Source organism: Thalassophryne amazonica, chromosome 5, assembly GCF_902500255.1.
Source record: "Thalassophryne amazonica chromosome 5, fThaAma1.1, whole genome shotgun sequence".
Lineage (NCBI taxonomy): Eukaryota > Metazoa > Chordata > Actinopteri > Batrachoidiformes > Batrachoididae > Thalassophryne > Thalassophryne amazonica.
The window spans coordinates 42,567,102-42,711,280 of NC_047107.1; the positions used below are offsets into that span (position 1 = coordinate 42,567,102).

The 144,179-nt window shown below is 41.7% G+C and overlaps 5 protein-coding genes across 6 annotated transcripts; 3 read left to right on the forward strand and 2 right to left on the reverse strand.

The window, feature by feature from the left end:
* Positions 1-5,297: 5,297 nt before the first annotated feature.
* Positions 5,298-70,513, reverse strand: nol6 (nucleolar protein 6 (RNA-associated)). The gene is made up of 26 exons (XM_034170065.1): positions 70,372-70,513; positions 70,052-70,258; positions 67,971-68,087; positions 67,649-67,828; positions 65,125-65,293; positions 64,824-64,958; positions 61,978-62,141; positions 61,758-61,878; positions 61,121-61,179; positions 60,926-61,027; positions 60,719-60,834; positions 60,263-60,440; positions 53,825-53,947; positions 47,913-48,061; positions 36,161-36,236; positions 33,842-33,982; positions 33,434-33,551; positions 33,102-33,256; positions 29,284-29,447; positions 19,600-19,755; positions 19,350-19,447; positions 19,077-19,201; positions 10,765-10,854; positions 10,462-10,662; positions 5,747-5,848; positions 5,298-5,654 (listed from the first exon to the last, which is right to left on the reverse strand). The coding sequence occupies exons 1-26, from the start codon at positions 70,408-70,410 to the stop codon at positions 5,505-5,507; spliced, it is 3,435 nt and encodes a 1,144-aa protein (XP_034025956.1). The 5' UTR covers positions 70,411-70,513; the 3' UTR covers positions 5,298-5,504.
* On the forward strand, positions 17,127-18,837 carry LOC117510380 (cocaine- and amphetamine-regulated transcript protein-like). Its single transcript, XM_034170067.1, has 3 exons — positions 17,127-17,359; positions 18,527-18,610; positions 18,730-18,837. The coding sequence occupies exons 1-3, from the start codon at positions 17,216-17,218 to the stop codon at positions 18,835-18,837; spliced, it is 336 nt and encodes a 111-aa protein (XP_034025958.1). The 5' UTR covers positions 17,127-17,215.
* LOC117510379 (zinc finger BED domain-containing protein 1-like) lies at positions 37,610-40,520 on the forward strand. Its single transcript, XM_034170066.1, has 2 exons — positions 37,610-39,264; positions 39,680-40,520. The coding sequence occupies exons 1-2, from the start codon at positions 37,771-37,773 to the stop codon at positions 40,226-40,228; spliced, it is 2,043 nt and encodes a 680-aa protein (XP_034025957.1). The 5' UTR covers positions 37,610-37,770; the 3' UTR covers positions 40,229-40,520.
* Positions 70,514-73,233: 2,720 nt separating the features above from the next.
* On the reverse strand, positions 73,234-85,894 carry LOC117510382 (uncharacterized protein C2orf81 homolog). Its single transcript, XM_034170068.1, has 4 exons — positions 85,777-85,894; positions 82,414-82,654; positions 82,122-82,325; positions 73,234-74,186 (listed from the first exon to the last, which is right to left on the reverse strand). Exons 2-4 carry the CDS (start codon positions 82,639-82,641, stop codon positions 73,359-73,361), a joined length of 1,260 nt encoding a protein of 419 aa, XP_034025959.1. The 5' UTR covers positions 82,642-82,654; positions 85,777-85,894; the 3' UTR covers positions 73,234-73,358.
* Positions 85,895-86,944: 1,050 nt separating this feature from the next.
* wdr54 (WD repeat domain 54) lies at positions 86,945-118,686 on the forward strand. 2 transcript variants are annotated; one of them, XM_034170070.1, is made up of 10 exons: positions 86,945-87,232; positions 87,481-87,739; positions 93,185-93,247; positions 96,489-96,555; positions 96,634-96,690; positions 96,801-96,928; positions 97,062-97,162; positions 106,378-106,540; positions 106,776-106,850; positions 116,646-118,686. In XM_034170070.1, the coding sequence occupies exons 2-10, from the start codon at positions 87,515-87,517 to the stop codon at positions 116,775-116,777; spliced, it is 1,011 nt and encodes a 336-aa protein (XP_034025961.1). In that variant the 5' UTR covers positions 86,945-87,232; positions 87,481-87,514; the 3' UTR covers positions 116,778-118,686. The 2 variants fall into 2 exon arrangements, with proteins under 2 accessions (XP_034025961.1, XP_034025960.1); XM_034170069.1 differs by lacking the exon at positions 86,945-87,232 and having other exon boundaries at positions 87,239-87,739.
* Positions 118,687-144,179: the final 25,493 nt, after the last annotated feature.

A 144,179-nucleotide genomic window follows, 5' to 3' on the forward strand; every position in this document is an offset into this window, starting at 1 on the left:
AATCAAAAAGTCTGTAAAATGTCAATGGAATTGACTGGCGCTTTATATGGAAACTTACAGTAAATTTGATCCCAGCCTCTCCTGCTTTTCACCAATGAGCTGACAGACACGAGTTGACAATACAGAATCACTCTTATCTCATTGGTCGAGGGACATCTGCTCGCAAGAAGATACTGACGTCATGAGCCGACGACGGTCGCTGGACGACAATAACAAAGCAGCATGGCTGATATCGATACAGACACCGACACTGGCACTGCAGATATGTCTACGGACAGCAATGTCTGTAACGTCGTTACTCCTAAAAAAAAACAAAACAAAAAAGAATGCAAAAATACAGGGGAGAATGAGAAAAGGAAAATGGCTGGGTGGAAAAGGTGCGCGACAACAGTATTGTTTACTTTTCAGACTTTATTTTTTGCACTTTTTATTACACTAAATGTGTAAATGTGCACTGTTACATTGTTTTGGATGATGCAAATTTTCTATTGTTTTTTTTTGTTAATTTATACAACTTTAAGTTAAGCAATAGCACTACAGAGATTTATTTTTAAAGAAGACAGAATGCTCATATTGAAATTGTGAGAAAATTTATTTTGCACTAAAAATAAATTGCTAAATAATTTGTTTTCCAGGTGTTCATATCAGAACAAATGCATGTATGCATCTACCTAAATTCAGGGTCAAGTCAGCAGTCAAATGGTTAAAAATCGTTTCACACAGACGCTGGGAAGGGTGAAGGCAATGGTCAGTCGGCCGGTCGGCTCGGTGTCCCTTATTTTTCAGAGAGTTGGCAACCCTAGATTGAGCAAATAATAGTATTATAGTTGCACTGTGTACTATATTGTATGACAAGTAGCCCAAATTATTATCAAATAGTAGGCCAATGCCATACAGCACTACTTAGTAGTCAACTTAAACCTGGCAGAAACCCTGATATGCAATGCTAACCTAACTTTTAACTTTACTTGCTAGCTCTGAAAAGCTATTTCCACAAGAAGTAGTGAGGTAGCTCCTCATGCAATAGGTATCTCTATCTAATAACAGAACTTAGAACTTATCTTTATACCTGCTTAGTCCTGTTGAGGGTAACTGGAGGTGAAGGGGTGGGCAGTCAATCTCAATTTCATAGTTGTCAATTCACCTAACTTGCATGTCTTTGGAAGAGGGAGCACCAGGAGTGAACCCACGGAAACATGGAGAACATACAAATTCCACACAAAGGACCAGACCGAGTTCAAACCTAGCGCCCTCTCACTATGAGACAACAGTGCTGAGTGAACAAACATTCAAATCATTTAAAAAGGCAACAGCTTGTAATGCAAGTCTGAATCATAGAATGCACAAGAAAGCGTTTACCGTTATCCTCACTGAGGTTTGTCAGTTTAGAGATTATCAAGATTATATAATGCTATGCACAGATCCACTGCTGACTAAAAACAGGTGGAGTCAGGAGGAATGCGAGCATGTTCTGGTGCCACCTGTTGCAGCTCCCACAATAGTCCAGAATTACACGACTTCCTGAACTGGCAACCACCCAGGCAAACCTGTGGCCCATCCCCACCTCATAAAAGTACCTGTCTGGTTATCTGCCATAGGCAGATGATACACAGGTTTTATCTTGGCATTCTCCAGTCACTGAGATCTTCAGCACTGTGGAACCTGTGAGGTGAATCACACTTACGGAAATGTGCCTCATGGAGCTGCTCTTTTACAATACAAGGTTATTCCAGCAACACACAAGAATACTCCAGACAGAACTTTAACTAGTAATGACTTCATGACTTTCTTTGCTAATAAAATGTTAACTATTAGAGAAAAAATGACTCATAACCATCCCAAAGACGTATCGTTATCTTTGGCTGCTTTCAGTGATGCCGGTATTTGGTTAGACTCTTTCTCTTAGATTGTTCTGTCTGAGTTATTTTCATTAGCTACTTCATCCAAACCATCAACATGTCTATTAGACCCCATTCCTACCAGGCTGCTCAAGGAAGCCCTACCATTATTTAATGCTTCGATCTTAAATATGATCAATCTATCTTTATTAGTTGGCTATGTACCACAGGCTTTTAAGGTGGCAGTAATTAAACCATTACTTAAAAAGCCATCACTTGACCCAGCTATCTTAGCTAATTATAGACCAATCTCCAACCTTCCTTTTCTCTCAAAAAGTCTTGAAAGGGTAGTTGTAAAACAGCTAACTGATCATCTGCAGAGGAATGGTCTATTTGAAGAGTTTCAGTCAGGTTTTAGAATTCATCATAGTACAGAAACAGCATTAGTGAAGGTTACAAATGATCTTCTTATGGCCTCAGACAGTGGACTCATCTCTGTGCTTGTTCTGTTAGACCTCAGTGCTGCTTTTGATACTGTGGACCATACAACTTTATTACAGAGATTAGAGCATGCCATAGGTATTAAAGGCACTGCGCTGCGGTGGTTTGAATCATATTTATCTAATAGATTACAATTTGTTCATGTAAATGGGGAATCTTCTTCACAGACTAAGGTTAATTATGGAGTTCCACAAGGTTCTGTGCTAGGACCAATTTTATTCATTTTATACATGCTTCCCTTAGGCAGTATTATTAGACGGCATTGCTTAAATTTTCATTGTTACACAGATGATACCCAGCTTTATCTATCCATGAAGCCAGAGGACACCCACCAATTAGCCAAACTGCAGGATTGTCTTACAGACATAAAGACATGGATGACCTCTAATTTCCTGCTTTTAAACTCAGATAAAACTGAAGTTATTGTACTTGGCCCCACAAATCTTAGAAACATGGTGTCTAACCAGATCCTTACTCTGGATGGCATTACCCTGACCTCTAGTAATACTGTGAGAAATCTTGGAGTCATTTTTGATCAGGATATGTCATTCAAAGCGCATATTAAACAAATATGTAGGACTGCTTTTTTGCATTTACGCAAAATCTCTAAAATTAGAAAGGTCTTGTCTCAGAGTGATGCTGAAAAACTAATTCATGCATTTATTTCCTCTAGGCTGGACTATTGTAATTCATTATTATCAGGTTGTCCTAAAAGTTCCCTGAAAAGCCTTCAGTTAATTCAAAATGCTGCAGCTAGAGTACTAACGGGGACTAGAAGGAGAGAGCATATCTCACCCATATTGGCCTCTCTTCATTGGCTTCCTGTTAATTCTAGAATAGAATTTAAAATTCTTCTTCTTACTTATAAGGTTTTGAATAATCAGGTCCCATCTTATCTTAGGGACCTCATAGTACCATATCACCCCAATAGAGCGCTTCGCTCTCAGACTGCAGGCTTACTTGTAGTTCTTAGGGTTTGTAAGAGTAGAATGGAAGGCAGAGCCTTCAGCTTTCAGGCTCCTCTCCTGTGGAACCAGCTCCCAATTCGGATCAGGGAGACAGACACCCTCTCTACTTTTAAGATTAGGCTTAAAACTTTCCTTTTTGCTAAAGCGTATAGTTAGGGCCGGATCAGGTGACCCTGAACCATCCCTTAGTTATGCTGATATAGACTTAGACTGCTGGGGGTTCCCATGATGCACTGAGTGTTTCTTTCTCTTTTTGCTCTGTATGCACCACTCTGCATTTAATCATTAGTGATTGATCTCTGCTCCCCTCCACAGCATGTCTTTTTCCTGGTTCTCTCCCTCAGCCCCAACCAGTCCCAGCAGAAGACTGCCCCTCCCTGAGCCTGGTTCTGCTGGAGGTTTCTTCCTGTTAAAAGGGAGTTTTTCCTTCCCACTGTCGCCAAGTGCTTGCTCACAGGGGGTCGTTTTGACCATTGGGGTTTTTACGTAATTATTGTATGGCCTTGCCTTACAATATAAGGCGCCTTGGGGCAACTGTTTGTTGTGATTTGGCGCTATATAATTAAAATTGATTGATTGATTGATTGAGAACAAGTACCAAAAATCACCACCTTAGGGCCCAGGCCTCACAAAAACAAGACTGGAAGCACCAGGACACTAAAGACCTGGACCTTAGTTCTGCTGATGTCAGCATTGCCAGGCAGCTCTGGACAGTGACCAACTCTTTAAGATATTTCCAAATGTCCCACAGCAAACAAAAGATTTTTGTATTAGGCCTCTAAACTGTAAGTGCTGATAATTTTCTCCAGAATTCTTACACCATATTCAGCCTACAGAGTTGTCCGTGCTTGTTCATCACCTCCCTCCACTTTAAGTGCAAACTATTCAATTCTGTTCCAGTTTTTTTTTTTTTTTTTGCAGCACTTTACAGTGCATCTGGAACGTATTCATAGTGCTTCACTTATTCCTCATTTTGTGTTACAGCCTTATTCCAAAATGAATTGTTTTTATTTCCCTCAAAATTCTACTCAACACCCTATAACATCATGAAAAAAGTTTTTTTTTTTTTTTTTTGCAAATTTATTAAAAATAACTGAGAAATCACATATACGTAAGTATTCACACCCTTTGCTTAATACTTTGTTGATGCACCTTTGGCAGCAATTACAGGCTTAAGTCTTCTTGAATATGACGCCATAAGCTTGGTGCACCTGTCTTTGGGCAGTTTTGCCCATTCCTCTTTGCAGCACCTCTCAAGCGCCATCAGGTTGGATGGGGAGCATTGGTGCACAGCCATTTTTCAGATCTCTCCAGAGATGTTCAATTGGATTCAGGTCTGGGCTCTGGCTGGGTCACTCAAGGACACTCGGAGTGGTCCTAAAACCACTCATTTGATATCTTGGCTGTGTGCTCAGGGTCACTGTCCTGCTGAAAGATGAACAGTCACCCCAGTCTGAGGTCAAGAGCAGGTTTTCATCCAGGATGTCCAGGATGTGCATTCCTACATTCATCTTTCCCTCAATTCTGACAGGTCTCCCAGTTCCTGCTGTGAGACCTTATATGTAGACAGGTGTGTGTCTTTCCAAATAATGTCCAATCAACTGAATTTACCCCAGATGGACTCCAATTAGGCTGTAGAAACATCTCAAGGATGATCAGTGGAAACAGGATGTACCTGAGCTCAATTTTGAGCTTCATGAGAAAGGCTGTGAATACTTATGAAGATGTGATTTCTTAGTTTCTTTTTATTTTTAATAAATTTGCAAAAATCTCAACTTTTTCACATCATCATTATGAGGTACTGTGTGTAGAACTTTGAGTGAAAGAAAAAGTGAAGCGCGTGAATATTTCCAGATATACTGTAAAGCTTCATGAGTCGCAACAAGTAAGAACATTCCAGCCTATCCTGTTCTGTGAGCTACATGAGATCAGACCAAGAGAATCTCACTTTAGAAACTAATAAATGCAGATGCATAAGAACAAAACAATATTCACAGTCGACACAGCGCCATCTTTACTTGAAAATACATAAACTCTGCAATCAATCCAACATAATAAAATTAAGAGGATGTTCAGAATTCATGTATACTTTGTGTTTTGATTAGTCAGATATTAAAATACAACAGTGTACTTTCCAATGTATCAATATCTGCTAAAATCCATATGTCTACTGAACATTTTCAATCTTATCTTTTGTCTAAACTACCCATTTTTCAGTCCTGGCCTCCACTGATTTGACCAGGTCCTTCCCCATGATCTGAAAGTCCTCCAGAATAGCTTCAACATTGGGAACAGAGTGCACTTCCTCTCCGGTCACCTCCACACAACGAGCAGACATCTGTGACGTCTGTGGATGGGATGTTAATATGTGAGAAGAACAAGAAAGCAAGCACAAGGTTTTCCTCTGATATAGATGTCTTAAGACTCATTGAACTGTACCTTGAAGGGCAAAGGGCCGAAAGCCTTTGGCTTCCATAAAACTGCAATCACTGTACCACCGAGGGGATCGTAGAAGAACAGGGCCAAGTCTCCAAATGCCTCCTGAAATTTAATTAGAGCACACAACATTTCAGTGAACAATACATATACCGCATCAAACAGCATGGATATGTGTGCGTGTGTGCGCGGGGGGGGGTTCAAAAATCAGACAACACATCTGTGGCTTCCATAAGAATAAGGGTTTTTTTTAGGTTCCATTACAGACTGTGGACAACCGCCTGAGTAAAGAGAGCAACTAAAATTAGCTATTGCTACTATTCCTAATTGGCTACAGACTGTGTACCTTTAAATTATGAATTTTATATTTAAAGGCTTCAGTCAGCAAAGGGTCTCTATGTGCACCAACATGTACATTGCTATTCTTTTACATTTTAGATAATATTTTGTTTAGGGTTTCATTCCTTTTTGAATAATATCCGCCAAGAAGGTGGATCACTGTGGAACCATGGTACACACTGAAATTGAAGTGCAATTCTTGACTGCAGCATTTGTCACAGACAGAGAGCAGATGGCATGGTATTGCTTGGTTAAGTCGACTGCATGGTTCTGGGAGCCTGTGCCAATGTCACCACATCCACCACCCAAAAGAACCTCCCTGGGTCCGGCCAACACCACACTTTTTTTTTTTTTTTATTTATTAAAGTAGCCATCTGTCTGCCACAGCCACTTGAAAAGTGAGCATTCCTTTGGCCTTTTCCAGCAGATGCCCAAAACCTCATGAATTTCCTATGTAATAGTTAATTTGACACAATGTCATTACGGTGGTACTAGATCTGGTCATCACCTTAGGTCAAAGATTAGTGTCCAAATGTCATAACTACACAATAAGTCAGGAAGCACCAAGACCCTAAAGGGTTGGACCTTCATTTTCCTGCAAAGGTATCGGCATTGCCAAACACCTCGTTCCAATAATCTCATGACTTTCGCTCTTCCCAAGCATCTCTCGGCCTAAAACGCTGAGGACTCAAACATAAATGTCACTGCTGAGATAAATAAATGCCTCTACAAGTTTGACACCGTCAACAGCTTTTTTTGTTGTTGTGTGTTTTTATTTGTTTATTTAGGATGTTTAAAAAAAAATAATTCAAATTCCAACATCTAAATATTAAGAATTGTTCATTGCTCTTTGAAATTGGGCACTTGCTTTATATAGACTTACACTCATTTCTGGGACAATATATATTTTTCCAACAAAATTATGTCAGGCCTAGCGTACAGTGTATTTTTTAAATAACTCCCTGTACGACTAATGACCCTCATTCATTTCTCCCTCAGCTAATGCCATGTGATTAGTGAGGTTACCAGAGGATTAATAGAGTGAGTAAATCAATGACTGTCAAATTCCTTTAAGTAACGTTTACATAATATACACTATAACATAGTATATTATGCAGTTGTATGTAAAAGTTTGGGTGCTCTTGATTTCCATGATTTTCCTTTATTAATCATTGATTGTTTGGATCAGCAATTTCAGTTAAATATATCATATAGCCAGTGGTGGGCACTGTTCAGCTAATCTGATAACCGATAATTATCGAAGCTAATTTTTTGTCAGCAGATTAGCTTTTCAGATAAGTTTAAAAACCATCAGCAGACCAACTATCTTATGATAAATTTAGTTCGGATAACTTTCAGTCCGCTAACATTTTTTTGCTGGTAAAGTGAGCAAAGTTTAACGGTCAAAAATGTTTGTAAAACCTAAAATCACACATTTCAGTCCCTGTCATGTATAGATCACTGGATTGTGGCAGACTGGCTGCCTGTCGCTTGCTGATGATGTCATCATTAAGTGCAATACATGATTGGCCAGTCAGTGCAGGGAGCATTGTGGGCAGTGTGGTTCAGGTTCACTTTGGACATTACACTGTTACCCTCTGCTCAACACAAACAAAACTGACTAAGTTTAACATTATTTTTATTTTATTTCTTTCTGGCTGACTGGATAACTTAATTGCCAACACTCGGTGGGAGAGAGGAGATCTCATGGCGCAGCTGTGTTACAGAGGGACTTTTCTTCACCGTTTTAGACACCGATTTGGATAATCAGGATGCTTTATGTGGATTATTTTGTTCTTGAATCCCACTAAAACTAACAGGTAAGAATTTATGTTTACTATGTGTCTTTTACTCTGCCAATAAATGCATTAATGGACGTATTTCGGTTGTTTAAACCGCAGGGTTCAAAGTATGTGAAAAAAGCATCAGCTTTTAGTTTGTAAATGACAGTGTTTATAATACCGAGATAATACTAATTAATATACTAATACTAATTCTAATACTGTGTTTTACTGCTTTTGAAAGATGATGACAGTGTTTGGGGTTTTATTTTTTTATTCATTCATTTTTCATGCGTTCTTTTTGTGTTTGTGATCCTTGAATTTACCCAGCAGCCCCTGCGGTGCTTAAAGTGAAACTGGTATCAGAAGCCGACAGTGTAATCTGATGTGGCCGCGTCCGAATCAATACTAAAAGTTATCGGTTATCTGTAATAAAGATACATTTTTTTGCAGTTTATCAGTTTAGCGTCATAAAAGATAACTTTTCAGTTATCGGATTAATGGTTATTGAAGCTAACTTTTTGGTTAGGTCTGCCCACCACTGCATATAGCAGACAAACACACTGATATTTGAGAAGTGAAATGAAGTTTCTAGTATTTACAGAAAGTGTGCAATAATTTTTTAAACAAAATTAGGCAGGTGCATAAATTTTTGCACCCCAACAGAAAAAAAATACATCAATATTTAGTAGATCCTCCTTTTGCAGAAATAAGCCTCTAAACGCTTCCTATAGCTTCCAATGAGAGCCTGGATTCTGGTCGAAGGTATTTTGGATCATTCTTCTTTACAAAACATCTCAGGTTTGTTGGTTTCTGAGCATGGACAGCCCACTTAAAAAAATCACACCACAGATTTTCAAGAATATTCAGGTCTGGGGACTGAGATGGCCATTCCAGAAAGTTGTACTTGTTCCTCTGCATGAATTCCTGAGTAGATTTTGAGCAGTGTTTAGGGTCGTTCTCTTGTTGAAAGATCCAGGCCCGGTACAACTTCAACTCTGTCACTGATTCATGAACATAGTTCTCAAGAATCTGCTGATATTGACTGGAATCCATGTGACCCTCAACTTTAACAAGATTGCCAGTACCTGCAATGGCCACACAGCATGACGGAGCCACCTCCAAATTTTACTGTAGGTAGCGTTTTTCTTGGAATGCTGTGTTCTTTTTCAGCCATGCACACCGCCCCTTGTTATGTCCAAATAACTCAATTTTAGTTTCATCAGTCCACAGCACCTTATTTCAAAATGAAGCTGGCTTGTCCAACTTGTGCTTTAGTATACCTCAAGCGACTGTTTGTGGCGTGTATGCAGAAAAGGCTTCCTCTGCATTACAGCATCTCTTTGCAAAGTGCGCTGTATAGTTGAACGATGCACAGAGACACTAACTGCAGCAAGATCATGTTGTAGGTCTTTGGAGCAGATCTGTGGGTTGACTATGACTGTTCTCACCATCCTTCACTTCAGCTTATCTGAGATTTTTCTTGGCCTGCCACTTCGGGCCTAACTAGTACTGTGCCTGCATTCTTCCATTTCCTTACTATGTTCTTCACAGTGGAAACTGACAGCTGAAATCTCTGAGACAGCTTTTTGTATCCTTCCCCTAAACCATGATGTTGAACAATCTTTGTTTTCAGGTCATTTGAGAGTTGTTTAGAGGCTCCCATGTTGCCACTCATTAGAAGAGATGCAAAGAGGAGAAACATTTGCAAATGGCCACCTTACATACCATTTCTCATGATTGGATTCACCTGTGTAAGGAGGTCAAGGGTCAATGAGCTCACCAAACCAATTTCGTGTTCCAATAATTAGTGCTAAATGTATTCAAATCAATAAAATGACAAGGGTGCCCAAATTCATGCACCTGCCTAATTTTGTTTAAATAATTATTGCACACTTTCTGGAAAGAAACTTCATTTCACTTCTCAAATATCAGTGTGTTCATCTGCTATATGATATATTTATATGAAATTTCTGATCCAGACAACCAATGATAAGGAAAAGCATGAAAATTATCAGGGGTGCCCAAACTTTTGCATACAATTGTACTTCATTTTCAGCTGTAATATTTTGTGTTCTCATAGGTAAGGATGACAACCAGTAAACCCCCTGTTTTGGTTCATGTTGGCATCTTTTAACATGCACAATGACCGTAATATAAAACAAAGACCAATGTCTTCATTATGTTACTTGTGAAGCCTTTTGCTAATTGCAGCGTCATAAAGGTCACTACTGCTCATTTTTCAAAAACAGGATTTCTCATAAATAAAGTAGCTGTCAAAGGTTAGTACACCACTCACAGGTGTGATAGCCAACTATTTTAATATGACTCAGGTTACAAAAACAGTGAACTTGGTCCTTAAAAATAAATCAGCTTTGTTGGTGAAGTGCAACATGCTACAGCCTTGTTTTGAGAACGAGCTACACTTAATGTTAACAGTCAACAAGAAGCTGCTGCATCTCTCACTTTAGGAACATGGCTGCAACATGCCTGAATCGTGTTGTGCAGCTTTCCCACATTCTGTATCAAGGGATTATTAATGCCACACCTTGGACTGTCATGGAGCCAAGAACCATTAGTCATCACAAGCAGACTCACTCTGAGCTCTTCCAAGTAGAGAGACACAGGGTTGTAGTCCACAACAGGCATGGCCCCGCCACACGGGGCCACGTCGCTAGTCATGGTGCCTCTGCTGAATGTGACAGCCGGGACGTCCACAGCGTGGCTCAGCAGGGGAACCTGCTTGGGGTTCAAGTGAATCAGCACATCATAGGCATCCAGTGGAGGACGCATGACCACCTGCACAGACACATGAGCGGCAGTGTTTAAAAATTAAAAGAAGTGCAAAAGAAAGAGTACAAGTTGTTTTTTTTTTCCTTGCCCCGTCTCTCTGACACAGACCCTGACATCCTGAGTCTGATCACCATCCATTAGCTGATGTTCCAGCACTTTCAGACTCTCAGCAGCCACCATCACAGCTCGCTGCAGCATCTGACGAAAGGACACAAATGGTCACATTTGTGAAAGGCAGAATATCTGTGGTCTTTCTGAAATATAAAATCCAAATTATTAGTTTGGTCAGCAGTGGAAGGTATTCATTTCCCAGGAACCATAAAATGTGTTGATGCAAAAAAAACAAAACAAAACACAACATGACAAAACCTGTGTTCGAGCACTACCCACCCATCAATCAAAGTATTGTATTTTCTGGAGCATAAGTCACAGGTTGTTTATTTATTTATTTACTAGTTTGAGAGATCCTGCAACAAGACTCAAGAATATACAGTGGTCCCTCGCTATAACGCGGTCCACCTTTCGCGGCCTCGCAGTGTCGCAGATTCTTTTAGTCCAATTTTGCATGCTTTTCTTTTTTTTTTTTTTTACAGCGCATTGTGTTCTGCGTCCTCATCAAGCAGGCTGGTCGTGGCACCACGAAGGGAGAGTACGCACATTGTGTTCTGCTTGTCTGTTTATAAGAATCTTCTCGCCCAGAAGAAAAAAAAAAGAGCGCCAACAACTACCCATAACTGTGTTCTTCACTCAAAAAACACCTGCAGCTAGGTGTGACTCGGTGGAAAAAGGCGCGACAGTGGCGCGGCGCCAGGATGAAGAGGCGCGATCAGAGGAACTGTGAAATACTGGTGAGTCACTATTAATAATTTCTTATGTGTCCAACCTCGTAGGTTGATCGTAAAATTAAATTAGTTAGTTCTAAAAGCCATCACAATTATTTGTAGGAAAACGTTCTATTTTTATTTCTCAAACAAATGTTTGGGCCTGAAAACAGGTTGGTCTTATTTTTCTACTAAGGTTTGAACTTTGAGAGTGTTTACACACGAGAGAAAAGTGAGAAAATGTTCATGCCTGTTTGAGAAAAGTGTATAAAGTGTGTAGTGAGGGGTTTTACAGCCTTAAAACGTCTATAATAATTGTAAAAAATAACGCTGACTACTTCGCGGATTTCGCTTATTGCGGGCTATTTTTAGAACGTAACTCCCGCGACAAATGAGGGACCACTGTATGACTATTTTAGTATTTAATAGTAACCAAAGGTGTAGATTAATCAATAATAAATTACAGTATTTCCTCTGAATAACTACTCTAAATATTCCCTACTTAAAAGCAACGGGCCCAAATTTTGACTTTGGTTTGTTGTGATCCTTGACTTTTAATCATTTTTTATGAAAATCCAATGAGTTTGTCTTTAACAGATTTTATCATTCCAATAGGTTTGGTCAGAAATCTTATTAAAACTCAGTTATTTTGTTCACATACTCGTATGATGAACACATACGAGGTCTGTGAGAAAACTATCCGACCTTTTTATTTTATGCAAAAAATATATGGATTTGATTCATATATTTTTACATCAGCCAAGCTTGAACCTTCGTGCGCATGTGTGAGTTTTTTCACGCCTGTCGGTTGCGTCATTCGCCTGTGGGCAGGCTTTGAGTGAGCACTGGTCCACCCCTCTCGTAGTTTTTTCATTGCGAGGAAATGGCAGAATGATCTGGGCTTTGTTCCATCAGAATTTTTTCATAAACTGTTAGAGACAGGCAGCTGGAAACCATTCGGAAAATTCAGATGGCTTTCGGTGAAAATTTTATGGGCTTCACAGAGATTAAGGAGTGTTACTACCTCTTTAAGGACGGCCAACAATCGCGCACGGCGCGCCGCGCTCCAAGCCGCGATCGGCAGGCAGAAACCACCAGATCATTTCTAAACGGATGGCTGTGTGGATCCGGGACCGTCGTGTGCAATTTCTCTGGTTATCACAAGAGCTGGACATCAGCCATTTTCGGGCAGATTTCACTTTTAACAAGAGATTTTGTCATGGAAAGCCGCGCGGAGGCTTCGCGCGTCATGACGGAGCCGCTGATGGAGATGGGACATGCCTATCTCGGCTTTCAGTGGCTTACCAGTCGAGTGAGTATAAGAGAAATTGTGGAGAGCTGGGCATGTCCCAACTTGTCCTCTGACACTCCAAAACGGAGGTGTTCTTTGTCTCGCTCATCAGCGAATCCGTCGTGATGCGCGAAGCCTCCGCGCGGCTTTCCATGACAAAATCTCTTGTTAAAAGTGAAATCTGCCTGAAAATGGCTGATGTCCAGCTCTAACAGACCTCGTATATACCACCATGCACAGATGCAATTCACTACCACCACTGATGATAACTATCAAAAGATGGGCAAGGTCACCTGAAAACAAATTTCAACGTGGGTCTTCTACGATCCATTTACCTCAGAAGTCAAACTGATGTCACTCCCGAGGTAAATGCATTCCATTTATCACACAGCACCGCAAGTCCAAAATAATAATAATACATTTAATTTATATTGCACTTTACATTTATAAACAAATCTCAAAGTGCCACAGAAGTTAAACAAAAGCAAAAACAACAACCAACAACAACAAAAAAAAATAGGATAAATTAAAATCAATTAAAATTAGCAACTATAATTCATAAGCTTTCTGAAATAAAAACTTTTTAAGATTTGATTTAAAAGAGTCCACTGACTGTGGCGCCCTCTGTGCAGGACATTCCGCAGGTGCTTTTTTCTAATCATCACTCCAAGCATAAAAAACTCTCCCAATTTAAAAATGTATTATACAAAATGCCGGATATCCTTCTCTTATAAAATCCAGTTCATAATTATCATCTGGAAAGTGTGTGAACATGAAGCCACTTCAGTCTATGAGAAATAAAGTTTCTGTTACACTCCATTGCAACCTGCCCTCTCGTGGTCACTAGGAGGCACTGAGGTATCTATAAATAACACGAACCAGAATCATCCACTCGTCTCCTCTCTCGAAAAATGTTACAAGCAATATGTTTGTCAACATGTTTTCTACTCTTTAGAGAGTGAAGTGCATGTAAAACAAGGTGACGCATCCTAACACAGGAGCCTGATGATGTAAAATGTAAATCATCACACACACACTGTTTTCAGGCTTTGCCTATGACAGTGACGACCCCGTCACTAGAGCTGAAACAAATCAAGTTAATCAATTAAAATCGATTATTAAAATAGCTGTCAACTAATTTAGTCATCGATTAGTTACTAAATAACTTTGTTTAACCGCAAATGTTTCGTTTCTTCCATATAATCAACCGAGCTTTGCTTTGAATCTTGAACCAATGAAGGAGTGCTTCGAGCTGCTGCTTCGTTGGTTTCATTTGTTTTATTTCGCTTTATCTTAATTTTTCCCCACTAAAACCCTAAAGAGCACATGTCTGTGAGGAATATTTACCTTTTTTATGTTAAACTGACCTGTTATGGTCTTCTGAAACAGTTGATAGATGTATTTTATGCTAATGCCGATGCTAATGCGTTAGCATGTCTATGGCGTTTTCAATGTTAAAGTTAGCATTAAGCTGCTGGCATTTCAGCATGTTTGTGCATTTGTTTTCTGTATGATAATTAATGGCTCAGCGTTTGTTGTCGTAAAAGAGTCAAATGTATTACAAATTATAATATTTTTTTTATTTATTTTATTTATATGTTAATAATAATAGTAACATAATAATAGCAATAATAACTAATAATGCTACAATACAATTTTAGAGAAAGAGACATGAGTCACATGTGTCATTGTGAAATGACCACATAGTTTACAAGTTATACAGAGAATGTTGCACATATAATGAGTCAGGCTAGAGTTTTTGATTTAGGTTTTATGGTTAACTGGTTATGTTAATTGCTCATATGCAGCAACAAAAATACCTCTTTCACCATATATTTTATAATATTTATATGTTTCAATGTTTTATGGCAACTCAGCACTTTGATAAAGCAATGTCATTTGAAATAATTACTTTTGTTCTTTATTATAAACTGTTTTATTCTTTATTATCTTATCTCAACAGCCAAGGGACATTTGACGATTTGTTGATTTTCAAGTATTTTACGTTTTCAAATAATGTTCTGTTGTTAAATAAAGTGATGGAAGGAAAGAAAAATTGTTTCCCTGGCACATTTTTTTAAAAATTCCCCGCTAATCCGATTAATTGTGTCGAAACCCCATCAGATTCATCTACAACCCCTGGCAAAAATTATGGAATCACTGGCCTCGGATGATGTTCATTCAGCTGTTTAATTTTGTAGAAAAAAAAAGCAGATCACAGACATGACACAAAACTAAAGTCATTTCAAATCGCAACTTTCTGGCTTTAAGAAACACTATAAGAAATCAAGAAAAAAAGATTGTGACAGTCAGTAACGGTTACTTTTTTAGACCAAGCAGAGGAAAAAAATATGGAATCACTCAATTCTGAGGAATAAATTATGGAATCACCCTGTAAATTTTCATCCCCCAAACTAACACCTGCATCAAATCAGATCTGCTCATTGACATTGACCCTATGCCATGACATTGACCCTATGTGTCTTTTTGCAAGGAATGTTTTCACAGTTTTTGCTCTATGGCAAGATGCATTATCATCTTGAAAAATGATTTAATCATCCCCAAACATCTTTCAATTGTCCAAAATATCAACGTAAACTTGTGCATTTATTGATGATGTAATGACAGCCATCTCCCCAGTGCCTTTACCTGACATGCAGCCCCATATCATCAATGACTGTGGAAATTTACATGTTCTCTTCAGGCAGTCATCTTTATAAGAAGCTTTAAGAAACACTATAAGAAATCAAGAAAAAAAAAATTGTGGCAGTCAGTAACGGTTACTTTTTAGACCAAGCAGAGGGAAAAAAAATATGGAATCACTCAATTCTGAGGAATCATGAAAACAAAAGAATGCTCCAACACATCACTAGTATTTTGTTGCACCACCTCTGGCTTTTATAACAACTTGCAGTCTCTGAGGCATGGACTTAATGAGTGACAAACAGTACTCTTCATCAATCTGGCTCCAAATTTCTCTGATTGCTGTTGCCAGATCAGCTTTGCAGGTTGGAGCCTTGTCATGGACCATTTTCTTCAACTTCCACCAAAGATTTTCAATTGGATTAAGATCCGGACTATTTGCAGGCCATGACATTGACCCTATGTGTCTTTTTGCAAGGAATGTTTTCACAGTTTTTGCTCTATGGCAAGATGCATTATCATCTTGAAAAATGATTTCATCATCCCCAAACATCCTTTCAATTGATGGGATAAGAAAAGTGTCCAAAATATCAATGTAAACTTGTGCATTTATTGATGATGTAATGACAGGCATCTCCTCAGTGCCTTTACCTGACATGCAGCCCCATATCATCAATGACTGTGGAAATTTACATGTTCTCTTCAGGCAGTCATCTTTATAAATCTCATTAGAACGGCACCAAACAAAAGTTCCAGCATCATCACCTTGCCCAATGCAGATTCGAGATTCATCACTGAATATGACTTTCATCCAGTCATCCACAGTCCACGATTGCTTTTCCTTAGCCCATTGTAACCTTGCTTTTTCTCTTTAGGTGTTAATGATGGCTTTTGTTTAGCTTTTCTGTATGTAAATCCCATTTCCTTTAGGCGGTTTCTTACAGTTCGGTCACAGACGTTGACTCCAGTTTCCTCCCATTCGTTCCTCATTTGTTTTGTTGTGCATTTTTCGATTTTTGAGACATACTGCTTTAAGTTTTCTGTCTTGACGCTTTGATGTCTTCCTTGGTCTACCAGTATGTTTGCCTTTAATAACCTTCCCATGTTGTTTGTATTTGGTCCAGAGTTTAGACACAGCTGACTGTGAACAACCAACATCTTTTGCAACATTGCGTGATGATTTACCCTCTTTTAAGAGTTTGATAATCCTCTCCTTTGTTTCAATTGACATCTCTCATGTTGGAGCCATGATTCATGTCAGTCCACTTGGTGCACCAGCTCTCCAAGGTGTGATCACTCCTTTTTAGATGCAGACTAACGAGCAGATCTGATATGATGCAAGTGTTAGTTTTGGGGATGAAAATTTACAGGGTGATTCCATAATTGTTTCCTCAGAATTGAGTGATTCCATATTTTTTTCCTCTGCTTGGTCTAAAAAAGTAACCGTTACTGACTGCCACAATCTTTTTTCTTGATTTCTTATAGTGTTTCTTAAAGCCAGAAAGTTGCCATTTGAAATGACTTTAGTTTTGTGTCATGTCTGTGTTCTGCTTTTTTTCTACAAAATTAAACAACTGAATGAACATCCTCCGAGGCCGGTGATTCCATAATTTTTGTCAGGGGTTGTATGATCCAAATAATTGTTTGTTGCAGCCCTACCCATAATGATGTCACAGATCACGGTGTTCCTGCCGTCTGCTGCCACTATAAAGGAAAGTGCTGAGAGCAGCTCCGTGTTAATGTTGCCTTGGAGGGGGAGTAAGCCTGAAGAGCACAGCAAACTTATCTGGGTCAGTGGCGCGCCATGGGAAGGCATGTTTACCTTTTCTGTACCCTCCTGTGTACCGCTGGACTCTTGCACAGCTACGGCCTCATCCATACAGAAGAATACAGAATGAAATATTTAACTCATTTTATCGCAACCGAGGACAGCAATGAAAAGCAACTGGTGAGCCACGGCTGATGCAAAACTTTGCACAAACAAACAATTCCGTCAAGATGTCGGTTTAAATGTCTGTAGTTGCTATAATGACCTCATGAAGGTTGATACTGTCATTTTCCTTAAGGAAATTATTTGTGTAAGATTTTGCTGAAATATTTGTTCTAAAAAAAAAAAAAAAAAAAAGAACCCATGAAGGACTCTTGATGGCCCAGACGCAGATCTAAGAGTTAATATTAAAATTCTTCAACACGCTGGCTATATTCATGACACTTTTTTTAAGCATTCCCATCAAGTATACCATCTATCTATCTATCTATCTATATCTATCTATATATATATCTCAAGATAGAAGGTGTGTGTAAGATAGAAGGTGTGTGTAAAATTGGAAGGCAAGCCCAATAGACGAGGCTACAAACACATTTCCACACAGTTGTTGACCATAACCGAAATAAATTACTGGTATTTGATTGGTGGATTGTAAGTCATGTGGCCTTGATTATTTGTCCCATTGTATAAAAAAATCGTCCACTGTATGATATACATAATTTTTCTGGCAATTTAGTTCCATTTACAATTCACCTGGATTGCACAAGTTTCACTCTATAGACTCCACTACCTTTTCACAAACATGTGTCACCAAGCTGAATGGAAGATTCAAGGAATGAACATAATATTTACATTGCACTCAAACATTCATTGCTAGTACCATGAACAATGTATTGCAGTATTAGTATTTCAACAGCACCATGTGGTGATTATCCATATTTGTTTTTCTTTCACAGGATTCCCACCATGTCACCCATGACTTCCACCGAGATTCAAAATGGCATCACATTCAATGTAATAGATCAAGAATTTTACCATGTCACATTTTTCACAAAACCTCTCAAAGCAGTTGTACTGCAATGCATTCTTAACCACTGTATGGCACAACTGGGTTCCTTTGCAGCCTCTCAAAAGCCTCAGCGCACCACTATGCAGAAATGTCTCATGCCTGTATATAAACGCCAACGCAAATATCCATAAATGCAGCTCATCCCATATTTGCCTTTGTGAAATATATGCTCCATTAATGTAAACATTATGTTCCAATGACAACTGTCAATGTGATTTTCTTTAAACTTTCAGTATGTCAATATGCAAGCATGTTGACACATAACTTTGTTTTTACAGATCAATAATTTGCACAAAGTTTTAGAGAGATTGCAGAATCACCATTTTCCTGTTCTCCATAAAAAGCACAGCTACCTGCCTACGGTACGTGATTATAAATGACACCGTCACTGCCCTGAGCTGCTTCTCTTTATGATACATTTCACTAATGATGCCTGAACAAAAGAATATCTTATTTTAACAGGACTTTAAATCTTTTGCAGTGTGATCCAGGAGACCAGTGCGCACTCAGGAAAGGCTCCAGAATTGGGAAGTTGTGCGACTGCTCTCTGCCAAGAACATGCAACTTTTTTCTACACCGCTGTTTGTAATTATCTGTGTTTACACGCCATTAAAAGATAAAACAATCTTGACAGTATGGGGGGGGGGGGGGGGGGGGGGGGGGGGGGGGTAATGCTTGTGACCTACTTTCATAGGTCATTTACAAACTATTCCACTGTTTTCTTTTCCCTATGTGCTACAGAATAACAGACAACAATCCTGTGTGTGTTTTATTATTAGTGCTCCACATGACAATGCAGTGCTGTGTCACGTGCCTGTGTCCACTAACCTGTACGTTGGGTGCTCGCTTAGTCCACACAGATTGTTTGTGGTCTTTTGGTGTGGCAATAAACATGACGGGCAGAGATTCTCTGGAGGCCATGAAGTGATTCTTGATGTCTGTGTAGTTGGACGCTGCACGTGACAGAGAAGCCGACAACAATCAGACTTTCCATTGAAGCGCTGATGCACATAAGCAGGATGTTAAAGTATGTCTGGAGTTTAAATAGAAAGAGGTCAGATGGAATTTGTTTGTGGAACACAGAGGGAAGCATGTACATGCCTGTGAGCTGGTTGTTGAGGTTGACGATCAGCGGGTTGTTCCTCCAGTCAAAGGAAGCGAGCAGATGAAGGAAACGAAGGAAGCCCACCTGAGGACAACTGAGAAAGACTGAAAATAAGTCACATGACCTACTAAAAGAACAAAGGTAGCCAAAAAAAAAACAAAACAAAAAAAAACAAAAACAAACGTGCACTGACTCGTGATACTGATGGGACGGTGCAAATGATGAGAAAGCACAACATGCAATTACCCTGGAGGAGTAAATGGTGCAGGTTGTAGGAAGAGTGACGCCACCAGCAAGTCTGCTGCATCCTCTGTGATGTCATCACTGAAGAGTTGAGCTGCTAGCCAGCGTTTGGCCAGGCGGCAGACGGCCCCAAAACATGGGTGCTGCTGCTGCTGAAGGCTGGCGAAAAACACAGATTAAAAAAAAAATAGAAATAAAAAAAAAATGGTTAGAATGAGGAGCAAGAAAGACAAAAAGGGGCAAACAAACATTAAACAACTGTGCCTGGGGATGAAAAAGTCTGCTCCGTGTCTTCAGTTTTCTGCTCAACTGAAGAAAAGAGCTGGAAGGGAGACTGAGAGCACAACAACCACCTGTTTATGTCTGACACATACTCGTGCAAATTATTTAGTGACCCAGTGATACCAAATCATGATTCTGTGTAGCCTTAAAGAGTTAAATTATGATGACCTTTCAAGGTCAGCCAAAGTCAAAGGTCATGTGACATCATGCTTGTGCTTTTTAGTAACCATTGGTGTATCTTTAACAAGTCCTCAAAACAGCCATTCTGAACATCACTAACACATAAGCATGGATGCTTAGGAGAAAAAAAAAAAAAAAAAAAAAGACAGCAATGTGATTCATCTATAATGTTCAAGACAGGAAACGTTACCCTGAATGCTATAGGCGTTTGGAAAGCTAAGGGGGGGGGGGGATGTCTGGCCACTCAGAATTTTTTGAGAACATAAGTGCCCTGTGGTGCATTCTGGTGCATTCTTTGGACTAAATTTGGACCTGAAACAGCTGTTAAATTTCTCTTGTGATCTCATGCAGTATGGCACAACATGTGGCTTTTGAATGCATGTTGTGCATCCTGTAGGAGCATGTACAGAATACAACCCCTGGCAATAATTATGGAATCACCGGCCTCTGAGGATGTTCATTCAGTTGTTTAATTTTGTAGAAAAAAAGCAGATCACAGACATGACACAAAACTAAAGTCATTTCAAATGGCAACTTTCTGGCTTTAAGAAACACTATAAGAAATCAGGAAAAATAATTGTGGCAGTCAGTAACGGTTACTTTTTTAGACCAAGCAGAGGGAAAAAAAATATGGACTCACTCAATTCTGAGGAATAAATTATGGAATCACCCTGTAAATTTTCATCCCCAAAACTAACACCTGCATCAAATCAGATCTGCTCGTTAGTCTGCATCTAAAAAGGAGTGATCACACCTTGGAGAGCTGTTGCACCAAGTGGACTGACATGAATCATGGCTTCAACACGAGAGATGTCAATTGAAACAAAGGAGAGGATTATCAAACTCTTAAAAAAGGGTAAATCATCACGCAATGTTGCAAAAGATGTTGGTTGTTCACAGTCAGCTGTGTCTAAACTATGGACCAAATACAAACAACATGGGAAGGTTGTTAAAGGCAAACATACTGGTAGACCAAGGAAGACATCAAAGCGTCAAGACAGAAAACTTAAAGCAATATGTCTCAAAAATCGAAAATGCCGAACAAAACAAATGAGGAACGAATGGGAGGAAACTGGAGTCAACGTCTGTGACCGAACTGTAAGAAACCGCCTAAAGGAAATGGGATTTACATACAGAAAAGCTAAATGAAAGCCATCATTAACACCTAAACAGAAAAAAAACAAGGTTACAATGGGTTAAGGAAAAGCAATCGTGGACTGTGGATGACTGGATGAAAGTCATATTCAGTGATGAATCTCGAATCTGCATTGGGCAAGGTGATGATGCTGGAACTTTTGTTTGGTGCAGTTCCAATGAGATTTATAAAGATGACTGCCTGAAGAGAACATGTAAATTTCCACAGTCATTGATGATATGGGGCTGCATGTCAGGTAAAGGCACTGGGGAGATGCCTGTCATTACATCATCAATAAATGCACAAGTTTACATTGATATTTTGGACACTTTTCTTATCCCATCAATTGAAAGGATGTTTGGGGATGATGAAATCATTTTTCAAGATGATAATGCATCTTGCCATAGAGCAAAAACTGTGAAAACATTCCTTGCAAAAAGACACATAGGGTCAATGTCATGGCCTGCAAATAGTCCGGATCTTAATCCAATTGAAAATCTTTGGTGGAAGTTGAAGAAAATGGTCCATGACAAGGCTCCAACCTGCAAAGCTGATCTGGCCACAGCAATCAGAGAAATTTGGAGCCAGATTGATGAAGAGTACTGTTTGTCACTCATTAAGTCCATGCCTCAGAGACTGCAAGTTGTTATAAAAGCCAGAGGTGGTGCAACAAAATACTAGTGATGTGTTGGAGCATTCTTTTGTTTTCATGATTCCTCAGAATTGAGTGATTCCATATTTTTTTCCCTCTGCTTGGTCTAAAAAGTAACCGTTACTGACTGCCACAATTTTTTTTTCCTGATTTCTTATAGTGTTTCTTAAAGCCAGAAAGTTGCCATTTGAAATGACTTTAGTTTTGTGTCATGTCTGTGATCTGCTTTTTTTCTACAAAATTAAACAACTGAATGAACATCCTCCGAGGCCGGTGATTCCATAATTTTTGCCAGGGGTTGTATAACAACACAACAGTTTACAAATATAGCTAAATCTTCATGAAAACTTTATTTAGTTTGTTTGTGATTGGGCTCAAAGACTAGGCAATTAAAAAATCATAACTCTCAAGTAAAATGTTATAAATAACTTCATAACTGCTTTCAGACTAGGTAAAGAGATATATCATAATATACCATAATACTGAAGCCACTCGATTACTATTATTCATTCAATAATGCACAACAATAAAATGTTAAATTTGTTTAAATTAACCATCTCAGTCTGAGCCCCAACACCTCTAAGAATCTCAATGTGAATTTCTTTATTTTTTATTTTATACAGAAATGTATTTATTGATTGACATACCTTATAGTAAAAAAGCCACATATTCTTGTGTAAATTCCTGTAAATCCACTCAAAGCCACTGTGTCTTTTTCCCATGAAAAATGTCTACATTAATAAAAACTCATTTACATTCTTGTGTAAATTGATGCAGCCTAATTCCATTCAAAGCCGGTCTTTTTTCCCAATGAAAGAAAGTCTAGATTAATGAAAAAAGTCACAATCTTTTCTAAAATCCTGTTTGAACAGCACAATGTTTATTTTCCAGAGAGAAAAAAATCTTACCGTGTTTTCCTGAGGGCACAGTTCACTTTTCCTGTTTCTTTTATCTTTCAGGTGTGTTGATGAAGCCAGCAACAATTCCACGGATTCTTGTCCTTATCAGACTTTTTCAAACAAACAGTCTTTCTCGCATCTTCTCTCTGTCCGACGTCGGTCCGTGACAGAGACATGCTGCCAGGGGTTAATTCGAGCTGGATCCGGCCGGAACAGGATCCGGCACCTCTTGATTTTGACCCCCCTGTGTTCCGGGACTTATTTGGGCTGAACCGGCACCTCTCGTGAATAAAAAAAAATAAAAATATGAAAAATGTTTTAAAATGTACAGTGGTCCCTTGCTATAACGCGGTTCACCTTTCGCGACCTCGCAGTTTCACGGATTTTTTAGTCCAATTTTGCATCCTTTTTTTTTTTTTTTTTTTTTTTTACAGTGCATTGTGTTCTGCATCCTCATCAAGCAGGGAGAGTATGCACATTGTGTTATGTGTGTCTGTTTATGACTCTTCACGCCCAGAAGAAAAAAGAGCGCCAACAACTACCCATAACTGTGTTCTTCACTCGGAAAAAGACACCTGCAGCGAGTTGTGACCCAGTGGAAAAAGGCACGTCAGCAGCGCGGCGCCACGACAAAGAGGCGCGGTCAGAGGAACTGTGAAATACTGGTCAGTCACTATTAATAATTTCCTATGTGTCAAACCTCGTAGGTTGATCATTAAAATTAAATTTGTTCTAAAAGCCATCATAATTATTTATAGGAAAATGTTCTATTTTTATTTCTCAAAAAAATGTTTGGGCCTGAAAACAGGTTGGTCTTATTTTTCTACTAAGGTTTGAACTTTGAGAGTGTTTACACACGAGAGAAAAGTGAGAAAATGTTAATGCCTGTTTGAGAAAAGTGTATAAAGTGTGCAGTGAGGGGTTTCACAGCCTTAAAACGTCTATAATAATTGTAAAAAATAACGCTGACTACTCTGCGGATTTTGCTTACTGCGGGCTATTTTTAGAATGTAACTCCCGCGATAAACGAGGGATCACTGTATAAAATAAATGATACATTTTATTTAAATAACAATTCTTCATAAGTTCACGTCGTTTAGTAAAACTCAACGTTATTTGTTGCTTGGCACACAAACAAGGCCCCAACAGGAACAAAACGGAAACCTAAAAAATTTGCACGTGAGGAGCAACCGAATCAAGAGGAACAAACGAATGGTGTTTCACTTCCAAAAAAAAACATGTCTAAATGACAGATGAGTTTGATGTCCTTTTTTAAGAAAAAGGAAGAGGGAGATGCCTCAAAACGACTTAAAGCAACCGGCGATGGGGGCAGCAGCATCGCTCACCAACAGGCCAGTGCCTTGGCATCTAGCCTGGAGCAAGAAACAAGCAAGCTGGACCAAGAGGTGGGAACAGGGACAGCTAGCTTGGAATGTTCAGGGGGAGAGGAGAGGGCGGAAAGCGGAGGAGTGTGGGACGTGCAGTGAGAGGTCAGGGATGGGACGCACAACTGTTTGGACAGCAGATCAGTTCAAAGTCAAGCAGACTTACTACCCCTGGCTTATTATGGAAAGTTCTGGTTTGGGCTGCACAGTTTGTAAGAAGGTGGGGACACTGGGGCCAGAAAAGACTGGGGGGATGAAACTTGTGAAAGAGTGCGTGTCTGGTACAGTAGCATCGTCTGCTTCGGATATTAAAAAACAGCAACGCGCACTCTGGGAAAAAGTATTCGAACATGCCCGTACTAAGGCTCACCTAGCAGCTGCAAACATTCTGGAAAAAGCCAAAGCAGGCAGTATAGGGCAGTGTGTAATTAATAGTCTGTCTGAACAGATAACCACCACAGCTCGTGTATTTCGCACGGCATACAAGGAGGCTAAACGCCACCATCCCGCATATGGCTTTGAGCACGAGATTGATTGCCAAGAATTAAATGGACTGGACATGGGGAGGATTTTGCACTCAAACGTAGCGTGTGTAAACATTCAAAAACACATTTCAGAAGAAATGAAAAGAAAACTATTCGAAAAAAATAGTTCAATGCGCACCGAAACTCAGTTTAATGTTGGATGAGTCAACTAGCTTAAGTAAGAAGAGCTGTTTAATCATATATATTCGCGCTCAGTTGCCCGACATGGACAAACCCACCATTTTTACTGAGCTTGTGGAGCTAGAGGATCTAACTGCCCAAGGTATTGTCCATGCACTGCTGACTGCTCTGGAGCGCCTTCATTTGACTCAGGATTTTCTGTCTAAAACCCTCATTGGGGTAACTTGTGATGGTGCGTCTGTTATGTTGGGGCGTAAACGTGGAGTGGCGAGTCGGCTCGAGGCGATTTTTCCCAACATCACTCTGTGGCACTGCTCAGCCCACAGGCTTGAGCTCGCGGTTGCTGACGTAGTGAAAGAGATGGGCGCCGTAAACCACTTTAAAATACTGATGGACAAGTTATATGCACTGTATAGCACATCCAACAAAAACCGATTGGAGCTGAGAGCGTCTGCGGAGAGCCTAGATGTACAACTATGCAAAATAGGTCGAATTTTAGATACTAGATGGGTGGCATCAAGTTTTAGAACAGTTGACGCTGTGTGGAAGAACTACCCAGCACTTTACAAGCATTTTAAAACGGCATCAGAAGATCCCTCTCGTGATAGCATCATGAAGCAAACATACAACAGGCTTGCTATGCGCATATCTTCACATGCGTTTGTGAACAATTAAGGCATTATGTGCGACGCACTGCAAGAATTGTCTGAGCTCTCAGTCGAGCTTCAAAAAAGAGACGTTACCATCATTTCAGCACACAAGACAATTTGTCGTGAAATCAGGGTACTTGAGGCAATGTCAGATCGGCCAGGCCGCTACACTGAACTGAGGCAAAGGGGGATCGCTGAAAACTCTTTCCAAGGTGTCACACTGAATGGAGGAAAATCAAGCGACAAAACAATCGACCCCAAGCAGTTTTTCCTAACTGTGGCCAAGAACTTGGAGGACCGCATGTTATCTCAAGGAGGTCGGTTGCCAGATAAAACTGGATATAACAGGTTCATCGAGGAGTTGAAGGTGCTTTACGCACAGTATTGGCCCGATGGAGCAGATGCACTGTATGGAGAGACTGAGGTTGAATCGCTATGCCAGTGCTTCAACATTACCAACCCACGCGCAGTCATACGGGCCTACAGGGCGTACAGAGACTCGGGTGGAAACGACATGCCCGATGAACTGATGGAGTTACTTGTTGCTGTCAACAGCATTCCCATTGCAAGTGCTGAATGTGAACACGGATTTTCTCAAATGAACCTGATATGCACTCCCAATCGTGGCTCTGTGCTCATACCCACCATATCATCTTTGCTATTGCTAAATCTTGTTGGACCACCCCTGGATAAATTCAACCCTGTCCCTTACGTGAGGTCGTGGGTGGCCAAGGGACACAGAACTGCCACAGACACACGCAGTAAAACCCGAAACAGGGAGGGGGAGGAGAATCCTGACATGCTGGTGATGGAGTATTTTGAACAACTAAATGGTGAGCATACTTTGCATTTGTAGGCCGCCGTGCCAATCCTTAAATAAAAATGGAAGATTTGTGTAACCTTTTGTAAGCTCTGATTTTTTAAAATGTTTTACCCATAGACCTGTTAAGTCCCTCCTGGTGCGGACAGTTGCATCCGCCCTGCAGAGTATAACCTAAATATTGGTTAATTGTTGTCATAATAGCATTTATAAAAAGGATGTCTGAAATTGAGGCTTTTAAGTGCCACAGCTCTAGAAGTGGCCATTCACATGTTGTTTTTCTGTGCGTTCCGGGACCTGTGTCCATCTCGTCATCGGCGTGCTGTCATATGTACTTTGCGTTCCGGTACCTAATGATTTACAAATTAAGCACTGCATGCTGCACAAGTCTTTTAAAAACTTTAGTGCTCTAAAGGTTTGCGATGTCCACATGCTACATTTACCTAAAACTTCATGCAGGAGACACACAGCGTCGCCGCAGCAACCAACCAGTCTCACTTTACGACAACTGTCGCAACAGCCAGGCTTTTTTTCTCCGATTGTCCGCGGACTTCTGCGGTCTCATAAAACTTGCACGATGTCGTTAAAAAAAAAGAACACTTTGCGATAGGCATTTTAAAAACTCAGTTACACTCAGTGATTACAGAGTAAAACACTAACACCCCCCCGGCCCCATGATGAAATCCGCGGAATTTCGCGGATCCACAGATTTTTCACAGCCCTGCATTTCTTTTAGAGGGCAAGAATTTACAAAAAGACGGAAAACCGTCCAAAGACGGCGAATAAGCATCCCTGCATAAGCACTGGGCCAAAATTTTTATCTTGACCTGTCAATTTGGCTTTGAACAATTTCCCCCCCAACCCCAAAAAAATCAAATCACTTTATCTGTGGCTGACTCCCAAATCATCCCACCAAGTGTGATTCACACTGGATCAAGCTTAACGGTATACGTGAGACAAATGATGCAGAATGGTTTCACGCTTTTGTGGTATTATCCAAGGTCCATTTACTATCAAGAGGGTGCAAAAACTGAGTGCAAAGCTGGGTGTAGATGGGTTACTGTGTTAATTATACATGGGTGTGTGGAAATGCAAACATAATATCCACTGATCAGTGGAGGACCTGCCTGTCCCTTTAAACTGGACTGCACCAGGGACACAGTGCTGTGGTATCAAGAAAGAGGACACGAGCAAAAGATTTAATGCATAAAAGAATTGGGACCAACCCATGAGAGCGCAACCGACAGTAGCACTCAAAGCTCCCTGAGGCTGAAGCAGCAAAGTGAAGTTTTGTATTTTCCATGTATGCTTAAATTTATTTAAGTTTTCATTTTCAATTCACTATCCGTGTGTGTTCCAGCATACGCCGTGCACCCAGAAAGTATTCACAGCATTTCACTTTTTCCAAGTTACAGCCTTATTCCAAAATGGACTAAATTTTTCCCACAAAATTCTACTCACAACACCCCATAATAACAACATGAAAATAAAGTTTTTTTGTTTGTTTTTTGCAAATTTGTTAAAAATAAAAAACTAAGAAGTCACATATACGTAAGTATTCACACCATTTGCTCAATACTTTACTGATGGACCTTTGGCAGCAACTACAGCCTCAAGTCTTCTTGAATATGATGCCACAAGCTTGGTGCACCCATCTTTGGGCAGTTTTGTCCATTCATCTTTGCAGCACCTCTCAAGCTCCATCAAGTTGGATGGGGAGTGTCGGTGCACAGCCATTTTCAGATCTCTCCAGAGATGTTCAATTGGATTCAGGTCTGAGCTCTGGCTGGGCCATTCAAGGACCTTCACAGAGTTGTCCTGAAGCGACTCCTCTGATATCTTGGCTGTGTGCTTAGGGTCACTGTCCTGCTCAAAGATTTACCGTCACCACAGTCTGAGGTCAAAAGCGCTCTGGAACAGGTCTTCATTCAGGATGTCTCTGTACATTGTTGCATTCATCTTTCCCTCAATCCCGACTAGTTTCCCAGTTCCTGCTGCTGAAAAACATCCCACAGCATGATGCTGTCACCACCATGCTTCACTGTAGGGATGGTGCCTGGTTTCCTCCAAACATGTTGCCTGGCATTCACACCAAAGAGTTCAATCTTTGTCTCAAACCAGAGAATTTTGTTTCTCATGGTCTGAGAGTCCTTCAGGTGCCTTTTGACAAGCTTCCGTCTGGCAGCTCTGCCATACAGGCCTGATTGGTAGACTTCTGCAGAGATAGTTGTCCTTCTGGAAGGTTCTTCTCTCCCCACAGAGGAATGCTGGAGCTCTGACAGAGTGACCATCGAGTTCTTGGTCATCTCCCTGACTAAGACCCTTCTCCCCCAATCGCTCAGTTCAAAAAGGTGGCCAGCTCTAGGAAGAGTCCTGGTGGATCCCAACATCTTCCATTTACAGATGATGGAGGCCACTGTGCTCAATGGGACCTTCAAAGCAGCAGAAATGTTTCTGTACCCTTCCCCAGATTTGTGCTTCGAGACAATCCTGTCTCGGCCATCTACAGACAATTCCTTAGACTTCATGCTTGGTTTGTGCTCTGACATGCACTGTCAACTTTGTGACCTTATATGTAGACTGGTGTGTACCTTTCCAAATCATGTCCAATCAACTGAATTTACCCCAGGTGGACTCCAAATAAGCTGTCGAATGATCTCAAAGATGATCAGTGGAAACAGGATGCACCTGAGCTCAAGGCTGTGAATACTTGTATACATGTGATATCTTAGTCTTTAAGTTTTAAAAAATTTGCAGATTTAAAAAAAAAAAATTGTGTGTAGAATTTGGAGGGGAAAAAAAATCTATTTCATCCATTTTGGAATAAAGCTGTAACATAAAAAATGTGGAAAAAGTGAAGTGCTGTGAATACTTTCTGGATGTAATGGCGCTTGTGTTTGGTACAGAAAATACAATACCTCATATGCGGTACAACACACGTTTATACAAAGGTGTATACAACTCTTCTTACCTATACAAACAAACTAACAACTTAATGTGCGTGTGTTTTAAACTTTACCCATGTAAGGTGCTGGTGAGCAGAGGCCTGTGTACAGTGGCCACCTCCAAAGCCTGAGCCTCGTCATTGTCTCTTACAATCAGAAGCCCCTCTGCATTTATACTCTCCCTCAGCACCTGGGGTTCACGATGGTATGCCACCTGGATGCGGAATAGCAAACCATCCTGGCCATACATGCAAAGGAAGGAAGACAGCGTAAACGACAAGGCCTTGAGAGTGCATAGCTCTGCCAATGTCTAACATTCCTCTACTTGTCTGTGCTTAACTGAGCTGAAATGCAGCTGCAAGCACTCAGGTGTAACAGCACTTGCAGCTGCTACACCTGAGTGCAAATAATATGGAAATGAATGGGAGACATGATAAAAATTAGGGATGTCCCGATCCAATCACGTGATCGGAAATCGGGCCCGATCACGTGGTTTCAGACCTGATCGAAATCGGACGTTGCATCCTGATCAGGAATCCGATATAGATTTTATCCTCATTATTTTGATCAGCACTATTTCAAGCTCATTATTGCAGATTAATGGTCCTTTCACGTGTCGGAAGCATCAGAGGATTGAGACGCGTTGCTTTTTAGAGGCGTCAGAAGCGTCGCTTCAGCTCGGCTTTTGACGCAACCCTTCTGATGACAGCGCGCATTGCCGCTTGTCAGCAGGCTGACACGGTCAAAGTTCAACCCAATCTTTTTTTCTTTAATTGAACAAAAGAAAAAACACAAGTTCAACTGGACATTCTTGCACAGAAATGGGAACAAGAGTTGCGCAGTGAATTTGGGAAGAAGAGATGGAATTGTAACTCGGACTGAGGTGGGGGGAGTTACGTGCGCAAAGTTTCTTTCGTAGAACTGCTGTTTGTGTGTTTACGCGCTCAGCCTGACGCCTCGATGGAATGGCAAGAGGATGATGGACACTTTCCCACCGAAACTCTTGCTCAGTCATCCTTCCATGCGCAGCAGGACCCGGTGCTGACCAAGTCCTCAGGACGACGATCTGTCATCTGACTAACAAAAAGAAAAAAAAAAAAAAAAAAAAAATTGTCCTGTGATCATTTGTCTGCAAAACGGAGCGAGAGATGGTGTGCACGAGCGACGTGCGCACTCATCACATTTAGGAGCGTGTCTTAAAGAGCTTCCGTCTTCATTCACAGTCACTGCACTGCTCTGAACTTGTTGAACACTGATAAAGCATCAGAGGGGTACACTGAGGACTGTCAGGATGCAAATGTAAGTTGTTTTTTTTTCTTTTACTTTTCAAGTTGACTTTTGAACTTTCGACGCTCTGAGCTGTGACGTAGCTTCGCGCGGTCCAATAGGAACGATGTGTCGGGCCAAAACACGGAAGACTAGTGGCAGAAACCACTGATCTGTACAAATGGTAAATGGACTGCATTTATATAGCGCTTTTCCATCAGGCGGGGATTTGAACCACAGATCAGTGCAGAAACCATGTGTCTGAAGAAAAATCCTTGTTGTTGTTTGTTACCTCAAAATTTCTGATTACTGTTTAAAAAAGTTTAGAACACTTGTAATTAAAATAGCTAAATCAACAAATGTTCTTGAGAAACCTTTCATCTGTAAATTAAAACCACCTGTTATTTCAGATTAGATAATTTCTTGTTTAACATACGGAACCTTGGACATTTTATTTTTAAACAAATAAAATCACATGGAAATTTGTAAATTTTTTAAGTCTGGTAGATTATTACTTGATTGTTCAAGCTACCTCAAGGAGAAGTGCATTGTTTAAGTGATAAATAATAAAATAAGGTGATTAAAATGAAATTATTATATATTTAGCATTTGTTGATTGTTCATTCAGTTTTTTAAAGTATCGGACTGGGACTCGGTATCGGCAGATACTCAAAATCAGATGACTCGGAATCGGATCGGGGCCAAAAAAAAAAAAACCTGATCGGGACATCCCTAATAAAAATATTAAAAATTATTCTTGAGCTGCATCTGGCTCAAAACAATCAACTCTTCCTTGGCCCAAGGTCTACACAGTGGATTTTATTTCTTGCTGTTACATGTATGCATTGCCTCTAACTGGCAATGCACAGAAAGAATTATGGGTAACACAAAAAGTGCAGAAGCTTTTAGAAACACTGATGTGCAGCTCTCAACATCATCATAGTTCTGGTGAATGTGGTCAGGTGACAGCCTGATACAAACACACACACACACACACAAAAGGCAGATGGAGCAGTGTGACCTTTTCATTAAGGACAGAAAAATGTAGACAAATCTAAGCAAACAAGAAGCCCAGGTAACTTGTTATTCTTTATGATGTATTGTCATGTGAAGGACAACATCCTATACTAACATGGTGGAAACAGTTTTCACTCTGGGCTTCCTGGGCTACAACTGTAATGCAGCTTTCACACCGGGCGCGACGCAAGCGACAGCAGCGACAGGTTGCCATGTAATCCCTATGGAAGGACGCGTTGTGGCACCACGCCACACAGCGCGATGCGATGGACGTGAATGAAGCGATGCGAGTGAAGCGATTGGCGCGTTTGTGGCGCGATATTGCATCGCGTCACGTCGCCCTCCTCCCCAAGTTGAAAAATCTGAACTTTTTCGTCTTGTCGCGTCGCGATGACCAATCAGGGACTGAATATGTGGTGATGTGGAGATGTCTGGAGTTTGACCGAGTTGGATGTGAACATGTCCTGTCTCTGGTAGCCAGCCTGTGAGCAGGACTTATGTCCCTTTTGTCCTTTATTTCACAATTATGACAGAGTTTGAGGGAAGAGCAAGGAGCAGCCCCACAGCAAGGGGAGCGGAGTTTTTTTTTACGTGCACGCACGAGCAAATCGTCCGTGAAGATTATTTTATTTATTATCTACACAGATGTATAATAAAGCAAATGGTGACTGGTTTCTAAACACAATTATGACACACTTTTTGGAGCGAGCAGCAGCCCCACAGCAGGGGGAGCGGAGGTTTTTTTGTTTTACACGTGCGTGCGCGAACGAATTGTCCGTGAAGATTATTTTATTTAAACTACACAGATGTATAATAAAGCAAATGGTGACTGGTTTCTAAACACAATTATGACAGAGTTTTTTGTAGAAGAGCGAGGAGCAGCCCCACAGCAAGCAGTGGAGGTTTTTTTGGGGTTTTTTTGTTTTTAAATTGTGTACATGTGCACAGGTGAACGGGACAGGAGGTCCTCAAACTGGGCCCTGCAGAGACAGAAGGACCGCTGAAAGCGGCCATCATCCAGACGCAGCTCCTGCAGTAAATAATGATACGCCCTGAATTGGGAACGTCTCATGATGTTTGTCAGCTTTCCACAACGACTCGCTATGTGTGATCAAGGTCCGTCATGTTAACCTGACGGACAACGGGAGCCGGCGAGCGGAATGGAAGCTCTTCCTATTTGATGACGCACTGGGGCGAATTTTCACAGCGAAAGCAGAGTGACACACCGGGCGATGGTGGCGTGTCAGTCGCCATGCGACTGATGCAAATTTGTGGCATCTGGTCACGCCCAGTGTGAACGTGGCATAAAGACAACCATCTCCAAACGTTAGTCGAAACACTAATGTGCATCAGCATGGAAGTAAAAACAAAACAACATCATTATCATCATAGCCAATGAAATTAAAAACAAGAACACAAACAGTACACATAAAATAACCAAAAAAAAAAGATGTGTTTGAGTTTGGCCTTCAACATTTCACAGGACTTGACTGCCTGACCTCAAACAATACGTGAAAGTTCTACCTTCTGTCGTCTTTCTCTTAAACTTATGAATGCAAATATGCAGTTTTTAAAAAACCTGCCATCTGCTTGGTGGAGTTAACTATACCTTCCAGACATCCAGGTGTGTGGGACACGGTCTGCATGTGTAGTCGTGATGCTTCTTTAACAACTCTCCCAGGCGAATGTGGAAAGCAGCGCGAATGTGGCGGATAGCGAGTTGATCAAGAGGCCACTTCCCACTTCCCTCCATGTGACAGATCACTACAAGACGTGTGGCAGAGTATCAAATTAGACTTTTATATTAAATATCTTCAACTGTAACTCACTGGTTTCAACACAGTGCAGGATGTATTTCAGCCTTGACATAATTTCAACAGGCTGGAAAACAAACAAACAAACAAAACAATTATTGTGGAACTTGCTGGCAGACGGGCTGACCTGTGATTGGAGTAATGTAAGCAGGACATGGTTTGCTTTCCTTTGGCAGCAAGGCGTGTGAACCCTTTTCCCTGTCAAAGAAGGAATAGTCCAGCCTGAGGGGCAGAGGTGGAAACACCTGAAAAGCAAAGAAATGTCAGAGCTGCTGGAATAGCTGCAGTCCACCATATTACCATCACCACAATAAACAGGAATGCAAGAACTACTCATTCAAGAGCTGCACTGCAGTCATATGAATAAAATGCACCAAATGCCTCTTAACCTGCTACTGTTAATGAAAATACATTATGACTTTCCACTTCCTTTGCCTTATACACACATTATGTCTGTGGTTCTCAAACTGTCAGACAACTCAAACAATTCTATATTCCACTTGACCTGGAAAGACAAAGAATTGCCTGGTTTTACCTGGGTGTATCGGAGTGCAGGGTGGGCTCCTTGCACTGAAGTGATCGATAGAGGAAGACCTTCCAGCCTCCACAGCTTTCTGCTCAGGTCATCGTAGGACTGAACCACCAGTAAACTGCCCTCCTCTCCAGTACTGGGTACCTGAAGGGTTTCATGCATAAAATGGATTCACACTTACTTTGGAGAGCAACTAAAGGTGAAACTGCAACGCTCTGGTCACCATAGCAAGCAAATCCAGCTTTTACACTTTAATGTGGGTACTATAATTTTCAGCATAATACAAGTTTTGTAATAACTAAAGTCTGCAGTAACATGAAAATTCTACCATATCATCTATCTCCTCCTGCCCACCACCACCAACAGTAACTTTCTATCATACAAACTCAGTAAAGCACATACCTTCAGCAAGGCATGACAGTGGCCTTTATTTTAAATTAAGTCCCAAAATAAATTCCAATCAGTAATCCAGAGTGATGCACCGGCCTTGATACATAAAATAGATCCAAATTATTTAGTGGATATGGACCAAAGCGCACCTCAGGATCAACAATCACAAGTCCTAAACAAACAGTCAACTTTTATCATGGCCCCTCACCTTTAATTCTGAATGCTAACCTGTGATGCTGATCACACATTTGAGTTAACTCTGTAATCCAGATCACACATCCTTGGTCTTAATCTTAGGTTCTGACCAATCATCTCTGATCATGTGCCGAACCTTTAAACCTGACTGCTGATCTTTGATCTTGATCACTGAATTTTAAACCTGAAGCCTCATCTTTGATCCAGATTACAGACCTTTGATACCAACTGCTGAAATTAGATCTTGTTTGCAGATTGCTTTGATACAAAGATCAGCATTAAGGACTAAAATCAGTATCTTTCTTCCATCCAGATCTCTAAAAAAACATAATTCCTCTTCCTCAGACCACGCCTCAAACCTCCAATAACTTGTTAAAATTTGTTCATTCATCTTTCCGTAATCCTTTTAATAAGAAAACAGATGATGGTGATGACATAGCCTACTCAAGATTTTTTTTTTTTAACTAAAACAGAAAAATGGCCGACTAATTTACCCGCAACAGGAAAAAAAAAAAAAAAAAAAAAAAAAAAAACTTGAATAGGGCAGCGCAGTTTTGTCTGAACCCTGTGTGATACACAAGATTTGACCACTTATGGGGACAGCCAGTGTCACCGACCGAGCAGTCCCCCCCTAAAAATCAGCCCAGCCTGCCTTCACTGTGCATGCTTCATTAACCGCGGTTCATGGATTATCACCTCGTTTCTGCTTCAAACTGCACTCCAGTCATCATCTATCTCAGTGACAGATATCTGAAGCTTTGGTACAACAATCATTTCCATATAAATTCAGCATTATTTCATCATAAAAGACGGAGGAAGTGATCAGAGCGCCGCGGCTACACGAGCTGCTAGCTGATGCGTTCACTGTGCGTCTGTCATTTCAAAACATCACAGAGTATCGCCTCATTTTTGCTTAAAACTGACTAAGAGGTTTTACTTTGTCATGTGATAGTTAATAATCACATTAATCCATGTGATTGCTTTGGGTGAAAAGACTCCGTCTCAGACGAGCTGCTGAGGTTCAAAATGTCACATGCGCAGTGGAGGCAGGGCGGACCAATTTTTAGGGGCAGTCCATTCGGTCTGTGCAATATACATACACATCATAACTTCACACGGACAAATGGTGTACTGTACTTGTTTTTGGCTGCAATCACTGAAGTAGTCGCGAAAAGTGTTTTTTTTGGGGGGGGGGGTTCCCAGTGGAAAAGGGACGACAAAGCGAATGGGAGACATTGTGTCCGTAAGTGTTAGCCTACACAGCTAACCAGAGTAGCTCTGTTCTCTCGCCTGCAAAACCGCCTCGACAAATTTGAGCTCCGGGTCATAAACAAACCGCAACACATATCCACTTTCTCACTGCATCGTCGCTTTTTCCTTTGCATTTTCATTTTCATTACATGTAATTTTCCCAAAAACCCATAGAAAATGCCATTTTTTTTCCCCCAGAAGTAGAGAAATTACATCATATGCATCATACTTTACCCCTTTAGTGCCTGCCCTCAAACAAGACTGCGGTGCTCATTTGATTTCACCCGTCATTCTCCTACTATCAAGAGCATGAAAGCAAAAGGTTATGATATCTGTATGACAACACCAAATAACTGGCATTGCTGTTCATTTTATGCTTTTTTTGTTTTTGCTCTGGTTGAATTTTGAAGAATGCTGTATGCTCTTAATGTTATGCTGCCATGTGCTACACTGCAACTGAAGTTAAAAAAAAGCTCTGGCATTTACCTCACTTTTCATTTTGATGACATCATCGACCTTCGCCCCAACATATCGTATGCAGGACTCCGAGATATCCGCGTGTCTGACAAAAAAAAAAAAAAATTTGAGTTGAGATGGGTGCAATGCTGTTACATGTTAAACATAGTGTAAACAGACTGTCGCAACCTTGAAACTCATCAAGGTCACCCAGAAGAAAGACCTCACAACGTGTCCACGTTGAATCTTTCAAAAAGTTAAAAGGTTTTGAATGAGCAAGCAATAACACAGCTGGAGAAAAGCATGCATTGCTCTCCTGTATAGTTTCTTAAGTGTCAGCTGATTTCATTGTATGGGGGGGGGCAGCTCTGTGAAGTACAGGTAATATTTTTCAGTTTGGGCTGAGATGAAACCAGGGAGAAAAAAAAACAAGTCCAATTTTTTGTCATTCATTTCAAAAACTTTTTTTTAGTTTATTCAAGACTTATTACATATAAACTGTAATAAGTCTGAAAGTCAGCATTTTCAGCAATGACCTGTGGCTTTCCCTCCTTGTGGAGGGTGTCAATGAGTGTCTTCTGGACAACTGTCAAGTAAGCAATCTTCAAAATGAATGTGGCTGCATGTACTGAATCAGACAGATTCATATACTCATACTGCATAAATAGTAAGTTATTCAAGTCTCAAGAGCATAACTTATTCAACAGTACTTGGACAATACAGCTTTAGAAAAAAACTGAACGAGTTTTAAACAGGCAATCATTTGTTTTGACACTAATTTTCATGTCACAGTAGACAGGACATACAGCAAAGGAGACATCTGAAACTCTAGAAGAACTAAAGCTTGGTGTTAAATGTTGAGATGAGATAAACAAAGTGTAATATTTGCTTGCAATACAACAGAAGATGGTTGTGATGGACAAAGGCAAGAACAACATAGTAAAGCTAATGGTGGGGTAACCTTATTAAACAACCGTCTGGATGGTATCAAATACAGGAGCCAGCACAACTTGCAAAATATGGGAACATACATGCACTGGCCACTTTATTAGGTACACCTGTTCAATTACTTGTTAACACACATTTATTGTCCACAATGTGGATATTTATAAGATGAATCCATAAATCCAGCTCGGATTAATGTCATGTCATGCTATAAAAAATGTAATACATTACCACTGCAAACAACCTCGTAAGTTATCTTACACACAGTGCACAAACGTACACAAACCACTGATCACAGTGACCCACTGCAAAACCAAGAGAACACTCCTGGGTATTGACTCTACATGATCCTCACTTCATTTAAAGTTTTAACATCACTTTCGCACAAAGGATTTTATTTTTATTTCTTCTGATTCTTATTACTACGGTCGTGTGGTTTAACGCACACTAGGTGGCGATACTGCACCTTTGCGTACATTAACGCTAACCATTTAACAGAAAAGAAGAAGACTAACCGCAAACAAATAAATCCGAGCTGGATTTATGGATTCGTCTTCCAAACGTCTTTTTTTGTTGTGGGATTCCGCGGTGAAGCCGTTTAAGCAGGTTTTTCTCTCACTTTCCTCACAGATTCCCGTGAGTCGCTGCTTCTTGCAGCTCTCGGTGTCGCGCTAAAGCTGGAGCTGTGCGGAATCATGAAGATGAAGCGGACGCGGAGGAAGCGGAGCTCCGTGTGGGGCTGCTTCCAACAAGAAGGGGACTTCGTGCGCTGCATGAAATGCGACGCTAAGCTGAAATACTGCGGTAGAGCCACCAGCTCCATGATTTACCACATGAGCAGGCACCCGGCTGAGGACGACGAGAAGCCTCCGCTCTTCTCGGCTCCGTGCCCGGAGGAGGAGGAGAGCCCGGGCGCCAACCCGGACCTCCTGCAGGTGGCTAACATGCTCCCGGCCGTTAGCGCGCCGCCCCCCGCCGAGCAGCGCGTCTCCGACTGCGGGGAGAAGAGGCGCCTGAAGCGGAGCTCCGTGTGGGACATCTTCGTCAGGGTGAACGACGAGGCGCACTGCACCATGTGCGACACCAAGCTGAAGTACAGGAGCAGCACCACCAGCATGATGTACCACATCAAAAACAAGCACCCCTACACCATGCCCCACGAAGGCCTGGCCACCCACGCGGAGGTGACGGAGCTCATCTCCAGGATGATAGAGAAGGACATGCTTCCCATCACCGTGGTGGACGGTGATGGCTTCCGGGAGCTGCTCAGCTACACTGTGCATAATTATAAAATGCCATCGGTGGGTGACATCACTCGTCTCATTGAGAGCCACTTTCAAGAGAAGATCGCGGAGCTCAGTGTGAAAGTGGGAACCGCTGAGAAACTGGCCCTCAGCGCTGACTGCTGGTCTGTGCTCCCATCTCAGTCCTACATTACAGTGTCATGCGCCTTCATTACCGAGGAGTGGCAGGGGGTGACGGCTGTGCTGCAGACACACAAAGTGTCAGTTGATGGCCACACAGAGGCTGCTGTCTTCACAGAGTCCCTGCTCAACACCGTGGAGATGTGGGGTATTGCTGGGAAAGTGACTGCATGTGTTCACAACTACATGCATGACATTATGCAGCTCCACACCTGCACCCAGGTCCCCTGGGACTATGCTACTTGTTTCGCCAGGACCTTGCAGTTGGCTGTCAGCGATGGGCTGAGTGATGACTTGCTCAGGGTCATTGTTGCTGCAGGTAAACTAGTGGAACACTTCAACCACAACATGTTGGCAAGCGAGGCTCTGGTGATGAAGCAGGCCCACATGTGCCTGCCACAGCACAAGCTCATCAAGTCCAGCAAAGGCAGGTGGGACACGATTTACGACATGTTTGAACGGCTGCTTGAGCAACGATGGGCGATTAAAGCTGTGCTGTCTGACCGCATGGTCACCAACAGACATGAAGCGCAAATGCTTGAGATTGAAGATGATTACTGGCAAGTTATTGAAAACTTCACACCTGTGCTGGCAACTCTGAAAGGAGCGATAACAGTCATAGCTGCCGATACGGTGTCCATCTCAAACATCTATCCAATCTCGTTCAGCCTCATTCAAACTCACCTTGTGCCAAAAGAACATGATGTCGAACAAGTCGTCAACTTCAAGCTGAGAGTTCAGAAGTCACTTAAAAATCACATGGAGGTACGCATTAAATGTAAACATTATCAAATGGAGCATCAAATAAAATGTTAGGACATAACATTAGTAGAATGTGTCCTTAAAAGTAAGACGATTCATTCAGATGAATGTTAAGGCACACATTCTCTGCCAAGGATGAAACTAGCAAGTGACAAATCTGTTAATTATTTAAATGAGTCATCAATAGATGACACAGTGTCGCTGTTGAGAATTTAACAATTGTATTAATGATTTTCAAGATGACAATACAATGCTTATTTCTATGACTGTTCATAACACAAACATTTAATTTAAAGACCCTTCACTGCAGAAACTTACAGTGTTAGTTTTATGAATGACAATTAGCAAAACAATTATTTTGCATTTGCAGGCCATTTTCTTACTACTCCACATATTCATTTCTTTTCCCTTTTGACAGGTTGACTCAAATCACCTGGCCTCCAAACCAGCACTGATTGCGTCGATGCTGGACCCTCGTCACAAACATCTCAGCTTCTTGACACCATCAGGGAGACTGGCTGCAAAGGTTAAACTGCATGAACTGGTTTCCAAATTGGACATGGTAACTGCAATTGTGGGCACCAAAGATGAAAAGCAAGAGATGCTGATCACGCCCGATGTTAGCCATGTTGTGATGCCATCACAAATCAGGGGTGACACCAAAAATACCATGATGTTGCTCCTTGGAGACAACTACAGTTCCTCTTATGGCACAGACTCCGAGGCTCAAGTAGATTACTATTTGAGAGACATTTCACCTTCGTTAGAAGTTAACCCTCTTGATTGGTGGAGGGTAAATGGCCCAAGATTTCCCAGACTGGCCACTCTGGCAAAATACTACCTGTGCATACCTGGAGTGTCACTGCCGTGTTTGTTGTCAGAGGCTGGACAAACCTTTGCCACACTACGTACAAGACTGAGCCCAGAGCATGTTGACATGATGATCTTTCTTAATAGAAATGCATAATGTACAGCCTGACAGGATGCAGAAGAACGCCGATCTCCAATTCAAATATGTAGAACATGGGCCGTAACACGGTTGAACAGCGTGCAGGTTACTCTAAGTGAATGACTGAATTGGAATAGAGTCAGAAGGGGTGGGACACAACAACAAGGTTCCAATAGAATGCCTTGTGCCGTTGAGCTTAAATTGTTTTAACTACTGGTTCCATTGCTCAAAGCTGACAATGTTCTTCTCAATAGAAGCTGAAGTCCATAACCAGCACTACATTTAAACATTTCCCTGGAAATAAATATAACTAGAGTGTTGCCTGTGGGGATCCATGGGCTCTAGATTGGGTAGTGTTTATAAAATAGATAAATGACATTTTTCAAGGGTGGTAATAAATTATGCAAAGTTTCTATAATGAGTTGGAAAGGCATGAGTCCAGAATGTTTTTAGAACCTTAGACCTCAACAACTTTTAGAAGAACTCAACCCTTTTATTTCCTGTTAATTGCATAGTTTTTGTTAATTTACTGTCTTAATGTATTTATAAATTGTTTAGGTTCTTGTTGTCGTATACACACAATTATTATCAGTATTATTATTATTTTATTACTTCGATTTTGTCATTAGATTTTTAAATGGACCACAATGTAAATAAGTGTTTTCACTTTGTGTTATCCCTGTATTTTTTTTTAAACATATTTACAATTATATTATGTACTTGCATTGAACTTACTAAATAAAAGCACGCACGTACGTACTCATGCTTTTAATATAGCTATAGCTGATTTACCACCCGCTGCTAGAACAGCATGCGAGTCCAGAATGTAGTTAGCAATGTTAGCTAATATCCATAGCTTGTCCAAAAATATTAATCCCATCAATGTTCTGTTTTGGCAACATTCATCCTTGACCCAAAATACATGTGCATACCAAATGGCAAATGTCAGCTCTTCTCAGTTTCTCAGTGATCGAAGTTACATGCACGCAGAGTTTTTGTTTTCTCCATATTCTGCCACAAGCAGGTGCTTCTAATTTTAGACACAAACACAGATGGTGGTGGAAGACAAACACAATACACTTCTCACTTATGATACCAGCAACAAATCCAAACTAACTAAAATGACTAAACCAACTGAACTAAAGAAATGCAATAAATCAGTAATACCAACAACACTGTTAAACTAACATGAACCACAATAACATTTAAAAGCCCAAACTCCCATGATGCATTGCAGCACAGCATCCATTGTTTACTGGTTAGCTAAAATTGCTAATTTATCCAACAGTATTTGTCCGATCAACTTTCCATTTTCGTAGCATTCATCCTTGACCATAAGCATACAAAACAGCAAATGTCAGCTCTCCCCAGTTTCTGCATGATCAAAGCAATATGCACACACACAGAGGCCACTTGGCTATTATACAAATAATGAAAGTTTATGAGTTCAATGGTATGAATATTTCATGAGGTGAAAGATGGAATGTACCATTCAACAAGGCGATTCAACTGGTGGGTGGTGGTCGCAGCGTGCAATAGTATAAAATGTATGGAACCAAATTTGCACGGTAAATAGAACCAATTTGCACACTAAATGCACCGCAACAAAAATGGGACAAATAATCCATGTCACGTGACATACAAAGCACCAATTAAATGACAAGGATACACTCAGACGTTATATAGTATAATATAGATTAGGGTTCACTTAAGAGTCAAGAAACTCCAGTGTAGCAGTTGGGTGGGGAGCGGGCCCAGTCCATTTGCGAATAAAATCGTTCAGGAACGCGCAGTTGTCATCGATTATTATGAAGTGTGATTAATAGTAGAGCGGTTAAGGCCAACTTTTCACAAGAATCGTTCAGTTTTTGAAGAAAGCATGAAACTTTGCACAGGGATACTATGGAACCTAAGGATCATGAAAAAAAATAGACCTCAAAAAATTGTGCCCCCTGGTGGCTGCCATATTGAATTTTAAAATGACCACTGAAATTGACCAATTTTTTATATTATTTCAATTTATGATATGCAAAGGACAGTAATTACAGCATCTATCACTGTTTTCAATATCGGGGTATATTTCAATGAAGTTCTGAATCTAGTCATATGGCAGCCATATTGAATTTCAAGATGGCTGCCTTGTTTTTTACTTTTCTTTGGTTATCTTAAAAATGACAGTAATGCAGGGAAAGAAGTTGATCAAAGTTTAGTATTTTTGGTTCTAAAATCAGTAAATATCAATGAAAGTCAACCTCAAAGGGTCTTGAGGTTCTTATACCAGTGTTATGTAATAATAAAAACACCTATATGGATGCTATGGCACTGTTTTATGCTGCCAAGCTGCCCAATACATCAGAGATTACAGTTAAGACAGTGCTAAATTTCCAAAGCAAAAGTGCAACTTCAAATCCTATTTAAATTCTTTATCTCTTGTTTACTTAATAATGCTTATCTTAAATATCTATCTAAAAATACTTGCACCCAGCTGTGCAAATGCAATGGGGAGTGTTACGATGGATAAGCTTCTGACACTGATCAGACACATGCCAGCAGGGCAACTTTTAATAAACTTGCTGGACATTTGGCTGACTTATATAGAGTCAATGATTTGTCACATAATATGAAACATATGTCAGTGAATGGAATAGTAAAAAGTATATGTGAAATAATGATTAATAGTGCAAAACAAACATTTAAACTAAAAGTGAAGTCAAAAAAGAAATATACTAACCAGGTAAAGGCAAAATGGTTTAACAGAGTGTAAGCAAATAAGACACTATCGAAGAGCTAAAAGAGCACATCTTAAGCACAACACTTTGCAGAGCTCACAATTCCTAAAACATAAATGTAAACAATATAGAGCAATTTTAAATAAAGCTCGAAGTAGTTATTCAAGGCAATTTAACAATGACCTTGTGTCTCTTAAATCCAAAAACCCTAGTCTTTTCTGGAAGAAACTTAACCAAGGGGATAAAAATAGGAAACAATGCCCCATTCCAATTGAGGCCTTGTTTGAATACTTTAAAGAGTCATCTGATCAAACTGAATCAGTAAATAATTTCACAGACTGACATCGATTGTGATACAGTTGACAATAGTATATTAAAGATTTTACTGAGGATGAAATTAAAAAGGCAATACAAAAATTGAAGACAGGAAAGGCAGCTGGAGTAGATAGAGTAATCAATGAATATATAAAAAGTACAATGGATTTCACAGACTGACATCGATTGTGATACAGTTGACAATAGTATATTAAAGATTTTACTGAGGATGAAATTAAAAAGGCAATACAAAAATTGAAGACAGGAAAGGCAGCTGGAGTAGATAGAGTAATCAATGAATATATAAAAAGTACAATGGATATATTTGTGCCTATTTATGTTACTTTATTTAATATGATTTTGAAAACTGGCATTGTTCCTGAAGATTGGCTTTTGGGCCTAATTGTTCCTATATATAAAAAGAAGGGGGATGAAAACAATTGCAACAATTACAGAGGAATTACATTGTTGAGTTGTCTTGGAAAATTATTTACAAATGTGCTTAATGATCGACTGTATAATTCTTGTGAAAATACTTCTGTCTTGAAGAAAAACCAGGCAGGGTTTAGAAAAAATTACTCCACTGTTGATCATATTTTCTTACTGAAACAAGTCATTGATTTGTTTTGCTTTAAGAGAAAGAGGTTGTACTGTGTTTTTATAGATTACAGCAAGGCTTTTGACACAGTATGGCGCAATGCATTATGGAACAAATTAGTTAAAGAAAAAATTAATGACGACACTATTGTTATGGCTACATCAAAAGCAGGGCTATAAAAAGCCATTGATCATATGTGTGAGTATTGTAACAAGTGGAGGTTAAAAATGAATAGCAACAAAACAAAAACAACAGTATTTGGCAACAGAAAAACTAATAATAAAAATCTCAGTTTTATGTGTAATGGAAATAATTTGGAAATTGTACATTGTTTCAAATACCTGGGACTGACTTTAAATTATAATGGATCATTTAAGTTGGCCATCAAAGAGTTGCATGATTCTGCCTCAAGGGCAATGTTTGCTTTGCTTACGAAATGTAGAAACCTCAAATTGCCACTAGATGTCACCCTTGATTTATTTGACAAGTTAGTAATGCCAGTTATGTTATATGCATGTGAAGTTTGGGGTTATGGAAAATTTGATATTTTAGAAAAAATGCACATTCGATTTCTTAAATACATTCTGAAAGTTAGAATATCTACATGCAACAACTTGGTTTATGGTGAGCTCGGCAGATTCCCCATCCACATAGCTGTAAAAAAGAGAATTATTGGGTATTGGGGGAGATTGATAGTAAATAATAACAAACTAGTACAACATATGTATCAATATTTGTACCAACAGTTCTGTGAGGGTGTTTTCATGTCCACGTGGCTGCAGGAGGTTAAGAACACCCTGGATGAATGTGGTCTGTCCTACGTGTGGTCCTCACAGTCTTTTAGTAGTGTTCAGTGGCTTAAGTTAACTGTGGAACGGATTTTAAAGGACCAGTATGTACAAAAATGGAAAAGCCAATTACGGGAAATGACATCGTGTGACGTTTACGTTGAACTAAAAAAATAATTCAAATTAGAAAAGTACCTATTGTGTGAAAACCTCAAATATAGGCAGGCCATTTGTAACCTGAGAACTAATAACACTAGGATTCCCAAGGTCACTGGCAGATACAAAGGCCTGGACAGATCACTGAGGACTTGTAACCTTTGTAATAGCGGTTCTGTGGGAGATGAATTCCATGTCTTGTTTGTTTGTACACATCATGAGGTCAAGAGACTAAGAGAAAAATATATTCCTGCTTTTTATAGAGAGTGTCCGTCTAAACATAAGTTTGTGTTACTGTTTCAATCTGAAAACAGGAAAATAATTTGTAAACTTGGTGCCTATTTGAAAGGGGTTCTGGATTTGTATTGAATTTTGATTTCTAGTGTTTTCCTTTTGCCAAAGTATGAATTTGTTTTTGTTTGTGCTCCATACCATGGAATTGGTTATGACCAATCTATCTATTAAATTGAAACTGAAATTGAATTGAAATGGACAAAAACGTTCATATATGTTTTTAAAGCACTAAACATTTACTGATGCAACTTTAAATCATTCTGTTTGAAAAAAAAAAACAAAAAACTGAATATTCAAGTTTGCTGTAACAAAGACAGCATAAAAATCTCCAGTTTTTGCATTGTGCTTTTTAAATAATCTGTTTTGTTCTGTTACAGATCTACACATGTTTAATTATAATAAATCAGCTGTTTGTTATAATCTTAATTTTTTTATTTTTTTTTTATAAATTTGGGTCAATAATATCAGTTTGTGCAGGTAATTCCTTGTAAATAACACACTTTATAATGAAGTATCCCAGGAGCGATACAGATTATTCCACTATGGCTAAAATAATTCAACTGAAATGTGGAACTGGCATTAGCTGGATATGGCTAATACGAACCATATCTTTTGGCCTTGTTTATATTCATTTGGCAGCCCACCCATCTATTTTACCTTTAAAGTTGCCATAGTGCATGGACATGTTTGAACTAGATTTCTACCTCCAGGATTTAAACATAGATCTTTATTACCAGTTACTTAATTTGAAAGGTAATTCTCTGATGTATACTCAACATATATGGCACTGTATGCTAAGTAGGATGCATGGAAAAATAGAAGAAAAATATTTTGACAATAGAGTGAAATATGGCAGCCATCTTGAAATCCAGTATGAAAAACATCTAGTAGATGAATTGTGAATGAAACTATTGCAATCACTACTTCATAGATACAAAGGCCTGAGGCTTGAATTTTGAATTTGTCACTAAAATAGCAGAGATAATCAATACTTAATTTTAATTGCAGCCATTTTGGAATCCAATATGGCCGGCATCAGGCAATTAATGTAATAGGTTAACTGGATTCCTCATTACTTATGGGTAACTTTTACAATTACGCTTCCATCTTTACAGAGGACTGATATTTTTCATAATCTTTATTTTAATGGTGGCCATCTTGGAATCCAATATGGCCTCCATCTCACAAAGTTGAAAATGAGTCCACTGGATTCCATGACCCCAAAAACATGGGTAAATATTTTGGAATTGTGCTTTTATCTGCCTTAATCTAAAAGTAAATGGCAAAAATATGTTGAAAATAATGGCCATTTTTTAATCCAATATTGCAGCCACCAGGGGGCGTGATTTTTTGGGGGTCTATTTTTTTCATGATCCCTAGGTCCTGTAGTATCACTGTGCCAAGTTTCATGCTTTCTTCAAAAACTGAACGATTTCTGCCTTAACCACTCCACTATAAATCCAGGTTTCAACATTTACTGGACAGGAAGACACACTTGTTACTGATAGACTGCTTTAGCCTGGAGCTGGTCTGCTTAGCACTTGCTTGTATGCCACAGCATGTTGTGAGCACTGTACAAGATAGTGTTACTATCAAAGACTGTTTGTTGTAAACAGACAAGTCACTCTGCCTTGACTGTGCAAATGTCAACACTGATTAAAAATGCTGCTGCCCCCCCAAAACAAATCATGAAATGACAGATATTGTCCTATTCTTAAATCGTGATTAAATGCAAGAATTCATTGTCCAGCCAAATTTGCATAATAACTTGAACAGGTTCAGCTTGGTGGCAGTGCTGCACATTTTGTATTTGTCCCTGAGCTAATCAGAGCTGTTGATTAGCTGAACACATCTGACTGAGCTGTCTTCTCTGATTAGTTCAGGGACAAATACAAAATGTGCAGCAAATCAGGTTTGGGAAACACTGAGCTACAATAAATTGCAAAATGAAGTTAACATAAGTGTGTAAACACTTGGTGAAAACAGATGTTATATGCAGTGACCAAGCATGCCCAAACATCTTAAGTGGCTTTCCTGTAACTCATGTACTTTGGGATTTTGTCCACTTTCCCAAGGATTTAGCCACTTTCAAATTTACTGGTCCCATCCAGATTTTAATCACTATGTTTGTGTGTGTTGGGGGTGGCAAGCACCTCGACTAGTACATTTTCAGGATTTCAGTTGAACTGCACCACTCACTTGTCAGATCCTAGTGAAACACTGTAAATGTATAACTATGTGCTTATTTTCAGCTACTACAGGTTATGGCTGCATAATAAAAATCACATGCATTCCATACCCATGTGGTTTCAGGGATCGCCCACAGAACAGTGAAATATAATCTGGTGAGCCATACTCCCAAAAATTGCATTGCCAATGACTAGCCGTACAGTGTATCCAGAGAGTATTCACAGCGCTTCACGTTTTCCACATTTTCATGTTAGGTGATTTTCCCACCTACTTGTCATCAGGCCGTATTTGGAGCAGCCGAGTCCTCACCACCAGTCAGGAAATGTTTTCGTTTGTTTTTCGTTCCCCCCCCCCCCCCCCCCCAGAGCCCTAGGTACATTTTAGATTAACAGGAAAATACTCAAGATACCTTTTTTTTTTTTTTTTCTGTGGTCGGCAAGAAAATTAAAAGCCGAGTTGTGCGTCACAGGGTTTGCTCTGAGCCCTGCAGCACAGTATCTGCCCAGACATATTCCTCTGGCTCACCATTGAATTTCTAGCCTCTGCATGGTTCATTCTGGCCAACCCTAATGCATACAAGCCTCAACAAAATACCCATTTTGTCTCTTGGTAAGCACAGAAAACATACATACAGCTGTAGCAGGTGAGTGATGATCTGTTTGGGGACTAATCGTTTCTGGAATGCGCTCTCTCCATCCCAGAGCACAGCCTCAGTGATTGCACCGTCCTGGAAACGGCGCAGCTCAGAGCGCGAGCCCCACAGCTGGCGAAACTCGGCTGCCTAGAGAGAGAGAAAAAAAAAAGCGCTTGTAAATGTTAAAAATATCCATCTTTCTACAAGTTAAAAAAAGGCTGCTCCTTTGGCACCATGATGATACTTTTTGTGTGGGAGACGACCACACAAAACGTATGTGAGTTAGCTGTTCTGAACCAACAGTGCTTCAGTCTCAAGATTTTTTCAGGACATTTTACTACTAGCAAAAGTAGCCCTAGCTCTTCCCTCCCCACAGTGTGTGCAGGGGCCTTCTTTACTTTGGATGGTCATGTGAGTTTGTGTGTGGGTGTTTCTATCTTCCTCATTCACCATGAGTTCTGAGGAAACATCGTTTGTTAGACTCCCTAGAATATGACTGTGGTGAAGGTAGACTCATCGACCTAGAAAAAAAAAAACCCTGATTGGTGGTGGATTGTCAGTGTTCACACCCACGATGGGTGCACAACCAGGGTTTGATTTTAGCGGTTACCCGGGAACCCGTGGCACCCTACTTTGGGGGCGGGCACACAACTCTTTAGACTTGCATTCCCGACTGGAATCCACCTTTTTTATTTCATAACTGTACAGAAATCTATCAAATGTGGACAAAATTTGCGCAGAATTTGACTTTGAGACCGACACATACACAAAACGTCATCAAAAAATGTTCTTCTCTGTTTGTAATGCCGCGTTTTATTATACACAGATCAAATGGAGCGTTTTTGAGGGAAGAGCGAACAGCAGCCAGCGGAGAGTTTTTTATATTTCTCTACGTGCGCGCGCGAGCAAATCATCCGTGAAGATTATTTTATTTATTAACTACACAGATGTATAATAAAAGCAAATGGTGACTGGTTTATAAACACAATTATGACAGTTTTTGAGGGAAGAGCTGCCTTAGATTCTGAGCTTAATTCTGATTCTGAGGAAGAACACCTTGAAGTGCTGCAGAGAATGGCAGATGACCATGATGACTGCTAATAGATTTTCTGTAATCACAACAAGTTTAATCAACACTCATGGCAGCCATGATTGTTAATGGGCTGGATGTTTAATAAAACATTGGTAGCTGAGATGACCCCATGCCAATCTGCCTGTGCATATTGGCATGGGGTCATCTCAGCTTCTGACAAGGTTAGAAAATTTCAAAATTTCAGAAAATATTACTCCAAAAACACTAAAATTCCCTTCCATAATTTCATCCTGTCTGATGAAGGGCGAGGCCCGAAACGTCACCTTTGGTGTGTTATTAAAGGCTTGTTTGGGAGCTAACTGGCTGTGCGGATCTCTTTCGTTTTTTGTTCTTCCATAATTTCACCCCAAATCTGCCCCAGATATCACCAGAATGCACAATTTGCATCCTTTTATATCAAAATTTTGTGGGGGGCATGCCCCAGACCCTCCTAGTTGCTTTGCCGCTATGCTGCGTAGCGGTAGGTTTGGTACCAATCTTTTCTGAGGGGCACCAAACTTTTCAGATTTTGGTGCCCTTAAGGCACACAACTATTTATTCTAAAAGGCAAACCCTGTGCACAACTGCGCACACACAGATAAACTGAAAACAAGGACACTGCAGTAATTTAACATGTTCATAACTGACCCCAACTGCCTTTGCTGCAGGCTGCAGATGTGTTAATGAGGTTCTTCCACAGACGTCATGTCCTTATTGCGCCCACAGTTTGTGTGCGTCTCGTAACAATTCAGTATTTAGGAGAAAAAGTCACCAAGTATGTCCTCTGTGCAAGCTATACTAAATCAAATAACACAAAGCAATAAATCACTGAGTTTTGACTGGTTTGCTGGATTCAGAGTGTGAAGATAAAATTTGTGTCTTAAACAAGGAGAAAATGATAATCATGACAGGCTCATCACATTTCTGCTGATAGGGTGGTCACATTGAAAATATTATCGCATATGGGTCGGGGTCCAGACCCTGTTTTTGTTGGAGAACACACCTGAATTTCAAATGAAACACACCAGTAGATTTTGGTATACATCAGTGAATGTGATCATGCATACAGGATCAGTTCTTTCTATATTCTAGGTAGGGTGAGGATGTGTGTTACAAGCAGTTTTTGACTCCAGAAATTTGGTTCACTGCTCAAAGCAGTCACTGTACCCGTGGGCGATATTTAACCTTACAAATAGGGGGCAGTGTGCATGAGTATTTAACATTTCTTGTTAACAGTCAGACTTCATTTTATGTCTACGTGGTCTGTGCTTGAGTGTTTTATCTACTACATGTTCCAAATAAAAGATCCAAATGTCAGTTCAAATAATGTATTTATGGTACACATTAAGTACTGTTTTTTTTAATACTATGCTTGATGTGCTCCAGAAGCAACAGTACTCCACCCAACAAGTAAAACAGCATTTCGGTAATTTTAATATTTGGGCCCAGAATATAGAATTGTCATCCACACTATATTGTTGGCAAACAGTGATCAGCGATTAAATTTTCAGTGATTAAACACAAAATCAAATTAGAAATCTGCACAGTCCCCCACAGGTGCCAATGCTTTTCCCTAAATTAGCAGGAGGTGGTAATGGTAGAAAATATATATTTTTTTCAAATATGCTTACATCCACTTCAGAGATTGTGCATTGTGTAATTTGGGAGATATTTCATATAGGAAGTGGGTGTCTACCATGACAAAAAAAACCCCACCCCATGCAAAAAAGAAAACTGCAATATATACTGTAATTGTAACATCTTTCGAAATATCAGAATGTAATTGTTTTGACTTCATTATTAGTTTTGATGAACCCTGCATTGAACACAACATTCAAGTTTATGATATATAATGCTCCTGACTTGGTAGTACTTGTTTTAGAGAAGTCACAAAAGCTACACAGTACTGATATTATTACAGTGATCATGCAATTACACATGTAATTTCAAGTCACAGCATGGCAAGTTGGAGTAAATCAAGTGTCATGGCCAAGCCAAAAACAAGATCTCAGGCTAAAGAATTTGATAAAACCTTTGACAATGGTTTATGTTTTTGAAGAGCATGGCCTCCTCCTAAGTTCTGTTATTCACACAGTGTTACTGAAATAAAACCTTTGTGAAAGAATTATGTTTATAAAGTTTTTGAAGAGCATGGACAAACTTTACACATAGCGGAATAGCCAGATAATTGAAAATAGACCATGCTTTGTTACATTCAAGGGGTGGGGGTTATTTTCAAGATATAGGATTAATTTTGATGCCAAAATGCTGGTATTAATATTGTGAATCATTTCCCAAGTGGATGTATTGAAATTCTGACTTGTGATTTTACCACCTCCTGCTAATACAACCCCTGGCAATAATTATGGAATCACTGGCCTCGGAGGATGTTCATTCAGTTGTTTAATTTTGTAGAAAAAAAAGCAGATCACAGACATGACACAAAACTAAAGTCATTTCAAATGGCAACTTTCTGGCTTTAAGAAACACTATAAGAAATCAGGAAAAATAATTGTGGCAGTCAGTAACGGTTACTTTTTTAGACCAAGCAGAGGGAAAAAAATATGGACTCACTCAATTCTGAGGAATAAATTATGGAATCACCCTGTAAATTTTCATTCCCAAAACTAACACCTGCATCAAATCAGATCTGCTCGTTAGTCTGCATCTAAAAAGGAGTGATCACACCTTGGAGACCTGTTGCACCAAGTGGACTGACATGAATCATGGCTCCAACACGAGAGATGTCAATTGAAACAAAGGAGAGGATTATCAAACTCTTAAAAGAGGGTAAATCATCACGCAATGTTGCAAAAGATGTTGGTTGTTCACAGTCAGCTGTGTCTAAACTCTGGACCAAATACAAACAACATGGGAAGATTGTTAAAGGCAAACTTACTGGTAGACCAAGGAAGACATCAAAGTGTCAAGACAGAAAACTTAAAGCAATATGTCTCAAAAATCAAAAATGCACAACAAAACAAATGAACGAATGGGAGGAAACTGGAGTCAACGTCTGTGACCGAACTGTAAGAAACCGCCTAAAGGAAATGGGATTTACATACAGAAAAGCTAAACGAAAGCCATCATTAACACCTAAACAGAAAAAAGGTTACAATGGGCTAAGGAAAAGCAATCGTGGACTGTGGATGACTGGATGAAAGTCATATTCAGTGATGAATCTCGAATCTGCATTGGGCAAGGTGATGATGCTGGAACTTTTGTTTGGTGCCATTCCAATGAGATTTATAAAGATGACTGCCTGAAGAGAACATTTAAATTTCCACAGTGATTGATGATATGGGGCTGCATGTCAGGTAAAGGCACTGGGGAGAAGGCTGTCATTACATCATCAATAAATGCACAAGTTTACATTTATATTTTGGACACTTTTCTTATCCCATCAATTGAAAGGATGTTTGGGGATGATGAATTTTTCAAGATGATAATGCATCTTGCCATAGAGCAAAAACTGTGAAAACATTTCTTGCAAAAAGACACATAGGGTCAATGTCATGGCCTGCAAATAGTCCGGATCTTAATCCAATTGAAAATCTTTGGTGGAAGTTGAAGAAAATGGTCCATGACAAGGCTCCAACCTGCAAAGCTTATCTGGCAACAGCAATCAGAGAAAGTTGGAGCCAGATTGATGAAGAGTACTGTTTGTCACTCATTAAGTCCATACCTCAGGGACTGCAAGCTGTTATAAAAGCCAGAGGTGGTGCAACAAAATACTAGTGATGTGCTGGAGCGTTCTTTTGTTTTTCATGATTCCACAATTTTTTCCTCAGAATTGAGTGAGTCCATATTTTTTTCCCTCTGTTTTGTCTAAAAAAGTAACCGTTACTGACTGCCACAATTTTTTTTCTTGATTTCTTATAGTGTTTCTTAAAGCCAGAAAGTTGCCATTTGAAATGACTTTAGTTTTGTGTCATGTCTGTGATCTGCTTTTTTTCTACAAAATTAAACAACTGAATGAACATCCTCCAAGGCCGGTGATTCCATAATTTTTGCCAGGGGTTGTACGACTCCCCCTGTCCAGGATGCCTGACTCTCACACACACACTCACTCTCTATGATTAACAACCCATGATACCACATGAAGACACACCCTTGTTATATGTTAGCATACTGCTTAGAAAATGACAATATAAATAATATGAATTTATATTTATTGTGTAAGAAAATGACTGTAAACCCCAACTAATGCAACTCAGTTTTCTGACAAACTGCAGACCACCACATAAAATAAGTCACCACTGAAAAGAAATTTGGTGGTTCCAGTCAAACATGCAGTCAGTGCATGCTCTTCTTGCCAGATAACCCACTGATCCATGAGTTCAGTGGGTCATCTGACAAGTCACATTCAAGGATTTGTGCTCATATTCATGATGAAATGAGATAGGAGATGCATTTTTAATGTTTAAGTTCACAATTCATCTCAAGTTAGGTCATATGTTCATTATTACATGTAGGGACAAGTTCTTAGCAAACACACCAAGTCAACACCAGGTGGCACTGTTATCTACAATTGGCACTCCACAACTACAGTCTGACATGTTTGGAATAAATATTTTATATGGATCAAATTGTACAGTTCTAAATTTAGTCTTTAAATCTGTGTGTGTGTGTGTGTGTGTGTGTTATGCCTCATGATGACATTAGGTCATGCTGGACTCATGCAAGACAGACGGGTTTAACACTCACCAGTGAAACACATGAACAGACACCTTTCTGGCACTTTGGCATTGCTTTCATGTATGATAATGTAAAATGGCCTCATTCTACTCACTGTAAAAATAAAAGATGAAACACACAGAAGAGACTGGAGATGTTACCTTGGGGCTATCTGCAGGTGGACCTCTTTCCAGCACAGAAGCTGCCAGCTCTGGATTTAAGAGCAAACCGAAACAGAGAGGGGGTTGAGTTTTGTGTTTTGGGGCATCACTCTCCACTGACCACTGTGAAAACACACATTCGACAAATTCAGTTTCTGGAACACGAACAATTATGCACAGGGATATGAGCTTTTGTTTTCTAAGTTCCTTGTGAACTGGTTCAGTGATTATTACCAACAGAGATTAATCTTCAGTTTACCACTTACGAGATGTACAGATTTCCAAAGAAAGACTATCTACATTATAGGTTTAGTGAGTGAAAAAACAAAACAAAACACCTTACAGAACATAAATTTGGTTGGTACACAATAACATGACCATAGTTCATAAATGGAGTGACAAAATGCAAACATTCCACAGAATTGAATTCACTTACTTTAATACAAACTTTTAAAGTAATAAGCACACCTTTAGTTATATACCTTCATGTACTGTCCTGTTTTATCTCAATTTCCTTCATTTGAAGGAAGTTCCTAACTTATGTGCCAATTATTAAACAGCGAAGTTACAGTAAAAGTATATATGCATCACTACAAAGTTATTAATTAAAAAATAAAGTGCAGTCATTGCCATCAACAGGAATGGGTGAATGTAACCCATGAAGCTGCACAAACTTCATTTATGGGGGAAGAAGAAAAAAAAAGAATGTCACCCATCGCCAATGTGTGATACCCGACTGTTTACATTATCAGCTACAAAATAAATAAATAAAAAAAATTGTGTCCCAGTGTCAGGTGTAAGTGGTGATAAAAATAATGTGGTAAAACACGGAGTGACTGGGAAATTTTTGAACCTACAGTGCATCCGGAAAGTATTCACAGTGCTTCACTTTTTCCACATTATTTTATGTAACAGCCTTATTCCAAATTGGATGAAATTCATTTTTCCCCTCAAAATTCTACTCACAACACCCCATAATAACAATATGAAAAAAGTTTCTTTTTTTTGACAAATGTATCAAAAAAAAAAAACTAAGAAATCACATGTACATAAGTATTCAAACTCTTTGCTCAATACTTTGTTGATGCACCTTTGGCAGCAATTACAGCCTCAAGTCTTCTTGAATATGATGCCACAAGCTTAGTCCACCTATCTTTGGGCAGTTTTGCCGATTCCTCTTTGCAGAACCTCTTAATCTCCATCACGCTGGATGGAGAGCATCAGTTCACAGCCATTTTCAGATCTATCCAGAGATGTTCAATTGGATTCAGGTCTGAGCTCTGGCTGGGCCACTCAAGGATATTCACAGAGTTGTCCTGAAGCCACTCCACGATATCGTGGCTGTGTGCTTAGTTAGGGACATTGTCCTGCTGAAAGATGAACAGTCACCCCAGTCTGAGGTCAAGAGCACTCTGGAGCAGGTTTTCATCCAGGATGTCTCTGTATATTGCTGCATTAATCTTTCCCTCAATCCTGACTTGTCTCCCAGTTCCTGCCACTGACCAACATCCCCACAGCATGATGCTGCCTGGTTTCCTCCAAACATCACGCCAAAGAGTTCAATCTTCATCTCACCAGACCAGAGAATTTTGTTTCTCATGGTCTGATAGTCCTGCAGGTGGCTTTTGGCAAACTTCAGGTGGGCTGCCATATGCCATATGCTTGGTTTGTGCTCTGACATGCACTGTCAACTGTGGGACCTTATATGTAAACAGGTGTGTGTCTTTCCATATCATGTCCAATCAACTAAATTCACCCCAGGTGGACTCCAACTAAACTACAGAAACATCTCAAGGATGATCAGTGGTAAAAGGATGCACCTGAGCTCAACTTTGAGCTTCATGGTAAAGGCCGTGAATACTTATGTACATGTGATTTCTTAGTTTTTTATTTTTAATAAATTTGCAAAAATCTAAAAGAAACTTTTTCCAATTGTCATCATGAGGTACTGTGTGTATAATTTTGAGGAAACAATTTTTTTTATCCATTTTGGAATAAAACTGTAACCTAACAAAATGTAGAAAAAGTAAAGTGCTGTGAATATTTTCTGGACGCACCGTATTTAAGAAATCTGTGATGTCTGGCGACATCATCCAAAACAGTTAATAGCTGGATATAATTTGTGCAGATCAGGGTAATATTTTGCAAAAGGTGACAGTGGAAACCCGGGTACAATATGTAGTAATTGGGATTTCCACTGTGGTGCATGACACTCTTATTTTATTTTAAGCCTCCTTTGTCTCTGCATCATAAATCCTATGAAAAACTTGTGCTTCTCAACAGATGGCAGATAAGGGAGAAGTAAACAGATACATTTTAGTTTCATGGAAAAGTATGGGAATACTGCAGGAGTAGCGTTGTGCACATGCACACAAACACTCATGGAGCCGCCCCAGCCACAACCGTGGCTGGGGCGGCTGTGAACGAGGTTAGCAACGGGGAGGGTTGGGGTGCGGCTACCGGACCTGTGGTGGTGGAGGCTACTGGTGAGAATTGTTTTTGTAATCAATAGTGGCCATACTGAGCCACGACAGTTGGCATGGCACCACCCAGGAAAACAGATAAACTCGAGGAAGATATAGAGGAGATAAAGACCTCATTAAACCATATATCAAAAGACATGTCTAATCTAGACAAACTGATGGTGGAAATTAAAGAACTCCAAAATCTGGTTAAAGAGAAGGACAAGATCATTAAGAAACTTGAGCAACATGTAGATGAACTTGAACAATTTACTAGAAAAGATGACGTTATAATATCTGGACTAGAAACAAGGCATCGGACATATGCAAGGGTGGTGGATTCTGGTGGAGCCAGTGGGGAGGATGCACCACCTGAAGAAAGACAATCATTGGAACAACAAGTTACAAACTTTTTATATCAAAAAGGTGTTGTCATCCATCAAGACACAATATCAGACTGTTATACTATTCCAACTAAAGATAGAAAAAATAAACTATCTAACATTGTTATACGATTTACAAGCAGAAAATATAAATATGAGTTATTAAGACAGGCAAATGATGTCATAGAAATTGTAACAGTGGAACTTGTACATGAAACATCTAAGAATATTTTAATTAGTTGTGTATACAGAGCACCAGATTCTTGTGTTGTGAAATTTACAGATAAAATAATTGAATTATTCCATCAAATTAAAAACAAAACGCTTTTTATGTGTGGGGACTTTAATATTAACATAGAAAGCTCCAGCTGCCAAAGATTAAGTGATTTTGTGAATACAATGTATAGTTTGGGGTTATTCCCCTTGATAACAAAACCAACCAGAATTACATCGCAAAGTGCAACGGTAATTGATAATATATTTACAAACAGAACAGATGAAATTATCAAGAATGGGATCTTCATGACAGATATTAGCGACCATTTACCAATTTTTTCAATATTTAAATATAAAAATAGGTACAACAAAAAAACTGATATAAACTTTAAAAGAGATAAGTCAGTAAAAGCCTTAGAGGCATTAAAATATGACCTTAAAAATCAAAACTGGGAAGAAGTTTATGTCAGTGATGTTAATGTAGCATATAACTCATTTATGAAAATATTGATGAAATCATACAATAAAAATTGTAAATTAATTGAAATTAGTAAGAAAAGAGTAAATAAACCATGGTTGGCAAAGGGAATAAAAAATGCTTGTGCAAAGAAAAACTATTTATACAGGTGCTTTTTAAAATTGCAAACAAAGGAATCAGAACATAAATACAAAAAATATAAAAATAAACTATTAACAATAATTAGGAAACAAAAAAAAGATTATTACAGTGAAAAACTAAATAAGAGTAAAGATAATATGAGGGTAACATGGGGAATTATAAAAAGTGTGATTGATAGTGATGGAACGAAAGAAACTATTCCAAATTACTTTGTTAAGGAAAATAAAGAGATATATGATATAAAAGAAGTTGCAAATGGGTTTAATGATTATTTTTCAAATGTAGGGTCAAGTCTGGTGGGAAATAAACCAATAATAGAAGATAAATTATGTACATTGGTAAATACGGTCAATAGTATTTTCCTGGACAATGTGGAAAAAGATGAAATAAGAAATATTGTAAAAAACTGTGTAAGCAAAAGATCAACTGACCATGAAGATTTAGACATGATGACTGTAAAAAGTATAATAGAAATTGTTATTGAACCATTTACTTATATTTGTAATCTGTCTCTGTCAACTGGGGTTTTTCCAGATGAAATGAAAATTGCTAAGGTAGTCCCATTATATAAAAATGGAGACAAACATAATTTTTCTAATTACAGGCCAGTATCATTGCTTCCACAGTTTTCTAAAATTATGGAAAAAGTTTTTGTAACAAGATTGGATAAATTTATTGAGAAACATCATATTTTAAATAATGCTCAGTATGGATTCAGAACAAAACATTCGACAGCTATGGCAATTATGGAACTAATAGAGAAAATATCAACAACAATAGATAATAAGGATTATTTTGTAAGTATTTTTATTGACCTGAAAAAGGCTTTTGATGTTATAGACCACTCAAGATTGCTCCACAAGTTACAACAATATGGAATAAGAGGTGTTGCACATCAGTGGGTAAAAAGCTACTTAGAAAATAGAAAACAGTTTGTTCAGATAAATAATACCAAATCAGAATTGTGTAACATTATTTATGGAGTACCACAAGGATCGGTACTTGGACCCAAACTGTTTATTTTGTATATCAATGATTTTGTGAATGTATCCAATGTGCTTGGCAGCATTTTATTTGCTGATGATACAACGCTGTTTTACTCTGGATCAGATATACAGGAAGTAGCACAAGTGATAAATACAGAGTTGGAAAAAGTTAAACATTGGTTTGATATAAACAGATTGTCACTAAATATTAATAAGACAAATTTCATATTGTTTAATGATAGAGCAAAAGAAAATAATGTGTCATTACAAATAGATGGAATGGATATACAAAGGGTAAAAGAAATGAAATTTTTAGGAGTCATGATTGATGAAGATCTTACATGGAAGTCACACATAAATTACATAAAAGGAAAAATAGCGAAAGCCATTGCTGTTTTGCATAAAGTAAAATATTCATTAAATAGTTATGGTTTATTAACATTGTACAATTCATTGATTGTCCCATATTTAACTTACTGTGTAGAAATCTGGGGATCAACATATACAACCTATATACAACCTTTATTTATTTTGCAGAAAAGAGCTTTAAAAGTGATTAGTAACAGTGGTTTTAGAGATCCATCTAATCCATTGTTTAAGTATAGGGTACTTAAATTTCATGATTTAGTTGATTTGAAAATATTACAAACGATGTACCAAGTTAATAAAAATACTTTACCAACAAACATTCAAAATATGTTTGAAAAAAGAGCAAGTAGTTATAAATTGAAAGGAATAGAAGTCTTTAAAAAACCAAGATTTAGAACCAAAGTAAAGGAAAGGAGTATTGCAGTAAATGGTGTCAAATTATGGAACAATCTTAATAAAGAAATTAAAGAATTAAGGTCACTTAAATTATTTAAAAAACATATTAAATTAGATGTATTAAGTAAGTATGAAACTATGAAGTAAGTCAGTGGGCTGCAAGAAAGTCAAAAAAAAAAAGTAAACTGTTAATAATGTTTGGAGTGTCTTAAGTTTAAATATAACCTGTCAGTGATGTAATCTATTAATTAATGGTCATAATTATGAAATGGGTCAGTGGTATGTGACAAGTTAAAGAAATGCAATCTGTTAAATAATGTTGACTATGATGCTGTATATTGAAAGATTGTATTGTTAAAAGGGGCAGAAATCATAAGACTTGTTCTTCTTTCTGCTCCTTTTCATTCTGGTATTGTGGTGCTTTTGTTTTTTGCTTTTCTGTTTTTCTTTTAAATGAATGAAATAAATATTAAAAAGAAAGAAAGAAAAAGAGTAGGAGTTGTACATACTGCGGTGTATTCGGGAATGTCAGCAGTTACAGTAGTTTGTAAGAAATCACGTAATAGCAGGAAATATGAATTTTGCCTGTTATAATAAATCTGTCCAGATTTCCTCAATTCTGGAATCTGGATGCAAATTGGGGTCAAAAATCGGCAATGGGGGCCCGGCTGAAGGCAAAGGGGGTACTGTTCAAATGCCTGGTAATATAGTTGGCTTGTCTACTTCCATGTGGTCAGAGCTACTTGAAGATCCAGTCTGTCCTTTCACATCTCTGCTACCCTCTGCTGAGGTTTGTTTGCCACAATGTGGCCATAAATGCAAATTTCCCAAGTTCAGGACTAATAAATTAAAATATCCCTTCATATCACCCATTTTCAGGCTTCTGCATAATTTCTCAGTCTTGTCCAATGTAGCCACATACTTCTTCCATCTGTGATTTTCTTCAGTGTTTACAAAACAAAATACACCTAAGGACAACAGACTGACTGAATGGAAACCTCACTCACCTCGGGGTCAGGGGCGAGAGAGTGGGTGAGGAGACGGATCCTTTGCCCCAGTCCTCGCTGGAGCAGTGAAAGGAGAGCACAGAGTGCAGTCTGGACATAGTTTCCACTGTGGTCCATCAGCTCATTCAGCAGATTCAGTTTCTTACAGGTGGACTGTAGATTCACCAGATCACATAACCTGAGGGTGAGGATAAATGAGAGAATGTAAAAGCATTCTGAAAGAAAATCAATTATTTTTATGCAAGACAGCAGAACAGTCTGTAGAGTTCCCCCTTTACTGCCTGCCACAGAAACATGTTAATGATTATGTTTTAGACCATCTCTAACAGAACAATTTAGCTGATTTGTGTTGAGGAAATGTTAGTATACAGACGATGCTCCCTCTGACAGTACAGAACAGAACATGAGGTGGTTGTAATAATATGTGAACACAATGGTTGATAAAAACAGCCATACTGGAAGACATGGTCACTTGTCCTTATCATGGGTTTGGGGGTCATGAGGAGACACGGGAACCCATCCAGCGTAGGATCGTCCCAGAACTGCATTGACACAGATGCCTCATGCTGCACCTGAAACCCAGTTGGAAATTTGTTAGACCTTGTTAAAATTCAACAATAAAAATGATTCCATTTCAAAGTCACACAATATTATAACATATACCTGCTTATAGGTACAAGCAGTCATGTTGGCACACATATTGAGGTGTCCAGAGGGGTCAACAAACACAACCTGGAAAGCGCTGTGAAACTCGTCAAGAGATGGCTGCAGAGTGAAGAAAACAACAGTATATTTAGAAGTAAAGGACAACAGTTAAGAGGCTAGTTTACTCTTTTGCACTTAGCAAGGATCACTCACAGCTGTCGAGTCAGGATTTTTAGCGAGGCTAATTCCATTCACGGTGAGGTCTGTCGAAACTGAGGATTATAATGATAGGACATATGGGATACAAGAACAAAAGGCACCAGAATTTCCCAATATCCTACTCTCTTCAGTAATATGCAAATGTGTGAACAGAGTGCCTTCAAAATCTAACCAGCTTATCTACTGCCCAGGAGGTATCTAAGCTACAAGTATCAAGTGTGTGCCTATTATTATGATTATTCGTATTAAGTTATGTTCTCAACATTGTTTCCACAGACACAGAGATACTAGCATGATGGCACAATGCAGGGTTTTCCCCAAGTCTACGATGGTGATCTGGTGGTTAAGTACACTATGACTTTCACATTAAGACTCTTGGCTACACAGCTTCAGGTATTTAAAATGTACGGTATGAAATGTTCAGGAAAGAACGCCTCCAGATTTGGTCTGGTGGTCCCATGTAACAGTGGAGAAACCCCTACATGTTCAAAGTGGTGGGACATTAAAATTAAACTATGATATAGGGAGAGCTGATCTTTTAAAATAAATTTAAAAAATAATAAACTACAAGTCCAACTATAGTTAATTACACTACTTTGTAAAACCTCTGCTTATTTTGAAATTTGCCTACCTAAGAAGTTCAGAGCGTTTCGTAGCAACTGATAAGCCGTCATGGTGTTACTGATTCTGTGAGTACTCAGAAGATAAGCCAACAGCATTGAAGCCAGGAAGCCGTTAAAACAACCTGTACCCTGTCAAAAATCAATCAATCAATCAATAGAAGGTAGATAAAGAATTAACTGTGACTGCAATAAGCATGATCTTTCAGGATCCCTCCCACTGTTTTTTACCTGGTCAAGCTCCCTCTGTCGGAGCCAGACTTTTAGCAAAGCTACACCATCAGCAAAAGCTGAGCATTGGGAGCTGACAGCAGAAAGAAACTGGAGGTGAGCCCTGGGTAGCAAGTCTCCCAGAAGAGAGCTGTTATAATGTGGAGTGGGAGGTTCACTGTTGTCTGCAAAAAAAAAAAAAAATGTAATCACATATTAAATAAAAATCATACTTATGCTCCTGAATAAGTGAAATCCTGAATATACAAGTCAGAGAATAATAGCCATGTCTGTAACCAGTCAGACAGTGACAATTATTTTAATTCTGTACGCCACCACAATGGAGTAAGAATCAGTCACATGAAGCTGTGACTGGTGGACCAACAGACAAAAGGTTGCACTATGCAGTTTCTCCAATTACAATTAGAGTCCGACCAATATATTGGTTGGCCGATAATATTGGCCAATATGAGCCATTCACAAACATATCGGTATCAGTGCTATTTATGGCAAACTTTTATTTTACAGAAACAATGCAGAAAAACACTTTAGCTGTTGGAAATGGTTTCATGACAGTTTATCCAAGAGAAGGTGCACTGACAGAATTGTCGTTATCAAGCATGGCCGGGACTCCCTTCACCCCTTGGTCATATTGGCTACAAGAGACACAGGCAAAATGACCAGCTGTCATTAATTTTCAATCACAGTGGGAGTTTTACAGGGACAAGTGATTGCTACGCCACCAGCTAGGCAGGGCCAAAACAGACAGAATGTCTATTTTATGCAAATGCTGAGCAATAGAATACATTGAATGCTAATACAACTGAAGACAGCGTGACGGCAGAGTGACATATGTTGGTTGGTTGTTGGTTATATTCATAGTTTGTTTTTTTTTTTTATTTACAATAACACTCATGATTAAACTGTAAAACATCAAGTCTCATTTATATTTCTTTGTCATAGCAGTTTGATAACAAAATGTTAGGAATCATGGCATTTTTTAAACATATATCTCTGTTTGTGAAATGTTTTACTCCCTAATATTGGTATCACATTGGTTCCCCCAAAAATCCATATCGATTGGGCTCTAACCACAATCATAAAAGTGGTGGCTTTCCTTACCAATTTCTTTGTATGGTCACTCGGTTATTGAGAACTACACAGTCCAGAAAATTTACCATACAGTAACATACTGTTTCAGGGTTCTCCCCAGAAATTTTTAGTAAAGCGGTGCTGTTGGCAATTATCACCCGAGGCAGCACGCGTTGCGAGTCATTTTGACTGGTTTTAGATGCACTGAAAGCAAGAATAATAGACAAAAAATTACACTTATGTTACAATATCAAAGTTCTTTTTAATAAATAACACTGAAAAGTTTAAAAACACAATGTGTGATGGATATAACATTTGCTCTCCTCTTCAAAAATGACACACTGTACCTTTAATCCAGTAAGAGAGTTTTTCTGTTTTTCTGACAGTTTAGTTTTTCTTTTTAACATTTCTGAGTGGGACTGCATACTTTTTAAAAAAACAATATAACCCCTAATTGTTGTGTTTGAACAAGAGCTAAATCTGGACTGATTTGATTGTCAAATCAGAATAAAATTTATTGCAAAGTAAGTTCTCACAAACAAGTAATTTGATCTGGTGTCACTGGTGCATAAACAACAATAAAAAAAGAAAATGAAAAAAAAAATACTTCTGCAAGAAGTAAAGAAGTAAATTTGCTCTTTTAAAGATGAAACCCTGGATGTAAAAACTTTCTTAATCAGTTTTTCACACTTTATTGTTTCACTGAGGCTGTGTGGTAAAAATGATCGTTGATTAAAATTGCTTTGCTGCTTTTTTTACAACGTGTAGCATCTGCTGTTAACATTTTTTCATCTGTCTTTCTCCTCTCCTCTCTCACTGGCTCCTCCTCTCTCTGTGAGGGAATGAGAGACTCGTCACTCTCACACCGTCTTTGCGGCTTATTTGAGCAAACTTTAGAAACATGACAGCTTTCATCTGAAAAATAAAGCCTTAATCTGTCACTAGTTACACAGGCAGAAGGAGCTCTTTTTATTGGAAGACTGACAGAGTTTTTGTTCTTTCACTGAGAGACCACGTGCTGTCTCACTCTGAATTGCAGCACTGTGGCTCTGCCCGGCTGGCTGCCGGCGGGGAAGGGGCGAGCAGGCAGAAATCCGTTCAGCACAAACAGCCTGGCTGGATTAAAAAAATATCTGAGAGCAGAGCACACTATAATGGCACTGTGATAACAGTATAATGGCGCAACGCCGTTGTTCCATTGTCTGGGGAGAATCCTGTGTTTATATTACTTAATGACTGCTGTAAATGAAGTCCAAAGACACACTGATGACATGGAAATATTCATGCTTCTATTCCCTGACCTGTCAGGAAAACTGACTGTAAAGGTGATAGTTTGTATTAACAATAACCTTTATAATTATTCTGTCCATTAAAATATGGTCTCTGAAACTGGAGGGACTGCACAAAATGCTTAGAATTCTTCAATGTGTCAAGAAATATTTTTTGAAAATTTTTTTTATTAAACCTGAAAGGCTACATTGCAAGTACTGAAGCACATATTCATCATTTCATTTCAAATCCACTGTGATGGGGTAAAGAGACAAAACTACAAAAATTGTGTCACTTACAATTACTGCATCACAGTCTGCACAGTTTAAATTGATAAAACAATTGTGTAAGTAAGTAGTGCCAAAATAGATGTATGGCTCATCAACATTGTGTATTTTATGTTCTGGAGGAAGCCAGGACTTTAATGTTGATCCAAGGCTGATACATGTTTACCAAATAGCTGATCAGAAATGTCATTACAACTATTGTTTTTTAAAGAAACTTACCAGACTCATGCTTCTGTAAGTCAGCGTACCACTCTATCCTGATATTATTCCTCTGAGGGTGAAAACGACTGGGCTTGAAGAATCCCGGAACTGGACAGGCATGAATGCGAAGAGTAAAGCTGGAAGTATCTTTTTCTGTGGGAGATATTTCAAGTATTTGCATCAAACTCTAATAAAGCAACAAAATTTATGCCCTTTCACTGTTATAAACAAAGATAATTACATTCAAGATAAACCCCAAATAATTACAACCATGTTTTATCAGAGTTGTACAACCTTCTGTATATTAATACAGAATTACCCGGTGGGGTCAAGAGCAGAACTGGTCGGAGCCGATTCCCATGGAGACAGGAATAGCGCATGGTTCCAATGTCAGAAGAAGATGCAAGATGCTGAGCCAGACCTGCAAGGTAGAGAGCCCTTTTCCTCGGATACCTCTGGTTCAGAAAGTCCTTAGGATGGAGGACAACCTGATGACAACAGAAATGTAATGTATCCCCACTGCCTTGTTACGAGTGATCAGTTTGCACTAATAGGTTACCATTGTGAGACTTGAACCAAATTAGTAGTACTAATTCAGGCACCGACTTTACAAGTGAGTGTCCGGCAAAACTATCACACAGCTCATAATACAGAAACACACAGCTTCATACCTTTTTCTCATGACGGTTTGCCTTCAACAGCGCAACTGCCTGATGTGAAACAGGCTTCACTGACAAAGCGTTTTTTTTTAACGACACCTTATATGGCACAATCGGTGGGTGTGTTTAATGAAGGGAAAAAAAACAAGATATCCATGAGTGCTAGTAAAAACACTGCAGATGTACCAAAATTAGTTTAGATGGAACTTTACTGATCCCTTGGGAAGACTCCTCAGGGAAATTGAGGTTCCAGCAGCATTATATAGCAGCACACAGGGTAAGAAGCACACAAGAGTATCAAAAGTGACAGTAAAAAAACCCCCCATTAATTGACACTCCAGTATCCACAGCACAAACATGTTTCGCTGTGAATCCCAGACTAATGCACGCTCACAGAGGCAGTGACACTGCAGAACCATGTGATATTCTTAGGCTTCTAGGACTGCCTGTCACCGAACGATCATCTCGAGGCAAGATGGAAACTATAGTTAAGACGTTATAGTTTCACAAAGTGTTGAAACAAAGTCTCTGTGACATTACGAGGTGTATTAGATAAGAAACCAACACTTATTTTTTTTAACTATATGGATTTGAATGACGTGCGATTACACCAATCATGCTTGAACCCTCGTGCGCATGCGTGAGTTTTTTCATGCGTGTCAGTGACGTCATTTCCCTGTGGGCAGGCCTTGAGTGAGATGTGGTCCAGCCCTCTCGGCTGAATTCCTTTGTTTTACACGCTGCTCGAGACGGCGCGCGTTGCTTTATCAAAATTTTTTCTGGACCTGTGAGAAATATCTGAGTGGACACTATTCAAGAAATTTAGCTGGTTTTCGGTGAAAAGTTTAACGGCTGATGAGAGATTATGGGGTGTTTCTGTCGCTGTAAGGACTTCCCACGGAGCGGGACGTCGCGCAGCGCTTCCAGGCGCCGTTGTCGGCCTGTTTCGACCTGAAAACATCCTAATTTAAGGCTTAATTCACCCAGGACGTTGTGAGAGAACAGAGAAGATTCAGAAGAGGCCGGCATGAGGACTTTATGCGGACATTCCACTGTTTAAGGACATTTTGTAATGAAAGACGTGCACGCAAATTCGCCGAGTCGTTTCCGTGATGACTCTGCGAATCTGTGTGCGCCGCAACAGGAAAAACACCTCCGTGTTGAAAACCATTTGTAAAATTCAGGCGGCTTTTGATGGCTTTCAACAAGTGAGTAACTGAGAAATTGTTTAACAGCTTGGGCATGTTCCAACTTGTCCGTTAAGGTTTCCAACGGAGGTGTTTTTCCTGTCGTGACCCCCCGCGGTCAGGTCCGGCCTGACATGCGACTCTGCCCGCACGTTCTTTCATTACAAAATGTCCGTTAACAACGGAATGTCCGAATAAACTCCTCATGCCGACTTCTTCTGAAAGTTCTCTGTTCTCTGATGACTTACTGGGTCAACAGAGCCTGAAATGTGTAAGTTTTCAACTTGAAACGGTGAGACGCTGCCGCCTCAAAGCGCAGATCGCCATCAGGCGCCGTGGGCCATCCTTAAAGCGACACTACCAGACCAAAATCTCTCATCAGCTGTTAAAATTTTTACCGAAAACCAGCTGAATTTATCGAATGGTGTCCACTCAGTTGTGCCTTACAGCTTTTGAAAAAATTTTTATCAAACAAAGCAGCAGTCTCTGAGCCATTCCTAAACAATGGAGAAAAGAAAGAAATCGACGAGAGGGTGGGCCACTCCTCACTCAAAGACTGCCCACAGGCGAATGACGTAACCGACAGGTGTGAAAAAAAATCTTGCATGCCCACGAGGGTTCAAGCATGTCTGATGTAATCACACGTGATTCAAATCCATATGGTTTTTGAAAAAAATAATAAGGTCGGATACTTTTCTAATAGACCTTGTACATTGCTGATTTATTAATGAAAATATGACATAAAATTGATCTGGACATGCCAGTGTGTCTGTCAACCACACAAGATTAAACTATGTGATTCAAAACAGGACTAAAATGAAACTGGAACAATGCTGTTTTCTCAACTGCTTCATGACAAGTAACCAATCATGCTGATTAACACCCCCACCCCACCCCACCCCCACCCGAGCATCTCCAACAACCTAAATGCTGTCATATTACATGCTAAGAAGTCCTCTAATACATGTTAGCAATATGCAAATATAACACTACTTACAGATGGCATTGTGACTGCCAAGTCGACCATGATGCGTGGTTTGGTACAAGTGCCCAATGGGTAGCTGCCAATCAAATCCACAGAGGTGGGAGGTGCCATGCTAAAGGTGCCCTTTGTAATCTTTGGTACCAGAAGAAAAGGGATCTTAACTGTGCCGGACAGCCATGACAGGTCGTTTATCTGAACACATGAGAAGATTGAACAAAACCACCCAATGATGATTGAAGGCCTTTGTGGAAACATGTCAATCTTTGGGACACAGATTAAATGCTGTCGTCTTTGTGACCATTCAGAGAGTGAGCCAGTCAAAAATGTTACGCACCTCAACTTTTGGTGAATACGGCACAGTCTTCAGCAGCTTTGTAACTGTCTCAATGAAAGAATCAATTTGTCGTTTCCTGTGCTCACTCAAAGCAACCTCTTTCAGCAACTCCTCCATCTGTAGAGAAGGAATGTAGTTGTTCACTTGTGAGATTTAATATATAAAACTTGATTATTGTGCCTCTTCTCAGCAGGCAAACAAAGAACCAAGAGGCACATGAACTGCTCAACGCCCTGAATATTCTGGGAACCAAAGAATTTTCACAAAAATGAAGCAGACATACATACCAACGCATCCATGTTAACAAACCATCTATGCTTTGAACATTCTGCAAAGGCAGAACTTTAGTCAAATTCTGATGTGATCCAGGTCCAATTCTACACTGTACAACACTTGAAGTGCGCAAAGCCATTGCATGGATTTAATATATATATATTTTTTTAATTCCCAGTCTTTTTTTATGCATTTTAGAGAAATTTACCACAACCATGAACCATTTAGGAGAAAGTAATTTGCATGGTTGCTAGGCAGTTCATTGCAAATCCTAAGTGTGTAGCACATTTCGGAAATGGCAGCGAGACTCATCCATGAAAAATATTCTGAGCATGTCCACTTTTGCCTACTGCATGAAACATTTATACATTATAACTATAAAAGCTCTAACCAAGTATTCTGAGTTATGGCTGCTGGAATTATTTTTGGCAAATTAGTATTATAATTAGCACGGTCATATATGTCATCCCAGTTGTGTCGCCATCAGTATATAAATATTTTGATTACAAAATCGCTTTCATAAAGAATTCTTGAGTAAGGATGTTAGGGGAGAGAAAAAAAAATCATTGTTAGCAATATGCTAATTATGTGTTCCATGCAATGTGACAATCTGAAGGTTATGGTTTTGCATGGACCATGATATTGGGTAGTTTAAATAACAATGGGTGGCATACTAATAGCAATTTGCAGTTTGCGTACGGTACCATATCAACAGCAATGGCCTACCTTAATAGTTTTAGGATTAGGATTAAAATACTGGTAGGGTTTAACTTTTCTAAAATGCAAAACAAGTTTCCAAATATGAACAACACGTCCTCTTCCAGACCAAGTCTTGCGCTGTAGCAGAACTCCAAAATGGTCCATATCCAAACTCTAGAATATTTCTTTTGGCAGTAGTGCAGCAAATATGTGCATAAATAAAGTTCAAAATGTAATCAGCTCCTCAAGGATGTACCTTTGCTGTAATGTTGAAGCTTCTACCAGACATTAATTAGATAACGTATTCACAGAATGCATCCTTTCTGCGAATATATGCACTGTGAAAGCCTGATCCCACCAGATCTCAGAAGCTAATCAGTGTGAGGCCTGGTTAGTACTTGGATGGGAGACCTCCTAGGAACACCAGGGGCTGTGAGTGTTTCTCCTGTGTCGCAGTCTGATCCTTCCCTCCATCTGATCAGCGCACCTGTGTCATTTTGGAGCATCAGCAGCGACTAACTGATTATTGCCTTGTTTCTGCATAAAACGGACTTTAGAATGATTTAAGAGGTTTTACTTTGTCATCTGATGGTTAATAATCACATTGCTCCCTTTGATCGAGTTGGGTGTAGACAGTCAGATGCGCCAGGTTTCATTAATCTCAGGTTATTTTTAGGACTAAATAATAATGAATTTATGTGGAAACGATTGTTGTACAAAAGCTCCAGAGATCTGTTGCTGAGACAGATGATGACTGGAGTGCAGTTTTAAGCAGAAACGAGGCAAAAATCAGTTAATCGCTGCAGAAGCTCCAAAATGATGCATGTTCAGTGAAGTCAGGGGGACTGATCAGACTGCAACGCTAGATAAAACTGGAGTTGCGTCAGGAAGGCCATCCGGTGTAAAACTTGTGCCAAATACCCATGTGGATCTGGTTGTATCTGCTGTGACAACCTTGCGAAACAGCCTAAAGAACATTCACAGAATGCATCCACACACATTATATCCAACATACAATGTACATGGGGACAATAAAGTCTATCGTATCCTACCTTGGACCTTAGACATATTTATCAAATTTAATTTCGTTGGCACGTTGGATGGCTGACCTGCATTTTGAGCAAGTTGCAGTGAAACAGACTTTCTGCCTCCTTCAGCTGGTTTAGTTCTTCTACTGTGGGAGCTTTGTACAGATCACTTCTGGACAGCTTCACGCGGCGAAACGCCATCACCTCCTCCTCACTTCTCTTGATTCCAACAGGAGTCCCGCTTTTGTCCTCATCCTCCGCATTACGAGAAGAGTCCGACATGACCACCTGTGAACAGTTACTGAGAGATCACTGAAAACATCACAGCACCAACCAAGCTGGAACAAAGCACGTCAAGCCAGCAACGCAGACACTTTTAAATTAAATACCGTGAAATTTACCTCTTCCGCTTCCCCCCCGACAGTCATTTTCTTCTCCATAGCTGAGCTGCTCGCAAATAATTCTATTAATTCAGATATTTAAACTTTTACTCCGCTGAGCGTCCCCATTAAAGCCGCCTTCACGTGTACAGGGTCAATCAAACGTGAGCTCGGAAACGTTTTCTGATTGGTCTAGAAGGCTAAACGCTAAATGGTGGTTGGCTTGCTTCTCGTCAAACTTCCTGCCAACTAGAATAAGATAGGTTGCATGAGCAGTAAGCAAAGCCATCGGCCGCCATGTTACCACTCCCTTTAGGTGGCCTAACTATTCCAAAGACCCATTCTGTCCTGCAGTTAACAGTACCAAGTAGTTGTAAGTGGAACAACTTCTTATCTGCAAACACAATCACCACTTTTAACTTACTGGTCCCACTTAAGCTGCCCAAACAACACTTACAGTCAACCCTCAGTATACCATTGCTTGTCGGACACACACAAAAAAAGTATGATGGTCATCCCAGAACGGCAGCTGCATGGGTCAATGAAGAATTACACAGAGGTCAAAATTGAAAATTATACCACTCACATTGAAATGTACAGTATAAACACTATTTGTCTGATCATAGGGATTCCAAAAATGTTTTACTGAGTGCAGGGCAAAAACACCAGAAATAACAACAAAGGTCAATTTTAGTGTGTACAGCGTCCAAAAGATAAAGTTGCTCCAATTTTGTAAAAAAAAAAAAAAAAAAAAAAAAAAAGAATAAAATAAAATAAATAAATAAAATAATAATAATAAATGGAATAGTTTCTAAAATGATGGTCAAACAAGGTCAATGTCCATTAGATTCTATGACATATGTCACCCCGTAACTTGACAAACAAGAAAACTTTCTTTTTAAAACCCTCTTAGCTCAACCAATAATTTGAAGAGAGAACTCAGTTGAAGAGATGGTGTACCCATCTCTTCAAAGGTGTTTCAACATCCTGGCTCATCTACAATTAAAGCAAATCTACATTTCTTTCATATTTCAGTTTTCATGTATGGTTGATCACAGATCGTGATTTGCACACTTTGCAACAAATATGTTTAGAAAATGATTTTAGCTAAAAATCAGTCTACTCATCGCAACATAATCAGATATGAATGTGAGACCTGTATTTACATTCTGACAAGGTTGAGTGCCTAATTTCCCTGGGAGGAAGTGTTGTTGACATGCTGTATAAAGTAGGCTAATCTTTATAAAGTTTAATGGTGAGATTTATTTAGGAACAAATTTGAAATGGTGAAAGAGTTAAGCATCAGATATTTTTCCAAAGAAAATGCAAGCTTTTGCCATCATTTCTTTGCAGTGCATCGTGGTTTGGGGTGAAATCTTCACAAACACTGACTTATTAGTGCAGTTTATTTTAATAGCATTCTAATCATCACCTCCTGATTGTTTTTCAACAATCTGTCATTGTGAACACTGGATATTATTTGGTTACTAAGGTGTAAAATTTCTGTCATTCTAAATTATGATAATCACGTGTTATGCTTTTGTTCAATTTGTTATCTGGCCAAAGCAGATGCACTGACTAATGAAAATATGACTTAACCATCATATATATATATATATATATATATGAATTTGTGTCTTTGGTTATAGATAGTATTTTGTAATATAACAATTTTCTATCCATACACAGGAAGCATACTTTAAATGTATTGAAATTCTTTGCATCTTGCACATGATCAGAATATGTGCAAATAACATAATTTTTTTGTTTGTTTCAACATAACTGAACATTCTGATCATGTGCAACCAATTCACATGTTGAATCATGTAAATCCAACATGAATTTTCTGGTGTGCCCACAACATTGAGTCGTGTCTGTTAGAGTTTTCATCATTTTTTCAAAAAGCCATAGGCTTCATAGCCATTAAACTGCCATGGTAAGCAACACTGCGTAGCCGGCAATCACTTCACCCTAATGAGTTTTCAAATCCTGTAAAATCTTGCGAGATCTGATAGGTGGCTTTTACTGTGAGATGTATAGTATTTCTCCATGTAATGTGGAGTTGCGTCAGGAAGGGCATCCGGTGTAAAACCTGTGCCAATTCAACATGCAGATCCACGGTTACGTGAGTCACTTCCTTTCAGGCCTTTCAAAAAACACTGGGTGGTGAGATTTTCTTCCCACTGTCTCCAATGTGACTAGCTCATGGAGTGGGAAAGATCTAAACCAGAAATGGAAAAGAAGGGCCAAGATGTTTCTGGTTTTCATTGTTAACGATCACCTCTGTAGGTGATTTTACAGATGATTAGGAATTTTAATTGAAAGGAGCAGCTCCTCTGAAAAACCACCTACTTTAGTGATTGGTTCCGAGGGAAGCCTGCACTGTCTTAGCTCTTCATTGCTCACTGTTGCCCACCTATGTTCTAGACCTTTCTTGTGTATAGCCCTTTAAAATGACTTATAATTAAGCACTGTATAAATAAACTGAATTGAATTGAAATAAATGCTTTATTATTACAGATTTGTACAAATAAATCAATTGCAATTTAACAGATTCCAATATAATGTCTGTTTTCTACTTTTTAAAGTTTACATTTATATGAAAGGGGACACTTCAACACAGATTGATGCAAATACACTGCATGTAGACAGAAAAGCTAATGCTGGTCCTCTATTCACAATCCCAGCACCCTTACTTCATGGTATTGTGGTTTCTATATGACATGTATCTTTTTGTTAAGTTGTATACAAGAATCCTGATGGGGCTCTTTAAGCAACCTTTTGCAAATTATGCTGGAATAGCTTGAATATTAAATAAATGATTTGGTTTTTGGAAGCCTACGGTGTAGCTCAGTTTTATATTGAGTAAAAACAGAACATAAATAAATTTCCAACATTTCCAAAATAATTATATTTCAGAGCATACAGTAGTCCACTATGTGTACAATACCATACAGACTTGTGTCAGGGGCATGCATCATCAACAAGTTTGACCTGTTCTCAAAATTCTAGGACTGATATAATGGGGTGACTCGAGGTGATGTACATTTGGTAATGTGGTCCACAGAGAGCAGAGGTGCAGCTACTCTACTCTGTATTGGCTTCAGCTTGGCCAAGTGCGTTGAAGGCCTGAGTTTGAGGGGTGTATTTTCAACTGACTGGGAATCCACAAGAGTAATACCCTGGATTAAATCCACTGTCTCCACTCTCAGAGGGCCAGAGTAGGTGATGCATGCTTCTGCTCTACTTGTAGATGGGAAAGACTTATTGAGGAAGACATCTGCTTCAGTCCTTCTGTGAATCAGTGCTGGCTGATCCTCAAAGCTGGATGATGGCTTCAGTAACTTCAAGGTACTTTGAGTTTGCTGCCTTTTCCATCTTTGACCTGACTGGGATAATCCATTTGACCTCTTTGGGAAGTGTTTTGAGTCTTTGGCATCTAAGATCTCATACTGAGGATAAATGCAGTGCTTAGGTAGGGATGAGAGATTGAGCTTTCGTAAGGGCTGGTAGTCTTTATGCTGAAATGCCTCCTTTCGGAGATTAACAAGATCAGGTCGGGGACTCTTTTCATCACCTGCCTTCAAGCTTTTTTTTTCAGCTGAGCTGGACAGGGATGATGCTAATTCACTTGGCACTGTTTTTTGAGCCAAATGAGCTCTAGTGCTTTTCTTTTGGTCACTTTTCAGTGGAGGAAGTACACTAAATATTTGGTTTCTCTCAACTGTAGGCTTGACAATTTTGTTTTCATGCTGCTGTGGAGAGCTCTTTATCTGTGCCATCATATTATATGGTTTGCTGGTTCTCTGTCCAGGCAGTCGGTCAACAGTAATTTCCTGAAAAAAGAAAGGAATACATTTTTTCAAAGTATGTCTAAGAAACAAAGTTGATATAAATTTTGTTCTTGCTTTTTCTAACCTGATATGAATTGTCCTATTTGAAAATTATTGCAAAATTTATATATGTATATAAATATATTGTTTGCCTTTTGGCCAAGGTCGCCAAACTGGATCCAGCACAGATCTGCATTAGGATTTGGCACAACTTTTACACCAGATGCCTTTCCTGATACAATTCCAGTTTTACCTGGAAAAACACACACAGGCCCTGGTCTTCCAATGAACTCTTGCATCCAAGTACTAACAAGGAATCACTATGCTGAGCTCCAATATACCGGTGTGTATATACAATATTTAAGTATTTAAATCCTTCACTGGGTGACATTGCAAGTGCTCAGTTGTGTCTGTCCAGCACTAGATCTCAGCAACAGCACAAAGGATATCCATTTTCACAAAGGATATCCTTCATTTTCTTCCTTCAACAGTACAATGATAATATTTAGCCCTGATGTGATGCCTGTCAGATCCCAATATGTATATATTCTATACACAAAATGGTGAAATTGTCTGATTTTTAGCGAAGACCTCAACAACCATTTGGTGGAATACTTTACTTTAAGGTATTTATAGTATTACCCAATTTGGAACAATGCATCAAACCCAGCTGATGTGTATCACACAGCCCAGTCTCACTTTTTTTTTCGTGCTTCAGTGACGAAATGAGTCAAATTTTCGTGACAGGGCTTTTTGTAAGTCACTATTACTAACCCTACTCCTACCCCCAACTCTAACCTTAACCATAACCTAATCCTACTCCTTTCCCCCGCCCTAACCATACCCCCCCCCCCCCCCGCTTCACTTTTAATTTCGTGCAGCCATCACGGAATGAATGAGAATGAATTTGTGCTGCCGTGACGAAAATGACATGCTTTTCGTCACAATATCATGAACCAATACATTAATGTATATTTCGTGCTGCTGCATCATGACTTGCCGTGAGACCAGGTTGGTATCACAATGTAATCATTTTTGAAAGTGGCCATACTGCTGATTTACGGTGCACCCAGAAAGTATTCACAGCGCTTCACTTTTTCCACATTTTGTTATGGTTCATCCTTATCCATAATGGAGTAAATTCATTTGTCCCATCAAAATTCTACTCATAGCACTCCATAATGGCAACATGAAAAAAGTATTTTTTTTTATTGTTGCAAATGTATTAAAAATGAAAAAAAAAACAACTAAGGAATCACACGTACATAAGTATTCACACCCTTTGCTCAATACTTTGTTGATGCACCTTTGGCAGAAATTGCAGTCTCAAGTCTTCTTGAATATGATGCTACAAGCTTGGTGCATCTATCTTTGGGCAGTTTTGCCCATTCCTCTTTGCAGCACCACTCAAGTTCCATCAGGTTGGATGGGGAGCGTCAGTGCACAGCCATTTTCAGATCTCTCCAGAGATGTTCAACCAGATTCAGGTCTGGGCTCTGGCTGGGTCACTCAAGGACATTCACAGAGTTGTCCTGAAGCCACTCCTTTGATATCTTGGCTGTGTATTTTGGGTCATTGGTCTGCTGAAAGATGAACCGTCCCCCAGTTTGAGATCAAGGGCACTCTGGAGCAGGTTTTCATCCACGATGTCTCTGTACATCGTTGCATTCATCTTTTCCTCAGTCCTGACTAGTCTCCCAGTTCCTGCTGATGAGACACATCCCCACAGCATGATCAATCAATCAATTTTTTTATATAGCGCCAAATCACAACAAACAGTTGCCCCAAGGCGCTTTATATTGTAAGGCAAGGCCATACAATAATTATGTAAAACCCCAACGGTCAAAACGACCCCCTGTGAGCAAGCACTTGGCTACAGTGGGAAGGAAAAACTCCCTTTTAACAGGAAGAAACCTCCAGCAGAACCAGGCTCAGGGAGGGGCAGTCTTCTGCTGGGACTGGTTGGGGCTGAGGGAGAGAACCAGGAAAAAGACATGCTGTGGAGGGGAGCAGAGATCGATCACTAATGATTAAATGCAGAGTGGTGCATACAGAGCAAAAAGAGAAAGAAACAGTGCATCATGGGAACCCCCCAGCAGTCTACGTCTATAGCAGCATAACTAAGGGATGGTTCAGGGTCACCTGATCCAGCCCTAACTATAAGCTTTAGCAAAAAGGAAAGTTTTAAGCCTAATCTTAAAAGTAGAGAGGGTGTCTGTCTCCCTGATCTGAATTGGGAGCTGGTTCCACAGGAGAGGAGCCTGAAAGCTGAAGGCTCTGCCTCCCATTCTACTCTTACAAACCCTAGGAACTACAAGTAAGCCTGCAGTCTGAGAGCGAAGCGCTCTATTGGGGTGATATGGTACTATGAGGTCCCTAAGATAAGATGGGACCTGATTATTCAAAACCTTATAAGTAAGAAGAAGAATTTTAAATTCTATTCTAGAATTAACAGGAAGTCAATGAAGAGAGGCCAATATGGGTGAGATATGCTCTCTCCTAGTCCCCGTCAGTACTCTAGCTGCAGCATTTTGAATTAACTGAAGGCTTTTTAGGGAACTTTTAGGACAACCTGATAATGAATTACAATAGTCCAGCCTAGAGGAAATAAATGCATGAATTAGTTTTTCAGCATCACTCTGAGACAAGACCTTTCTGATTTTAGAGATATTGCGTAAATGCAAAAAAGCAGTCCTACATATTTGTTTAATATGCGCTTTTAATGACATATCCTGATCAAAAATGACTCCAAGATTTCTCACAGTATTACTAGAGGTCAGGGTAATGCCATCCAGAGTAAGGATCTGGTTAGACACCATGTTTCTAAGATTTGTGGGGCCAAGTACAATAACTTCAGTTTTATCTGAGTTTAAAAGCAGGAAATTAGAGGTCATCCATGTCTTTATGTCTGTAAGACAATACTGCAGTTTAGCTAATTGGTGTGTGTCCTCTGGCTTCATGGATAAAGCTGGGTATCATCTGCGTAACAATGAAAATTTAAGCAATACTGTCTAATAATACTGCCTAAGGGAAGCATGTATAAAGTGAATAAAATTGGTCCTAGCACAGAACCTTGTGGAACTCCATAATTAACTTTAGTCTGTGAAGAAGATTCCCCATTTACATGAACAAATTGTAATCTATTAGACAAATATGATTCAAACCACCGCAGCGCAGTGCCTTTAATACCTATGGCATGCTCTAATCTCTGTAATAAAATTTTATGGTCAACAGTATCAAAAGCAGCACTGAGGTCTAACAGAACAAGCACAGAGATGAGTCCACTGTCCGAGGCCATAAGAAGATCATTTGTAACCTTCACTAATGCTGTTTCTGTACTATGATGAATTCTAAAACCTGACTGAAACTCTTCAAATAGACCATTCCTCTGCAGATGATCAGTTAGCTGTTTTACAACTACCCTTTCAAGAATTTTTGAGAGAAAAGGAAGATTGGAGATTGGCCTATAATTAGCTAAGATAGCTGGGTCAAGTGATGGCTTTTTAAGTAATGGTTTAATTACTGCCACCTTAAAAGCCTGTGGTACATAGCCAACTAACAAAGATAGATTGATCATATTTAAGATCGAAGCATTAAATAATGGTAGGGCTTCCTTGAGCAGCCTGGTAGGAATGGGGTCTAATAAACATGTTGATGGTTTGGATGAAGTAACTAAAGAAAATAACTCAGAACAATCGGAGAGAAAGAGTCTAACCAAATACCGGCATCACTGAAAGCAGCCAAAGATAACGATACGTCTTTGGGATGGTTATGAGTAATTTTTTCTCTAATAGTTAAAATTTTGTTAGCAAAGAAAGTCATGAAGTCATTACTAGTTAAAGTTAATGGAATACTCAGCTCAACAGAGCTCTGACTCTGTCAGCCTGGCTACAGTGCTGAAAAGAAACCTGGGGTTCTTATTTTCTTCAATTAGTGATGAGTAGAAAGATGTCCTAGCTTTACGGAGGGCTTTTTTTATAGAGCAACAGACTCTTTTTCCAGGCTAAGTGAAGATCTTCTAAATTAGTGAGACGCCATTTCCTCTCCAACTTACGGATTATCTGCTTTAAGCTACGAGTTTGTGAGTTATACCACAGAGTCAGACACTTCTGATTTAAAGCTCTCTTTTTCAGAGGAGCTACAGCATCCAAAGTTGTCTTCAATGAGGATGTAAAACTATTGACGAGATACTCTATCTCCCTTACAGAGTTTAGGTAGCTACTCTGCACTGTGTTGGTATATGGCATTAGAGAACATAAAGAAGGAATCATATCCTTAAACCTAGTTACAGCGCTTTCTGAAAGACTTCTAGTGTAATGAAACTTATTCCCCACTGCTGGGTAGTCCATCAGAGTAAATGTAAATGTTATTAAGAAATGATCAGACAGAAGGGAGTTTTCAGGGAATACTGTTAAGTCTATTTCCATACCATAAGTCAGAACAAGATCTAAGATATGATTAAAGTGGTGGGTGGACTCATTTACTTTTTGAGCAAAGCCAATAGAGTCTAATAATAGATTAAATGCAGTGTTGAGGCTGTCATTCTCAGCATCTGTGTGGATGTTAAAATCGCCCACTATAATGATCTTATCTGAGCTAAGCACTAAGTCAGACAAAAGGTCTGAAAATTCACAGAGAAACTCACAGTAACGACCAGGTGGACGATAGATAATAAATAAAACTGGTTTTTGGGACTTCCAATTTGGATGGACAAGACTAAGAGACAAGCTTTCAAATGAATTAAAGCTCTGTCTGGGTTTTTGATTAATTAATAAGCTGGAATGGAAGATTGCTGCTAATCCTCCGCCCCGTGCTACGAGCATTCTGACAGTTAGTGTGACTCGGGGGTGTTGACTCATTTAAACTAACATATTCATCCTGCTGTAACCAGGTTTCTGTTAGGCAGAATAAATCAATATGTTGATCAATTATTATATCATTTACCAACAGGGACTTAGAAGAGAGAGACCTAATGTTTAATAGACCACATTTAACTGTTTTAGTCTGTGGTGCAGTTGAAGGTGCTATATTATTTTTTCTTTTTGAATTTTTATGCTTAAATAGATTTTTGCTGGTTATTGGTAGTCTGGGAGCAGGCACCGTCTCTACGGGGATGGGGTAATGAGGGGATGGCAGGGGGAGAGAAGCTGCAGAGAGTTGTGTAAGACTACAACTCTGCTTCCTGGTCCCAACCCTGGATAGTCACGGTTTGGAGGATTTAAGAAAATTGGCCAGATTTCTAGAAATGAGAGCTGCTCCATCCAAAGTGGGATGGATGCCGTCTCTCCTAACAAGACCAGGTTTTCCCCAGAAGCTTTGCCAATTATCTATGAAGCCCACCTCATTTTTTGGACACCACTCAGATAGCCAGCAATTCAAGGAGAACATGCGGCTAAACATGTCACTCCCGGTCTGATTGGGGAGGGGCCCAGAGAAAACTACAGAGTCCGACATTGTTTTTGCAAAGTTACACACCGATTTAATGTTAATTTTAGTGACCTCCGATTGGCGTAACCGGGTGTCATTACTGCCGACGTGAATTACAATCTTACCAAATTTACGCTTAGCCTTAGCCAGCAGTTTCAAATTTCCTTCAATGTCGTCTGCTCTGGCCCCCGGAAGACAATTGACTATGGTTGCTGGTGTCGCTAACTTCACATTTCTCAAAACAGAGTCGCCAATAACCAGAGTTTGATCCTCGGCGGGTGTGTCGTCGAGTGGGGAAAAACGGTTAGAGATGTGAACGGGTTGGCGGTGTACACGGGGCTTCTGTTTAGGGCTACGCTTCCTCCTCACAGTCACCCAGTCAGCCTGCTTTCCCGGCTGCTCAGGATCTGCCAGGGGGGAACTAACAGCGGCTAAGCTACCTTGGTCCGCACCGACTACAGGGGCCTGGCTAGCTGTAGAATTTTCCACGGTGCGGAGCCGAGTCTCCAATTCGCCCAGCCTGGCCTCCAAAGTTACGAATAAGCTACACTTATTACAAGTACCGTTACTGGTAAAGGAGGCCGAGGAATAACTAAACATTTCACACCCAGAGCAGAAAAGTGCGGGAGAGACAGGAGAAGCCGCCATGCTAAATCGGCTAAGAGCTAGTAGCTACGCTAAGCTAGCGGATTCCTAAAAACACGCAAAGTGAATAATGTGTAAATAATTTAGAGGTGATTCAGCAGAAGGAGTGCTTTAGTTAAGGCACGTAAAGATTACACTGGGAAACAAATCGTAATCTAGATAACTAGATTAATCTAACTGCGCAGATTAAACAGCTAACAGATACAGAAAAACACCGCTGTGCTCCGGAACAGGAAGTGATACAATACCGCAGTGAGAGCCACCATCATGCTTCACTGTAGGGATGGTGCCTGGTTTCCTCCAAAGATGATGCCTGGCATTCACACCAAAGAGTTCAATCTTTGTCTCTTCAGACCAAAGAATTTTGTTTTTCATGGTCTGAGAATCCTTCAGGTGCCTTTTGGCAAACTCCAGGTGGGCTGCCATGTGCCTTTTACTAAGGAGTGGCTTCTGTCTGGTCACTCTACCATACAGGCCTGATTGGTGAATTGCTGCCTAGATGGTTATCCTTCTTGAAGGTTCTCCTCTCTCCACACAGGAATGCTGGAGCTCTGACAGAGTGACCATCAGGTTTTTGGTCACCTCCCTGACTAAGACCCTTCTCCCCTGATTGCTCAGTTTAGATGGCGCCCAGCTCTAGGAAGAGCCCTGGTGGATCTAAACTTCTTCCGTTTATGGATGATGGCAGCCACTGTTCTCATTGGGACCTTCAAAGCAGCAAAAATGTTTCTGTACCCTTCCCCAGATCTGTGCATCAAGACAATCCTGTCTTGGAAGTCTACAGACAATTCCTTTCACTTCATGATTGTTTTGTGCTCTGGCGTGCAGTCAAGTGTGGGACCTTATATGTAGAGAGGTGTGTGCCTTTCCAAATCATGTCTAATCAACTGAATTTAACCCAGCTGGACTCCAGTTAAGTTGTAGAAACATCTCAAGGATGATCAGTGGAAACAGGATGAACCTGAGCACAATTCTGAGTTTCATGGCGAAGGGTGTGATTACTTAGACATGTGATTTCTTAGTTGTTTTTTTTTTTAATAAATTAGCAAAAATCAAAAAAAAAAAAAAAAAACTTTCACATTGTCATTATGGGGTATAATATGTCATATTTTGAGGGGAAAAAAAGAATTTCATTAATTTTGGAATAAGGCTGTAACATAAAGTGTGCAAACAGTGAAGCACTGTGAATACTTTCCAGATGCACTGTATTGACATAAAATGTTACTTGTCAGTTATATATGACACTTAGTGGGAAATATGAATGAGATATGATTCTTCCTTCTCTGGTATATAATAATTTATTGTGACAGTACTGTCTGTAATTCTTCAATTCCACTGCATTTTAAAGAGCACCCAAGCACAATAGTGTACCACTTGCTTCAAAGGCATATGACATTGATAAAAATTTTAATCATTACTAATTATCTGGTTTGATGCATTATATTTTGCTTTTCACGCTACCTTTCAAATAACTATTTTAAATATTCTTATAATTTAAGAGGCTTTTTTATAATGCTTTGAGTTTAGTGCACTGTTATTTTTTGAATATATTAATGTTTAATTCTGAAAGCACTTTGAAATTTGTAATATACACCAGAAAGTATTATACAAATAAATCATGTTGTTAGTCGTAGTAGTTTACAGTATTATAATGTCCACTGAAGTGCTGTGCCATCAACATTGTATTTGGTGTCTCCTCGAAAGGAAAGTGATCAAGTATACAATATGTGTGTAAAAATCCTCAAAATTCAAAATAGTTTGAACCAAACCCAAATGCAAAACATACGCTTACTCCCTAACAAAGATACCAAGTTTTAAAGTCTCAGCTCATGTGAAAAGACATGCATGGAGAGAGATTTCATTTACCTGTTTATGTGTGGGGTGAGGTGGAGGTGTGGCATTTACAACCGGCACACAACCTTGAGCCCAGGCATCTGGAGTTGCAGGTATAGGCTCTGAATCTTCTGTTTTGGAGATTTCCTCTGGTCCTTTTTCATCGTAGGTGATAAACTGGCGCTCTATAATCTGTATGAGGTAAGTCTTGGCCCATGATGCAGAAAAGGGCACCAGCTTGAGGACAATGATACAAATATGTTATGCGTGGCTGAGCTAGATTGTTGTGAAAACAAATGATCAAAAAAAAGAAAAAGAATGATACCTGTCTTTTAATATGTGCCTCTAAACAGCGCTCCATGACTTGGCTTAATAGGTGGTCCATGATCTCACCCACCATCTCCTCTGCATCCTCCTCGGTCAACATGTCCATATGCTGAGCCTGAGTATATTCAGCAGGTTCTTCCTCAATGGGATCCTGTTTTTGAGGAGTGACTGCTTGGACTGAGGAACTTCTTCCACCTTTGACAGGTCTGGGTGAACGGCGGACCATCTTGGGTCAAAGACTTATGGATATGAAAGAAGAAAAAAGTAAAAACCATACATTTGCAATTAAAAAAGGGTTTTACAACTTCTGTAAGAGAGGAATGGATGAATTAGTGCTGCTGTGCGCAGATCACAGAATGTTCTGGTGGGTATGTGCAGAGCTGACAGACAGCATTTTAATTTTGGTAAACCCATTCAGGAAATATTCCAGTTCTTGACAGGACACTGCTAAGTGAAAAAGTGTACATGAAAGAGAATACAGCAAATGTTGTTGTGCATTAATAACATTCACACAGAATGACAACTTGCTTAGTGTGTGTGTTTCATAAAGGAATTCAATTCCATGTGACAAAAGTCAACAGTGAAAAGTTTCAGGTCTACAAGAGGACAGTTTTGACATGCACAGTCAGAGTTGTTAAACTTTGAGGTTGCATAACACAAATCCTCAGCCATATGCAAGTAAAACATGTAGGTTAAAAACGGCTATATACGCTATAAAGGCTATACACAATGACTGTGTATGCAGTGGGCTTCTGTACATGATGATTGTGTACTGATGTATTAGACTGTATTTTTCCACTTGTACTTGCCCACAGTTTGTGGCATTGTACACCAGACTGAACAATGAAAGAGGCCTGAGCAATATGAAAAACTAAACAGTAAATTTTGCAGAGTAAAATTTACTCTGCTGGGATAACATTTGATCCAAATAGAGTGAAATATACTCTATCACAGAACTGAATCAACTCAACACAGTGTAAAATCAACTCTTATTGGAGTAACACCACTTGTATTGACCAGACGGTGTTGCTGACCGAACGGTCCTCCCCTAAAACTCGGTCAGCCCTGCCTTCACTGCGTATGCATCATCAGCCGCGGTTCACTGATTATCACCTCATTTCTGTTTAAAACTGCACTCCACTCATCATCTATCTCAGCGACAGATATCTGAAGCTTTTGTACAACAATCATGTCCGCATAAATTCAGCATTATTCCATAATGACAGACGGAGAAAGTGATCAGAGCGCTGCAGCCACACAGGCTGTCAGCTGTTGCATTCACTGCGCATCGGTAGCGCTTTTCTATCTGCATCAGATGCTCAAAACAGTTTACACATCAATGCCTCACGTTCACCCCGATGTGAGGCTGCTGCCATGCAAGGCGCTCACAACATACCGGGAGCAACTAGGGGATTAAGGACCTTGCCCAAGGGCCCTTAGTCATTTTCTGGTCAGGCTGGGATTTGAACCAAGGTTCATCTGGTCTCAAGCCCAACACTTAACCATCACCTTCCCTCATTTCAAAGCATCACTGATTAAAGCCTCATTTCTGCTTAAAACTGACTATAGAATGATTCAAGAGGTTTTACCTTGTCATCTGATGGTTAATAATCCCATTAATCCATTTGATCACTTTGGGTGGAGAGGATCTGTGTCAGACGGGCTGCTGGGCTCCGGAATGACACATGCGAAGTGGAGGTAGGGCAGGCCAGTGTTTAGGGGGGGACCGTTCAGTCTGTGACAACTGTCCAGCTGATTTCACTCTGATAGTGTAATTTACTCTATTTAGACTGGGATCAAATGTTATCCCAGCAGAGTAAATTTTACTCAGCAAAATTTACTGTGTATATGACTGAATATTTTTCAACTTAAAAAAAATTGTATTACTGATTTATTTCAACATCTAGCTGATTATATATGCTATGATTTCTATAAATGGTAAATGGACTGCATTTATATAGCGCTTTTCCATCTGCATCAGACGCTCAAAGCTCTTTACAATTATGCCTCACATTCACCCCAATGTCAGGGTGCTGCCATACAAGGCACTCACTACACAGGGAGCAATAGGGGATTAAAGACCTTGCCCAAGGGCCCTTAGTGATTTTCCAGTCATGCGGGGATTTTAACCCATGATCTTCTGGACTCAAGCCCAACACCTTAACCACGAGATCAGAATTTTTTTCAGAAGCTGTTAGAGACTGGCACCTGGAAACCATTCCAAAAATTTATCTGGCTTTCGGTGAAAATTTTACGGGCTTCACAGAGAATAAGGACTGTTACTACAGCTTTAAGGACAGCTTTAAGGACGGTCGGCTCGTGGAAAAAAAGTCCTTTTCATTCCGCCATTTCCAGACAATGAAAATCCGACGAGGGGGCGGGACCACTCCTTCCCAAGGCGTGCTCACAGGCGAATGACGTAACCGACAGGCGTGAAAAAACTCACGCATGCGCACGAGGGTTCAAGCATGTCTGACGTAAAAACATATGAATGAAATCCATATAGTTTTTGAAAAAAATAAAAAGGACCATTACTTTATTGACAGACATTGTATATACTTTTTATTTGATTATTTGTGCTAATATGAATTTTAACTTGTGATTTTACATTTTGGTGAGGTAGTTAAGATTGCTCGGACTGCCTATGACTGCAGTAACATTCAGAATTAGTGTGTAAAAAACATGAGTATATATAAAGCACACATCATACAAATACAACAATAAAAACAACAGGTTGAGTTACCTGGTGGCGTTATAATAAGCATGATAATTAATTTTAAAAGTGTTAACTTCTGGTGACAGTACAATATGACTATGAAGGCTGTTCCCTAAACAAACAACTCTATTGCTGAAGCAAAACTTTCTAACAGTCTGGCTCTGTTTGGCTTAACAGACAATTCATGACTTCTAAGTCTACTATACATTCTTTTCTCAAAGAAAATGTTATAATTAATTCACTTAAAACCAACCCCAAAACGTTTGTTTTAGTTAACTGAAGACGGTGTTACGATATAAACAAACAACATCAAAAGTCACATCAATATCTCATTCACTGAGATGCTGATGGTCTTTTCCTTTTCTTATCTTTGCTTTTTTTTTATCCTTTTCCATAAACTGCCCATATTCCTTTGATCACGTCCTTCACAAATAGGACGTCATCATATATATATATATATATATATATATATATATATATATATATATATATATATATATATATATATATATATATATATATATTTTTTTTTTTTTTTTTTTTATTTCACACTGTTTTTTCTTTTCTACGATTTTGCAAGCAACCGTCTGTCTGTTCCTCAGCGGTCTTTACTTTCCCTATAGTCACAGTCAAAGTTTTACTCACCGAAAAAGCCCCGTTTTCTATGATTTTGCAGTTACTTGTTTTGCGTAATCTGCTGACCCTTTTTGTGGTTTTGTTGTGTCGAGGTTCCGAGCTTGTGAATCGCGAAGTAACGGCTCATTGGTTCATTTTTTTTTTCAAAACTTTATTTCAACAAATACAATAACAAACCGTAAACGAACAAAATACAAGGCCACAATAACATTCCACGGTATTATCGATATAAATAGAAAGAGATAGAAAAAAATAACAAATTGTACAATAATAACAGTAATGGGATTCTTTAACATGAATTCTCTTTTTAAAAAGTTCCTTATAGAGATTGACAATTTTATGACATTAATTCAGCCAAAAGTTGGTCCTCTTCAATACTCCGCATTTATGAATATGGAATTTACCAAACAATATTAAAAGGTTGATAATGTATTACTTCTCTCTTGATGAATAAAATTCGTAATAACAGATTTACAACCAATGACAATAGGGTGTCTGATTTTACACAACACATATTTTTTTCTAATTTAGTCCAAAATGAAATAGAGTGAATGCAATGCTAGAATAAGTGTATTAAAGTTTCACATTTATCAATACAGAAGTTACATTAATTTTCAATATCTAAAAAATTTGAAAGATATGCATTTGTGACATTGTGTAAAACCATGAGGTAAACCTCTCTTATCTTGTTGTTGATGCAGTATTGGTATGGTAACAACCATACTTCTCCAAACAACAAGGTACTGTCCCAGAATGCCTTCTTTCCTGGAGTTATTTTCCTCCTTTAATATTATAGCTTGTTCCTAGTATGTTTATTCTTGCATTTAGAATCCAATACGTCAGTACCATTAATCATTAAACGAGACTCTACTCTCATGCACTTCTTGATACTGAAGATAACTTTTCATAAGTAGCAAGTATTCTTGTCATAAGTAGTAAGTATTCTTTTTTATTTATTTTTATTCACTGTACAAACTATATTCATTTTATGAACGTTTTGATAAACCAGAAATACATATGTAATCATCTTCAAAAGTTATAGTAACATTTTCTTTCCTGAACTCTAATCTGCTGTATACAAATAAAATTATTATTACTGTATTATAGTTGTTATATACTATGATGCACTACAGATGCGTATCCTGCAGATGTCCTCCGTGAGCACTATGAAACAAAACATCAAATCATGAACCAGTTGCCGATACACTGTTTCAAAACGTGAAACGCTACAAAACCCTCGTCATTTGGCCATTACTCGTGGCATTTCGCGACTGCACATTTCACAGCAAGACTGTAAACTCAACTTGTAAGCGTTAACTTTTAAAAAACAATCATCCAACATTATTAAAACCGTGTTATTCTCTGTGCACTGTATCCTCCGCACGCTCTATGGTTGCCCAGCAACCGAGTACGGAGGCGTCACGTCACGTCGGACGTCGTCTCTATGGCTGCGGAGGACGCGGAGGTAATCCCATGATTCTAGCTAGTATGGATCGTGATAGAAAAAAATGTTTTAACGTTGAAGGGACAGCATCGATGAACGCAGAGTTAGTTGACATACAAGTGAAAGATAGTAAATACAAAATGCGTTGAACAGCTGTCATTTAATTAGATGCACGTAAATTAGCTCAAAAGCTAACATGTATCCTAGCTGGCTAGTGTTAGCATTTGCATTTAGAGGTAGTTTTAATGAAAATGCCGCTTTTCTTGTAGACTTTATATTGGGGCATCAACATCCTGCTGAGAGATGTATCACAAAGAAAAGAGCATTCAGATCAAAAACAGCGCTTCAGCGCTCTACAACAACCTGGGCGTGCTGCGCATCGCGCCGCGCCGCCTGACATACTTCACCGTGGTTCACGCCAATGTGGTCAACATGGTCAGCGCGTCCTGGGACGGTCTCAACTACTGCCACCGACAGCTGCAGTCCAAGGAGCCCAACGTGGCAACAAGCACGTCTCTCATCATGCAGGTCAGAGCCAGAGCGCAAAGCGCATTTATGCCGTGATTTCTGCAGCAGGTGGGACAAAATACATCATCTCTGCTCCCAGCCAGTCCCAACGCTGCTGAATTGTTCTGTTTTGTGCAGTGTTGGGGAGTAACTGGTGATGGAGTTACGTAATTAAATTACAAAATATGTGTAACTGTCATCTGTTACACTTACTGAGAAAAATATGTATTTAAATTACAGCTGTGAGTTAAAAACATTGATGTTGATAGTTAACTAAATGTTTAATTAGATAATTACAGTGGTGGGCACAGATAACCAAAAAATAAACTTCGATAACAGATAATAAGATAACTGAAAAGTTATCTTTGATAAAGATAAACCGATAAACCACTGAAAAATGTATCGGAAGTTACAGATAATCGATAACCGATAAATTCCGGTGTTATTTATGGGACATTTGCAGTTACTAAAGAGCTATAATTGATTTTTAACACAATCGCTTTTGAAAGCATCAAAAGTCCTAAAGAATAAGCAAGAATGTTTGACCATGCTGCCCCCTGCAGGAAACAACACAGACAAATCCTGAGAGCACCCAGCTCTTTATTAATCATAATAATTTTTCTTTTAATATTCTGCTCCTGCTGGAAGCTCTTGTTTACAACAGCGCTCCCACCACAGAGCCACACCAAGAGCAGCCATAAAGCCAGCTCCCTATCAATTTCAACACTCCGGTCAGGCAGAGGTCTTGAAAAATAAAGTCATACTAACTTATGGTTTTTTGAAAATACTGATAGAATAACTCCATTAATGTCAATTTTGTCATTTGTACAAAGTTAAAATATAACATATATCTTTGAATGTTGAATAAGGCACTAATTCTGAGGTTTTGTAACAAACACAGACCGCAAAGCATTCTGGGTAAAAGTGCTAAACAGTGATTGGTTCAGTAATCCATTATGTAAACCAACACGTTAATGTGACGTGTGTCGTGTGTTGGTTTAAAGATAAATGTGCTTTTGTAAAATATTCCATTTTTATTTGTAAAAACAGGCATTTTTACGGAGCCCTGGAAGTGTCATCGCAATTGCATGTTTTAAAACTTTTATGATGTTGTAAAACGTGCACTCAATATTAGTAAGTAAGTAAGTAAATTTATTTATATAGTGCCTTTCACAGACATAAGGCCATGTACACACATTGTCGGGTATTTGTAAAACCGAATATCTTACCCTTTCAGTTTGGGGAAAAAACTTCATCCACACTATGTCGTTTAAAAAAAAAATCCATCCACATCGAACCGTATAAATGTGTTGTAATTAGTCTGCCAAACCTTTGGGTGGCGGTAGTGATTAAAATTCTATCCAATCAGGAGCCTTATTCTCTTGTCGTCACTTCCACAAAAGCTAAAAACATGGCGCCAACCTCGTTCGTGTGGACCGATAAGGAGTCGGAATTACTTCTAACCGTAGTTTTAGAATACAAAGTTAACAAATATATGCACACAAAAAGTGCCTGGACAATGGACAATACCAACACTTTGAGAGCAGCCATGTACCCAGACGTTTAATACTGCCATGAACACTCCTGGCCAGTAGATGCAGTAGCGGCCTTGAAAAAATGTCAAACAAAATTCCAGATAATCCGTGTCTGCTACATTTAAGATGCGTGGAATTTAACAAACGCAAATACACTAACGTCTATAAACCCAGAGAATATATTCACAAGAGTTTTAGGCACTAGAGTATAATGCTGTTATCTGTGGACCCTGAACAGAGTGTCTGAAATGCATTTGTCCTGTCGTGAACGTCTGAGATTACCTTATGCGACCCATAATGCATTGCTGCCTGGCACAGCATGTGCTCACAAAACCTTAAAAATTAGCACATTACTTTAAAATGAAAACATATATATCATATTTTCACTTTATAAACTTCAGACATGACAATAATTTTAAATAACTTGTCTAGAATGAGTGGTTAAAATTTGAACCATAAGTTAAACATGTATGCCTCTGGATGACTTGGTGACATTGCGATTATATTAGTATGGTGTTAAAGGAAATGACTTTTTTTTTTTGGTCACCAGTTCTCTTTTGCTTACAGACAATAGAGTGGTTTCTGTTTGCAGAGGATAGAACAACATGCTTATTAGGAAACTTTTAACAGGTAGGTCTTAACAGTTTTAAAAATGTTTTTCATTGTTCAGCTTAGTTTAGTACGTTATCGGTCTAAAAGTTATCAGACGGTAATTCATCGGAAGATAATTAGTCCGAGGATGGTTTTTAAATTTATCTAAAAAGATAATCCGATAATGAAAACATTATCTTTGATAATTATCTGTTATTGGATTATCAAAAGTGTGCCCACCACTAGATAATTATAACCAAACCACAAACACTGGAGTTCAAAATCCAGACTCCTCGCTCTAGAGAACAAAGCACAACCAGGTCAGCCAAAGGGGAACTGCACGAGCCAACCTCGTAGGAACATAATTTCAATCTGGACCTTGTTGCATAATCACGAAACATTTGAGGAAATAATTACTGCAACATGTACCTAAATAGTTGATTAAATATTTAGCTCAACACTGGATTAAATAATTAGAGACATTTAAAAAAATATTTACGATAATGTAGCTCAATATTTTACTAAATGTTACTGTTCAGCACAGTCCATCATGCCTTCAGTGTCATGCAGACTCCACAACAATGTTGAAAACAGGTTGTCAAAGATTTTGAAAAGCCTTTCAAGTTTGCCATGAGTAATTTGCAGTAACAACAAAAATGTTTTGGCATCTTCATTGTATATATGTTTAGCCCATTTTGTATTCACAGTTTTACTTTAATTTTGCACTGTATATTTGTTGTATTGTTGTAGTTTTATTGGGCAGTGTAGCGTAATTGAGTCCATATCAAGGCCAATTCTGACAGTATAACCTTCGAATCTCAGACTGAGAACAAGTTCAGCCTGTTCAACTTTGAATCTGAGTCCAGCATTGATCTGGTGACATTACATGTTCTAATGCTGCTAAACTGTAAAATGCATGGTAGTAATCATTAATGATGGTTTGTAATGCCTGCATGAAGTGAGACTTTTGCGTGCATTATTGCAGTGACAATCGTAGCAGCAGACATAAACAAACTGAAAAATGGCACAATAGATGGTACAAAGGCAACTCTATGAATAGGCCAAAATTTTGTGGGCTCATGTTGGCCTCTGCCTGAGTCATTAATACAGGAATGCACAAAACTGAAGCCACGGCATTGTGTTCCACAGTCAATGTTGGGATAACCCAGTCCTTCAACACTGCCAATGACCCAAGGTGAAGCCTGGATCTCTTTGATACTAGGTGTGTTCAGAAGATTCAAAAGTACCGGGAGAATGACTGTGTCAAATGAATGATTACTTTGACTCAGATGAGGATTGTCACTTGCATTGTGAGGGAACATCAGATGTGGCATTTTAGCCATGTACTGTATTTCTTTGTGTATGATTAAGCATACAGGTGCCTCCCTGTTGAGGACTGCAGCAACTGGAAAAGGCCAAGGGGAAGTCCATAGTTTACCTGGCTGTGACAGATAGGTGGCTACTTTTGGCACTGGTTTTCTGCCATTTCGTTGTGTGGTGGATGGGGTGAAGAGCGGCACAACACGTGCTCGCAAACCTGTTCTACATCATTTGAATCTGACTCTTGATTTTCCTGTCAGGTGGAAGTGCTGCATCTATATTGAACAAGAATATAAATGCAACACTTTTGTTTTTGCTCCCATTTTCCACAAGCTGAACTCAAAGATCTAAAACATTTTCTATATACACAAAAAACTATTTCTCTCAAATATTGTTCACAAATCTGCCTAAATCTGTGTTAGTGAGCAGTTCTCCTTTGCCGAGATAATCAATCCCACCTCACAAGTGTGGCATATCAAGATGCTGTTTAGACAGCATGATTATTGCACTGGTGTGCCTTAGGCTTGCCACAATAAGGCCACTTTAAAATGTTCAGTTTTGTCACACAGCACAATGCCACAGATGTCGGACGTTTTGAGGTAGCGTGCAGTTGGCATTGACTGCAGGAATGTCCACCAGAGCTGTTGCCCATGAACTGAAAGTTCATTTCTCTACCATAAACTGTCTCCAAAGGTGTTTCAGAGAATTTGGCTGTACATCCGACCAGCCTCACAACCGCAAACCACGTGTTACCACACCAGCCCAGGACCTCCACATCCAACATATTCACCTCCAAGATAATCTGAAACCAGCCACCCAGACAGCTGCTACATCAGTTGATTTGCTGAACCAAAGAATTTCTGCACAAACTGTCAGAAACTATCTCAAGGAAGCTCATCTGCATGCTCATCATCCTCATTGGGGTCTCAGCCTGACTGCAGTTCATCGTCGTTACCGACTTTAGTGGGCAAATGCTCACATTCGATGATGTCTGACTGCTGATCAACTCTATGCAAAGGAGATGTGTTGCACTGCTTGAGGCAAATGGTGGTCGCACCATATACTGACTGGTTTTCTGACACCCCCCAAGACTCCTCCATGAAGCAAAACTGCACAGTTTAGAGTGGCCTTTTATTGTGGCCAGTCTAAGGCACACTTGTGTAATAATCACGCTGTAAAATGAGCATCTTGATATGCCACACCTGTGAGGTGGGATGGATTGTCTTGGCAAAGGAGAAGTGCTCACTAACACAGATTTAGACAGCTTTGTGAATAATATTTGAGAGAAATAGGTCTTTTGTATATACAGAAAATGCTTTAGATCTTTGAGTTCAGCTCATGTAAAATTGGAGCAAAAACAAAAGTGTTGCATTTATATTTTTGCTCAGTGTAAGATTTTTAGTTTGAGAACAAATGAACACAATGCTGTTTTATTCATAGTTGCAGGGGTCGGTGGATTAAAATCGGCATGGGCCCCCTTGGTTACTTTTTCTGTGGGCCCTTTAATTCCCAATGTCATTGTAGAATGTAAGTAAATGGCACCAAATTAAAATATTGCAAACAGCAATTCCTGCCACTTTAAATAATTTAAAAATTGCAAAGCTATGAAGTTTATTGAAACACATTTTCAAGAGGTCCCTAAAACATTGAATGAAATGAAATGAAAGATGTCACTTATCACCATGCAATGTGACAGCCCTGTTCACAGTTGTTGGTATGCACAAACCCATCTTGTTGTAAATACTAGGCAGTGAAAGCTGTCATTCTAAACTGTCTTCCTGTATTCATTTTTACATCTAAAATCCAAATGTTTTGATTGTATGGCAAAAACAAAATAATTGGTGTAGCCATTCCAGTACTTTCTGAGAGGAGTATCTGTCCAGTTTGTTATAAAAATTATTACATGTCTTTGGGGGAGGGTGGCAGTAATTTGATTTGTTGCAAGTCCTTCCCCTGGACTGATATTCAACACTGTCTTGTGTTTTGTTGTGCTGTGACATACTCTATTTTCTGTTGGCAGGCTGCATTTTGTGTTCTGCCCTCCCGTGAGCTGCTGGTGGTGACCTCTCAGAAGGGTATCCAGGTAAGACTGTTTCTCATCTCCAGTCACAAAATTTGCTACCTGTGCTTTTCAGTTCAGTTTGGTAAAAAGTTTATTGTCTGTCCTCCAAAATTAGAAGGAAGTCTCAGTAAATGTTAACTTCTCCAAAATATAATGAGTCCCTCTGCCCTTGGACACCTTCTTTGATTGAAGAAACCATCTACAGAGAGATGTGCATTAGTGGCTAGTAGTAGTGGAGTCTGAGAACCCCAGTTAATGGGAAGGTAGGGAATAAATTACTGTATAAGTTTTTTGTTCAGCTTTTAATAATATTTGTAGTGGTACTAAAGTCTGACCTAGGCCCCGAGGGCCTCAGTGTTAATTTTAACACAATATTTTGAAATAGTTTTAGTCACAGTTGGTTAACATGCGTTTTAGGTTTAGTCACAGTTTAGTCACCTGAATTGTTTTGTATCAGTCCAGTTTTAGTAAGTAAAGTTTAGTAAGTCCCTTCGGCTGCTCCCTTGTTTTGCACTCGGGGTCGCCACAGCAAATCCATAAAATTTTAGTCATCTATAATTTTTATTGAGAAGTTTTGAACCTGAACCAGAAAAAGTAGGACGTGTTTCTCCATCCTTTGCTTTCTGAGAAACCAAGATTTCTCAAGAATGTGTGAAATTTTGAGTTATGTTGGTTTCTCAGAAAGCAAAAGATGGAGAAACACACCCTACATTTTATGGGTCAGGCTCAAAACTACTATTCACACAGCAAGATAAGTATGCCAATTTCGGACCCAGTCTTCCCCTTCCGACAATCTTAAGGACAAGCGTGGTGTGTTGTCTTTACCATGTGGCTGCACACCACACACTGTACGACAAACACTGTTAGATCTATGATTTTTTTTTTTATCTCCACGTGTGTGGTCTCTCAGGTTTGGAAACCTACAGTCAGTTTTAAAATCTTGCCATGTGAACCAGGCATAAAATCTTAATAAGGCCAACATAAGACCAGCTAACATTTAGTTGACTAAAATGTTATATTTAGTCTAGACTATAACTAGATTAAAATGAAAACATTTCAGATGTCTAAGTAATGACTAAAACTAAATGGCATTTTAGTTGACTGGGATTAAAACTAAACCAAAATATTGTGCTAAAAACACTGCTGAGGTCCATTGAGTGCTTATCTCAGGATTCCATAGTATTAAGCATCCGAGAGTCTACAGCTCCCCCTGGGTGAGACATCAGTCTGATGTAGGTTACCGAATTACACGTGGGTGGACTGACGCAATGCAGATTGTCTTGTCCATGTACATAGACCGGTAGCATAACTGGAAATCAGATTTAGGTCTATATATTAGTAGCCCTATTCCTTAACCTACTGAGCAATCCTCCACCAGGAAATAATATCAGTTATCAAGTTGTTCACTAATGACATATGACAATGACTGTTGTTCACAGTTCCTCTGATTGCGCCTCTTCGTCCTGGCGCTGCTCCGCTGTCGCGTCTTTTTCCACTGAATGACACCTCGGTGCAGGTGTCTTCTTCCGAGTGAAGAACACAGTTATGGGTAGTTGTTGGCGCTTTTTTTTCTTCTGGGGAGAAGATTCTTATAAACAGACACACAGAACACAGTGCGCGTCATCTCCCTTCGCTGTGATGCCGACCGGTGCCGGCGACCGGCCTGCTTGATGAGGACGCAGAACACAATGCGCTGTTAACAAAAAAAAAAAAAAAAAAAAAAGCATGCAAAACTGGACTAAAAAAATCCGCGAAACTGCAAAGCCGCGAAAGGTGAACCGCGTTATACCGAGGGACCACTGTACATGTACACTAAAGGCAATAGTAACAAATTCCGTGACGTCACAACATATGCATGGATTGGCTGATTATTGGTGGTATGAAAAATATTACCCGTCCGCGAAAAGGGTGTATTGCTATTTATTCTTTAGTGTTTTATCCAATCATATTGGCGTATCATTTATAGGTATATGATAATGCTATTTATTCTTTAGTGTTTTATCCAATCATATTGGCGTATCATTTATAGGTATATGATAATACAATATCTCATCTGCTTTTGGCTGCTCCCATTAGGGGTTGCTCCAGCAGCTCACCTGTCTCCACCTCATCCTGTCCTCTAGTTGTGGGAATCATTTGGGACAGATTTTGGACATGATGGAGAGGAAATTACAGAAGTTCAAAGAATGATTTGATTCAAATATATTATTGCTCCTTTTGGTAAAACTGAGTGTATCATATTTGGAAATACGCCCAGGAGTTTATGCGTCAATGTATTAGTATATGATATTGATACTGAAATTGAACTTGTAAATGAAACAAAATTTTGGGGGGGTTTTCTTGATGATAAATTAAGTGGGAAAACACGTATACATCATGTTAAATCTAAAATGTCAAAAGCCATTGCAGTTTTGTATAAAGCACATTTCCCAACACATTTAATTGCTTGTTATAGCAAGATGAATTAGGTTTATAGATTTGGTTTTGTTTTTGGGTTTGTGCATTCTGTACTGTTGTTTGCATGATTGTTTTGAAATTTTAGTTCAGTGATTAATTTATCCTTTTCTTTGTTATCATGGTCATATGTATATTTATATATACCTATGTATACATTTTTTATTTTTATGGTTTAAGTGGTGGGTGTTTATAAGAATTTGCTTCTGACTACATGCTTTCAGGCACATGGGTATGTTGTTAAATTGTTTTCTTTATGAGGTTTTTTTTTTTTTTTTTTTTTTGCTTTTTTGAGTCTGTGTGTGCCGAATAAATAAATTCATTCAAATTCATTTATTCATTATTGTCCAAACCCGACTTGAAGCCGACAGAGATTTTAATGTTTCTGTCAAAAGCTGTTATTTCCATCCTAAACAAATCCCTGCAAACAGGAAAACAGCCGTGAGATCCTGTATTTTAATTATTTTTTAATTAATAAAAACAGACGTTTACAACATGTGAAGCAGACCTGCACTACACAGAGTAAATCAGTTATTTTAATCTAAACGGTTATTGGCTCTTTTCATCCTGAGCCATCATCACAGACAAACTGGTGGCCAAATAAGATGTCCTTGTTTTGTAAATACTTTAATTCCTATTGTGGAAACTGTTTGTGAATAAATGCAGCATTTTTGAAGAAGTCCCTCAGTGTAATATGGTGCTCCAGGTGTGTTTTCCAGCTGGTGGGGGAGGAGGTTCTGGCATTCAGTGTTTTTGCTTGACAAATTGACATCAAAGCTCTTCTTTTCATGTCATACTCCTGTTTCAGATGTATGAATCAGATGGCTCCATCATGGTCTACTGGCATGCATTGGATGCTCCAGAAACACCTACAGGTAAACCAGAGATTACATTCTCAATGCATACAATGCATACAAAGATTTATGGGCTCATAGAACATGTTTCTGTCCCAGCTCAGGCTGTGTTTGCCAGAGGAATAGCAGCTGTGAGGGAGAATTATATATGTGTGGGTAAGGATTTTATAAACCGTGCAGTATTTACTTTAGATAACTGTTTAGTGTGGTTTAGTGCGTTTGATGTATGTCAAAACTTTACAGTCTGTCGCTTGTACCTTTGTTAGGTGTGTCATCTGGTGCCATTCTAGTATTTGATGTTCCCAGTAAAGGCAGTAACATCACGCTGTCTGAGGTTCTAGAGGAGCACAGAGGATCCATCACTGACTTGGCCTCAGAGTGTTCAGGTAGCCAGGTATGGGACAGTTGTTGTCTTTGTCCTGAGAGCTGGAACTCTTCTACATGATATGTCCCATTTAAAAGAATGGTGTCTTTACATATGTGGAAACTACATCCTTTCTTTCCACTGTCTTGTGTGTTGCTCCCAGGAGTGCCTAGTTGATGTGGTCAGTGCAGATGATGGTGGTAACCTGTGTGTGTGGAAATCTGGGGAGGAATTTCAGCTACTCAACAAGATCCATGGCTTTGAGTATATGGATTTTTGATGCACATTTCACTTATTCCCTAATGTTTATGAAAGAGAACAAAAATCTGCTGTATCTGCCCCTGGTTCTGGATCAGTTCTGTAATTTAATGGGTTCTTTCTTGGTCCATGGACCATCACTCCACCAAGTCATTGTATAACTTGTAACATTTCTACTGGCAAACAGGAGATGAAAACAAGCTCATTGGCATAATGTAAGGTGGATAAAAGGCCATCTGTAAGGGCCCCTTCACACATAACACGATTGAAGCCAACTGGAACATGAAGGAGGAATCACATGCCATTTGTGAAAAATCAGAGCTCACTAAAACGACTCGTACAGCTGTCGCTACAACCATTCGTGCAAACCAGCGGCCAAAAGACAGCGAGTGCTCATTCAACCCCCTCTTGGCAGGTGTCGATACGCTTTGCTGTGGGCATACGGCCCCTGTCAGCTGACCACCGATTGACTGTCAGCTGGACCTGACCGTGCACACAAGGTGTTAAATTATGAACACAGACATCAGACAGATGCAGGACAAAAAATAATAATATATACAATAATAACTACATACATGAAATAAAAATCTCAGAACAAAGGAACAGAGAGTGAGCCTTTTTTTTCTGTCAGCTGGCGAGGTCCACAGACAAAGGTGGGCGTTTCCCTGCGACCTGCAGCTGTTCAGTTATCTGTGCTCGCAAGTCACAGCTGGAGAACACCTGTAGTGGCTTGTAGAATACAAGGGCTGTCAATAAAGTATAGGTCCTTTTTATTTTTTTCAAAAACTATATGGATTTCATTCATATGTTTTTACGTCAGACATGCTTGAACCCTCGTGCGCATGCGTGAGTTTTTCCATGCCTGTCGGTGACGTCATTCGCCTGTGAGCACTCCTTGTGGGAGGAGTCATCCAGCCCCTCGTCAGAATTCCTTTGTCTGAGAAGGTGCTGAGAGACTGGCGCTTTGTTTGATCAAAATTTTTTCTAAACCTGTGAGGCACATCGAAGTGGACACGGTTTTCCGTGAAAATTTTAACGGCTGATGAGAGATTTTGAGGTGATACTGTCGCTTTAAGGACTTCCCACGGAGCGAGACGTCGCGGAGCGAGACGTCGCGCAGCGGTCCCAGGCACCATCGTCAGCCTGTTTCAAGCTGAAAACCTCCACATTTCAGGCTCTATTGATCCAGGACGTCGTGAGAGAACAGAGAAGTTTCAGAAGAAGTCGGTTTCAGCATTTTATCCGGATATTCCACTGTTAAAGGAGATTTTTTAATGAAAGACGTGCGGACAGGTCCGCGCATGTGCTCATTTCATGAACACATCAGACAATTTATGTAAAACATGAAAGAGAACAGTAATCAACGTCATTTCATTACTTCCTGTTGTACGTCGAGGCAGGGGCTAAGTCCGCTCTTTATAACAGCAAGTGTTATGTGGGCCGCTGAAGAGGAGGTACTGCTGGCCCACCACCACCAGAGGGCGCCCTGCTTGGAGTGCGGGCTCCAAGCACGAGAGGGCGCCGGACCCTGAAGAAGTGACAGCTGTCATTCTTCCCCTGCACCAGCTGTCACTCGTTCATCATCATCACCACCAACTTAAAAGCCGGATCGTGACTCCACCTCCTCGCCGAGAAATCGACTACCGTAAGGTAATTTCTCTGCTGTCTCATACGTTGAGTAATAACCTGAACTTTTGTTGCAGCCGGTATCCTGTGGTGTTCGCCCTTATCTGGGAAGTGGCGTGGAGCGTGACGACGACAACCGCGCTACAGATAAGTGGTCACACCAGGAGCTGCACGAGTGTGTGATTCGGAGGTGGAGGTTCTCCTCCTAACTGTGTACAGACTATAGACCACTGAGTGTAAGGAGTTACACTCATTCATCTTTTCTCTGCTTTCTGCCAGCAGTACCAGGGTCGACAGCCGAAGACAGAGGTCACCTGGGGATTCGGGACTTGGCGGCTCCGGTGTTCTTCAGACCGTTGGTGGTGGAGGCCGTGTGGAACGCGGTCTCTCTCTCGTCGGGGTCTTCTATCTTCGAGCCTGCCCACACGTCACCTGGTGTTAATTGACTTTGCAATTTCTGTACATTTAGTTGTGTATTGTCACAACAGTAAATTGTTACCTTTTGATTTACTCATTGTCCGTTCATTTGCGCCCCCTGTTGTGGGTCCGTGCTACGACACCTTCCCAACAGGATTTCTCGGCCAATCGTCATGGATTCCGAGGGGCGTCAGCTCGAGCGTGAACGGCCAATGGCAGAGCCAGGAGCGCAGGCGTCAGCAGGAGGCGTGTTGGGTGAGCTGCAGCAGATCTTAACCGCCTTCACGGCTCGGTTGGATTTAGTGACCGAGCAGAATGTCCTCCTTAATCGGAGAGTGGAGGCTCTCGCCGCCAGGGTGGAAGCGCACGATCAGGGCGCTGCTGCAGCTCCTCCTCTGGCTGGTCCTGGGCCTGAATCAAACGTACCACTGGTCGTTCAACAAACCCCCCCACCATCCCCTGAAGCTTACATAAGCCCTCCGGAGCCGTACGGGGGCTGTGTCGAGACGTGCGCGGACTTCCTCATGCAGTGTTCGCTCGTCTTTTCACAGCGCCCTGTCATGTACGCCTCAGATGCTAGCCGGGTAGCTTATGTTATCAATCTGCTTCGAGGAGAGGCACGCGCATGGGCTACGGCGCTTTGGGAGCAGAACTCACGGCTCCTAACGTCTTATGCTGGGTTTGTACGGGAGTTCAAACAAGTGTTTGATCATCCTAACAGAGGCGAGACTGCTTCAAACGTGCTGCTGTCGATAAGACAGGGGCGCCGTAGCGCAGCCGAGTATGCAGTCGACTTCCGCATCGCGGCAGCGAGGTCCGGCTGGAATAACGTTGCGCTCCGCGCCGCCTTCGTAAATGGACTGTCACCGGTCCTCAAGGAGCACCTACTGGCGAAGGAGGAACCGCGGGATTTTGACGGGCTTGTCGATTTGGTTATACGCTTAGACAACCGTTTGACTGAGCATCGTCGGGAGCAGGCCGGGGGGCGTGACCGGGCACGAGCCGTCCCTCCCCCTTCCGGTTCCGATAAGACGTTGTCCCCACGCTTCACTGCCAGAGGGCCCCGTGGGGCTACAGCTCCCCCTGCTGAGGAGGCTATGGACACGAGCAGGGCCAAAGTAAAATTAAGTGACAGACAAAGGAGACTGGCCCGCGGGGAGTGTTTTGTCTGCGGCTCTTGTGAGCACATGCAGAGGGACTGCCCTGAACGGTCAAACTACAAACGCCCGTCCTTAGAATCTGGGCTAAGGGTGGGCCATAACACACACGCGGAAAGACCCCGCAGATCGGCACGAATCCCAGTAACAATCCTTTGTGAGGAGTTAACCCTTCACGCCCCAGCACTGATAGACACGGGGTCAGAGGGGAATCTGCTGGACAGCAGATGGGCAAGGGAAGTAGGGCTCCCTCTGGTGGCTCTGCCGGCACCATTGCAGGTGCGAGCACTAGATGGCACCCTGCTTCCATTGATCACACATCAGACACAACCAGTGACATTGGTTGTATCTGGGAATCACAGGGAGGAGATAGTGTTCCATGTAACACCATCTACCTCCCGAGTGATTTTGGGCTTTCCATGGATGGTGAAGCACAATCCCCGGGTTGATTGGCCGTCCGGGGTTGTGACGCAGTGGAGCGAAGCCTGCCACCGGGAGTGTTTAGGATCCTCGGTTCCCCCCGGCACTACAGCTAATGAGGAGGTCAAAGTCCCCCCCAATCTATCGGCGGTGCCAGAGGAGTACCACGATCTTGCTGACGTTTTCAGCAAAGATCTGGCGCTCACTCTTCCTCCGCACCGGCCGTACGATTGTGCCATCGATTTAGTCCCGGGCGTTGAGTACCCGTCCAGTAGGTTGTACAACCTCTCACGTCCGGAACGCGAATCAATGGAGACCTACATCCGGGACTCCTTAGCTGCCGGGCTGATCCGGAACTCCACCTCCCCGATGGGTGCTGGTTTCTTTTTTTGTGGGCAAGAAAGACGGCGGACTCCGTCCATGCATTGATTACAGAGGGCTGAACGAGATCACGGTTCGCAACCGATACCCGTTACCTCTGTTGGATTCAGTGTTCACGCCCCTGCATGGAGCCCAAATCTTTACGAAATTGGATCTTAGAAATGCGTACCACCTGGTTCGGATCCGGAAGGGAGACGAATGGAAGACGGCATTCAACACCCCGTTAGGTCACTTCGAGTACCTGGTCATGCCGTTCGGCCTCACTAACGCCCCCGCGACGTTCCAAGCTTTGGTAAACGACGTCTTGCGGGACTTCCTGCATCGGTTCGTCTTCGTATATCTGGACGATATACTCATCTTTTCTCCGGACCCTGAGACCCATGTCCAGCATGTACGTCAGGTCCTACAGCGGTTGTTGGAGAACCGGCTGTTTGTGAAGGGCGAGAAGTGCGAGTTCCACCGCACTTCTTTGTCCTTCCTGGGGTTCATCATCTCCTCCAACTCCGTCGCCCCTGATCCGGCTAAGGTTGCGGCGGTGAGAGATTGGCCCCAACCAACAAGCCGCAGGAAACTACAGCAGTTCCTCGGTTTTGCAAATTTTTATAGGAGGTTCATCAAAGGTTACAGTCAGGTAGTTAGCCCCCTGACTGCCCTGACCTCCACCAAGGTCCCCTTTGCCTGGTCGGATCGGTGCGAAGCCGCGTTCCAGGAGTTGAAACGCCGGTTCTCGACTGCGCCAGTTCTGGTGCAGCCTGATCCTGATCGCCAGTACGTAGTAGAAGTGGACGCCTCTGACTCAGGGATAGGAGCCGTGCTATCCCAGAGCGTGGAGGCTGATAAGGTTCTCCATCCTTGTGCCTTTTATTCCCGCAGGTTGACCCCAGCTGAACGGAACTATGACGTTGGCAATCGGGAACTTCTTGCGGTGAAGGAGGCTCTTGAAGAGTGGAGACACCTGCTGGAGGGGGCTTCGTTGCCCTTCACGGTTTTCACTGACCATCGGAACCTGGAGTACATCCGGACCGCCAAGCGGCTGAACCCCAGGCAAGCCCGCTGGTCTCTGTTCTTCGGGCGCTTTGACTTCCGGATTACATACCGCCCCGGGACCAAGAACCAAAAATCTGACGCCTTGTCCCGGGTGCACGAAGAAGAAGCCAAAGCGGGGCTGTCGAACCCCACCGAGACCATCATCCCCGAGTCCACGGTCGTGGCCGCCCTTACCTGGGACGTGGAGAAGACCGTCCGGGAGGCCCTGACCAGGAGCCCGGACCCGGGGACTGGCCCCAAGGACAGACTGTACGTCCCACCAGAGGCAAGAGCTGCCGTATTGGACTTCTGTCACGGGTCCAAGCTCTCCTGTCATCCTGGGGTGCGTAGGACCGTGGCAGTAGTCCAGCAGCGCTTCTGGTGGGCGTCCCTGGAAACCGACGTCCGGGACTACATCCAGGCCTGTACCATCTGCGCCAGGGGCAAGGCAGACCATCGGAGGACGACGGGCCTCCTCCAACCCCTGCCGGTGCCTCATCGCCCCTGGTCTCACATCGGCCTGGATTTCATCACGGGCCTCCCGCCGTCCCAGGGCAACAACGTAATCCTCACGATAGTGGACCGGTTCTCCAAGGCGGCCCACTTCGTGGCCCTCCCGAAGCTCCCGACGGCCCAGGAGACGGCAGACCTCCTGGTTGTTGGTGTGGGTTTTTTTCTTCTTTTTTTTACATTGAGAACAGATTCATGACCAGTAACATGATTGTCTTATATTTAAACAGTACATTCATTGTTCCTGTAATGTTCTGAATCTGTGCTCTGATATGTCCATATGTCCAGCATCTAATTGCTCCACTGATGTGCCCGTGACTTTCCATGTGCTCACACTGCGTTCATGCACGCGAGCATGAGCGTACACGAAACCGCCGCCGCGGTATCGTGCACGCCTGTCCAATCGTGTGTGCCTTCCGACAGCAGGTGGAATGTTTCATGGTTCCCCATTTTGCTTTTTGTTCGTGGATTTTCGGCCGGTTTCTGCTTCTTTTGCCCAACAGCGTGTTATGTGTGAAGGGGCCCTTAGACCAGTCTATTCCTACTCACCACAATGTAACATTTCTTTTTTCTTTAACACACGTCCTTGCTTTAAGCCAGTCTCCAAATGCAGATTTTTGGCATCATTTTCCAGTCCTATTCCAAAAAATGAGGAAATCAGGCCCAATTTGTTAAAAATGGGCAAATTTCATGTTTCCAACAATTATTGCCGAGTACACACAAGTATGGGCAAGTCCTGTTGCAGGAATGCTTGTGCCGCACAGTGCTATACAGTCTGTGCAGGAATCCTATGATTACTCACATACTTCTCCACAAAGCTCCCAGGATTATTGTGATATTTTTCCACAAAGTTAATATCTATCTGTTAACATCTGTTAACATCAAAAGAGTGCAACATGCTTTTCATAGGATTTACAGTGCATCTGGAAAGTATTCACATCGTTTCACTTTTTCCACATTTTGGTATGTTACGACCTTATTCCATAATGGATGAAATTTTTTTTTTCTGTTAAACTTTTGCACACAGTGCCGCATGATGCCAGTGTGGAAAAAGTTGTTTCTTTTTTGGAGATTTTTGCAGATTAATTAAACTCCCCCCAAAATGAAGAAATCACATGTACATAAGTGTTCATTCTTTGCCATGAAGCTAAAAATTTAGCTCAAGTGCATCCTGGTTCCACTTATCATCCTTGAGATGTTTCTACACCTTAATTGGAGTCTGCTTGTGGTAAATTCAGTTGATTGAACATGATTTGGAAAGTCACACACTTGTCTACATATAAGGTCTCACAGTTGACAGTGTATGTCAGAGCACAAACCAAGCATGAATTCAAAGGAATTGTCTGTAGACCTCTGAGACAGGATTGTCTCAAGGCACAAATCTGGGGAAGGGTACATCATCTGATCCACCAGGACTCTACCTAGAGGTGGCTGCCCGTCTAAACTGAGTAATCGGGGGAGAAGGACCTTAGTCACGGCGGTGACCAAGAACCCGATGGTCACTCTGTCAGAGCTCCAGCATTCCTCTGTGGAGAGAGGAGAATCTTCCAGAAGGACAACCATTTCTGCAGCAATCCACCAATCAGGCCTGCATGGTAGAGTGGCCAAATGGAAGCCACTCCTTAGTAAAAGACACATGGCAGCCCACCTGGAGTTTGCCAAAAGGCACCTGAAGGACTCAGACCATGAGAAACAAAATTCTCTTGTCTGATGAGACAAAGATTGAACTCTTTGGTGTGAATGCCAGGCATCATGTTTGGAGGAAACCAGACACCATCCCTACAGTGAAGCATGGTGGTGGCAGCATCATGCTGTGGGGATGTTTTTCAGCAGCAGGAACTGGGAGACTAGTCAGGATTGAGGGAAAGATGAATGCAGCAATGTACAGAGACATCCTGGATGAAAATCTGACCCCAAGCACACAGCCATGATATCAAAGGAGCGGCTTCAGCACAACTCTGTGAATGTCCTTAAGTGACCCAGCTAGAGCCCAGACCTGAATCCGATTGAACATCTCTGGAGAGATCCGAAAATGGCAGTACACCAACGCTCCCCATCCAACCTGATTGAGCTTGAGAGGTGCGGCAAAGAGGAATGGGCAAAACTGGTCAGAGATAGGAGCACCAAGCTTATTTCATCATATTCAAGAAGACTTGAGACTAATATTGCTGCCAAAGATGCATCAACAAAGTATTGCGCAAAGGGTGTGAATACTTACGTACATGTGATTTCGTAGTTTTTTATCCGTTTCGGCGTGTCAGAGGACAAGTTTGGACATGTCCAGCTCTCCACAATTTCACTGATACTTACTGAACTGGTAAGCATTGAAAGCCGAGATAGACATGTCCAAACTTGTCCTCTGACACGCGGAAACGGAGGTGTTCCTTTGTCTTGCTTCCAAAGCGAATCGGTCTTTACGCGCGAAGCCTCCGCGCGGCTTTCCATGACAAAATCTCTTGTTAAAAGTGAAATCTGCCGGAAAATGGCTGATGTCCAGCTCTTGTGATAACCAGAGAAAGAGCACACGATGGTCTCGTATCCACAGAGCCATCCGTTTAGAAATGGTCCGGTGGCTTGTGCCGCGTCGTCGTAGCTCGGAGCGCGGCGCGCCGAGCGTCCTTAAAGGGGTCCTTAAAGCTGTAGTAACAGACGTTATTCTCTGTGAAGCCCGTAAAATTTTCACAGAAAGCCAGATAAATTTTTCGAATGGTTTCCAGGTGCCAGTTTCTAACAGCTTCTGAAAAAACTCTGATGGAAAAAAAGTCCTTTTCATTCCGCCATCTCCAGACAATGAAAATCCGACGAGGGGGCGGGACCACTCCTTCCCAAGGCATGCTCACAGGCGAATGACGTCACCGACAGGTGTGGAAAAACTCACGCATGCGCACGAGGGTTCAAGCATGTCTGATGTAAAAACATATGAATGAAATCCATATAGTTTTTTTAAAAAATAAAAAGGACCGTTACTTTATTGACAGACCTCGTAGTTAGTAAACCTCACTTCCAACAGCTCAAAAAGGATTCTCTGGTCACAAGGCTCGAGCCCTGGGTTTTAGCCTTCTGGTTAGAGAGTCTGACTCTCATGCCGGAGATCGTGAGTTCGCGTCCTGAGGGGAGCGAATGGGCGGAGTCATAACAACACAACGCAGAGTGCAGCTGCTACATGAGTGATTAAAACAACATCCATGTGTAAAATTTAATTATGACACATGCTGTGAGGGGGTCCAGTTGCTCTGCTGTATGTAAAAGTGGACAGAGATGTGTTTCAGGTGTGACGCTGCCGTTGTTGCCCCATGTTCCGGCCACAGTCTGTCTGCTCCACATTCACTCGGCGCTCACACGCCCTGTCTTTTGCTAAATATTACTTCCTGTCTGCACAAATTACATCTGATTATTCACATTTTGTGGCTCACAATGTGTCCCAACTTCACTCATTTTTTAAAACTTTCCCGATTGCTCACAGTGTTCTTTCTACTTGTACACTCCAGATTACACCCATTTCCAGGCCGAGATTGAGTATCTGATTTGAAACATACACAGTCAAGAGTCAGATATCGGCAGTAGGAGACTGGCTTTAGTCAAGTGTTCATTTCTCTTGTTATGTTCTTTTGTTTGTGCACTTCTCTTATGCTCTTGTTTATTCCCTCATGGCATTGATCCACTCAACTTCCACACTTGTCTCAGTATGACCTGCTCATCTGTAAAGCTGTGGAAAGGCACCTTAGTGGTGGGATACGGTACTGGGCAGATCCGTGTTTATGAGGCAGTGACAGGAATACTACATGCTGAGATCAACGCCCACGCACGCTGGATCTACTCACTGGATATCGCTCCCGTCTCTGGGCTGGTGAGCTCTATAAACTAAATGGTCAATAAATAAGAATCTATGATCATCTTGGCTTTTATTTATTTAAAGTAGAGAACGGCTAATATTATTGTCAGTGGTACTATGGATTTTTAAGTTGAGGATGAAATCCCTTTAAATGCTCTAGTTATCGCTAAAGGAAGTTATTTTGTTGTCAATGAGCAATAATTTGGGGGGTTTTATTACTGTTGTCTGATCTTCTTCTTGTGTGCTTTAGCTTCTGTCTGCTGCTGAGGATTCTATGGTCAGGGTGTGGCACCTGACCGTGTCCCCAGAAACCAATAATGTGGAGGTACCATACATAAATACAAAATGATATGAAGCCCTTTCTGGAAGAATGTCTGGAATATCATCTTTCCTGTTATTTTACATTCTCAGGCTTGTGCTCCAAATGTGAAAAATAAGTTAACATGCCACAAGGTTTTCAAGGAACAATTTTTATACTAAGATTTGACATTAACATTAAAATTCTATCTTTTAAATTTGAACATAAAATACATCTGTTTTCTCAGTGACAGTTAGTTTTGCAATTATTATTTTATTGTTTAACAGTGGTTATCTTCTAAAGCCCCTATCACACTGGGCCTTTGTAGTTGCATTGTGCTCGTATCTATTACACAAGAATGGTTGTATATGTTCCACATGGGGGGCTTGACCCACCTTTTTTTATTCTGTGGTTTTAAAGCTGCACTGCCAGAAAAGTTCAGCAGAGTTCAGCAGGATGAATAAAATCTAGCAATGCAGGTATTTACTGATAAAAAAAAAAAAAACTAAAAATTCTTTTTGCCAGACTGGTGTAGGGTAGTGTACAATTGCGGAGGCATGGTGCATGGTGTACAGTAGCACAGAGTTGCGTAGACTTGCATACAGTAGCAATTTTTTTGCATCCATTTTGTGAGCCCCTTTGTGTCCCTCAGCATATTGACATATAGGGCTGCATAAGCTTGGCGTAGTCAGTACACTGCATTACGTGACTCTGCGTTGGCCTAGTGTGAAAGAGGCTTAAGACTAAAAAAAATTGGTCATGTTAGACAACATCAAGGATTTCATATGATTTTAGCTGTGAAACAAAAAGGAGCACATGCAACAGCTGCTGGAGATAAACATTAAATAGTGTTCTCAAGAGACAGAAAGCATTTTCCTTAAAGGAATGTACTAAATCATTATTTTCAGTTTAGCACAGTTCAAATTTAATTCAAATAACAAGATCACAACTCAGGACATGTGCAATGATTTGAACAGATTAGTACTTTGGTGACATAAACAAACTAAAATGGAAGGTTGTGACATAGCCTGGCTTATTTACCACATGGCAGTGTGGAGCAGCTGAGCAAGTTTTCCACAAGTAGTGAGACCGTGTCTGAGACAGAGTAGGCTTTTCTCCCAAATGTTTATGGTTGGCTCCATGCAAAAATGGCACTACCAGATTTGTACAGTCTGCCAGATCTATTCTGCAAATACGCAGATCTGTCTTCCAGAGTTCCAAACTCACATTTGCTGTAGGTGTGACATAAACAAGAACTTTACGTGGTGTCAGAAGAGGTCAACCAGTTACTGGCTGGGCCATTGATTTGGGCCGATATTCAGCATTTTTGCAAATATCGGTATCAGCCATTTCGATCAAGGGTGCTGGAAAGGAGGGTTTGGCCGATAGTCGATAGAGAAATAATGCGGGTTCCGTCCTGGTCGTGGAACAACCGACCAGCTTTTTACTCTCACAAAGATCCTGGAGGGTGCCTAGCCGTATGCCCACCCAGTTGACATGTGTTTTGTGGACTTGGAGAAGGCGTATGATCGGGTACCCCGGGAGATACTGTGGGAGGTGCTGCGGGAGTATGGAGTGAGGGGGTCCCTTCTTAGGGTCATCCAATCTCTGTACTCGCAAAGCGAGAGCTATGTTCTGGTGCTCGGCAGTAATTCGGACCCATTTCTGGTTGAGGTTGGCCTCAGCCAGGGCAGCGCCTTGTCACCAATCCTATTTGTGATATTCATGGACAGTATATAGAGGCGTAGTTGGGGGGAGGAGGGTTTCCAGTTTGGTGAGCTCAAGGTCTCATCACTGCTTTTTGCAGATGATGTGGTCCTGATGTGTTGGCTTCATTGGCCGGTGACCTCCATCACTCATTGGATCGGTTTGCAGCTGAGTGTGAAGCAGCTGGGATGAGGATCAGCACCTCTAAATCTGAGGCCATGGTTCTCAGTAGGAATACCGCCTTGGCTCAAGTGAAGGAGTTCAAGTACCTCGAGGTCTTGTTCACGAGTGAGGGGACGATGGAGCGTGAGATTGGCCGGAGAATCAGCGCAGCAGGGGCGGTATTGCATTCACTCTACCGTACTGTTGTGACGAAAAGAGAGCTGAGCCAAAAGGCAAAGCTCTCAATCTACTGGTCAGTCTTCGTTCCTACTCTCACCTATGGTCATGAGTGTTGGGCCATGACCGAAAGAACTAGATCGAGGGTACAAGTGGCCGAAATGGGCTTCCTTATGAGGGTGACTGTTGTCTCCCTTAGAGATAGGATGAGAAGTTCAGTCATCTGTGGAGAGCTCAGAGTAGAGTCGCTGCTCCTTCGCATTGAAAGGATCCAGCTGTGGTGGTTCGGGCATTTGTTAAGGATGCCTCCTAGGCGCCTCCCAAGGAAGTGTTCCAGGCACGTCCATCTGGGAGAAGACCCCCGGGGAAGACCCAGGACTAGGTGGAGAGATTATACCTCCACACTGGCCTGGGAACACCTCAGGATCCCTCAGTCAGAGGTGGCCAATGTGGCATGGGAAAGGGAAGTCTGGGGTCCCCTGCTGGAGCTGTTGCCCTGCAACCCAGACCCGGAAAAGCGGTTGAAGATGAGTGATGAGAGTGATGATGTATACAAACTGTTTACTGTTTACAGACGATCACATAATCATTTGTGTAAACAGATGACTTTCTTGCTGAACACTGCTTAAAGCAGCAGAGCAACTTAACGATCATCTTCAGCCCATAGCCTGACTTTGTGAAACAGGAAAGTGTGAAAACTATACATTTTTCATCCTGGTTTTATCTTTTAAAGAGCAGGTTTGACAATGAAATAAGTCCTGGTTCAGCTCTTGTTGTTGTGTGGGCCGCTGAAGAGGAGGTACTGCTGGCCCACCACCACCAGAGGGCACCCTGCCTGGAGTGCGGGCTCCAGGCACCAGAGGGCGCTGCCGCCTCACAGGAGCAGCCGGGGTGACAGCTGACACTCATCACCTATGACAGCTGTCACCACTCATCTGATCAGCATCGGTATATCAGCAAGACGTCATCTCCACCTCTTTGCCGAGATATCGTTCTACCTGGAAGGTAACGTACCTCAGCTGACTGTTTAACAGTATTCTTTTGTGACTTTGTGCGTTGTATTGTGGACTACTTTTCCAACGAGAGGTGGAGGTAGCTTTCCTGCCGTACGGATTCCTGGGTGCAAACGCGCCCTCATTTAATTGCTTTTTGTTCCTCGCCAGCAGTACCAGGTCCGACACGCGGAGGCAGTGGCCACCTCGGAGTTCGGGACTTGGCGGCTCCAGTATTCCCGGGGTCTGGTGGCGGAGGAAATCGTGTGGTTCCGGTTCTGCTTTGGACAGGCGTCTCCTATCTTCGAGCCTGCCCACACGACACCTTTGTGAATTGACTCTTGTCTATTGTTGTAATCTGTTGTATTTGTTGTGCACATTCACAACAGTAAAGTGTTGTTATTTGACCTACTCCATTGTCCGTTCATTTGCGCCCCCTGTTGTGGGTCCGTGTACCTACACTTTCCCAACAGGATATCTCGGCCACCGTCATGGATCCCGAGGGGCGTCAACTGGCTGTTGAACGGCCAATGGAAGAACAGGGCGCACAGGCGTCCGCAGGAGGAATGATCGGTGAGTTGCAGCGGATCCTCACCGCTTTCACGGCTCGGTTGGATTTAATGACCGAGCAGAACGTCCTCCTTAACCGCAGGGTGGAGGCTCTCGCCGCGCAGGTGGAAGCGCGCCCTCAGGGCGCTGCTGCGGCTCTCCCTCCTGTCGACCCTGTGCGTAACAGTGACGTTCCACAGGTCGTTCAACGACCCCTCCCACCTTCCCCGGAAGCATACATAAGCCCTCCAGAGCCGTACGGAGGTTGTGTGGAGACGTGCGCGGACTTCCTTATGCAGTGTTCGCTCGTCTTCGCACAACGTCCTGTCATGTACGCGACTGATGCCAGCAAGATAGCTTATGTAATAAACCTGCTTCGCGGTGAGGCACGCGCTTGGGCTACAGCGCTCTGGGAGCAGAATTCACGGCTCCTTCAGACATATGATGGGTTTGTGAGGGAGTTCAGAACAGTGTTCGATCACCCAAATAGAGGAGAGACCGCTTCAGCCGTGCTGCTGTCAATGAGACAGGGGCGCCGGAGCGCAGCTGCCTATGCAGTCGACTTCCGCATCGCGGCTGCGAGGTCCGGCTGGAATAGCACTGCCCTCCGCGCCGCCTTTGTAAACGGACTGTCGTTGGTCCTAAAGGAGCACCTGGTGGCTAAGGACGAACCGCGGGATTTAGATGGGCTTATTGATCTCGTTATACGATTAGACAATCGGTTAGAAGAACGCCGTCGGGAACGAGACGAAGGGCGTGGCCGGGCACGCGCCGTCCCTCTCCCTTCCGGTTCCGACCGCGTTCCGCCCTCCCCACGCTCCACGGCCCCTACGCTCAGTGTGGTTACAGCTCCCCCTGCTGACGAAGCTATGGACACGAGCAGGGCCACATTTAGGGCACCAGATAGACAGAGGAGGCTGGCCCGCGGAGCGTGTTTTGTTTGTGGCTCGATAGAGCATCAGGTAAGAGACTGCCCCGAGCGGTTAAACACCAACGCCCGCCCCTAGAAACTGGGCTAGGGGTGGGCCGAGGCATTCACGTGGGACACACCCACATTGCCACACGACTCCCAGTTACAATCCTTTATGAGGATTTAACCCTGAAGGCCCCAGCACTGGTGGACACGGGCTCTGAAGGGAATCTGTTAGACAGCAGATGGGCCAGGGAGATAGGGCTCCCTCTGGTGGCACTTACCTCGCCTGTGCAGGTGCGGGCACTAGATGGCTCCCTACTCCCTCCAATCACACATAAGACACCACCAGTAACTCTGGTGGTGTCAGGAAATCACCGGGAGGAGATCGAGTTTTTTGTGACTCCTGCTACCTCCCGTGTGATTTTAGGGTTCCCCTGGATGTTAAAACACAATCCCCGGATCGATTGACCATCCGGGGTAGTGGTTCAGTGGAGCGAGACCTGCCATCGGGTATGTTTAGGTTCCTCGGTTCCTCCCGGTTCCCAGGCTAAGGAGGAGGTCAGAGTCCCGCCCAATCTAGGGACGGTGCCGGTGGAGTACCATGACCTTGTGGATGTGTTCAGTAAGGATCTGGCGCTCACCCTTCCCCCCCACCGTCCGTACGATTGTGCCATTGATTTGGTTCCAGGCGTTGAGTTCCCGTCCAGCAGGCTGTAGAACCTCTCACGACCTGAGCGCGAATCAATGGAGACCTACATCCGGGACTCTTTAGCTGCCGGGTTGATCCGGAATTCCACTTCCCCGATGGGTGCAGGTTTCTTTTTTGTGGGAAAAAAGGATGGCGGACTACGTCCATGCATTGATTACAGGGGGCTGAACGAAATCACGGTTCGTAACCGATACCCATTGCCCTTGTTGGATTCAGTGTTCACGCCCCTGCATGGAGCCCAAATGTTCACCAAGCTCGATCTTAGGAATGCGTATCACCTGGTTCGGATCCGGAAGGGAGACGAGTGGAAGACGGCATTTAACACCCCGTTAGGTCACTTTGAGTACCTGGTCATGCCGTTCGGTCTTACAAACGCCCCCGCGACGTTCCAAGCATTGGTTAATGATGTCTTGCGGGATTTCCTGCACCGATTCGTCTTCGTATATCTGGATGACATACTCATCTTTTCTCCGGATCCTGAGACCCATGTCCGGCATGTACGTCAGGTCCTGCAGCGGTTATTAGAGAACCGGCTGTTTGTGAAGGGCGAGAAGTGCGAGTTTCACCGCACTTCTTTGTCCTTCCTGGGGTTTATCATCTCCCCTAACTCCGTCGCTCCTGATCCAGCCAAGGTCGCGGCGGTGAGAGACTGGCCCCAACCCACCAGCCGTAGGAAGCTGCAACAGTTCCTCAGCTTTGCTAATTTTTACAGGAGGTTCATTAAGGGCTACAGTCAGGTAGTTAGCCCCCTGACAGCCCTGACCTCACCAAAAGTCCCCTTCACCTGGTCGGATCGTTGCGATGCCGCGTTCAAGGAGTTGAAACGGCGCTTCTCGTCTGCACCCGTTCTGGTGCAGCCCGATCCTAGTCGCCAGTTAGTGGTTGAAGTGGACGCCTCGGACTCAGGGATAGGAGCTGTGCTTTCCCAGAGCGGGAAGACCGATAAGGTCCTTCACCCGTGTGCCTATTTTTCCCGCAGGTTGACCCCGGCTGAACGGAACTATGACGTCGGCAATCGAGAACTCCTTGCGGTGAAAGAGGCTCTTGAAGAGTGGAGACATCTGTTGGAGGGAACGTCCGTGCCATTCACGGTTTTCACTGACCACCGGAACCTGGAGTATATCAGGACTGCCAAGCGGCTGAACCCCAGGCAAGCCCGCTGGTCACTGTTCTTCGGCCGTTTTGACTTCCGGATCACCTACCGTCCCGGGACCAAAAACCAGAGATCGGATGCCTTGTCCCGGGTACATGAAGATGAAGTCAAAGCGGAGTTGTCGGATACACCGGAACCCATCATCCCGGAGTCCACTATCGTGGCCACCCTTACCTGGGACGTAGAGAGAACCGTCCGGGAGGCCCTGGCACGAAGCCCGGACCCCGGAACTGGGCCGAAGAACAGACTCTACGTCCCACCAGAAGCTAGGGCTGCAGTCCTGGACTTCTGTCACGGCTCTAAGCTCTCCTGTCATCCAGGGGCGCGAAGAACCGTGGCAGTTGTCCGGCAGCGCTTCTGGTGGGCGTCCCTAGAGGCCGACGTCCGGGATTATATCCAGGCCTGCACCACCTGCGCCAGGGGCAAGGCTGACCATCGCAGGGCTTCGAGACTGCTCCAGCCGCTGCCCGTGCCCCATCGCCCCTGGTCCCACATCGGCCTGGATTTTGTCACGGGCCTCCCGCCGTCCCAGGGCAACACCACCATCCTCACGATAGTGGACCGATTCTCCAAGGCGGCCCACTTCATGGCCCTCCCGAAGCTCCCAACGGCCCAGGAGACAGCGGACCTCCTGGTCCACCACGTCGTCCGGCTGCATGGGATCCCAACAGACATCGTCTCCGATCGCGGTCCCCAGTTCTCCTCGCAAGTCTGGAGGAGCTTCTGCCGGGAACTGGGGGCCACGGTGAGTCTCTCATCCGGGTATCATCCCCAGACCAACGGGCAAGCAGAACGGGCCAATCAGGAGGTGGAGCAGGCCCTGCGTTGCGTGACAGCCGCGCACCCGGCGGCCTGGAGTACCCATCTGGCCTGGATCGAGTATGCCCATAACAGCCAGGTGTCGTCAGCCACCGGCCTCTCCCCTTTCGAGGTGTGTCTGGGGTACCAACCTCCTTTGTTTCCGGTGGTTGAGGGAGAGGTCGGTGTGCCCTCGGTCCAGGCCCACCTACGGAAGTGCCGTCGGGTGTGGCATGCCGCCCGTTCTGCCTTGCTGAGGGCCCGGATGAGGACGAAGGCCCATGCAGACCGTCGGCGGACCCCGGCCCCTACGTACCGGCCAGGGCAGGCAGTGTGGTTGTCTACTAAGGACATTCCCCTTCAAGTGGACTCCCCTAAACTGCAGGACCGGTATATCGGTCCGTTTAAGATCATCAAGGTACTCAGTCCAGCCGCAGGCTTCAGCTTCCGGCCTCACTGCGGATCCATCCCGTTTTCCACGTGTCCCGGATCAAGCCCCATCACACCTCACCCCTCTGTACTCCGGGTCCGGCACCACCTCCTGCCCGGATCATCGATGGCGAGCCGGCTTGGACTGTGCGCCGGCTCTTAGATGTCCGTACGATGGGCCGGGGCTTCCAGTATTTGGTGGACTGGGAGGGGTACGGACCTGAAGAACGCTCCTGGGTGAAGAGGAGCTTCATCCTGGACCCGGCCCTCCTGGCCGATTTCTACCGCCGCCACCCGGACAAGCCTGGTCGGGCGCCAGGAGGTGCCCGTTGAGGGGGGGGTCCTGTTGTGTGGGCCGCTGAAGAGGAGGTACTGCTGGCCCACCACCACCAGAGGGCACCCTGCCTGGAGTGCGGGCTTCAGGCACCAGAGGGCGCTGCCGCCTCACAGGAGCAGCCGGGGTGACAGCTGACACTCATCACCTATGACAGCTGTCACCACTCATCTGATCAGCATCGGTATATCAGCAAGACGTCATCTCCACCTCTTTACCGAGATATCGTTCTACCTGGAAGGTAACGTACCTCAGCTGACTGTTTAACAGTATTCTTTTGTGACTTTGTGCGTTGTATTGTGGACTACTTTTCCAACGAGAGGTGGAGGTAGCTTTCCTGCCGTACGGATTCCTGGGTGCAAACGCGCCCTCATTTAATTGCTTTTTGTTCCTCGCCAGCAGTACCAGGTCCGACACGCGGAGGCAGTGGCCACCTGGGAGTTCGGGACTTGGCGGCTCCAGTATTCCCGGGGTCTGGTGGCAGAGGAAATCGTGTGGTTCCGGTTCTGCTTTGGACAGGCGTCTCCTATCTTCGAGCCTGCCCACACGACACCTTTGTGAATTGACTCTTGTCTATTGTTGTAATCTGTTGTATTTGTTGTGCACATTCACAACAGTAAAGTGTTGTTATTTGACCTACTCCATTGTCCGTTCATTTGCGCCCCCTGTTGTGGGTCCGTGTACCTACACTTTCCCAACACTTGTTTTAATTAAGAATAATATTAAAAGGGGTTATATTGTTAAAAAGAAAAAAAGGGAGTTTTGAAAACCCAGTCCACGCAACCCTGCAAGAAGGACTTATTTATTTATTTATTGGCAGAAGACTTCTTTTATCTCGCTGTCTCTCTTAACCAGAGTTGCCCACTCTGGGGCCTGCACACCATGTTTATTCCACGCACCTTTGTTTTAGCTTACCATGGCAATTGTCAGATTTTCTAAAAGTTAATATGTATGTATGTATGTAATGTATTTTATTATTTTGAAATTTTATTTCATATTCACTGTTCATTTTGGTTTGTAGCCCTTCATCCAGGTTTGATGTAAGGTGGAGGGCGATGCAGTGTGCTCATCTGCTAGCTTTGTTTTAGCATGTGCAGAGCACATCACAGTTGGTCAACATACAGTTGAACGTCAGATACATTTCAGTTCTAATTATGGCATCCATGGAACAGAGTTTCTGAAACTGTGTGCGCAAGGTGAAACTTGATACACAAAGTCACATCCCTAAAACCTCAGACACGTTTGATGTTGGTTGCATTTCAGTTCTAATTTTGGTCACCAGCAGGCTTAGTTTTATGCATGCAAGAAGCCCACATAATCTTCAATCTCCAAATTTCATATCCCTAGTCAAACAAATCAGGCACAAAACCCCCTTAAATACGTGGTCTTCATCAAGTATAAAATTTCCAGCTTTAAATGTGGAAAGCAGAACTGCCAGGATTCCATTTGCCTAAATCCCAGTTTCGTTGCGTGGTTGGGACAGGAGGATAACTTGGTCTTTTTATTTCCAAATTTTTATTATTTATTGTTATTATTATAATTATTATTATTATTATTACAGAAGCACTATTTTGGGAGGGGGACAAGGGGTTTAATATATGAAGAGTTAGATGCAAAACCCAGTAAGTATTTTTTTTTTTTTAAATCGAGAAAAATGCAGTTGAAAATGGAGATTTTAAGGAAACCATATTGGGAAATGCACAGACTTTCATCAATAAAATGAAAACAGTTTGTTCAAATTCTTTCGTATTTTGCACACTGATGGTCCCCTTACAGCCAAGTACATGTTGGCCTCAACTAAAAATTTATGGTTTTGGAGATACTGGGTTTTGCATTTGAACCCTTCATAAGCTGTTTATAAGATGATAATCACTGTGTGTTTTCATTATTTCCTCTCAGGTTGCACATTTACACAATGAGTGTGTGACAGACACACAGATCTGTGGCGCCAAATTCTGTGACGGTGATGGCTACGCCTTTGCAGTGACAGGCTACGACCTGAGTGAGATTATCTGCTACACACAGTTATAGGGCTTTGCATAAGACTGACGAGTGTTTGAATGTGAAGTTTGTGCAAAGTTCCTGTGATGCTGAATGAGTAGAGTGACCTGAGAGCCAAAGGATAGGCTGAAGATGAGATACCTGCAAGTATAAGGTCTCATTTAGCATCATGTTGTATTTTTTCTTTGCACAAACACTATTTCATGATATTTCTTCAGTGATGTATTAATGTACTATAGTGTATCAGTTGAATATTGTGCTTTTAAATTAAAGGTACAATTCGATTTCGCTTCTCCAGCATAAATCATATTGTCGTTTGTCAGTAGAACAAACTGGATATGCATTAATGTATATGAATTATTTTCATGATTATGAATATAATGTTATGGCCTTCAACTGTCTACATGTCAGTCGTAATCAGTGACAGACAGAATGATAAATGTGGGCACATTCGGCTAAAGTCAACCTTTCTTATGAGCTTTTATTGAGATTGAGTGAGCGAAGTCTTGATCATTCAGTAAAGAGGAACTATGTAACATTTTTACCTTAATTTCATAGTTTGGGACTAATTGCAATCGCTAAATGACTTGTTTTGAGGAGAATGGGGCTCCCCCACCTCCCAGGTGTCTCACAGCAGAAAATCAGTGTTGCACTGACCCAGTGTTGTTTGAACGAGAGTCTCGGGTCTTGCAAGAAACACGAATTGCTTTCCAGCACTCCAACAACACGTACGTACATGCCCCCTATCGAGGCACTGGCGTGCTTGCAGCTTTAAGTCAGCAAAAGCTTTATTTCTTCCATGTTCATCGTCATGGCAGAGCCAGCGAAAAAGCAAAAAACAAAACCTGTTGGAGGAAGAGAAAGAGCATGGCTGAGCAAGGGGTTGCAACCTCAGTCAGGCTTTCTCAGAATAGCGAGAGCTGAAAGATGATGGAAGAAGTGTGCAAAATGGATGTAGACCTGGCGTTCTTCCTGTCACACTTGTAAGTATATTGAGACAGACTCTCTGTTCTTCATGTATTTATGTGTATTGTCGCTTTCTTGACGTTCCACAGATTGTATTCGCTGACTCAGTTGAAAACAAATGCACATGGACAGCAGGGGAAGAGGGGAGGAGGAGGACTGGCAGTGAGTTTTTACAATAGTTTTGTGTCATATGTATGTGTATGTAATGGATACGTATATGTATGTAATCCCGAGCTGTAGGGCGAGCTCCATAGAGAAAAATGTGACCAAACAAAAATAAAACCGCAAAAAACTGACCAGAGATGCATAATGCCTCTTGAATTATCAGGCACACATAGTGTGGCAGATGTAATGATTCGCAGCACTAATGTACTATACGCTCCCTGACCTGGTAGGACTTCAGAATGCAGAGTGAGTGTTTATAAAAATGGCTGTAATTCTGAAATGTCTAATCCAATGTTTTGACATTGCCCATAACCTCCTACAGCAGGAACAATATCCAGTTTGGTGTAATCTGATACTGCAGATGACAGTTCCTCGGTCAGTGCGCAGGAGCTGGTGTACCAATTGGACAGGGCCGACACACATGAACAGACAAACACATTCACACTCTCACCTACGGCCAATTTAGAGTCACCAATTCACCTAACCTGCATGTCTTTGGAAGTGGGAGGAAGGCAGAGCACCCGGAGAGAACCCAAGGAAACAATGGGAGAGTATGCAGACTTCACACAGAAAGGACCAGAACTTGGGACCTTCTTGCTGTGAGGTGAGAAGGTCTTGACAACAGGCAAGGTAGTTATAGATCTTTTTTTTATTCACAATAATATCTGTCCTCACATGAAACAACTGTCTGTATGTTGACAAAATGCAATTTGATTTGTAATGGAGAAGCACAAGGCACTATTAAAAAAAAGAAAGTACACATATGTATACAGATGTTGTTAAATAAACTCATAAATGCCTTTACAAAGAAGGATGTTTATTTTGTTTTTGTGTATGTCACAGATTGACCAGTAGATGGAGCTCTGGATTAATTTTGTTGAGCAGGACAATCAAATAAAAAACAACTAGGACTGCAAGCAGTCATATACGGCCCTCGTTCCGCGCAACCGCCTACCCAGGCCAGTGTGTGCCCTTGTGACCACATGTGGGCATGTGCATGCAGGGGCAACCACTCGTCACACAGTTAAAATTTTAAACAAATCACACAATGCATCAAGGAGTTATGACATGTTGATTGTTCATCCACTAGGGGGCGCTCAGTGTGCAAACAGAGGGGCTGGGTGTGTTCAGGGGCCAACCGTCATCATACATGTGAAGTTTCAAGTCAGTCAGGCAAAGCATGAAGGAGTTATCATGACTTGATGTTCCATGGCAAACGGTCAAAATAGTGGCACCATAGCGGCCACACCGTTCAACATAGAGAAAAGCTTTCGATAACTTTTAGTCAGTATCATCTTTGGATGTTGTCAAAGAAATTTGAAGTGCATTGGACAAAATCCCTAGGAGGAGTTCGTTCAAATACAACATGTGGAAGTCACCCCAAAATGAAAAGAAAATTCAAAATGGCAGACTTCCTGTTTGGAGTAGACCCATGGTGCAAGAGACTTTTCTGTACGTCTATGCAAGTCACACGTGTACCAGTTTTCATCTCCCTACTCCAAAAAAACCCCTATGGGGAGGGGTTTTTGAACGATTCAAGGGGGCGCTATTGAGGCATTTTGCCCCGCCCATGGGCGACACTCCTATGAATTGTAAGAGGTTGTCGTGCTTCACCTGTGTATCAATTTTCATGATGATACGACAAAATTATAGCAGTCAAAAGGAAGAACGTAATGTCATGGCGAAGGGGTGATATTCGCCATGCCGCCACACAGACGCCGTTACTCGTAACTTCACGGTGATCATCGCCTACGTTCAGCAACTTGTTCTGCATGTTTTAGATGTGGAAGGAAGTTGATGGGGTTAACTACGTGACATCAGTACCTGTTTAAGTATAATGTTCCATGGCGAAGGGTCAAAATGGCGGCACCATAGCGGCCACACCTTTCAACATAAAGAAAAGCTTTCGATAACTTTTGGTCAGTATCGTCTCTGGGTGATCTGGAAGAAATTTGAAGTGCATTGGACAAAATCCCTAGGAGGAGTTCGTTCAAATACAACATGTGGAAATCACGCCAAAATGAGAAGAAAATTCAAAATGGCCGACTTCCTGTTTGGAGTAGACCCATGGTGCAAGAGACTTTTTTGTACGTCTATGCAAGTTACACATGTGTACCAATTTTCATCTCCCTACTCCAAAAAAACCCCTATGTGGAGCCTGTTAAAGTAAAAATAGGACATTTCCCACCACCACCGGGGGGCGCTATGACGGAGGTGGGAACGTAAGATATGTAGACATTCAGGGAGGAGCCCTCATCATGTCCAGCAAGTTTGAAGGATCTACGTTGAAGTATGTGGGCATGACAGCCGTTCGAAGTGAAATGGCGTGCTCCGAAAAGCTCGCCAAAGTTTGACGACTCCTAGCAGCCACGCCTTTTGACTTAATTAGAATCTTTTGATAACTTTTGATCACCATTGTGTTGTGATGATTTTGAGCAAATTTGAAGACGATCGGATGAAATCCCTAGGACGAGTTAGTTCAAATGTAAGTAGTGGAAATGGCCAAAAATAGCAAAAATTTGCTCAAAATCGCAACTTAAAATCAAAATGGCCGACTTCCTGTCGATATTTCACCATGACAGTATGAGACTTTTTCGTGCGTCCTGGCATGGTAAATATGTGTACCGAATTTCGTGAGGCTACGACGAAAAAAGCCCAATGCGGAGGAGTTTTTGAAAATTTCTAGGGGGCACTATTTCGCGATTTTTCTGCGACCATGTGCGACGCCCCCAAAATATCGAATTTCGGATCCGGCCGGACGACTTTGGAAAGTTTGGTGAGTTTTTGAAGCATGTGAAGAGGCCGAAATTTCGATTTCAAGAGTGAGAATAATAATAATAATAAACAGCGCAATTACAATAGGGTCCTCGTAGGACTTTTTCCTACAGGGGCCCTAATAATAAACAGCGCAATTACAATAGGGTCCTTGTAGGACTTTTTCCTACTCGGGCCCTAATTAAAGGCAGTGGTTTAAACAGTAGAGTTTCCACATTTGACAATGGATAATTTATACAGACTCTGTGACCGATGCAGTATGAGTGAACAGATGGCCCACAGAGAGCTGATAACATTACTTAATTGGCATTATTTTACATATTTTCTGAAGAATGGTCGTTCTAACCCTGACCACAGTCTTCTGTGGTGATGACTTGCTGTTTATGGATACTAGTAGAGGTACCAGTCTTGGCCCGAGTGAAAGATAGTTATCATGTTTTTAGCATTTTTTGGAGAGAGAAAAATAGTTACGAAGTTTTCAACATTTTTTGGAGAGAAAAAAAAATGCACACTAACATTCAGCACCTCAACATGGTGCTCTTAGGCTATAAATAAACTACAGTGCACACAGGGGGCTCTTGTTCAGTCTTTTAAAAGTGCTGTATGATTGTGGTGTTTCCTAATAGCGTTAAGATATTTATTGTGTGTTGTGTCAATTTTTCGTTTCATTGTTTCATGTTCTGTATTGTATTGACTTAGAATAATTTTTGCCATGATTCTGCACTGTGATACAGTAGGTGGCGGAATGCACCGTGACAACTGGTTTGCGATCTGCCAAAAAACACAAAGACGTTTTATTTTAATTTAAAGCGAGAACCTTAAAGCAGCGATTCACAATGGATTTAATAGTTATCGTATTTTGAAAACATCTATTAGATGTTGCGAGCATCGCATAGCGCAATGGTAACAACTAGTATTAGCATGACTGAATGGTTCTTTTTTGAGCATTTTATTACAAATACCTGTCATAATATGTCTTCTTGTGTACTTAACTGGCCTCGTGGATCATCTGAGACGTGTGTGCTGCAGTGTTTATCCCCCGCTTGCCGAAGGCCCGAAGGGGGATTATGTCGTGGCGATTTCCGTCCATTTGTCCATCCCAAAAAGCGTTCAGAAATCAGCTCCTTTCACACTTTTAGGAAGAATTTTGTGAAACCTGGTACAAGTCCTTGTCATAAGTTAGTAATATACATATCATCATATCATTTGACTTGGACCCATTTTACCAGAGTTATGGCCTTTGATTAACAAATCTACACTGCGTCAATTTCATGAGTGGGTGTCTGCATTCTGAAATCAACTATCACATACCTTGAAATGTTATCAGAATACCAAGCACTTGAACCAAAGCAGCACTTGCCAGCGGGGGACATTATGCTCTAACAGCACTCTTGTTCTATCGTAGGGTGGCAGCTTACACACACTCTACACCAGGGGTCTTCAACTCCAGTCCTCGAGGGTCAGTATCCTACAACTTTAGATGTCTCACTGCTTCAACACAGCTGAGTCAATTAATGATTAATACCAAGGAGGTAATTCAGCCATTTGATTCAGGTGTACTGGACCAGGACATCGGCCCTCAAGGACTGGATTTGAAGACCCCTGCTCCACACCGAGAGCACCACCTTCGCTGTTGACATAGAGATGTCAACGTATGTTTTTTTATAGTATAGATGACAGTTGTTAAAAAAAGGCATATTTACATTTGATAAATGGCCTGTATACATCAAATCACCGTAAAACAGGAGTCTTTGTGTAAGAAAGTAAAATTAAAGTTCCAAAGGTTTTCATTTTAAAGAAATGGTCCCTGCACTTTGGTGATCTATCATCTGTTGCATAAACCGTAAACAACATGCACAGCTTTTGTGGAACTGCGTCCTAAAATGCCTTTCCTGAAAATAAATCTTGTTGAATCAGCTGTTTTGTTTACACATCCTACCCTGTGTCTGACACATCGCATGAATATTTGAGTTCACCTCAGGCAATCAGGTGTCATTTTAATCCCATTCACCTTATCATGCCAAGAATCAGGTCATTGAGGAATTGTGAGCTGTTTGGCGCCAAAGTGACAACCATGCTCTTTTAAATCCCACACTTCTCATCTTTTCTGGTTTGCAGTCAACACTGGTCACATAACATCAACTGACAAGACTGTTTTCAGCCCACACACGTCATGTTATGTAAGTTAAAGTTAGTCTGGACCACATGACATTTGTGGTAATGCTGATGAGCCACTCGGATGGTAACAGCAGCCCTACGTTACACTGACACGAGCGCTCACAATCATGCTGTAATGGAATCAATAATTTCAGTGACTGGCATGCTTCCCAGCTGCCCGGGGCTGCGGGGCTAACGCCACTGGCTGGAGAAGGGCAGTGGGTAGAGGAGTAAGCTGTCAATATGTGAGGTCCCAAATCAGATAGATTATGTAACAAACTAGAACAGATGAGACGGAGGGAACATTTGGACGCAAGTCATACAAGAAGTAAACAGTGGGCAGAGAATGCAAAGGACGTAAAAACAACTTGTAAAGGCGAGGGCTGAGAGTGGATAAGGGATGTGTAACCTCACTGTTCTCCGAAAAACACAGAGACAAATAAGAGCAGTCATGTATTCGGAGTCAATCATGCTGTGTGATGCTCCAGTGCAGACGTAGCCCCGGGTCCTGTGCTGTGTACTACTGCGCTACTCATCAATACTCAGTGCTTTGGCATTGCACACAGACAGCCATCCTTCTGTGGCTGTGTTTATGTGTATGTACAGTAACCAATGGTGGCATTAGAGCAGTATTCCTCTATATTCTTATTACCCATTAGGCATTTTGACATCTTTTATTAATGAGAGTGAAGATTCAACAACAACTTGAATGAAGAGTCCCAAAGTGTCACTTTAATAGAATCATATGGCAAAGTACAGAATGTAGGCATGATTTAGTACATATGTAATACAAAATTGCAGCAAAATGAGTAAAACATTTCTAAACGCTAAACAAGAAGGGCACTCAGTCGATAGAGAGCATACCTCCTCCTTTTATCTCAATTAATGATCTTTGGTCCTGAATCCTAAACTTTAATCCTGGTAAGTGATACTTGCTCTTGATGATAAAGAGTGTTGTGCAGTAAAAACAAGAAAAACATAAATACAGAGAAAGTAAAAGTTTGGGCACCCCTAATGATTTTCCTTTATAAATCATTGGTTGTTTGGGTCAGCAATTTCAGTTAAATATATCATATCATATCATATAGCAGACAAACACAGTGATATTTGAGAAGTGAAATGAAGTTTCTAGGATTTACAGAAAGTGTGCACTAATTCATTCATTCATTCATCTTCTACCGCTTAGTCCAATTAAGGGTCGCGGGGGGCTGGAGCCTATCCCAGCAGTCATAGGGCGCGAGGCAGGGTACACCCAGGACAGGACACCAGTCTGTCGCAGGGCCACAAACAGACAAACAAACACAGACACAAACACCTAAGGACAATTTTAAAGATTCCAGTCCACCTAACCCGCATGTCTTTGGATGTGGGAGGAAACTGGAGCACCCGGAGGAAACCCATGCAAACACAGGGAGAACATGCAAACTCCACACAGAAAGGCCATGGGAATTGAACCCACGACCTTCTCGCTGTCAGGCAACAGTGCTAGCCACTAATCCACCGTGCTGCCATGCAATAATTCTTTAAACTAAATTAGGCAGGTGCATAAATTTGGGCACCCCAACAGAAAAAATATATCAATATTTAGTAGCTCCTCCTTTTGCAGAAATAACAGTCTCTAAACGCTTCCTATTGCTTCCAGTGAGAGTCTGGATTCTGGTTGAAAGTATTTTGGACCATTCTTCTTTACAGAACATCTCAGGGTTGTTGGTTTCCGAGCATGGTCAGCCCACTTAAAATCATACCACAGATTTTCAATAATCAGGTCTGGGGACTGAGATGGCCATTCCAGAACGTTGTACTTGTTCCTCTGCATGAGGCATGTGGTTTAAATCATGTGGGATTTATCAACAGCTGATACTTATGGATGTGCATATTGTACTTACACATGCTGAATTTTGTTCGTACAACATTTAGAACTTTTTCTGCAAACAGTTTGATAAGTGAGGGCCCAGGTCTTTAATAAGGTGCAGTTCACAAAAATCCGTCTGTAAAGGCAACAGTGTCCTTAGAGAAATCCAAAAGGGCAAAACAAGGCAAGGCAAAGCCAGGAGTACAGCCAGTCCAACTAGGCAAATACGTCCAACAAGGCATTCCAAAAATTAACAAACACAGGAAACAGATCAAAATTACCAGGAAAGCACAATGAAGAAAAGCCAGAACTGCAATGTACAACAGCGAGACAGAGACAAGTGGAGAGTTTAAATACACAGGAGACAGAAAAGCAGGAGCAAAACCAGACAAGGAGCACGTGCAGGAAGGAAACGAACTGCGACGTACAAAAAGAACAACAAAAACAAGGACAAAGAAGTATCAAAATAGGAAATGAAAAACAAAAAATGGCAGACTAAGACCTTTTCATACAGGGGACTTTCAGAATGGCTATTTCAAGGATACACCTATGGTTTCTATTACTACTAATATATTAATGTCTTTGAATTGGTCACATGACCTGTGACTTTGATAAACCTTTCAGACTCAAGATCATAAATCTTTAATATGGTTTACACATGGTGGAAGGATTATGTTTTAGACAACAGTAAGCGTTTCCATTTTGGGCAGAATTAATCAAATATTAAGACCACACAGAACCATATCCACATGGTGAGGATGCCCCCTGGTTGTCTCCTTAGGGACGTCTTCCAGGCATGTCCAACCAGAAGGAGGCACCAGGGAAGTCCTTGCACACACTGGAGAGATTATATTTCCTAGCTGGCTTGGGAACGCCTTTGGGAAGATTTATAGGACTTGTCTGAGGACAGGGAAGTGTTGTATGAGATGGCTGTTTTGCTGCCACCGCAACCCAAACCTGGAAAAGTGGCTGGAAATTAATGAACGAACAGAACCATATATTAAGGTATTGGTGAACTGTAAATACAGTGAACCTGGAAAGTATTCACAGTGCTTCACTTTTTCCACATTTTATGTTACAGCCTTATTCCAAAATGGAGTAAATTAAATTTTTTTTTTCCCTCAAAATTCTACCCACAACACCCCATAATGACAATATGAAAAAAGTTTTTTATATTTGCAAATTTATTCAACAATAAAAAACCTAAGAAATCACATGTACGTAATTATTCACACACTTTGCGCAATACTTTTTAGATGCACCTTTGGCAGCAATTACAGCCTCAAGTCTTCTTGAATATGATGTCACAAGCTTGGCGCACCTATCTTTGGGCAGTTTTTGCCCATTCCTCTTTGCAGCACCGCTCAAACTATATCAGGTTGGATGAGGAGCGTCAGTGCACAGCCATTTTCAGATCTCTCCAGAGATGTTCAATCAGATTTAGGTCTGGGCTCTGGCTGGGCCTCTCAAGGACATTCACAGAGTTGTCCTGAAGCCACTCCTTTGATATCTTGCCTGTGTGCTTAGGGTCATTGTCCTCCTGAAAGATGAACAGTTACCCCAGTCTGAGGTCAAGAGCGCTCTGGAGCAGGTTTTCACCCAGGATGTCTCTGTACATTGCTGCATTTATCTTTCCTTCAATCCTGACTAGACTCCCAGTTCCTTCTTCTGAAAAACATCCTCACAGCATGATGCTGCCACCACCATGCTTCACTGTAGAGTTTTTGCATGGTTTCCTCCAAACATGTCACCTGGTATTCATACCAAAGAGTTCAGTCTTTCTCATCAGACCAGAGAAATTTGTTTGTCATGGTCTGAGAGTACTTCAGGCACCTTTTGGTAAACTCCATAAATAAAATAAAATAAATTCACATTGCCATTATGGGGTATTGTGTGTAGACTTTTGAGGGGAAAAATGAATTTCATCTGTTTTGGAATAAAGCTGTAACACACAAAAAAAAAAAAATGTGGAAAAAGTGAAGCGCTGTGTATACTTTCTGGATGCACTGTAACTTTTGTTACTGATGCTGCTGATGTTTAACCAACAAGACTTGGCACTATTTTTATTCTCTTTCTTATGGATAGGTTTTATTTTTATTTGGTTTATTCTTTTACTTCTGTTTTTATTTATGTATTTGAATTTTTTATTCATTTTTAATTATTTATTCAATTTTATGTTGACTTGTTTTATGTAAGGTGCCTTGAGACGGCTTTTGCTGTGATTTGGTGCATTATAAGCTAATTAAATTAAATTAAATTAACATATACTCTGCTTCCTATCCTTAAAAAAATTCTGTAGTAAAAAACAGGTAATTTACACTTATGTGATGGCAGCATTAAGGTTATAGCTTAGTTTTTACTGAATTCCAACCATTATAACGTAAGATTATTTTTGTAGCATGTTGCAAAATTACAACTCATTTTAACGACGAGGACATATTTATCTGGGAGGAAAGTCCAAAGTGAATTTTGTGTTTTCCTTCATCGTTAACATGCAGACAACAGGAGGAAGTACGTGTGCGCATGTGTGAGGTTTTGAGATCAACTGTGACTCATCTTACATTAACATCCATAAGTTTTCTTGTAAATCACTTCCAAATCTGTCAAATGTTGGTCATAGTATCTGATCCCTTGAAATGCTCCCCTCAGGGGTTGAATTTGTAAACTGTTTCCACACAGCATGACTCATTACACATATTGGTAATATATTATGAATCCCTTATCTAAATGCTAAGGAATAAACCTATAGTGGTGCAAAAGAAAATTCTTTTTATGACTTAAATCTTTAAAAAACAGTGGCACTATACCTCTAAAATTAGTTATTTTACTGACATATTAGTGTGAGAGAAAAAAAACATTTGGAGAAAGAACAATATTTATGCAGAGACACTATGATGGGTTCTGGAATTGCCCAGGCGAGGTAAAATTTGCAAAAGCTCTATCATTGGGGTCAGGTTCACTGGGGTGAAAGGTCCACACTCTGATTTCCACCACACTTGGCATACATATGGAAGTGGGTTCCAGAATTCTCCAGCAAGGTCAACTTTGCTGAAGGATAATCATTTGTGCTAAGGTCATGTCAGCCTGTTTGTTGACTCACTTCTGTTGATTTCTACCAAACTTGGATTGTCAATGAAGATTGACCCCCAAACTGCTCTTTAATTCATTTTGGCAAAGGTCAAGATCAAGGAATTTCATTATCAACCCAGTTTTGGGTGGCACAGTGTCTTTAGTGGTTATCACTGTTGGCTCACAGAAACAATGTCACTGGATTGCTTCCCATCTCTTCCTTTCTGTGTGGAGTTTGCATGTTCTCCCCGTGCTTTCCTGGGTTTCCTCCCGGTCTTCCGGCTTTCTTCCACTTCCAAAGGCATGCAGGTTAGTTAATCGGCCACTCTAAATTGAACGTAGGTGTGTGTATGAGTGTGAATGTGTTTCTTTGTCTACATGTGGCCCTGTTATAGACTGGTGTCCTGTCCACGGCAGGGACGTGCTGGGACCATTTTTCAGCCCGGGAGTTTCATATCCAGCCGGCCCACAAACTGCCAGCGCACAGGGATAATAAGAGTTCTGCTGTGGCATTTAAATCCAACATTTATGTGCTGACTGACTGAAACTTGGGTGGCTTATAATAGAAAGTAAAAGTTAAAACAAGAACAGTACTGTTAACTCACCAGTGCACCACCTAAGGCTGGATTTACACTGCGACTTTTGGCCCTTTTTCAGCCGATTTTTCACTTGCGAGAATTTTTTGGATCGCGCCGAGTTTCAGTTTAATCGTGCGTCCTGCGTCATGCAGTCTACATGGAGTAACGAGCTGCGTTTAACATCTCACGACCACCTCCCGATGGGGATCATATGGTCGGATAAAAATCAAACCTGTTTGATATTTTGGTTGGCCGTCGTGACTCGTGAGGGTTCCGTGCTGTTGAAGCAGCGCTACAAGCTTCTACACGCTGATTACCTCGTGCACTGTGTGTGTGCAAACACTGGAGAGAGCAAACAGTGATCTCATGTAAAGTCTTGTGTTTTGTTTTGTTTTTTATTGCGTTCCCTCGCAATAACCTAATATCATATTAAAGTTCATGCCTATCAGCGCGCACAGTGAGTGGAATCAGGTGGGGGGAGACTGAACGTATATGCGCACGCATACACACACACAGAGAGCAGACAACAACAGGATTTACGACGGATGAGGGAATAAGTTGCTGTACCTTGCGCAGCTGTAAGACTCCTTATGAAATATAGTTTATACAACAGTGCAAGTAACAACACCTGTTATGAATGTTTGTTTTTTACCGTCCTCTCGTGAATCATGTCTGCTGTGTGTGCACGCGCGCGCATATGCGCTCAGTCTCTCCCACCTGATTTCACTCACTGTGCGCGCTGATAGGCATGAAATAATAATAATAATAAAAAAAAAGAAACACGAGCCCGACGTGTGGTTTTTGAAGGTACAATGTGAGCAGTCAGATCCATCAGAGCATCGGGCCGTACAGTGTGAGAACATGAATCGTGCGCTCTGAACTTTTAAACCCTGTGGTTTTGTTGCACAGTTTGAGCTGGGGCTAAGTACGATTGAAAATATTGTACAGTGCCTGCCCAGCCAAGTCAGTGAAGTCTGTAAGTAGCTGGAAGAGGTGGTACTGGACTACAAATGTTGATACGGCTGACATCCGGGCATCAACAGGCACGTAGCCTGTTCTGCCCGGCCCTATTTACCATTTCCCTCTTCGCTCTGTCTTCTTGAAAAAATATCTGTGAGCTTTCCACACTTGGCAGCATCTTCCTCCAAAGCTTTTCTTTTTCTTAATCTAGCTTTTTCAGCTCCACCTGGCTTTTTTCTGTCCATCTTTTCATTTACGGGCCACTCACTCCTTTACTTGCTCGTAGCACAAGTCCCATCTGGGCGCACAGGGTTTGGTTGGACTGAACTAACTGTAATGAATGCATAGGGGTGTTAAATGTGTAATGGGATGTCCCTACCTAGAAAAGATAACAGCGTTTCAAAAGAAGCAGTCTTAAGTTATTTTCTTGTGAATTTTCATGATTGTAAAACATTTATAACACTTAATGTCTTCTCTTTAAGATACAGCAGCCCAAGTGTCTTGCTGTGTAGCCTAACAGTTAGTGGTGGTCATATATGTATTCATATATATTAACACCCCCTCACATCGGCCCCAGGTTGGACCAGCCCACCGGGAAAACTCCCGACTCTCCCGATTACCCAGCACGCGGTAGGTCCACGGTGTACCCCACCTCACACCATGTGACTGCTGGGACAGGCTCCAGCCCTGCCCTGACCCTCGATTGGAGTTAGTGGTATTGAAAGTGAATGAACCCAATTTGGTGCAAATGTAGGACACACTTTGGTGGATTCCAGTAGAGGTAACTTAAGCTAAAAGTCAATCATTTGGCCAAATTTTAGATTGCTGTAGCCTTTACTGTCTTCATGTGCCCAGATACCATCACCTCGAAGACAAAATTCTCTGCAATGTTTTTAAATTTAAAATTAGATATTTTACTGGCATAATAATGCAAAAAGTACATCTTAAAAAAAAAAAAGAAAAGCCATATGTTCACAGACAACTCTCTAGTGGTTACAACTTTAGCACTGTATTTTTTCTCCTCATATTCATTACTTATTAATCAGAACCCATAACCAACATAACAACTTGTTCAGTACATAACCCAAACTTTGTGTGGGTAATGATCAAGCCCAGTGTGTCGGATCCCATGGCACATGCCATGATGGGCATTCAGGAGCTGTACTGCAGCAGTTGTGTTTGTGAGCACCATAGCAGGGATATCTTTCAGAGATTGTTTCTTCATTATTTGGGTGGAGATAGAACAATTTATTGTTTGCTCGTCCAGCCTTGTGGCAACTGCCTGGGCCTGTGTCACTAAGCCTACTGGGATAGCGCCTCACTGGGTGGGGGATGAGTCTCCTAAAGCCCATGCAGCCTGTTGCCATAGACAGACCAGTGCTGTAATGAAGGAACCACGAAACAGACTCTTGCAGACATGTTATATAAATAGATCTTCCAACACACTGAAATGGGAAGGACGGGAGGAACACACACTGCCACTGCTGACTGACAGACATGGAGCAGACCGAATGTGACATTAAAACTGACAAATGCAGAGGTGAAAACCAGAAGTGGGTCAAATACCATTTGGAATTTAACTTAGTATTTTTATCCTACATTCAGTTTGTGTAGAGTGATTTTACTGCATGGATGTTAGTGATGCAAGGGCATTTTGAGTAAGATGGGAAGTAAGTAAGATTTATTTATACAGTACTTGCCACAGATAAAAGTGCTTCCCAAGAAACAGTAAAAATAAAATCATAGCATATCAAACAATATAAAACATGATAAAAATGGAAAATAGCATAAAAACAAGTCTAACTAAAATCTTATCTGTATAAAAGTGTCTTCAGCTGCTTTTTAAAAGAGTCATTGGGGTCTGTGCAACGTAAAGACACAGGAAGGGCATTCCAGAGTCTTTACTGCTTGAAATGATCAGTTTTAAAAGAGTGTTTGGGACCATCAGCAACCTCTGACCTGATGACCTAAGGGCCCAGGAAGCAGAATAAGGGTTGCAATGTATTGGGGAGCTTGTTCATGTAAGGTCCTAAAGGTTAAAACTAAAATTTTAAATTAAATTCTATAATTTACTGACAGCCAATGAAGACATTCCAAAAACTGGAGTGATTTGACCTCTTCTATATGTGTCAGTTAAGTCTTGCAGCAGCATTCTTCACAGACTGATGTTCCAAAGATGATTCGTTAAGACCAATAAGAAAGGCCATAACAATAATCCAATTAAGAAGAGACAAAAGCATGAATAATCAGCTCCAATTCATTCTTTGACAGCAGCAATCTGAGTTTTGAAATATACCTTAAGTGATAAAAGCAGTTTTGAACCAGCTGTTTTGAATGATGCCCAAGAGATACTGAACTGTCAAACACCCACATTTGTAAGACTCGACTGAACAGAGGATCCTATATGAAGTTGATACATCACTTAATTTCAGGAATGTTTTCAGGGGCAATGATCAAAATTTCAGTTTTGTCTGCATTTAACTGGAGAAAATTATTTAATCATTGCTAGATTTCAGTCAGGCAATCAATGAAACTCGACAATTTACACTCACAGGACACTTTATTAGGTACACCTGTTCAATTGTTCGATAGCACAAATAGCTACTCAGTCAATCACATGGCAGCAAGTCAATGCTTTTATGCATCTGGATGTGATGAAGACGACTTGCTGAAGTTCAAACCGAGCATTAGAGTGGGAAAGAAACGGGATTTAAGTGATTTTGAATGTAGCATGGTTGTTGGAGCCAGACGGGCTGGTCTGTGTATTTCAGAAACTGCTGATATACTGGGATTTTCACACACAGCCATCTCTAGGGTTTACAGAGAATGGTCCGAAAAAGAGAAGCTATCTAGTGACTGTCAGTTGTGTGGATGAAAAATACCTTGTTGATGTCGGAGGTCAGAGGAGAATGGGCAGACTGGTTGAATGGGTGACTGCGTGATGCTGTCATGTCAGTATGGACCAGTATCTTTGAGGAATATTTTCAACACCTTGTTGAATCTATGCCATGAAGAATTAAAGCAGTTCTGAAGGCAAAAGGGGGTCCAACCCGGTACTTGCAATGTGTACCTTATAAAGTGGCCCGCGAGCGTATGAAACTCTGAAGTCTTCAAAGAACAATACAACTGGATGTCATCAGCATAGACATGATAAAAAAAATATTCTTGTAACAACTGAGAATCTGTCCAAGTGGGAATACTCGTATATAAAGAAGAAAATGAATATGACCCCAAACAGAATGTTGGGTTACACTACCTACAGAACAGAACTGTTTTTTCAGTCATAACCTGATTCATACAAACACGAAAACATCACTCAGAAACGTACAACAGCGAACCATTTTGAAACATACCCAGTAATCCTATATGAATCCTTTAGCCTATTCATCCTGATACTGTGATCAAGAGTATCAAAAGCAGAGATCAGGTTTACTAAAACAAGAATTGTGAACTCACCAGTATCTACAGCCATCAAACTGTCAAAGAAATTTTTTTTTTTTATGGAATGCAGTTTGCGAAAACTGGACTGAAAACTGTTCATAATTTTTATTTTTCTTATTTTGGGGGCTGGATTTGAGATAAAAGTACATTGATAGTATGCTTAATAAATAAACAAACAAACATTCATTTTCAACTTCATAAATGAGCCAAATGTGAAGAAAAGCTCGGATTTAGAAAAGCCTAGGCATGTACTCTGTAAAATTCAGTGAATACATACAGATTGATAGTGAGTGAATCCACTCCTTTTTTAACATGATAAATAAAAACATAAAACACCCAAATGTTATAATCTTGTTGGTCTCCAAATTAAAAGAGTATAAAATTAGGAGAAACTCCATAATTTGCAGAACTTGCACTAGATCACTGCAAAAGGCAACTTTGTTTTCTATGTAATATCCTGTAGATGTGGTTGCCACCTGTTAGATGGTTACAGTATGCTGGATGGTTGATGGATTAGGAGCATGTATATGTGTCACTGAGAGAGAGACTGACTATTTTTGTATATAAATGTATTAGAGGAAAAAAAAAATTCACTTTTACTCACTCATTTTCAACCGCTTACTCCAATTAAGGGTCACGGGGGGTTGGACCCTATACCAACAGTCATAGGGCATGAGGCATGGTACACTCTGGACAGGATGCCAGTCTGTTACAGGGCCACATATAAACAAACACATTCACACCTGCACACACACACCTATGGAAAATTTAAAGTTTTCAATCCACCTAACCTGCGTGTCTTTGGATGTGGGAGGAAGTCAGAGCACCTGGAGAGAACCCATGCAAACACGGGGAGAACATGCAAACTCCACACAGAAAGGCCACAGTTGGAATCAATCCCATGACCTTGTCACTGTGAGGCAACAGTGCTAACCACTAATCCACCGTGCTGTCCGAAAAATAATGTTACTTTGTTGTTTCATAGCTATTTTGGTCTAAAAAAATTGTGATACCCCTACAGAATTATAGAGAAGGCCAGAAGGAATTGCATTGTGTGTTTGTGGATTTAGAGAAAGCTGCCAAGAGAGGAGTTGTGATATTATATGAGGATGTCTGGAGTGGCAGAAAAGTATGTGAGGGTGGTGCAGTATATGTACAAGGATAGTGTGACAGCAGAGAAATAAGCAGTAAGAATGACAGATTCGTTCAAAGTGGGGGTGGGTTTACACCAAGGATCAGCTCTGGGTCCTTTCATGTTCACAGTGGTGATGGACAGGTTGACAGATGAGATCAGACAGGAGTCTTCATGGACTATGATGTTTGCAGATGACATTGTGATCTGTAATGATAGTAGAGAGCAGGTTGAGTCTAGCCTGGACATGTGGAGATATGCTCTGGAGAGCAGGGGAAAGAAAGTCGGTGGAAGCAAGACTGAGTACGTGTGTGTGAATGAGAGGGAGCCTGGTGGAATAGTGCGAAGGAGTAGAGGTGGTGAATGTAGACGAGTTTAAATACTTGGGGTCAACTGTCCAAAGTAATGCAGAGTGTGGTAGAGATATGAAGAAGAGAGTGAAGGCAGGATGGAGTGGGTGGAGAAAGATGGCAGGAGTGAACTGTGACCAAAGAATATCAGCAAGAGTGAAGGGGAAAGTCTACAAGACAGAAGCGAGACCCAGGGGCGTAGCACCAAATTCTGGGCCCTAGGTACTAGCCATATTGAAGCGCCCCCCCCCCACTGTTATGTTCTTTTTTATTAACGCAAACACCAAATTCAATATTGAGTTGGGGGGGGTCTGGGGGACCAAATTGCACCATTTTTCTAGAAAATGGTGCAATTTGGCCCCCCAGATCCCCCAACTCAATATAGCTAGCTTTCAAGCTCACCTCTCTTTTCAAAGAATTTGGTTAGTAGCTGCTTTCCCTCATTTAGTTTTCTTTCCCTGTCCTTTTTTTCTCTTCTTTTTTGAAATCCGGACTTTGATTTTTTAGGAAAGGCATATTTTATTTCAGCCTAAACACTAGGGCTGCAACTAATGATTATTTTACTAATCAGTTCATTGGTCGATTATTTTTTCAATTAATCGTTTTTTGTTTTGTTTTTTTACTTACATGTGAGTTTTGCCATTATTTCTTTAAGTGAGTTATTATTAAAAGACCTTTGTCACACAACATCAGTGTTTGACCTTGTAACAAAGTTATGTTATATTCTCGTCAAAAACATACCTGGAGTAGTGTTTTGTTTTATTTTGCACATACATACATCACCGACACACCACAAAGAGATTTCTATCAGGTTTAACCTGATTATGAGCATTTTTAGATGCCTACACCAACTATCTCAACCACTGACAACATAGAGAGCAAGAGTCCACAAAAGTATTTTAAAGGCCTGACTAAAGTGTAATATGTTATATTTAATAAGATATTTTCATGAAAAAAGACACAAATGTGCAGTTTACTGCATTTTATTTTTTTTTCTTGTGTAAAAACACATGTGGTTTGACCGAAACAAACTGTCATTAAACTTAATAAAACAGGGATGAAGTGGAGGTTTAAGAGTCACTAGGTGTTCACAGGAAACAGTTATTTCTATATTTATTTATTTATGTTCATTGTTAGTTGGTTTAATCTTTTCTGTTTTGTTTTATCAGATTCTTTTTTGTCTGTTTCTCTAAAACTGTATTGTGGCATTATTAGTTATTATTACTATTATTGTTGTTTCTATTATTATTGATATATAAATACAAATAAATGAATAAAATATTACAATATGTAATACATTTGACTCTTTTACGACAACAAACGCTGAGCTGTTGTGAAAGTGTAATGACACGGACCCACAACAGGGGGCGTAAATGAACGGACAATAGATGAGGCAAAAATACAACACTTTACCATTGTGAAGCGTGCACAACGAAATACAGACAAATACAGAATTTGGACAGAGTCAAATGTACTAAGGTGACGTGTGGGTAGGCTCGAGGATAGAAGACGTCCGTCCAGAGAAGAGCCGGATCCCACACGATTTCCACTGCCACCGAACCCGGAGAATACTGGAGCCGCCAAGTTCCGAGTCCCCAGGTGGCCACTGTCTCCGGCTGTCGGATCTGGTACTGCTGGCAGGAAGCAGAAACAGTTATGTGTGGGTGTGTGTACACCCAGCAAATACAAGCAGCGACAGTTCCTTAATGGTGGGTAAGACACCTCCACCTCCAAAACAGGAACACAATAACGAGTACAGTAGCACCTACTGAATACGGCTGAGAGTTTTAGCTCCAAAGGCAAACGATATCTCGGCAGTGGGGTGGAGATGTCTTCCAGCTTATATGGAGTGGTTGATGAGTTGATGATTGGTGACAGCTGTCAGGAGTTAATGAGTGACAGCTGTCACTCTCGGCTATCCTGTGAGGCGGCAGCGCCCTCTCGTGCCTGAAGCCCGCACTCCAGACAGGGCGCCCTCTGAATGGTGGGCCAGCAGTACCTCCTCTTCAGCGGCCCACACAACAGGACCCCCCCTCAACGGGCGCCTCCTTGTGAAGGGGCCTATGTACCTGTCCTTCAGTTTCGGGGAGTCCAATTGGAGAGGAATGTCCTTCATGGATAACCACACCTCCTGCCCGGGCTGGTATGCAGGGGCTGGGGAACGCCGGCGGTCTGCATGGGCCTTAGCCCTCGTCCGGGCCATCAACAAGGCAGAACGGGCGGAACGCCACACCCGACGGCATCTGCGTAGGTGGGCCTGGACCGAGGGCACACCGACCTCTCCCTCCACCAGGGGAAACAATGGGGGCTGGTACCCCAAACACACCTCAAACGGGGAGAGGCCGGTGGCAGAGAACACCTGGCTGTTATGTGCGTACTCGATCCAGGCCAGGTGGTTGCTCCAGGCCGTCGGGTGCGCAGATGTAACACAGCGGAGGACCTGTTCCAGTTCCTGGTTGGCCCGCTCTGCCTGTCCGTTCGTCTGTGGGTGATACCCGGACGAGAGGCTCACGGTGGCCCCCAGTTCTCTGCAGAAGCTCCTCCAGACCTGGGAGGAGAACTGAGACAATGTCTGTTGGTATCCCATGCAGACGCACGACGTGGCGAACCAGGAGGTTTGCAGTCTCCTGGGCCATCAGGAGCTTCGGGAGGGCCACGAAGTGGGCCGCCTTGGAGAAACAGTCCACTACCGTGAAGATGGTCGTCATGCCCTGGGACGGCGGGAGGCCCGTGACAAAATCCAGGCCGATGTGGGACCAGGGGCGATGAGGCACCGGGAGCGGTTGCAACAGACCTTGGACCTTTGAATGGTCGGCCTTGCCCCTGGCGCAGGTGGTGCAGGCCTGGACATACTCCCGGACGTCGGCTTCCATGGACGCCTACCAGAAGCGCTACCGGACCACTGCCACGGTTCTTCACACCCCTGGGTGACAGGAGAGCTTGGAACCATGACAGAAGTCCAGAATTGCAGCTCTGGCCTCTGGTGGGACGTATAAGCGGTTCTTCGGACCTGTGCCTGGGTCCGGGCTTCGTGCCAGGGCCTCCCGGACGGTCTTCTCCACGTCCCAGGTGAGGGTGGCCACGATAGTGGACTCAGGTATGATGGATTCCGGTGGAGCCGACAGCTCTGTTTTGACTTCATCTTCGTGTACCGGGACAAGGCGTCCGACCTCTGATTCTTGGTCCCGGGGCGATAGGTGATCCGGAAGTCAAAACACCCGAAAAACAGTGACCAGCGGGCTTGCCTGGGGTTCAGCCGCTTGGCGGTCCTGATATACTCCAGGTTCCGATGGTCCATGAAAACCGTGAACGGCTCCGAAGCTCCCTCCAACAGGTGTCTCCACTCCTCAAGAGCCTCCTTCACCGCAAGAAGTTCCCGATTGCCCACATCATAGTTCCGCTCTGCGAGAACCTGCGAGAAAAATAGGCACAAGGGTGGAGGACCTTGTCGGACTCCCCGCTCTGGGACAGCACGGCTCCTATCCCTGAGTCAGAGGCGTCCACTTCAACCACAAACTGGTGGCAAGGATCGGGCTGCACCAGAACTGGTGCAGTCGAGAACCGACGTTTCAACTCCCTAAACGCGGCTTCGCACCGATCCGACCAGGTGAAGGGGACTTTTGGGGAGGTCAGGGCTGTCAGGGGGCTAACTACCTGACTGTAGCCCTTAATGAACCTCCGGTAGAAATTTGCAAAACCGAGGAACTGTTGTAATTTCCTACGGCTTGTCGGTTGGGGCCAGTCTCTCACCGCCACAACCTTGGCCGGATCAGGAGCGACGGAGTTGGAGGAGATGATAAACCCCAGGAAGGACAAAGAAGTACGGTGGAACTCACACTTCTCGCCCTTCACAAACAGCCGGTTCTCCAACAACCGCTGCAGGACCTGACGTACATGCTGGACATGAGTCTCAGGATCCGGGGAGAAGATGAGTATATTGTCTAGATATCTGAAGACAAATCGATGCAGGAAGTCCCGCAAGACGTCATTTACCAAAGCTTGGAACGTCGCGGGGGCGTTAGTGAGGCCGAACGGCATGACCAGGTACTCAAAGTAACCTAACGGGGTGTTAAATGCCGTCTTCCATTCGTCTCCCTTCCGGATCCGAACCAGGTGGGACAGATTCCTAAGATCAAGTTTTGTGAAAATTTGGGCTCCATGCAAGGGCGTGAACACTGGACCCCGCAGCCGCAATGCGGAAGTCGACTGCATACTCAGCTGCGCTCCGATGTCCCTGTCTCATAGACAGCAGCACTGTCGAAGCGGTTTCGCCTCTGTTAGGGTGATTAAAAACCGTTCTGAACTCCCTCACAAACCCAGTGTAAGTGGTAAGGAGCCGTGAATTCTGCTCCCAAAGCGCTGTAGCCCAAGCGCGTGCCTCACCTCGAAGCAAATTAATGACATAAGCCAACCGGCTGGCGTCTGAAGCGTACATTACGGGACGCTGTGCAAAGACGAGCGAACACTGCATTAAGAAGTCAGCACACGTCTCCACACAACCTCCGTATGGCTCCAGGGGACTTATGTAAGCTTCAGGGGATGGTGGGGGGGTTCGTTGGACGACCAGTGGAATGTCTACATTCGGCACCGGGTCAACAGGAGGAGAAGCTGCAGCCGCGCCCTGAGCGCGCGCTTCCACCTGCGCGGTGAGAGCCTCCATCCTACGGTTGAGGATGACATTTTGCTCGGTCATTAAATCCAACCGAGCAGTAAAGGCGGAGAGGATTTGCTGCAACTCACCGATCACGCCCCCTGCAGACGCCTGTGCATCCTGCTCTTCCATTGGCTGTCCAACAGATGGTTGACGCCCCTCGGGATCCATGACATTGGCCGAGATATCCTGTTGTGAAACTGTAATGACACGGACCCACAACAGGGGGCGTAAATGAACGGACAATAGATGAGCCAAAAATACAACACTTTACTGTTGTGAAGCATGCACAACGAAATACAGACAAATACAGAATTTGGATGGAGTCAAATGTACTAAGGTGACGTGTGGGTAGGCTTGAGGATAGAAGACGTCTGTCCAGAGAAGAGCCGGATCCCACACGATTTCCACTGCCACCGAACCCGGAGAATACTGGAGCCGCCAAGTTCCGAGTCCCCAGGTGGCCACCGTCTCCGGCTGTCGGATCTGGTACTGCTGGCAGGAAGCAGAAACAGTTATGTGTGGGTGTGTGTACACCCAGCAAATACAAGCAGCGACAGTTCCTTAATGGTGGGTAAGACACCTCCACCTCCAAAACAGGAACACAATAACGAGTACAGTAGCACCTACTGAATACGGCTGAGAGTTTTAACTCCAAAGGCAAACGATATCTCGGCAGCGGGGTGGAGATGTCTTCCAGCTTATATGGAGTGGTTGATGAGTTGATGATTGGTGACACCTGTCAGGAGTTAATGAGTGACAGCTGTCACTCTCGGCTGTCCTGTGAGGTGGCAGCGCCCTCTCGTGCCTGAAGCCCGCACTCCAGGCAGGGCGCCCTCTGAATGGTGGGCCAGCAGTACCTCCTCTTCAGCGGCCCACACAACACTGAGCCATGAATTAGTATACAGAAAACAAATGTGCTGACAGCTGCAACTGCTTAATGCTAACTTCAACTTCAATATTGAAAACACCATAGACATGCTAACGCGTTAGCATCTGTCCCATTTTTAAGTTATAAAATACATCTATCAACTGTTTCAGAAGACCATAACAGGTCAGATTAACATAAAAAGCTAAATGTGTTGTGAAAGTGTAGGAACACGGACCCACAACAGGGGGCGCAATGAACGGACAATGGAGAAGGTAAATAACAAGATTTACTACTGTGAAACAAGCACAATTAATATAACAAACACAATTTGGGGTCGAATCCGCTGGTGTCGTGTGGGCAGGCTCGAAGGTAGGAGACGTCCGTCTCAGTCGAACCGGAACCACCCAGATCTCCTCTGCCACCGAACCCTGGAAATACTGGAACCGCCAAGTCCCGAATTCCCAGGTGGCCACTGCCTCCGCTCGTCGGATCCGGTACTGCTGGCAGGAGAGAGCAACAACACACAGGCGTGGATGACCGCACCCAGTAACGGAGAGGGGAGAAGCCGCCTCCACCTCTTGTCAAAGAACAGCAGGAAGGTGAGTACTTATCCAAACAATGAAGCTATCTGTAGTCACCAGTCCTGAAAAGGTTTAACAGGTTTAGCTGGTTATGCAATATATAAATGCAGAGAATACTACCTTAGTCTTAGGCGATATCTCGGCACTGAGGTGGAGACGCCGTCCTCCTGATATACCTCTGTGCTGAGTGGAACAGCTGTGTCTGGTGATGGGTGACAGCTGTCACCCAGGCTACTCCCATGATGCGGCAGCGCCCTCTGGTGCCTGGAGCCCGCACTCCAGGCAGGGCGCCCTCTGGTGGTGGTGGGCCAGCAGTACCTCCTCTTCAGCGGCCCACACAACAAAATGTTACTCACAGACATATGCTCTTTGGGGTTTTAGTGAGGAAAAATTAAGATTAAGTGAAATAAAACACTGAATCAACAAAGCACCAGATCAAAGCACTGTTTTGATCTGCGAATCACTGCTTCGATTGGTTCAAGGTTCAAAGCAAAGCCTTGCTGCAGAAACGGTTGATTTATATGGAAGAAATGAAACATTTGCGGTAAAACAAAGTTATTTAACAACTAATTGATGACTAAATTAGTTGACAACTATTTTAATAATCGATTAAATCGATAGGTTGTTTCAGCACTACTAAACATCCCCTCTTTCTGTGGGATGTGTGTGTGTGTGTGTGTGGGGGGGGGGGGGGGTTGTGAGCCTGGACTAAACCATTGTACAACTGTGCAGGGGTGGGAAGGGCCCTCAGAGATCTTTCAATATTATTGTTAGAGCAGAATTATGTTTTGCAACATTTATACATTCATTCTAATTATATTGTTTTACAACATGAATTGTATGGACATTAATAACATGCAACACAAAAATGTATTTAATGCCAGCTTTTGTGGGCTCCCCCCACGCTCTGGGCCCTGGGTACATAGTACCCTTTACCCCCCAGTCAGACACCCCTGGCAAGACCCGCTATGTTGTATGGCTTAGAGACAGTGACACTAACAAAAAGACCTGAGGCAGAGCTGGAGGTTTTAGAGCTGAAGATGTTATGATTGTCTTTGGGAGTGATGAGGATGGACAGGATTAGGAATGAACATATCAGACAGACGAAGTCAGAGAGGCAAGAATGAGATGGTTTGGACATGTGCAGAGGAGGGACCCAGGGTATATAAAGAGAAGGATGCTGAGAATGGAGCCACCAGGCAGGACAAGAAGAGGGAGGCCACAGAGGAGGTTTATGGATATGCTGCGGGAGGACATGCAGGTGGTTGCCAAAAGATGGATAAGACCCCCACACAAACCCTGGCAAAAGAGTTTCTTGCATTAATTCAGTCTTGGAACAAAACAGTAGTCAGTGGGATCCGTGGAAGACAGAATCATTTCCTCACAGAAATGAACTACACCAGTGAAATAAACTGATACTTTCAAATTGATCAGTAGCAGTCCAAAGCTTACATAGGTCTGGTGGCCAACAGGGCCACTGCTGTTTCTTGACCATTTCATACCATTTTATTATTATTACTGTTTTCTAGAACCCTACAAAAGGCAGTTTTTGTTCTGTGACAGCACTTGCCTCAAGCCATATATAATAGTTTGAATTGTTAAGGATGATCCTTTAAATGCCTGAAAGTTTACAGGCTTATACAGAAGCACTTAATTCGTGTTGCCAGTATTTTGCTGCTAATTAAAAGGTCTGCAGCAGCAGTACAATAGTCCTAAAAATGTATCACCAACAACTGTGAGCACGTGGAACAGGTTTAGTCTGAGATTTTTTTTTTTAAATGGGTGTGCAACTATTGTGTTTTCGTTGAAATATGAATTAACTGAAGAGTAGACAACTCATACATGCAGCATGTGGCCCTTCAGCACTGAGTGTGTATGGGCGTATGTTCGTGTAGTAAAGCAGACAGCTTTCATTGCAGCAAACTGGATTAGCTGCAGTTAAGACAAACCAAGCACCACTGGCTGTGCCATAGAGAGCCACACCCACATGAGTCTTGCCAGGACAATCCCTTTGTTTCTGAACCGCTCAGAGTGACGGTAGTGTTGTACCAGTCTCTGGACAAGTGAATTTCTTGAAAAACTGGAAGAGTCTGAAGCTCATAGTGTGCCACATCCCAACTTGTAATGCCTTCATAAAAGCAACAGATAGATTTTTTTTTTAAATTTATTTCATTTTTATACAGTGCCAGATCACAGCAAAGCTGCTTCAAGGTGCTTCACACAAGTAAGGTCTAACATTACCAACCCCTAGAGCAAGCACACAGGTGACAGTGATAAGGGCCCCTTCACACATAGTACAAATCAGGGCAAATCATGACGAAACAGCTCATTTGAGCGAACAACGAAAACATCGAGCCAACGTCGCAAGGGACACGTGGTCGCGCAGGCGTGAACGATCCTGCTGCGACGGTTTCGCGCATGAGCATATGCAAAACTGGAGCTGGAGCATGTGGAATGACATCAAGCAGCTGCTGTGGCAAAAAAAAAAAAAAAAAAAAATGCATGCCATCCATAGGATTTGAACCTGCAATTTACAAAAGCTCTGATTGCCAGACATTAACTTTACCACTGTGCTGCCATCACTGTCCTATAAAAGGTGCGTAAAATACCTGAAATCAACAAGAAGATAAACATATTAAAAAATAAAAATAAAAACCATACACCATAAAAAACACCACATTTTATTGAATCTCTCTTATCGAGTGGACAATACAAGTATGAACTGTCTGCTTCTCTGTAGATGACCCATGGTCACAGACATACAGTCATGAGATGAATGAAGCAGTGCGCTCTTGTCATGTCTACATCTGTTGAACCCGGCGTGTCCTGTCAACGGTGCAACGCAGGACAGACACCGCATCATGTGGAACAGAGTTCACGTGGGTGACATGACATTCAGATTGCTCGCTGCATGTTATGATCTGACGGACTGTTTCACATGGGGCAGCCTGTACAGCACCACACTGTTATACTTACACTGCCTGCACTGTTTATACTGTTTTACATCGTTATTTTTATTTTGTAAATCAGAAGTATTTACACCCCCTTTTCTACTTTTTTTTACTAATAGCCCAATTTCATAGCCTTAAGAGTGTGCATATCATGAATGCTTAGTCTTGTTGGATTTGTGAGAATCTACTGAATCTACTGGTATCTTGTTTCCCATGTAACAATAAGAAATATACTCAAAACCTGGATTAATCTTTTTAGTCACATAGCACTACTATTATTCTGAACACTACTGTATGTTGTTATGTATGTCCACGTGAGGACAGCAAGCAGACACACGCGTGTCACAGTGGACAGTTGTTAGCTCATGTCTGTCCAAAGATAGTACGTGTTCCCGAGCTGTGACGTCCAGAAATGTAGCCACCCCCTGTCCATCCAGAGCACACACCAATGTGTCACTCTGTGTCTGTGATAATTTCTTTTTAGTTATTTGTTATGAAATGTAGTGTAGTGTATGTTGGTAATGTTGTACTCATTAATATACAGTAGTGTTCAGAATAATAGTAGTGCTGGATTAATCTTTTTAGTCACATAGCACTACTATTATTCCAAACACTACTGTACCTGTCCTGGCTGTGGTCTCTGTGTTTTCAATGTGACACATCATGTGCACTGAGCCGTCATTTGTAGCTGTCAGCAAGTCTCTGGTCAGCAGCTGGGAGGCGGCTCGCTGTGCTGCGTGCGCTCTGACGTGGCTGGTCGCTCCATCTGTACATCCATATCAGCAGTTCATGCAAGATATTGACGCCACATGTGTGGCAGATGGGGGTAGCGCAACATGCGCGATTCACATGCACGGCACATGCATGTGAAGAGAGCTGACACTCTGGCATGCTGTTTTGCAGCGCCACACTCATGCGGGAACTTAGACAAAT

What these genes read in the sequence shown, in the direction of transcription:
- LOC117510380 (XM_034170067.1), top strand. Translation starts at nt 17,216, where the DNA reads ATGGGAAGGCATGTTTACCTTTTCTGTACCCTCCTGTGTACCGCTGGA. An exon ending in ACAGCAATGAAAAGCAACTG is followed by an intron (nt 17,360 to 18,526) that starts GTGAGCCACGGC and finishes TTGTTTTTACAG; the next exon opens with ATCAATAATTTGCACAAAGT. An exon ending in AGCACAGCTACCTGCCTACG is followed by an intron (nt 18,611 to 18,729) that starts GTACGTGATTAT and finishes AATCTTTTGCAG; the next exon opens with TGTGATCCAGGAGACCAGTG.
- LOC117510379 (XM_034170066.1), top strand. Translation starts at nt 37,771, where the DNA reads ATGAAGATGAAGCGGACGCGGAGGAAGCGGAGCTCCGTGTGGGGCTGC. An exon ending in CACTTAAAAATCACATGGAG is followed by an intron (nt 39,265 to 39,679) that starts GTACGCATTAAA and finishes CCCTTTTGACAG; the next exon opens with GTTGACTCAAATCACCTGGC.
- nol6 (XM_034170065.1), bottom strand. Translation starts at nt 70,410, where the DNA reads ATGGAGAAGAAAATGACTGTCGGGGGGGAAGCGGAAGAG. An exon ending in AAAATCCTGACTCGACAGCT is followed by an intron (nt 61,028 to 61,120) that starts GTGAGTGATCCT and finishes TTCACTCTGCAG; the next exon opens with CCATCTCTTGACGAGTTTCA. An exon ending in CTCACCAGCACCTTACATGG is followed by an intron (nt 19,756 to 29,283) that starts GTAAAGTTTAAA and finishes GTTTTTCGCCAG; the next exon opens with CCTTCAGCAGCAGCAGCACC.
- LOC117510382 (XM_034170068.1), bottom strand. Translation starts at nt 82,641, where the DNA reads ATGGTCCGCCGTTCACCCAGACCTGTCAAAGGTGGAAGAAGTTCCTCA. An exon ending in AGGCACATATTAAAAGACAG is followed by an intron (nt 82,326 to 82,413) that starts GTATCATTCTTT and finishes ATTGTCCTCAAG; the next exon opens with CTGGTGCCCTTTTCTGCATC. An exon ending in CTCACCCCACACATAAACAG is followed by an intron (nt 74,187 to 82,121) that starts GTAAATGAAATC and finishes TTCTTTTTTCAG; the next exon opens with GAAATTACTGTTGACCGACT.
- wdr54 (XM_034170070.1), top strand. Translation starts at nt 87,515, where the DNA reads ATGTATCACAAAGAAAAGAGCATTCAGATCAAAAACAGCGCTTCAGCG. An exon ending in GCACGTCTCTCATCATGCAG is followed by an intron (nt 87,740 to 93,184) that starts GTCAGAGCCAGA and finishes TTCTGTTGGCAG; the next exon opens with GCTGCATTTTGTGTTCTGCC. An exon ending in AACAAGATCCATGGCTTTGA is followed by an intron (nt 97,163 to 106,377) that starts GTATATGGATTT and finishes CACTTGTCTCAG; the next exon opens with TATGACCTGCTCATCTGTAA.